At 37.4% G+C, this 111,360-nt stretch overlaps 6 protein-coding genes across 10 annotated transcripts; 3 read left to right on the top strand and 3 right to left on the bottom strand.

Moving 5' to 3' along the window:
• Window positions 1–4,690: 4,690 nt before the first annotated feature.
• Window positions 4,691–22,433, bottom strand: LOC143846672 (uncharacterized). The gene is made up of 10 exons (XM_077355172.1): window positions 22,110–22,433; window positions 20,486–20,615; window positions 13,250–13,388; window positions 12,940–13,152; window positions 12,627–12,765; window positions 10,702–10,852; window positions 10,449–10,558; window positions 10,262–10,359; window positions 5,085–5,154; window positions 4,691–4,959 (listed from the first exon to the last, which is right to left on the bottom strand). The coding sequence occupies exons 1-10, from the start codon at window positions 22,200–22,202 to the stop codon at window positions 4,873–4,875; spliced, it is 1,230 nt and encodes a 409-aa protein (XP_077211287.1). The 5' UTR covers window positions 22,203–22,433; the 3' UTR covers window positions 4,691–4,872.
• A 3,669-nt stretch (window positions 22,434–26,102) lies between these two features.
• LOC143891947 (uncharacterized) lies at window positions 26,103–26,519 on the top strand. Its single transcript, XM_077396436.1, has one exon. The coding sequence runs from the start codon at window positions 26,103–26,105 to the stop codon at window positions 26,517–26,519; it is 417 nt and encodes a 138-aa protein (XP_077252551.1).
• Window positions 26,520–26,590: 71 nt separating this feature from the next.
• On the top strand, window positions 26,591–27,712 carry LOC143891948 (uncharacterized). The gene is made up of 2 exons (XM_077396437.1): window positions 26,591–27,588; window positions 27,676–27,712. The coding sequence occupies exons 1-2, from the start codon at window positions 26,591–26,593 to the stop codon at window positions 27,710–27,712; spliced, it is 1,035 nt and encodes a 344-aa protein (XP_077252552.1).
• Window positions 27,713–38,717: 11,005 nt separating this feature from the next.
• LOC143846677 (uncharacterized) lies at window positions 38,718–98,451 on the top strand. Of its 2 annotated transcripts, none has more exons than XM_077355175.1 (11): window positions 38,718–39,091; window positions 40,719–40,868; window positions 42,178–42,345; window positions 46,451–46,603; window positions 87,774–87,926; window positions 92,476–92,637; window positions 92,810–93,070; window positions 93,200–93,383; window positions 93,813–94,017; window positions 95,631–95,766; window positions 98,069–98,451. In XM_077355175.1, exons 1-11 carry the CDS (start codon window positions 38,884–38,886, stop codon window positions 98,071–98,073), a joined length of 1,785 nt encoding a protein of 594 aa, XP_077211290.1. In that variant the 5' UTR covers window positions 38,718–38,883; the 3' UTR covers window positions 98,074–98,451. The 2 variants fall into 2 exon arrangements, with proteins under 2 accessions (XP_077211290.1, XP_077211289.1); XM_077355174.1 differs by lacking the exons at window positions 38,718–39,091; window positions 40,719–40,868; window positions 42,178–42,345; window positions 46,451–46,603 and adding exons at window positions 79,228–79,614; window positions 81,241–81,390; window positions 82,636–82,803; window positions 86,909–87,061.
• On the bottom strand, window positions 46,769–56,646 carry LOC143846678 (uncharacterized). The gene is made up of 4 exons (XM_077355176.1): window positions 56,187–56,646; window positions 54,549–54,678; window positions 47,188–47,326; window positions 46,769–47,090 (listed from the first exon to the last, which is right to left on the bottom strand). The coding sequence occupies exons 1-4, from the start codon at window positions 56,277–56,279 to the stop codon at window positions 46,784–46,786; spliced, it is 669 nt and encodes a 222-aa protein (XP_077211291.1). The 5' UTR covers window positions 56,280–56,646; the 3' UTR covers window positions 46,769–46,783.
• Window positions 98,452–102,623: 4,172 nt separating the features above from the next.
• LOC143846679 (protein SPIRAL1-like 2) lies at window positions 102,624–108,377 on the bottom strand. Of its 4 annotated transcripts, none has more exons than XM_077355181.1 (4): window positions 108,221–108,307; window positions 106,917–106,973; window positions 105,377–105,683; window positions 102,624–103,000 (listed from the first exon to the last, which is right to left on the bottom strand). In XM_077355181.1, the coding sequence occupies exons 3-4, from the start codon at window positions 105,641–105,643 to the stop codon at window positions 102,917–102,919; spliced, it is 351 nt and encodes a 116-aa protein (XP_077211296.1). In that variant the 5' UTR covers window positions 105,644–105,683; window positions 106,917–106,973; window positions 108,221–108,307; the 3' UTR covers window positions 102,624–102,916. The 4 variants fall into 4 exon arrangements, with proteins under 4 accessions (XP_077211296.1, XP_077211295.1, XP_077211293.1 ...); XM_077355180.1 differs by having other exon boundaries at window positions 105,377–105,692; window positions 108,221–108,292; XM_077355178.1 differs by lacking the exon at window positions 106,917–106,973 and having other exon boundaries at window positions 105,377–105,692; window positions 108,221–108,377.
• Between the last annotated feature and the right edge of the window lie 2,983 nt (window positions 108,378–111,360).

Consider the following 111,360-nt stretch of genomic DNA (forward strand, 5'->3'; position numbering starts at 1 on the left):
GGGTCTTGTAGAGAATCAGATCAGTATAATGTCCCTCAAAACATAAGTTCATATTCTCATCCCTCTCCGTATATTAAACTCCTCTGATTGACCTCCGCATTGCATCATTTTTAGTTCCCAAAGCTGTAAATCTCGATAAAGTTAAGAAAAGGGGAAAATAGGATGTTGTGAATCAAAACGTTAAGCCATGCAATGGTTCAACCACATAAGCACACGATTTGTACCTCCAAAGAAATTCATATAGATATAAAAAATGACCTAAGATGGGTACTAAAACCGACCCAGAAAATCATTGGAATCGAACTAACATGCAAATCAGTCCCGCATACCATAACTCAATTATATCCAAATTCAGAAACACTTCTTCCAATTAAAAAACCTAAATTTTTTGAGAAAAAGACCTAACCTAAATATCTATATTTGAAAAGTAAAAACACTCGTGAACCTGAATGATTCTGTTACTAAACCCTCTTTTATAACCCTAAAATCCTGAAAACTGCAAGCAATTTCAAAGAAGAACATGTGTGGAGCTCCGAGTAGACAACCTCCACTCTATTCTCTTGCTTTTCTGCAAGACTCGGAAGCAGAGATTTCTTCTTAACCTCCAATGATGTTAGATATTTTCGAGTTTCCACTTGCTTTGCTGGAAAAGTTCCCGCTCTCTTAAAGGAAAATATTAGATAAAAGGTAAGAGTTGAAAGAGAGAGAATACTTAAGTCAATAGAAAAGAGTTGAAGTTCTTGAGAGATAGCTAGGGTTTCAGAGAGAGAGAGTGTAAGTTCTTGTCAATTTAGTTGAAATCTTGGGATATGTAAGTTGAATTATAAATGGGTTTGATATGATGAAAGCTTTTGAAACTGATAACTCCGTTGTTCGAATCAAAAGCAAAAATAGGAAATTTCGATGTTTTTTCATATTGAAGTTCGAGAGAGATGTACATTTATCTCTCTCTCTCTCCATTTTTGTCCTCCACAAATGGAGGGTTAGGATGATCCTATGGAGCTGATTTTTGGTACACCCCCCATCTATGTAAGAGACTTTCAAATGAATGGTTTGGATCATCCTAAGAAAGTGGGCCCCCATGTGATTGGGCAAGCTAGCTCACCAACAGTTTCCTCATATATATATATATATATATATATATATATATATATATATATATATATATATATATGTGTGTGTGTGTGTGTGTGTGTGTGTGTGTGTGTGTGTGTGAGAAAACGGTTCCTACACACGTGTAGATAGGTTATCTACACACTAGCTTAAAATACAGTGGGGGCCACATTATTTGGGTGATCCAAACCATTCATTTTTAAGGCCCTCACATAGATAGGGTGTCCACAAAAAATCAAATCCATAGGATCATCCTAACCATTCGAACTGTGGAGGCAAAAAATGGACTAATTTGTAAAGGTTTAAAGACATCCATTTTACCTCCACAAATCGTAGGGTTGGGATGATCCTATGGATCTGATTTTTTGTAGACACCCTATCTAGGTGAGGGCCTTTAAAATGGATGGCTTGGATCACCCAAACAATGTGGGCCGCCACTGCATTTTAAGCTAGTGTGTAGAGAACTCTCTACACATATGTGTAGGAACTGTTTTCTCATATATATATATGAGGAAAATGATTGTGAGCTTGAGGGCCCAAACACATGGGTCCCACATTTTTGTGGTGATCCAAACCATTCATTTGCAAGGCCCCATCTTAGATAGGGTGTGTACCAAAAATCAGCTCCATTGGATCATCCTAACCCCTCCAAAAGCAGAGGGCAAAAATGGGCAGATTTGTGGCAAACAGTGTCTCTCCATTTTGCCCTCCACTTTTGGATGGGTTAGGATGATCCTATGGAGCTGATTTTTTGTACACACCCTATTTATGTAAGGGCCTTTCAAAAGAATGCTTTGGATCATCCTAATAATGTGGGCCCACATGTGTTTGGGCCCTCAAACTCATATAAGCTATATGAGCTTCAAGCTCACAATCATTTTCCTATATATATATATATTTCACTCCCCCTTGCAGTACGCATTCGCTCCCCTCATTAACGCTTTTTGACGTCAAATCACGTTAAAAGGGGAGCGAATGCATACTGTAGCCTGTAGAGGAAGTGAAAATATCATTGCCCTATATATATTATATGATAATATGACTAGTGAGACAACCGTGCGATGCACGGGGCGACAAAAAAGTATATGTCTCAAGAAAGAAATTTGGACAAATGCATTACTCCTAATCAAATCTCAAATATATTTCTTATTTCATGATTTCAAACATGGTTTTAAATTTCGGTTGAATCCGAAATTTCGAATTTTGGTTGAGACCGAAACCGAAATTTAGTGAAATTCGAAATTTCTGGTTTTTTTGGAATTTTGGTCATTTCGGCCAAAATTTTGAGAATTCAATTTTTTTAAAATAATATGGCATTTTTCCGAAATTTTGGTAATTTCGGCATGATTAAAATATTATTTTGTATTGTGTACCGGATTTCGGCTGAAATTTCGGTTTCAGTGAGGGCCGAAATACATACCGAAACCGAAATTTAAAATATAATATTATTCTAAAATTTTGTAATTAATAAAATATTATGTTTTATTGTGTACCGGATTTCGAGCAAAACTTTGTGATTTCGGCCAAAATTTCGGTTTCAGCGAGGGCCAAAATACATACCGAAACCGAAATTTAAAACCATGATTTCAAATCCCCAAGTGAGAAAGGAATCAAAATAAATGGCAAACTTAAGTAAATTTCACATTTGCAACAGTCTTTCAAGCAAGCTAAAGAGAATAATTAAGACAAAAATAAATAAATAAATAAAAGAGATACAATGCCACGCCTTAATCTAGTAATCTTTACTGCTGTAAAGAAGCTAAACAAAGCCCAGCCTTTTTAATTCACTTGTGCCCTATTCCATTCACCTGTAGTTCGCTCACGCCCTCCCTCATCTTGTCAATAGTTATATAAGTTTAGTCACAAAATAAAGGAGAAAAAAAAATTATATAATTCGTGGAAGATTTGGAGAGTACTAAGTCTTTGTAATTAAATACAAAATCATCATTTCAAGATACGTAAGTATGTAAACGCGTGTATATCGATGTTAAAAAAAAAAAGTGAAATAAGAAAAACAAATGTAATTAACAGTAGGAAACATAAACTGAATTAAAAGAAAAGATGTAATTAATAGCCTTCAAAATCAAGAGTCAGATTCATTTGAAGATAGGAAAAATACAATGCATCTACTCTCATGGCTGAAAACAAATCAATGGTATTCCGGTTTAGAAATTCACACTTCCAAACGTAAATTACCTCGAGCTATCAACAAACAATTAAAATTTACTAGATAGAGATGTGGTTTGTGTAGACAAGTGAGGTGGTGGAGTTGATTCAAACATAATTTCAGTTTGTTTTGGATACAAACATAATTTGTTCCATAGTTAGGCCCTTCCCCTTCTTGTATTTGGACTTTGACAACAGATTCTATGTCCAAAACTGATTATTGGACTCCAATTAACGTTTAATTTTTTTACTTCAGTAGTTTTGGACTGGCAATCACTTATCAAAATCCAAAACAGACAGGGCCTTCAAGTAGGAGAGTGCCACATGTTTTACGGGTGCCACATTGGACCGGGGGACTGTCCACATCAGCGTGAACGGTGAAACCCCCATCCTGCTGTATTATAATAGATTTGATATGGTACGGCCGACCATCTCTACTCAAGTCCATGCATATGGAGGGCCCATCGTTTTACACCCATGACTAGGCCCACCATCTCCACCCAAATCCTTGCATAAGGTGGAACCCACCCTATCAAAACAACCAACTCTACTCCAACTAGTGCATTGGGTGGGACCTACCATTTGGCCTCACGTTTTTATACGGTGGTACACATTCTTTTACACCCATGAACATAACAAAAAACGCTAGTTTTTAAATAAATGACACAAAGCTTTACTCAACATAAAACAAATTTTACGTCCATTTTTACATCCAAAGAAACAGAGCCTTATAGTTAAAAGTATTCCTAATGCATGAAAACTCTATAAATTTCGAGATTTTATACCGTGTAAGTCCGTATAGGCCAGTATTTTTCAAAACTGTACATCTTACACCATAAGATGATCCAAACTTTCCATTTGATGGGTCACAACATAAATAGGTTGCATCCCAAAAATCATTTCCAAAAGATGATCCCAACCCTCCTATCTATAGTTGATTCCGTAATATGCAATTCCTCCGCCGATCGGAGGGTTGAGATCCTCTTATGGAAATGAATTTTGGGACCCAACCTATTTAGGTTGTGGCCCATCAAATGGACACTTTGGATAATCTTATCGTGTAAACTGTACAATACATTTTGAAAAATACCGGACTATACAGGCTTACACCATATAAAATCTCATAAATTTACATCACAGCAAGGACCCTCTTTCTTTTTTATTTTGAGAACTGATTGTCAGCCCAAAATTTGTGGTGGAGTCAAAATTAACAAAAATTGAGTCCGACAATCAGTTTTTGACTCACAATCGGTTCTCAAAATCCAAAACAAGCAACGCCTAAAGAATCTGCATTCTAATTTGCCGAATCTGACACTCAATATCCATGTATACTGATGCAACATAGTGTACTACTCATAGTTAAAGGCTATCCATTTCTCATTCTAGTGTTCAAGTAACCAAAGACGAAATGTAAATGACAGAGTACAATTTATTAAGTATTAACTCACTCAAAATGTCTACAGATTTCTTCAGAACCCTTCCTAAGAATCCCTGTACTAAGAGGCCATGAAATCTCACAGATTCCATCTCTAATTAAAATTCACAAAAAAAAAGGAGATTTTGAAACAACTGGGAACAAAAAATCAAAAACTCTCAACGAATCATCAGACCCTGCATTGCTTGCCCATCCTCGGATACTTTGTTGGCTTGTATGGTGCTTATAACATTTGCAATGTTGCCCTGAAAAAGGATTTTAAAACATTTTAGGGGAGACCCAATTGAATAAACAATCTCTTTGTTCTGATAAAATGCTGGTAAAACAGAGAAAATAATAAAAGAGGTTCCAAATGTAAAGACAATTTTACCCTCCAAACCGAAAGTTTTGATTGGAGAGCCTTCCATTGCGACAGCCCAAAAACACGCTCGGTACAGCGGCTGCACACCAAGTATCAATCAGATTCAAGGCAATAGTGTAAAAAAAACTTCAACCTAAAATCTCAATACCAATTGGCTAAGAGGAAATGCTTAGAGAAGTATGAGATAGGGATATTAGAAGTTGGGCCACATTACCAGAAAATGTAGCTAAAAGAGGAATCATATAGTGTGGAAAGAATTCAGTAGATATAACTTCAGATTTAGAGTCAGTGGTATACAGACCTACAAATGCAAGACTGACGAGTCCTCTATGGGAGTAGTGGGACATATATAATCAAGGGGAGAGACTCTGTGGATGGAGTAGAGTGATTTCAATACCAAGATTCCCACAAAGGGGCAAATTAACCGTAAATTTTGAAATTATGCCAACCGATTGTGAGTCCAAAACAAATTATTGGAGTCATAATTAAACATAAATTTGAGTCCAATAATTGGTTTTGGACTCACAATCGGTTTGGCATAATCTCAAACAAACAGGGCCTAAGAGGAAATCATTACAGAATCACTCAAAGCAAAGTACGGGGCAGGAGGGCATCAGTGCATCACTACCAGCAAATGGAGCTTCAGGAGGGATCATATTAGTGTGGAAATAATCTAAGATTCATATTGAAGAAGAAACAAGGGGCTGATTTCTCTATCACACTGAAGTTGATTTCGGCAGGAAATAACTTCAGATGGAGAGTTACAAATGCAAGATTGAGGAATGTCCCACGGGGAGAGTTGTGGGACATATATAATCAAGGAGGGAGTTTATCGATGGTGGGGGGATTTCAGTACCATTAGATTCCCATACGAGAAAAGCGGAATGGGAAGAACGACTACTACAAGTATGGGGAAGTTTTCGGATTTCATTCAAAGGTGTGAGCCAGTGGCATGGTTTTAAATTTCCACCGAAATGACCGAAATGCATAAACCAAAATCGTAAGTGTAATGGTAGTATACTATATTAGAATGTATTATATAATTATATTTATATGAAGTGAATGCAAAAATGTGGTGCATGCATTATTTATAAATATTTATATAAATTACAAATGAAATTTGGCAAGTACTGAATTTTTGACATGCGCGTCACTGGCATTTCATTAGGTGTTTGAATTTTTTAAAACCATTATGGATGGTTGTCTTGCTTAAATAATGATTTCTACTTGCGTATTTGTGCTTACTCTATCCTTTCTTGAAGTTTCATCTTTAAATTCTATCATTTGCATATGTTTTCATACGTTTCCTTCATATTACAAGATTTCCACCGAGACCGAAACATTTCCGTTTCCGTGATGCCCGAAATCGAAACCGAAACCGAAATTTAAAAACTTGGCTAGTGGATCTTCCTTTGGAGCGGTTAAGTTCACTAGGTCAAATACGCTAACAAGTTGAATTTTATGCAAGATTGATAAGTTGCTTGTATCTAAAAATTAGGAAATCAGTATCCCCACATAGTGCAATGGTTGTTACCAAGGCTAACATCATATCAGTATATCACCATCCATTATTGTATAAATCAAAGGCGTGGGAGGGACCGAGGTAGAACTGATGCAGAGCATCCCCTAATGCATCAGCTTTTCATTGGAGTGCATGAGGGGTAGTGTAGTGCATTTTGTCGTTAGTGGGAGTCCTTATTTGTCATTTTTTCCTTTTAGTGACAGTCTTTTGATCAGTTTGTAGTTTCATATGTCCTTAATGATCATTGTTCTTACTGTGGGTAGTTAAGTTATTTCATATTATATTATAATGGGCTAGTATATAAAGCCCCATAGTCTCTCATTTTAGACAACCTTTGATGATATAGAATTTGGAAAGAAATTTTCTCTTTTCTTGTTATTCTTGAGAAATGGGAATTGCAAACTCTTGATTGCAGTTTCTTTCCAATTTCTCCTATCTTTTCATCCCTTGTTGCATACAAGGTTCTTTGAGGACGATTCCGTGCTTGATCCGATCCCGAGCGTCGCCACGCCCGAAGTAAGATCAAGATCCCTATCTTATACCAAAAAAAAACACAAAAAAATTCCAGATCCAATCCGAAGATCGTCGAAGAACGCTTCTGAATCAACCTGCGTCAAGAACCAAGCCCTTTCAAATTTGAGATTCCGGGGTAGCTCAAAAAAAAAAAAAAAAAACTAGTGGAGATTTCGGGCTTCGATAAAAAAAGTGAACAGTTGGTGGAAAGAGCGTAAGTTTCAAGGGTGGAAACTGGAAAGGGTTTATCTTCTGCAGGGAAAAAAACTGAAATTGCTCAAAGATAAATAAAGGGCAATGATAAGTTTGCAACCCCTTTAGGATAATTCGCACTCCTTTTAACATGAATTGGGGAAGACATTTAACGCTTTTTGACATCAATTCACGTTAAAAGGGGTGCGACTTATCCTATAGGGGGTGCAAATTTATCATCCCCGTAAATAAAGAATGGAAAAAAGGCTTTGAGGAAGAGAAAATCTTGCACAATATTGAGGTGAGGACCATCTTTGCAATGAAAATACATAAAGCTCAAGGCCCAAAAGGTTTCCCTGTGCCGTTTACCAGGTATTTTGGGAGGAAATTAAGATTGATTTGATGAACTATCTAAGTGAGGAAGCTTGGGAGAGGAAAATAACCCAACTTTTATCACCCAACTCTCCGAGGAAGGTGCTATTTAGTTAAACTCTCGGCCAATAGTTTAATTCACAGAGCTTGTAAAATCTTGGCCAAGGTGCTAGCTCACATAATCAATGGGGTTATTCATGACATCATATCACCATAACAAGGGGCCTTGGTGAAGGGAAAACAAATTATTGACGGAATCCTCATAGCGAATGAATCTTTTTATTCAAGGAAAAGAGGAGAAGGTGGAACTTATGTGCAAAATTGATATAGAAAAAGCGTATGATCACGTGGATTTGGGACTTTCTAAACCTGATTCAAAGGAAAACGGATTTTGGTAATAAATGGAGAAGTTGGATAAAAGGTGTACGTCTCCTTGGCACATTTGTCTTAAAAAGCATAAATGGAGCGTCGGTAGTTTCTTTAAAAGCTCAAAAGGACTTCGTCAAGGGGGGATCTATTATCACCTTACTTGTTTATCATGGTGACTGAGTCTCTCGGTCGGATGTTGAAGAGGCAGGTTTAGTAGGAAGAATCAAAGCTAGCAGGAATACTTTTATCATTTCACACCTACAATTTCGAGACGATATCCTGGTTTTCTTGGAGGAGGTCGAAGAAAAAATAAGGTTTAAAAGTATACTTTGGGAAAAAAATTGTTAGCGGTTGTAAATACCAAAGAAAATGAGATTTAATAACTGAAAAACATAATGAGCTGCAAAAATCAACTTTCAATCACCTACCTCGGGATTCTGCTTGGAGTTAAAAGAGGCATTGGAAAATTCTTCTGATCTACTTTAAGTCCCTAGTTAAGTTATCGGAGAAAGTAGTGAAGAAAATAGAGAAACTACATGGGAAAGAGGGGAATCAAACAAATGACCAAAACATCTCATGAAATGGGAAAACGTTAACAGGAAGGAGACAAGGGGGGCTTTGGAATTGGCTGGTTGAGATTGAAAAATAAAGCTTTACTGAAGAAATAGCTATGGAGATTTGGCAAAGAAAAAGATGTCTTATCGAACACAATTATTGGGGATAAATATGGGAAGAAGTGGAGGGAAGGAGGGGGAGAGTAGGGAACAGGGATCCACCTCTAGGAAAAGGTTCGGGAGTATGGTGAGGGTACGAGATTTGGGAGGAGAGACTATGTTGTGCATAGTTTTACAAACCAATACGGCCTAGCTACCAATAGAGGAGTGAGAATTTGCGATTTCCAGAAGAGACTGGGGATGGGCCTTTTTCATCGGGCAATAGACTTAGGAGGAGCCTTAAACAAAATGAAAATGGTGATTTTTCTAACCTTCTTGGGTTGCTTAGGAACATTTATCTGTCTAGACTGGTACCTGATAAAAGAATTTGGACAGCAGATGTGCAAGGCACCTTCTCTGTTTGATCATTTTTCCACGAGGTCATTAACGGTGTAGGTAACTCCCCTATTGCTAAGATTTGGACGGCGGTTTTAGTACCACCTCGAGTAGTGGCTTTCATGTGCACAGCGGAATGGAAAAAGATCAATACCTGAAATAGGCTCAAACGGAGAAGATTCCTTCTTGCAAGTAGATGTCTATTGTGTAAATCAACAGAAGAAAAATATATATCATCTACTGCTTCATTGTAATTTTGCACATAAAGTGTGGTGCAGGATTCTACAGTGCTTTGGAATGGTGGTGGGTGTTCCAGTCCTCCCTAAAAGAAGCAGTTCTCAATTAGGGAAGAAATCCATGTGTGCGCTCAAGAAAATTCTTTGGATGTTAGCCCCTTTTGCAATCATTTAGAACCTATGGAAGGAACGGAGGAATAACCTAATTTTCAATGATAAAAGCGAAACGCCATGGAGAATCATCCTAGAGATAAAACTAGATTTAGTGGTTTGGACAAAACCGAGCAAGAAGTTGCAATCAAATTCTACACTAGAGATTTTGAAAATAAATGAAGGAAATTCATTTGGGAAAAGGACTTAAATACCAAGTCATGCCTAAATGGGTACCTCCACCAACTAGATAGCTAAAACTGAACTTCAACATGAGTTCTATGAGCAAACCACGGCTGTCAGGTACAGGAGTTTTTTATGACTCTAGCGGGAGAATGATCAAAGCTTATTCGAGTCCGATGGGGCTTGTGATTCGAATGAAGAAGAAGTAAAGGCAATGCTTTGTGGACTGAAAATCTTCTTGATCAATGGACAGCGGAGGAGGACAAATTGGCTAAAGCAAGATAGGGAAAGAATTTTTGTAGGAGAAACTTAGCCACTTGTGGAAATATGATATTGGTGTTGATGGGTAGTAAGAATAGGGACAATATTTAGGGCCTGCATTGGGATTGCAGGTGATGTTAAGCACAACATGTGTTAGAATCGAGATGTAATGTGAGGAATTTCTGTATAGTGGTTTTCATGGGCAGTGGGATTTGCTCTAAAATGGAACAGAAGCAGGTTTGTGGATGTTAATGGTTTTAAAGAAGGGAAATAATATACTCAAATATCTATTATAGGGTCTGATTATATCGTTAAAAAGAAAAATAAAGCTAAAATTACCTCACAACAACAGTTTGATTCATCTGATCCATCTTACAGTCAAGTAGCTTTGCAGTTATTGCCTTGACAACCCAAAATTCCACCTCATTGTCCGCAACCTGGAAAAATATTTACTCCCACAAAATAAGAAAAGTATGGCAGAGAAAGAAATTGGAGCACCAACATGGAAGGAAAGAATTAAGCTTACTCTAAGTGTGTCCCTAATGACGGCATATGGGATCTCGCCAGAATCATCTGAACCGAGATCAGCCAATGACATCAACCTCATCTTCATTATGCAGTCCTCGTGAACCAAGCCTATAAACCATTGTCGAAATACAATTAAATAAATGCTAAAATTAAAACCTTGTGGACCACACCTATAAACCATTGTTGAATTACAATTAAATAAATGATAAAATTGAAACAAGAAATTGGTGCAATGGATAATTGAATCATACCATAGCTTTTCAGTAAAGTGGAATTTGCAGCATGGAAATCTAGGTAGGCATCCAGCCGTTGTGTAAGAAAAATCTTCAAAAGTTGATATACCAATGCATATTTTCCATCTTTCTCTAACTGCCCTACGGCAGGCATATCTAGCAAATCACACTGCAAAAAGTAACAGGTTGAGAAACCAGAATTCCCTGATTAGCTAAAAGTAGGAATTCAATTTAAAATACATAGATATAACACTGGAAGAAAACTTTGTGCAACCATACAGTAGCACCATTCATGTTATAAAGCAATGAATATTGAATTATTATCTCACTAAAAGTTTTATGGAATCTCAATCAATACATATAAATAATAAGCAAATGGTAACACATCTGTTTCAACAAATTCCAACCCATTTCATTCGATATTTCCCCTGCCTCATTAATCTTTTCTGCCTTCAACCCTGTTGGAGTAGATGTGTAAAACTAACTGAAAGATCAAACCTCCTTAGAAATAATAATTAAAGCTCTGAAATAACATTGAATAATAGAGCTGAATATGCATGAATTTAAAAGCAAGGGAGCCATGGGCCATTTCTGAAATGTGTTAGAACTAAAAGCATAGCCTTTCACTTTCTGTCATGAGTTCCATAGTAGCCAAAGGTGTAGTAGGACTCATGGAATGTGCATAACAGATAGGCTGGAGACAAATTTTGACTCATCATACATATGCATTGATGGCCTACTCATCACATTTGTTAGTAATCTCATTTTGTACATTTTTTTTTGTTTTAATGTCACTCCCTTTTACATCTTTAGTATAAGGGGTGCTTCTTATTGGTCTTAGAGTAAGGATCAGTGTTTAAAAACATGTATTCAGAACTGGGGCAAGGTAGAAAGGAGTCAACTCGGGCTCGGGCATGTCAATGAACGATGCAGTCAATGTTTCATTAGCCTGGCAAGTTCAAGGAGTTATTGAAAGATTTGATAACGAAAACTCTGACATTGATGAGAACTCGGCCAAGGTAAAAGGGTGTCCACTCAGGCGAGTCAATGATGGGCTCGAGGACTTTTTAAAAAGTGATCAAGACTCGGGTGTTCAAACTACATAGACCTTGTTTGCACGGCATCATTGGGGATTTAAGGCATCTAGAGTTGTCGTGTTTATTCCAATATAACAGATTAGTAGCTTCAGATGCTAGATGAAGATCCAAAGGCAGCAGACCAATCACCAAAAATATTTGGCCCCACTCACCACTCAGAGATTCAATAGGCTTGCATAAAAAAAGATGAATTCTATAGATTTCAATGAAACATCATAATTACCAGGATGCGAGAATTCCATAGATGACTTAAGCACCGGAAAGTTGTACAGAGTAAGCAGAACAATGATGACAAACCTAAGTAATAGTAGTATCCGTAGAAAAGATGGAATTTTGAAGAAATCAGCAACCAAGAATTATCTTCAGGGTTTGCTTCTGTTTGTAAATATATTCAAGAATTCATCTAAAATTTCTGAGATTTCAGGGGAATTTATAGAAGAATTCAAACTTTATCCCTTAATGGAAGTTTAGAAATTGTACATGAAAAAAATATCTTTAAGGGAAATGAATCAGATGAGAAATAAATGCACGTTTTCTAAGCATGTCCACCATTCAGATGAACAAGGCCAGGTTAGGTTTGCGTGAACAAAGATTCATTGATCAAGTATCAATCATACTCTTACCATTCAGAAAAAAAAAATCAATCGTACTCGAGCACTCTCAGATATCTTTGAGAAAGTGAAGGACAGATGCAGCAGAAAGCTGCCAGCATAACATATAGGTTTTACCTTGAAGGAAAAAAAAAAATCATGTACAAAGATTGATGAAGAAATAACAGAAGAAAGAAACAGAGTCAAACTACACATAATTCCTTCATCAATTCCTGCAATCACAAAAGTGATATACCTGAAACACGTCAGGTGCCTTCACAAACTCTATTATAGCCCGCACAGCTTCCTCCTTGGCTTCACTCATGGTATATGGATCTTCGGCAGAGAAAGTTGCCAAATACCTTGTCAGAAAAGTAAATGACTCCTTTGCTGAACTGCAAATGATAAAAAAGATTAAAAAATGCAAGCAAAAAAAAATCTTAATAAACCAAATGAAAATATCCAACATATACCTTTATCTTTCTTTTCTTTTCTTTTCTTTTAAACAGCATGTGCCTTTATATGTGTGTGTGTGTGTGTGTGTGTGTGTGTGCAAGTGTATCATGCACCTTTTATTTTCCTTCAAAATATTAGAGATGGTGAGAAAGATTTCCCTCTGGTCCAGGATCCCGATGTTCCATTCCTTCAAGAAACTATCCATCTTTTTAAAAGATGGAATAATGTGCTCAGTAACTTTTCCATAAACTGCCAAATCAAGGGCCTTTGTGTAAACAAAGAATCGGCTGTAAGGGTTCTCCAGGAGATTGTAGAGATTGAACAAGCTGGTAAAAGAAGGAAAAATTGGTAAGAGATGCCCATAAATATCCAATTGTTAAGAAATCAATCATATTATCATTCGAAAAAAATCAATCATATTACATCTTCAAGCGCAATGCAGGCTTGTCATCCGGCTGTTGGGTGATTTTTGCAGATATGCGCTTAGCCATCTCCAGCGCTTCATCCAGGCTCTCAGCTCTGGTCACAAGGCTACATATTATAGTGAAGATGCACTCCAAATCTGGAACCCACAACAGTAAAAAGCAAGTCCATTTATATAAAGAACAAAGTTCAACAAGTATAACAAAAGAGTAAGAACGTGCCACATGTGTATATAAAGGTGTCCCATCATGCAGCCCCATGCGATTTTTTGGAGTTTTGTGGTTTAATGCTTTGGAAATGAAACTAATTTTTCTACCTTCTTGCAAAAAGCTACCAAAAGAAGCATATACTCCAATTGTTTGAAGGACCATAAAAAATAACAGTGCTGGACACTGCTTGGTTCACAACATGGGCAAATCTTAGGTGTAAATTACACTGAGTGGTCCTACCTAAGTGTTACATAGATTAGTCCTACCTAGTTGATTTATCATCATGAAGAACCGTCATATTCAAGGTCAAGTAAATAAGCTCTCTGTTTAACAACCTCACTTACTGTCATATCGTACCTGTAATATTTTCCTGTTTTTGATGAACACCTTTACTAAGAATATTACATTTACAGAACCATTCTAAAATATATATATATATATATATATATATATATATATATATATATATATATATGCTGAAATTTCCCAATTCATCAAACCACGTGCACCTTCTCTAGCTAAGGAACCAACAAATCATTTGCCTCAAGCATGAGATGAACAAAGGAAACCTCTTTTAGTAGGACTAAAACAGAATATATGGAATGCAACTTTAGTAATGTAAGGAGGCGGGACGAGGACGTAGTAAATATGAGTGGACAGGAGGTACCTAAGAGGGATATATTTCGATATCTTGGTTCAATTCTACATCAGGAAGGAGAGATTGAAGAGAATGTTAACCATAGAATAAGAGCAGGTTGGTTGAAGTTGAAGCTTGCCTCAGGAGTTTTGTACGACCGTAAAATCCCTACCAAGTTGAAGGGAAAGTTTTATAAGACAGTTGTGAGGCCAGCCATGCTGTACAGCTCAGAATGTTGGGCCACCAAAAAGCAGCATGTGCATAAGATGAGTGTAGCGGAGATGCGAATGCTTAGATGGATGTGCGGCCACACAAGGTTAGATAGAATTAAAAATGAAGACATTCGTAAAAAGGTGGGGGTGGCTCCAATCAAGGAGAAGATGAGAGAGCACCGCTTAAGATGGTTTGGACACATCCAACGTAGGCCTTTGGATGCTCCGGTGAGAAGAGGTGACTCGTGCCAAATTGAGGGAGTTAAAAGAGGTAGGGGTAGACCGAAAATAACATGGGTAGAAGCAGTGAGGAAAGACTTGATAGCTAGGAACATAAAAGAGAACATAACCTTGGATAGGATAGAATGGAAGAAAATGATCCACGCAGAAGAACCCAACTAGAACCAGGATTAGAGCCGGGTAGATCCCTTTTACCTTCTTCATGAATTTCTTTTCTATAGGATTCATTTAGCCGACCCCAACTAGCTTGGGACAAAGGCTTTGTTGAGTTGAGTTGAGAACAAAGGACGCTTCTAAACACACACACACAAAATCCCAAATTTCATTTAAGGTGTATGCAAATCTCCAAGGACCCAGATTCTTTTTAGAAGCCCAAGCAAAAGTATAACTAAACTAGTAAACTTCCCTCCCCAGGGTTCTTACTGGAGTTTCTTAAACTATATAACAAAGCTAGCACTTCCTCATTTTAATCTATAATACCTAAGAAGCCCAAGAATGCCCACACAATGCCCTTATGCTTTTGAATCTCCCCTTCTTTGTTGGCAGGACCTACATTAAAAAAGAGCTCACACCAAGTTGAGCTTGAACACAACAAAAAGTTGTTACATGCTGCATGGATTCTTCCTTTTTCCAATATGAACTTTGTTAAAATATAAAAGATAAACAACGCCTTTCCCCGGCGCACCTTTCAAATAGCGAAGAATCTGAACTACCGCTGCCCAGCGAGAAGTACGAGGGGCACTCATAAACTGGCTAACTACCCCAACTGCATAAGAGATATCTGGGAGAGTAACAGTGAGATAAATAAGTTTCCCAACCAGACGACAGTACCTGCTAGGGTCATCCATCAAGTCTCCCTCTTCTGCAATCAGCTTAGTGTTTGGATCCATAGGAACACCAGCAGGCTTTGCCCCCACAAATCCAGTTATGTCATCTTCAGTTTGCAGGCTACGCAAGTCCTTGTATGGGCTCAAGCAGTCTCCTAGAGCATGGTTTGGGTGCTTTAGTGACGCTGTCATGCGAATTGGCATGTACACTTGATCATTCTGTCTTTAGTTGTCACTCTGAAGCAAGACATGTTCTCCTTATAGTCTATGTGGATGATATTACTATTACAAGCAGAATTCTCCACTAAAGACCTTGGTTGCCTACAGTATTTTCTAGGGATTGAGGTAGCTTATTCTGGCAGCAATCTATCCCTTTCTTAGCGGAAATATGTGCTTGATTTGTTAGAGGAGACTGGATTTGTGGGGGCTACACCTGCTGGTGTTCCTATGGATCCAAACACCAAGCTGATTGCAGAAGAGGGAGACTTGATGGATGACCCTAGCAGGTATCATCGTCTGGTTGGGAAACTTATTTATCTCACAGTTACTCGCCCAGATATCTCTTATGCAGTTGGCGTAGTTAGCCAGTTTATGAGTGCCCCTCGTACTTCTCACTGGGCAGCGGTAGTTCAGATTCTTCGCTATTTGAAAGGTGCATCAGGAAAAGGTTTGCTATTCAAGAAAAACGGACATGTCAGAGTGGAAAGATTTAGTAATGCAGATTGGGCAGGATCTCCAGCAGATAGGAGATCAACCACGGGTTATTGCGCCTTTGTTGGCGGCAATCTGGCATCGTGGAAAAGTAAGAAACAAGAGATAATTTCAAAGTATAGCACTGAGGCAGAATACCGAGCTATGCCTCATACTAGTGGGGAGCTTCTTTGGTTACGGTCTCTCATGTCAGAGATTGGTTTCTCTACTACTTCTCCAGCTCAGCTCTACTGTGATAATAAAGTTGCGATTCACATAGCCATCAATCCCGTATTTCATGAGAGAACCAAACATACAGAGGTTGATTGCCATTTTATTCGCCAAAGAATCCAGAGGGGCACATACCGTTGGCTATAGATGGGTGTTCACCATCAAATATTTACTAGGCGATACTGTTGAGAGGCTAAAGGCTCGCCTTGCCGCCAAAGGTTACACTCAGACCTTCGGCGTTGATTACATGGAGACCTTCTCTCCAGTTGCCAAGATTCCCTCTGTTCGTGTCTTCATTTCCCTTGTTGTCTATCCATTTCTCAGTGGAAATATGTGCTTGATTTGTTAGAGGAGACTGGATTTGTGGGGGCAAAGCCTACTGGTGTTCCTATGGATCTAAACACCAAGCTGATTGCAGAAGAGGGAGACTTGATGGATGACCCTAGCAGGTACCATCGTCTGGTTGGAAAACTTATTTATCTCACTGTTACTCGCCTAGATATCTCTTATGCAGTTGGGGTAGTTAGCCAGTTTATGAGTGCCCCTCGTATTTTATTTTATTTTGAATGGTAAATGTGCCCCTCGTATTTCTCACTGGGCAGCGGTAGTTCAGATTCTTCGCTCTTTGAAAGGTGCACCAGGGAAAGGCGTTGTTTATCTTTTATACTTTAACAAACTTCTATTACCTGCTTTCACTTATTAATTTATTATACATGTCTTTACTTCATGAACCCATTTATGATCAAAACCCAACAAATCGTCCAACTTCTATTGCCTCCATTGTTAGTTAATACTATAATTTCTCTACCTCCAAGTCCCCTACTAAGTGGCATGAAGAATGATTCTCCAAGGAATGTGCCTCTTAAACCCAAAAGGACCACCAAACCAACCCCAAACAAACTACTGGAACACACGGACGCACGCACACAACACCAAAGTTCATAGAAAAGTATACCAAATTCATCATGTTGTGTCATAGTGAATAAAGATGAGGTTAACCGTCTCTTCCACTCCACGCATAAAGTGCCCACTTGCTAGCTTATGTATGGTGCTCCTTGGAAGATTACGTGGGAACACCCCATCATGTTGAGCTTGGGCAAAAACTTCTAGACCCTTCCCGCAAAATTTTCAACTTTAAAACAGTTCCAAACAAGCTAGAATTCCAAAAAAAAAAAATCTAGATTAAACAAGCCCAAATCTCCTCTAACAATTTTACTATCTATCCTAAATTTTGTCTAACTATAAATCAGAGCACCAATTCAGCCTTCCTACTCCAACTTAAACCTCCTTTCTTCAAAATAGAAACTCTAAAAGCTTTAAACACTCCCACCATTTTCTAAAATATGAACTCAACAAAAATATTTCAAAAGTATAATTAAAAATCACGAAAATTAATGAAAAATTCTTTCGAAAATGCATATAAAAATCACTCAACTCAACTCAACAAAGCCTTTGTCCCAAACTAGTTGGGGTCGGCTGCATATAAACAATCACTAAAATTAATAAATAATTCTTTCTTCTATAGTCATGCTTCTCCTGTTTCTGGTTTGAAGGTCTTGTGGGAGTGTGCGCTGCTGCATCAACTCCCTCCAGGTTGGAGAAAATTCTAATGCATAATTGCAGATAGGAAGTGCCTCCAAAACATGAGAGAACGCACTTAGTATGTTTCACATATATTCTTACTTACATATGTTGAGGAAGAATGGAGGAAGAATCTAGTGAGTTGGAGAGAACTCCCCCTTACTTATGTATTTATATTAAGAGAGAGAAAGGGTACAAAGACAACTTATGCACTTAGGCATTCTGCATATTCTAACAACATATTTTATTTTTTTAGTAGTTTTTTACTTATTACCATAACAAAAAAGTAGTTTCTTACTTCTTTTTTTATTTATTGTTTTGAGAGGAATGACTCCCTTGCAAAAACCTAACCGCAATAGCGCCCCAAAGGAGCCACAAGTCATCCAACCACATTTACAGCAGCCCTAAAAAATGCAAAATTAAAAGAATGACTAATGCGGTTGGGTGACACGGATCCAATGAAGTGCCATTGTGGCTAGTTTTTTGCAAGGGCAATGAATTTAGCTTTACATATTGAGTATTATCTGGACCAATTGGAATAAAAGATTCAAGTGAAGTGGAAGTGCGCACTATTCTTCACCGGATCTGACAGACAGGAAGGCAAGATATTGACGGCCTAATTGTTGAAAGCGATTCTTTTTTTTTTGAAATGGTAATATATTAAAATAAAAGGGAACCGAGATGGTCCACAGAAAGAATACAAAGAAAAAAGAAAGAAAGAAAATAAAGAAAATTACAGAACTTAGGGTGGCATATAATCAAACCACTCCAAACTTGATCTATTGGCACCCAATTTAGCCAGAATGTTGAAGGCGATTCTCTCGGTGAGATTAGATTGTTGGATCTGACAGTCAGGAAGGCAAGAATTTTTTTTTTTTAAAAAGACAAGAAGGCAAGATATTGACGGCCTAATTGTTTAGGTGATACTCTCGATGTGATTAGATTGTTAAATCAGATAGGTATGATCCCGTGTAGATTCCTCAAAGCCATTGATGAGATATTGGATCGCACTGAGGGACACCAAGTGAAGTTCCAGCTTGCTTGGTAGTCGGTAAATAATGATGCAGATCGATTGGTCCGTTCCACGGTGGAGAGGACAATTATTGAGTTGTTAGATTTCCCAAGGTTGCCAGGGTGGGAATCGAAAGCGGGAATCAAAGGCTCCAGGGATGGTTGGAAGCGAGAATCGTGGGTTTGCCAGAGATTCGCCGGGGATTCGCCGGAGATTCGTCGGGGAGTCGCTGGGGAGTTGGGATTCGCTAGGGATTCGCCTGGGAATCAGGGTTCCTATAAAGTGGGAATCGGGGTTCCCATAAATTGGGAATCGGAATCTGACGAATCCGAACCCCGATTCCCAATTTTCGGGGATTCGAATCGAATCCCGAATCGGGTTCGCGTTTCGGGGAATCGTGAATCCCCACCCCTCCAGGAACGAATCTTGCTTCCAGGAGATTTCCTCCATGATGGAGTTTTTCTTTCTTTATATTTTCTTTTCTTTTCTCTATCCTTGATTGTATGGTGAGCATCTAGGTCCTTGGGGTTCCCCCTTTTCTTTCCTTTAATAATATTCTTGCCTTATCTTAAAAAAAGGAAAAAAGAAAAAAAGATCTTTTGTTTTCGTTTTCAATATATATTTCACAATGTGTTGGTGTGACTCTGAAAAACATTTATCATAGGTCTCCCCCAAGTTTCCATTTTTTCACGTTTTGCTTCTATTTCCAAAACATGTTTTCAAGGAAATGCATCCCCCCCGCCCCCCAAGCTGCCCCGATGCCACACATGCACCCGTGACTTTGATCGTAACACCTTAATCCCCACACCAAAGTCCAAACATGTATCGTAGGCTTCAAGCAAGGAACTATAGCTCTTAAGATTGAGCCTAGCATTCGTCATATGTGAAATGCATTACATATTAAACCATTGGTTATATTGTACATGGGTGTGAATATAATATAAAATTCTGAAAGTATTGATATTAAGTATGATAAATGTTTTAGTTACTAAATAAATGTACCTCTTCTTCGAAGCAAAATTAACAGCCCTATGGTTCCCATGCTTTTAAGTTCTATATAATAGTGATTGAAGCGTAGGCGCGTAGCATCATATTATATAGATCAGGGATGATTTACCTATAGTTTAGAACACGATTGTGTACCCTACATATGAGTTACTAGTCATATTGCTCTGATCCTAAACTTGTTGCCATTGGTGGTTGAGCAACCAATGGCAATAAAAGCCAAGATGCTAGTTCATCAAGCACAGTCCAAGAAAAATAGTCAGCAAAAGTGATCTCCATGCCACAAACAAGTGAGGGTATCAACAAATTTATACATGTGGGAAACCTTGGAAGCCTTTTGATTACCATCTGACTTGCTTTCTCATGATGAAAATATATAGTACATGTACACTATGCACTGTGAAAAGCTTTCAGTCATTTTTACACATTTATCTGTAGAGAGTACATAAGTGTGCATTGTTTAACAGTTCACAAAAAAAGTGTACATTGTTTAATATGGAGGAATGTGGCAAGATAATGCCTTCTATGTACCATTATAATCTAGGGTAGATATTGCTAACTCAAAATGAAAATGGATAGCAGAAATTCCTACCTTTCTCAGACACTTTTGAAAATATCGAGTCAACAGAAGTAAGTGTGAGATTGGCCAGATCTAACCATCTACCCATCACCATGCATTCTTGTGCCTCAATGCATAGTCTGGTGACCTGAGGCTCTGCAACCTGTTAGTAGAGAAACAATAGGCAACTTTTAGATTTAGAGAACCGTATGTTATCTGAATTCAGAAAATGCATGTAATGAACTCATATTATGAGAAGAAATAACCATCCTACATGGCAAGCAATAAAACATAGAGTTGCAAAATAATGCAGAAGGGACGATCACTCTAAGCTCGAAGACCATGTATTCTACACATGCTCACATATCTAAATGAAACAGTTTTAATGTTATTTTGAACTTTCATTACATCTTTTCAAGGCCATAAATTTACTGCATATGGACATTCGGTTCATACTATATGGGGATAAGTGGTCCAATACTTGTTTCAAGTATTCATTCTCAATGTCATGGAACTTTATTTTAAACTGTTCGATTACATGCAACAAAAAAAAGGAGGTCCAGTGCACGAGGCTCCCGCAATTGCGGGGTATGGCGAGGGCTAGATGGACGCAGCCTTACCCCTGCTTTGCACAGAGGCTGTTTCCGTGACTCGAACCCGTGACGACCAAGACACAATGGAGCAACCTTACCGTCGCCTCACCCTCAAGAGAACTCAAAATAATCTCCAGCATCTCTCTCTCTCTCTCTCTCTCTCTCTCTCTCTCTCTCTCTCTCTCTCTCTCTCTCTCTCTCTCTCTCTCTGTGTCTGTGCGCTCGCTATTCTAAGAATCAATGTTGTTAAAAGCATTCTACATCACATATTTGCAAAAGGGTGTCTAAAATCACATATATTTGAAGCAGTAAAATATTTAAAATTCATCCAAATATATCACTATCTGATTAGTACAAGTTCTAAAAGTACCTCATTCGACAGATCTACCAGACTTCACATTAGCTGCAATTTAAGATAAAAAAAAGTGGTAATAGCAGTAATTGTAAACTCGTATCTTTGCCTTTGGCTTGTATACAAAGGCTGGTAAAACCTTATGATTTTTAAAGAAATAGGATTTTAGTGGAACAGTAAGAATAAAAATTGCCTCTTTTAGCCTACATTTCAAAGGACATAAAATCCTAAGATCAAGAAGATAAGCTTAGAGTTCATCTTCCTTGAGTTATGGTTCTCCCTTACTAATGTATTTCAAGTTAGGGATGGCGTATTGTGCCCATGAATGAATCTTTTCTCTGTTTATCAAATAAACCGCGGTAGTGGTCCCCGCCAAACCCCAGCTTACCCATCAAAAAAGAAGAGGAAAAAGGAGGAGGAGATAAGGTGATAAAGCCTCACAATCTAGAAGATGATTTGGTTGCTTGGTTTCACGGCCTCCCTAGATAGTGTCTCTCCCCAGTATCTGCCGTTCTAAGGCCCTGGTTGTTTTGGATTTGGAGAATCGATTTTGCTTTCAAAACGGATTATTGGATTCAAAATTAAACGCAATTTTGAGACCAATAATATGTTTTGGACTCATGATCTGCATAACTCTGCTGTTTCTACGAATAATATCAACTGATATATAACATGTCGAAATCGGAGAAAAATCGAAGACTGATTTCAGTACCTCAGGTCCTGCATCGGCCCACGCGAGCTCCGATGTGAATCTAACGACCGCGAGCGCGGGATCCTCCTCTGTAGTTGCAACGATCGTCGTCATGAAGAACGAAGAAGAAGAAGAAAAACCCTAGATTTTTCAGACCGAGAGAAGGATAATATAATTCAAAACCCTCGTTTTTTTTTTTTTTTTGCTGTAGTTTTGATTTGAGTGTGAAGAACAGGGGCTATAAGAAGAAGAAAAACCCTAAATTTTCCTAATTGAAAACCCTAGTTTTTCTGGCAGTTTGTTTTGAGTGTGAAATCTATTAGGTTGGGAAGTTACTTGAATAGACAAGAGGCGCGCTTAAATAGGGCATAAAGGGTCCCACTTTTGATGGATAAAGGGTCCCACTTTTGATTGATATCTGACCGTCAATTTAATCTTACGATGCCCAAGAGATGAAGAAGAGTTCTTTTTCAATCTTCTATGTTCGTGGAAATGGCTTCCAAGGTGTCTGATTTGAGAAAGTGTGAAGCCAAGCAAGCAGTAGGTCAAGCAATGTTTACTAAGTCAGGTGATTAATTTGGTATTGTATTCTTATTCCATTGAATTCTATTGTAGCAACCATCAATCTTCTAATAACTAGTACCTTGGAAAAAAGATATAATGGGATCAAAAGCTTTTTTTTAATCAGATTCCTCCCGGGCATTTCGCTGCGCCTATGATTCCCTTTAATCCGCCCCTAACCAGCAGTTTCTTACATCATCACCATTGCAATACTAACAATCTATTTGTAAGTAATTGATTTGATGGTTAGGATTGTCCCATCGGTTATGCTTTATTCCATGAATGAATGTCTCGTACATTGAATCATGGTTTTAAATTTCGACCGAAATCCGAAATTGACCGACACCGAAATCACCCAAAACCGAAACGGTCATTTATTTTGGCCGAAATTTCTGTTTTTCCGAAATTTTCCCCAAAAAATCTGTTTTTTTTAATATTAATTTAATATTTCACCGAAATTTCGGTATTTGATAATTTTGACCGAAATTTAATATTGAATAAAATATTAATTTCGGGTTTTGTACCAGATTTGGACCGAATTTTCGGTCAAAATTTTGAAATTTCAAGGTCCGAAACCGAAATTTTAAACCTTGCATTGAACAACCCTATTAGTTGAAATAAGTGTCGAGGTCATGGTATGTCTGTTGAAAACTTACTCCATCAAGTCATCTTGCCATCTCGATCAAACAATCTCGTTCCCATGTGGGATAAAAAAAAAAAAAACTACTCCAAACAATGAATTTTTTTCCTCCTATTTCTTGCCCCATCTCATGCTCTCCACCCCTATAGCAAAATCTCCCTGTCACCAACCTTCTATGCCCTCTTCAACCCCTGAGGTCAGAAGTTCAATCCCAGATTACTTGCCAAAAAGAAATCCTCTATGCCTCTCTCTCTTATTGGATAGACAGATATTCAATGGAATTTGTTTTCATGGTTGCCAGATAAAACCTAAATGCATGGTTAAAAAGAATATAATCAAATGCATGCAATCAAAATAAAATTTGCATACTCATCCCAACATCCTCTGACTTTGATAGAGAACGTTGATGGTTTATCGACAAAATACATGATGGGTAGGCCGTCGTAAGTGTTGTGTATCGGATAATTCTACAACCGGATTAATACCTAAGAATTATGACATCAGCATATAATTAGAGCCACGTAGAGACAAATGAAAAACGATCAATTACCCAAGGGGGACAAAAATTAGGCAAAATTATCAACTGGACCCAGGCTTTTCAAAAATTACGAATGGGGGACAAAATCTGTACGGATGAAAAAATGTGGTCCAAAATGCCCTTTTTTTTCTTAAAGACCACGTTCCTTTTTACTTTTCTAGTTTTCCTTTTTCCCTTTTCCCTCTTCTTTACTGTTTCATTGTCTACTTTGGGGGCTTTTTAACCTAGCATTGGACTTGGGAAAACTCAACAAACATGTGAGTAGTTTTTTTGCAATGTTTTTTGTTTTATCAATATCTGTATTATCTTGTTTAGGGTTTTGTATTTTGTTCATCTCTAATGATTTCTGGTGGATAACCCTATTTTGAGAGTTGAAAACCCGATTTCAGGTGGATACCCTATTTTGAAGTTTTGTTTTGAGAGTTGGAAACCCTGTTTAGATATTTAGTAAGCCTCACTTAGATACTTGAAAACCCCTCTTTTATAGGCCTTTAAACCTTTAACAACCCCCTTTTGGAGAGTTAAAAAACCCCTCTCTTATAGACTTTAGAAGCTTTGAAAACCCCCTCCTAGAGAGTTGAAAACCCCTACTTATACATAATCCAATTTAGATAATGGATAACTCCCTTCATAGATTTGAAAAGCCCCCTTCTATAGTCTTGAAACCCATCTAGATACTTGATACCCCCAATTAATCACATGATAAGCCTTTTTGTCCTTGAAAACCCTCCCTTAGATATCTATTAACCCCAATTTAGGTACACTTGATAATCCCTTTGGGACATGAGAAGCCTTCTATAGACACTTGAAAACCCCAATTTAGTTACTTGATCAGCCCTATTTTAGACTTGAGCCCCCCTAGCCAACCATGTTTATTGACTTCATAACCCTCCTTCTTGAGACTTTAAAACCCCCATTTAGAGTGTTGACAACCCTGTTTAGAGATTTGAAAACTCCCCTTATTTCAACATTGTTCTTCTGACATCTTGTGTGTCTTTGCAGGTGTTTAAAAAAATGGCCGAAACAATGGTTTCTCTTCCTTTACACTATTATGAAAAATTGAAGGATAAAGTTTCGTGGGAATATATCGGTGGGAGGAAGACATTCTTATCGATTGGACGACGAATCAATTTCCAACAATTTAAAGTTCTAATCCAGAAAAGAATCGGAACTATAGAATGGCAGGTGATTGAATCAATAAAGTGTCGATACGTTGTTGATCCATATATATGCACTTTAATGGATGTCGATAATGATAATGCCTTCCAAGCCATCATGAGGATGTTTGACAAAGATGTGTTTAATTCTATGATGATATACATATTCAAAAGCATTAGTGACAATGGTAGAAATTCATTGTATTCGTCAATGCTGCCTCCAAACAATATTTCTATTACGGGACCCTCTAATAATGTAGCCATTCCATCTCCTTCGAATCCACCCCAAAATCTTCCTCGAGAAGCAGAAAATGTCAATCGTCCCCCGCGTTTTGAAGTGGATTTGCAAAGAGACTACGATAAAGCTTGATGGTACCAATATAGGAGGTGATTCAACACAACCGACTCTAAGGTATTGTACTTCTTTACCAATGGTTTTCCCCCTTCAATATTTGAAATTCAAAATTAATCAATCTACTAGCCTGATTATATATTGTTGAACTATGCAGGTCTCGCATTGTCCTAAATGAAGAATTTACACATGATTTGACGGATCATGCCACTGAAGATATCCACGACAAACAAAGTGATGGAGATTTGGAAATGCACTTCAATAATGAATTTCAAGATGATTTTTGTGTCATGAGTGATTATTTTGAAGAAGATATGAATGATGATGATGATCATAGTGACGATGACGAGGATCATCATGATGGCATTGATGATGATCATGATGTTGATGATGGAAATCTTGGTGTCCCTCATGACAGTAGGCTACAAATGGAAGTAGATGATATGTTTGTTGGGGCTCATGAGGTAGATGCTGATAATGCTGAGCTTGAGAAGTTAACGTGCGGGGCAATGTTTGCAGATATGAAACAGTTCAAGCAGGGAGTTTGAGAGTATGCAATTCGGCAAAGATTTAAGTTTGTGAAATCAAAGTCAACACTAAAAAAATATGCCGTTCGATGTAAGGAAGAAGGTTGCAAATGGCGTATATCTGGCATTAATCATATGACTTATGTGTTAGTGAAGGCGTTTGTTCCCGGCCATACGTGCACAACTCAACTAAGGTGCAATGATCACCCTCTTGTAACATCAGCTTGGGTTGCTAAGACATGCTTACGCTTATTCGTCGCCCAGAAGAGATCGGGACAAGGATCATAAGAGAATATATTAAGATGCATTGGGGTATAACTATAAGCTATCGAAAAGCGTACATTGAGATGAACATCATCCTTGAAATTAAGTGTGGGAATGTTGAGGACTCTTACCGCATATTGCCTGCACTTTCAGTTGAGATGATGAGAAGAAATCCTGGCACCTATATGCGTGTTTTCCGTGGAAGAGATTTACGTCCAAGGGGAGATGATAGGTTTGTTCGCTTATTTTGGACATTTGGTCCCAGCATACGTTCCTTTAATCAAACACTCAGACCTATAGTTTTAGTCGATGGTACACATCTACGAGGAAAGTATCTAGGAATCTTATTGATTGCAGTCGAGGTTGACGGTAAAACGGATTATTTCCATTAGCGTTTGCAGTTGTCGAGACCGAGAACAAAGATAGTTAGAGGTGGTTTCTTAGGTTGGTGAGAGAAAACGTAATGTCAGCGGAGACGAACGTATTCACCATATGCTCTGATCGACAGAAGGGGTTGATGCAAGCAGTACCTATAGAATTACCTAATGCAAATAATAGTTATTGCATGCGTCACCTCGCCGCCAATTTCTATTTTGTGTTCAAAGATCTTTTACTAAAGAAATTATTTTGGAGAGCTGCACGGGCATTGAGAGAATGTGTTTTTAAAGAAACAATGGAGAAGATTAAGGAAAGGAATGAAAATGCACACAAGTGGATAAGTGACATCCCCAATGAACATTGGGCTAGTTTTTATTTTAAGGGGGATAGATATGATGTATTGACGACCAATAGGTCGGAGTGTTTCAATGTTGTCTTGAAGGATGGGAGAAAATTGCCGATTGCATCATTGGTAGAACACACTCGATGGAAGACTTCTGACTTCTTGCAGAAACGTCAAGAAATGGGTCAAGGTTGGCAGACAAAGTTGACCCGTTACGCAGAAGAACATATGACATTGGCAAGGGAAGAAAGCCGCCAATATACAGCTTATCGAATAGGTGTTCATGATTATGAAGTAAAGTCCCTTGAAAATGTTGATGCTGTGAACCTACACCTGCAAACATGCACCTGTCGTGCTTTCCAAACGATTGGACTACCGTGCGGACATGCCATGGCAGCTATTGGCATCATAGGTTTTGATCCTTACGATTACTGCAAAGAATGGTATCATGTACAGAGGTATCGAAATACATACGATGAGGCATTGCACCCTACACTTGATCGGACCCAATGGCAAGTTCCTCCAGAACCTTTAACAACATTATTACCACCACGTGCAAAGAGGCCACCTGGAAGGCCGCGTACGAGAAGAACGGATCGTGAATTGCAAAGCGGATTACATTACAATTGCACCACATGTGGACAACTTGGTCACAACAAAAGAAGTTGCAAAGAACCTCCCATCGTAAGACAACCTGTTGACGAAACTGCCATTGGATCTTCTGCGCCTATTTTCAACAGGTACGTGGTACACATTATATGAATTATTCTTTTTCTAGAAAAAAATATTTTTCAAGAATAATTAACTGTGGTGCTGGTATTTTTTAGGTCTGGTGTACCTTGTGAACCTCCTTTCTTCTTGTAAAGGTGTGTTCCTGAGACAATGCATTGATGGCTTGACTCTCTTTTTTGAAACACAAGTGGATTAGTTGTATATGATGGATGACTTCAGTCTATTTTTTTGGAAGACAATTGGATTAGTTGCATACGATGGATGACTTCAGTCTCTTTTTTCGGAAGATAAGTGGATTACTTGTAAATGATATGTTTTTTATGTACTTAACCAGACAAGGTGGCTACAAAAATATTTTTCTGGGTACTTAACCATTCTAGTTTTTTTTGTACTAAATGAATTGGGATGTAATACATGAAGCACATTGAATGAATGCAACATCCATTTCTTTGGATCCATATCTTTTGTTATTCCATCATGAGTAGAATTGTAATTCCATTGGAGGATTATCAAGTTACTGGTAGAAGATTATTAAGTCTATAAAAAGGGTTATGTGAAGCTGGGGGTTTTCAAGCCCTTATTTTTGGGTTATCAGGTATAAAAATTGGGGTCACCGAAATCGAAATGGGATTAAAGATGTCCGGGTGTGTTGGCCGAAGTTACTGGCCGATCCACTTGGGGTTTTCAAGTCATCGATTTTGGGGTCATCGGGTATCGAAAATGGGGTCACCAAAATCAAAATGGGATCATCAAGTCCATGTGTGTTGGCCAAAAGTTACTGGCTGATCCACATGGGGTTTTCAAGTCATCGGTTTTGGGGTCATCGGGTATTAAAAATGGGGTCACCAAAATCGAAATGGGATCATCAAGTCTATGTGTGTTGGCCAAAAGTTACTGGCCGATCCACTTGGGGTTTTCAAGTCATTGGTTTTGGGGTCATCAGGTATAAAAAATGGGGTCACCAAAATCGAAATGGGATCATCAAGTCCATGTGTGTTGGCCAAAAGTTACTGGCCCATCCACATGGGGTTTTCAAGTCATTGGTTTTAGGGTCATCAGGTATAAAAAATGGGGTCACCAAAATCGAAATGGGATCATCAAGTCCATGTGTGTTGGCCAAAAGTTACTGGCTGATCCACATGGGGTTTTCAAGTCATTGGTTTTGGGGTCATTAGGTATAAAAAATTGGGTCACCAAAATCAAAATGGGATCATCAAGTCCATGTGTGTTGGCCAAAAGTTACTGGCCCATCCACATGGGGTTTTCAAGTCATTGGTTTTGGGGTCATCAGGTATAAAAAATGGGGTCACCAAAATCAAAATGGGATCACCAAGTCCATGCGTGTTGGCCGAAGTTACTGGCCCATCCACATGGGGTTTTCAAGTCATTGGTTTTGGGGTCATCAGGTATAAAAGATGGTGTCACCAAAATCAAAATGGGATCATCAAGTCCATGCGTGTTGGCCGAAGTTACTGGTCCATCCACATGGGGTTTTCAAATCCTCGATTTTTGGGTGATCAAGTATAAAAATAGGGTTACCAACTTAGAAATGAGACCATCAAGTCTGGTGAATGTGAGCGGTGTTCTGGAGTCTAAAAATAGGGTTACCAACTTAGAAACGCAGTATACAACCTGTTTACTCAACAACCTGTTTGCAGAACAACCCATTTACACAACAACCTGTTAACACAATAACCTGTTTTGAACAACAACCTTGCTACACAATCACATCATTTCTCCTATTGAAGTTCTGAACAACACAGTATACAACATGTTTACTCATCAACCTGTTTACAGAACAACCCATTTACACAACAACCTGTTTACACAATAACCTGTTTTGAACAACAACCTGTTTACATAATCACATCATTTCTCCTATTGAAGTTATGAACAACACATACACATCATTTTAAGTTTTGAACAACGCAACAACTCAAACACAACAATCACATCCATCCACAACATTTCTCCTATTGAAGTTCACATTTCCCAAACTCTCCTCGTATAAATCGTTGACATAGTTCCAGTCGCATTTGAGGAATGTCATCCGGACCAAAATTGAAAGCGACCCCACTATACATATGCTCGATCCCTTTGATCACAAATAGTTCACAGTCAAATATGCAAAACAATAGGTAGTGTAAATGGAATAGGATTAAACTCTAAATGACATAAAAGCTTTCAAATTTAAAAGGTTTATAGGCTGCTTTACCCATTATCTTGTTGTGGGAAGTCTGCCACTTGGGCATATGGAAAGTGGTCTATGTCACAACCATGGGACTTGAAATATTCTTTTATCAAGGCTACCTGGAGATAAAATCAGAAATGAAATATAACTGTTTGACATATCTAAGAATCTTAGACCATCACTGAAAATGTTAATGTAATTACCGTATGCCTTGCTAGTTCGTCGAATTTAAGCTCTTTTGAGGAGTTGCACTCGAAGAAGGATTTTTTAACCATGTCAAGCACAAGCAGAACCCAGTGGTTGTTTTGACATAATGGGATCAAGACCATATTAATCTCTTAACACGGGATATCTATAAGTCTAGCATTCAATATCCCTTTCGCAAGTTCATAATATTTGAGCTTTGTTTTCTCATCCGTGGTCTCATCCATGGTACGAAGTCTAGAAATAAGATTTCCCTGTTCAAGGAAAGTCCTCGATTGTAAAAAAATGCTTCAACCACCAATGAAGGAAAACTAGCATTCTTAATGTAGAAAAATTTACTCACATGTACCAATGAAGGAACAAATATAATTTTGCTATGAGGACATGTTGATCTGTCCTTGTAGGAGTTCTGAAGAAACTTTCCGTATACATCCAATACCTTCAATAAAAAAAGTTCAAGAGAAGATTATTCATATCGTTATTAACTTGCATATATTTTCTTAATCACCCTTAAACAAAGTCACTTACATTATTACTGAGGTATCTTCTGCGTCTCCACAGGCATACCAAGTCGTCAACAAATATCGTTATACCTTCTTCCTTCATGATACAACGACTACAAAATGATATAATTGTTAGAAAATGACACAACTATAAGCAAAACAAGGTTATACATTTAGCATCTACTTGCCTTGTCTCATTCTTTTACAATTTTTTAATCAATTCAGCCTCCTATCCTTCCCATTCTCCTCCTCTTCTTTCTCTTTTTTTCCTCCTCTTTCTTCTCTTGTTTATTCTCCTCCTCCATCTCCTTAACTTTCTCCTCATCTTTGTCCTCCTCTCTCACCTCCTCTTTCTTCCCATTCTTCTTCTTCCTTAGTAGCTTCCTCTTTTGGGGTAAAAGTGGTTTGTAGGGGCTAATCACGTTGTAACTTGGTTTCCTATTGCGTGCCTCCATCTTCACGCATCTCTCAATGCTCCCTACTTCCTTTTGTTGGTCAATGGTAACAGTACATGTTGTTTCTTTCCTCTCCTCCTCTTTTTTCTCTTCTACCTTCTCTTTCTCCTCCTCTTTGTCCTCTTCTTCCTTCTCTTTCTCCTCCACTGCCTCAAACCCTCGAAGTGTCCTGCGCCTATTTCTTCTTCGACTTCTTCAACTTTTTCGTCTTCTTCCAAAATAAGTGTTCTTACTTTTTCTAACATTTTGCTCCGTCTCTCCTTCTCCCTTTGAAAGTCCTCCCTCTCTTTTCTGAGTGCCTCCTTTGCCTTTCTTATCCTCATCCACGATCTCCTCTTCCTTTCATCCTCTCCACCCTCCTCATCCTGACTATCCCCATCTCTCTCTATGTCTTCATCCATATCAAGGTTGGGCAATGTTGAGGTTGTAGGGGAGTGACCCAATATTTCTTAGCCCTCTATTGAAGCCGTTTCCGCGGGTTCCTACCATACAGATAAAGCAAACGATGATGAGTTTTTAAACATTAATCAATAACAAAAATTGATATGCTCTATTGGGATACCTGATCGTTTATATATTCTACTTCCTCCTCTCCTAGCGTCAGTGCGACCACCACCTGATGAATGAATAAGTTAATTCCTCAATAAGAAATTACAATTGATATAATAGGGTATCTAGTTTTATGTCTCACTTGAGATTCCTCTATTTTTTTACTCTCGACAAGAGCATACTTACTCAACTCCTTTGCTTTCCAATCCCATTTTAGCATACGAGGACGGGCATTTGGATCCTTCGGAACCCATAAGTCCGTATGCTCATAGAACCACACCTGCATAGACAAGAGAAAGTTTCTTAATCATCGCAAAAATTACAAAGTTTAAACTTTAACGGATTGAATCCATCATACATGCATTGCCAACGAGCACCCTCCAAGATATGTGCCGCCATGCAAGCTGACTTTGTTAAGATATCCTATTAACCAATCATAAACAGCTTGGCTCCAGTTGTAGTTACCAATATTTTTTAAATCATCCACAAAGGGCCAGAACAACTGATCGACTCGATGGGCACTCTGAGTAAATAGGACGGTGGCAAATGGTTGTAAAAGTACATATGTCACGGTTTTGTTTATGTACTCTTTCTCGATTCTCCCAACTACTGCCTTGATTTCCTGTAGAATAACAGATGCTACAACATTTGCTTTACGAAATGGCCAGCCATCAACATGAGGAGGAGGGTTTCTCTTGTCAGTTGATATAACCCTGTTCACATTTATTGCCTCCCCTCTGACTGGTAGGCCTAACGCCAACGCTACATCGTTGGCCTTAAAAGGAACTGAAATACAACCTAATCTGAATGATTTAGTGGCAGGATCCCACTTATCATGTAGTGCTCTGATAAGGGGCTTGTGCATCACAATTTCTTCAAGGTGGATCAAATGTTTGAACGGGGTCTTCTCTAGTGCCTCGTAATGGTGTTGCTGCAACCCCATCTTAGCCAATGCACTCTTGAAACACGAAGGCGAACATCTTGCAGGGACATACCCTGCAAATCAATTAACATCATCAAAACATTAAATGGCATATGAAAACTGAATGATATTGAAAACATAAATATGAAATATACTTACATGTTGCTTCCTCCCTTCAAATTTTCCCTTCCCCTTTTGCATTTCCCCCCTCCTCTTAAGAATCTCCCCCCTTTGAATCTTAGCCTTGCTCCCCCCTTTTTCTGTCACCTTTGCCATTTATCAAAACAGACACAATATATAGATTTGTGAAAAAACAAACAAGGTTATCAACTACATAATAAGGTTATCAAAACTCATATTATTTTAAATCAAAGGCAAGAGAAGAAAGAAGACAGGGTTATTAACTACCTTGTGATGACAAGAATGAACACAATTAGAAATTTTGAATTTTAAAAAAACCTATTTTTTAAGAGGTTTGCATTTCAAAAATAATCATGTATCGAGGGCTATTGCTTTTGATATGACATGTATTCACTATTCTTTCTCTTCTATGCTTGCAAGTGTTGGAGAGGTTGGCTCTTTTTCATTTATAACGAAATGGCAGATTGAAGCCATTTATGACCACTGCCTCAATATAACTTTCTTTCCTTTCTTATTCTTACTCTTTTTTTTTCAAGGTGTGTGAGCAAGATATAGTAATTTCGTGGTAATGAAGTATACAACATCAGGGACGATATGGATTCAACTAGCCAAGGCAGTACAAGAGAAATATTTGAATGGCTGCTAATTTTATTCACAGAAAAAGACCAAGATGGTCAGGACAAGAGAAATAAAATTTTAGCACCCTTGAAAATCACAAAACAGTTCTATAGTGGAGTGCCTTGACCCACATATAAAACCTCCATTGCATTAAGGTCTCCCACTTCATTTGCTCTTATTCAAATGTGCACCAAGGATACATCTGTCTCATACGTGATTTCCAAAATAGTGTTCTCCAATATCTAGAGAGGCAGACTGGTTGGCTAGAGATGGAGTAGCAAGGGTTGGGATTAAGTTTTTTGGTTTTCTCCTTTGCCTATTGTCTTTGTTTGCAATCTATTGGTGAAACCTCTAGTTGGGAACAAAAGGAAGAGAAGAAGGAATTGGTTTGAGGACAAAAACCTCAGTCATAACCGGATTAGAAAGCATCATTTCCTAGTGGCTAAAATACTCTATAAAATGCCACCATAGTTCACAACCAAATTATAAGAAAAAGGCAAGCCTTAACAGTGCAAACACTAAAACACGAGTGTGATAATACCATTATTCACAAGAGATAGAACAAAGATTGGGCTGATGCCATTTTCTATTAACCAAATCACTAAAAAAACTATACATATAACAAGATTTAAGTGATGGAATCATTTCCCAAAGTAGAACAAGAATTATATAATTGGTAGAGCACAATTAGGAATAATGTCAACTTTAAGAGACTTAGAAAAGGATGCTAGAAAGAATAAGAAAGCTAGCTGAGATATACACAATAGAAAGAGTATACAGGAAGTTCTTTGAACCTTTTTTCTGTTTAAAAAAATTGATAGCAACTCACATATTCCTCTATAAGTTAGACAATCCTAACACCAAACATCATGAGGAGACAACTAAAGTATTTAACACTAACCAACCTTGAGAGGAAATCTTCATACAAATAAGCAAAATAGAACAGGTAGACCATTCAAATAACTGAAATAAAAGATCCGAAAATAAACATTACAATTTAGGATCAAAAGCACTCTCACAAAATATGAAAATCAATTTTTACATCAAAGATCATTCGATCACTTTCATAGTCATCATTTTCCAAAATTGCTTCTGGAAGCTAGTGTCCTGTTTCAAACCTCTCTTCTAATACAAACTGAAATTTTTTTATTTATTTTTAACATCCATCGTAATCTAGCTTAGTCTCTATATATATTTTCATTTCACACCTCATTTTTAAATACATTCAAATCATAGTAGGGAAAGGCACACATGCACCTTTTTTTATATCAGTTTTCACGTATTTTTTTACTAGTCTCTTATTTATACATTTGAGTATGTTCGTTACAGCTCCAACTTATCAGTTCTACACCTTAGAACCAACCTGAATCCATATAAAGGCTCTATTTACTAATTGACTAAAGAGAGGTTTTCAAGTCTCAAAACAAAACCTCAAATTATAGTTATCCACCTGAAATAGGGTTTCTAACTCAGGGTTTTCAAGTCTCTAAACAGGGTTTCCAAGTCTCTAAATGGGGCCTACCAAATATCTAAAGAGGGATTTTCAAGTCTCTAAATGGGGCTTACCAAATATTTAAAGAGGGGTTTTCAAGTCTCAAAACAAACCTCAAAATAGGGTTTTCCACCTGAAATCGGGTTTTCAACTCTCTAGGAGGGGGTTTTCAAAGCTTTTCAACTCTCTAGGAGGGTTTTCAAATCTCTAGAAGGGGGTTGTCAAAGGTTTTAAGGTCTATAAAAGAGGGGTTTTCAAGTCTCAAAACAAAACCTCAAAATAGGGTTTTCAACTCTCTAGGAGAGGATTTTCAAAGCTTCTAAAGTCTATAAGAGAGGGGTTTTCAAATCTCTAGAAGGGGGCTGTCAAAGGTTTTAAGGTCTATAAAAGAGGGGTTTTCAAGTATCTAAATGGGGCTTACAAAATATCTAAAAAGAGTTTCCAATTCTCAAAACAAAACCTCAAAATAGGGTATCCACCTAAAATCGGGTTTTCAACTCTCAAAATAGGGTAATCCACCATAAATCATTAGAGATGAACAAAATACAAAACCCTAAACAAGATAAAACAGATATTGAGAAAACAAAAGCATTGCAAAACCCAAAAAAAAAATGAAAAACAAAACCGAGATAGAGAAAATGGGAAAAAAAAAAAACTGACGTGTTCGTCTACTTTTTCCACCTCTAATGGTGGCTGCAAGTGAAGGAGATGACCGGTAGGTTAAAACCCCAAAAGTAAAAGAATGGAAACAGTAAAGAAGAGGGAAGAGGGAAGAGTAAAAAAGTAAAAAGGAAAGTCGTCATTAGGAAAATGGCATTTTGGACCACAATTTTCCATCCGTACATATTTTGTCCCCCATTCGTAATTTCTGAAAAGCCTGGGTCCAGTTGATAATTTTGCCTAATTTCTGTCCCCCTTTGGTAATTGATCCAATGAAAAAACTTCAATTACCATAAATTGATGGGGAAGGTGCCCTTACAAAGGCATCCCTGTTTATTTTTTAGCCCCCCAGCCCCCAATTGTACATGAAAATTTTCATTTTTATCAACAATATAAGGGAAACAATGTCCACACTCCATCATCATAAAATGCAACCCCCTTTGTTATTTATATTCTTCTAATAAGGTATTAACAGGCTAAAACAATCTTGAAAACTATCATCTAATAAAAAAATGTTTAGTAAAGTGAAGAATGCCAACATAAAAGATGGAGCCTATTATCATTTGTCCACTTCTCCACATGAGAAATAGAAGTCCGATACTTCCAAAATCTAGTTATAGATGCACTTCATTCTCTTAAAGATATCCAAATCCCTGAAGTATCGAAACCCACATGCACAACATTAGAAAATAAAATTCAAACATTTTGGGGGTAAAATTTGGCAGCCAATCGGAGGCCGACATGTGCCATCTACAGCTTGAAGGCTAGATGGGGCAAAAGGGTAACTTCACAACTCTTTAGAAGCCCTAAAAACCCTAAAACTACAGCCTAAAGCCACAACCTCCAAATGATAGTATTGGAAACCAACATTTTAGGAATGCCAGCCAATCAGGGGAGAGTCCAAAAGAGGCAAATTTGCTAAATGGCCGAGGACTCTACTATATAAAACGGGGACCAAAGCTCAAGGTACACATGTTCATTCGGTCATTTTTATATTCCCGACCCTTTACAGAGCTCAAGTTGCACTATTGCACATTCCGACTTAGGCATCGAAATGCCCCCTCCCCACCGAGTCAAAACTCCAGTGGTTTTCCTACGCTTCTTTGTTTTTGTAGGTCACTAGGAGCCAGCTTAGCATAATCCATTGTCTCGAGTTAAGATTTCAGCGGCAGCATAACCCTAACCATTTACATCCTCTCCATGCATTGATATTGGAAGATAGACATGGTCTATTGAAATTGATTAGAGTGGTTCCTTCATCTGATCTAATTTTCCTAAAATATAATGTTAAGATGTTAGGTTAAATCAACACTCACACAAATTGGCTAATCAAAGCCTTAAATCCTTAGAAGATAACCACTATGAAAATAAATACCATCAAAAGATCTTATGATGCTCTTGCACTGGGCCAACCCCAACGTATTGCATGAAAAATCTAAGGCCACATGGCCCACATCTGCCTGCCATGGAAATTTTTTCCATGGGATCTTAATTTATCATGGAAAAAAATTACGGTTGCCAAACATCACCTAAACGAGCTTATTTTGTAAAGGTAGGAGCCATCTAAGGAAAAAACCTCTTCAGTATTGTAATATACTATATTTTATGCATGCATAGTGCACCTAATTTAAAAGAAAGCGAGAAGCAAAAACCTTAGGCTGTAAACTTACATTGCTTTCATTGAGGTTAATCTTCATCTTTACAATCAATTTCACAAACAGATTATTTTATAAGCAAGTAATTTCCCACATAGGCATTCCACATTTATGATTACTCTATCCTGGCAGGTAGAAACTCCATGGTAGCTTTTTTTTTTTTATAGGCAAGCTGGCGTTAAGGCGGACCCCGACCAGAATATATTAAAAGGAAAAGAAATTATAATCTCTGATAACAGGTTCCAGCGGAATCCTGCTCTATCAAAACAATGAGATCTTGGGGAATGGCCATAAACTCTATGTCCACCCCCTTACATGGGCAATCAGCTTTAGATAAAAAATCTGCCGCTTGGTTCACTTCCCTCCAAATATTAGTAACTTTCCAATTTTCAAATCTCCCGAGATACGACATAATTCTGTTCCTTAGAGGTTTAACCCGCCAAGGACATTCATAACCACCATTAAGAATTTCCACCGCCACTTGAGAATATGCTTCAACCCATATATATGTTACTTATCCTTTTAGATAGAGACAGCTTTAGCAGTTTAGCCCTTGCAATATGGCCTCCATTTCGAGCATGTGAATTGGTTTAATCTCCGCCCTTAGCGAAAATAATCCGATCGGGCTTTCCACCATCATCACGAAGAATTACATGGTAGCTATGCACGGAACGAAACTAGATTTATATTGTGGTGTGGTTCTATTGTGGAATTTTTTTTAGTATTTTAGTTGGGTTCCACCGTCTAGATGGCATGTCCTCCTCTTGTAATTCTTTTTATTTTTTATCAATAAAATTTTAGGGCGATGATAAATTCGCACCCCTTGTAGGGTGATTCGTACCATATTACACGTAAAAAAAAAAAGCGTTAGGAGTCTACCACAATTCATGTTATAAGGGGTGCGAATCATCCTACATGGGTGCAAATTTATCATCTCCCAAATTTGAAGTGCCACCCATGTTCCTAGATAAATTATAAAAAAAGAGCTGCCCAGTGCATGAGGCTCCCGCCATTGCGGGGTCTGGGGAGGGCTAGATGTACGCAGCGTTACCCCTGATAGAGCAGCCAATCTTTCCAAGTTCAGCTCTTCGCACACGACCTCTAGTACTAATCATAAGTATTAATTATGTGGAATTACAATCAATTTAACCATTAAACGTTGATTATCAATAACGTTGATTATTGCAACAGAATGATAAATGACAATGGACACAATCTACTTAGGAATCTATTGGATGATTTTTGCAAATAAGTCCTTACACACACTCTCTCTCTAATATTTAGAAAATCTCTCCAAAATTTTCTAAAAATAATTAAACTAACCCTATATTTTTAGGGGAATGATAATCCCCCCTTAACATTATTCGTTAAGTTTTAAAGGAAAAGAAAAAACGTTATAGGGGGTGAATTTATCCTCAAGCAGTGAACCTTCCTCAGTTCCTAACAGAAACTGTCAATGGGGGGAAAATATCATTTCCCTATTTTTAACCATGCATTTGAACTGGGAGGATGACCAAAATTCCTCTTCCCACTATGACCCTAACATTCATTAAAATGACAAAACTACTCTTAAATGACCAAAACGCCCCTGCCCTACGGCAGATTTGGCCGCCTATTTCAAATATATCCCCTAGTAATGAGATTTTATATGTATCAGACAAAACAAAGATTTTTCAGAATCTTTTCCACACGTGTCTTATTGCTCATTTTCATCCCCTCTGGCCGTTTTACTCCCCATTTCATTTCCCCCAATTTATCTCTGTCACTGTGATATATATGCATGCATTGTTGGACTCTGGATTTACCTTAAATTCCACACTAGTTACAGAGAAGAGAAGCTGATCTCAGATTGAGTTTTGGGCTTTTGTTTTTTTACCGAGTTTTATTTAGTCTTTTGATTTTTTTTTCTCAAAATGAAGTGGGAAAAAATAGAGCTGAACAATGGATTGAGTGAGACTCAAGGTGTGAAAAAATCTCCTGGTGGAAAAGGAGAGATTTTTGGGCCTGGAAAGATGTGGGGACACACATGCAATTCCATTAGAGGAGGGAGATTTTTGTATTTTTTTGGGGGTTATGGCAAAGATAACTGTCAGACCAATGACATTCATGTCTATGACACAGGTGGGTATTGGAAAAATTTCAATCTTTTTATGTTTTTCTTAATGGATTTTTGTTATTGTTAAGTTTTGAATCTCTATCATATATTTCTTTAGCTTGTCTGTTGGGCTTTCCTTTGATGCATGGAGGTAATGATAGTGGGTATTGGAAAATTTCACAGTTTTGGGGTTCCTTAATGGGTTTTGGTTATTGTTATGTTTTAAATCTCTATCATATATATTTTTATATTGTTTTTTGGGGTTTCCTTTTATGCATGTTGATAATGATAGTGGGTATTGGAAAAATTTCATCCTTTAGGGATTTCCTTAATGGGTTTTGGTTATTGTTATGTTTTGAATCTCTATCATATATTTTTTAGCTTGTTTGTTGGGGTTTCCTTTGATGCATGCATGTTGGTAATGGTAAGTTTGCATTTCATTTGATCTTTTGTTCATGTTTTTTCTGATTGTCTTGATTTTAAGCTTTAGTGTCTAGTCCGTACTCTTTAATTTTGTTTTTTAAGATTTTCATTGATGCATTTTGCAGTTTTTATAGGTGTTAACGACATATGCGCAAATGGGTGCTTGAAATTATGGGGTTCTTTGGGTTTTCTCTTCATGGGTTTTTCATTTTATTGGGTTCCAAGAGCTCGTTTTTAGAGGCTTCTTTGATGCATTTGCATTTTTAGAACATTTTAGTTTTATTTGCCCTACATGGGTCTTTGAAAATTTGCGGGCACAAGTCGGTGCTCTTATATTTTATATTCCTAACGGCATATTTTCATATAAAATATTAGAGAATATTAAGTATTTGAAAAAAAATCTATCACCACAACCCCTTTTTTTGGTTTGGAAAACACTTAATTTCCCTTTTGATTACGTATAAATGGATATTTCCTTTTGATTATCTATGAAAAAGTATGTTATCTGTGTTTCGAGTAATATGAGTCAATAGATGGATGGATTGAACTGGAGTTTTCTTGACTATATAATAGTTAAGAAATTTTCCATCATCTGAAATTCTCTACAAATAAGGAAGCTGAACTGTCAATTCGTCTCAATGCTTGTGCTTATGAGAATGGTGAAGGCTTGACTCGGAAAGGAGATCATCAGTACTGAACGAGGCTTGGGTATATGATAATGATGATCAAAACCGAAACTATTTCTAACAAAACCCCAGTCATAATGCTGATATATCGCCTTCTCCTATGCTGAACCTACATATAATATTGTTAAGTATATGTTCTTTGAACAACATTTTCCAAGAAGACACTCTCCAATATCTTATTCCACTAGATTTTCTATTAAGTATTAGAAATAAGAGATTATAAATTACCAATGTAGGAGCAATGCCATTTCATGGTCTGAACATAGGAAATAAGAGATTATAAATTTATGGAGCATTAACTATGAGAGCTCCAACTGTACATGGTTTATCCTTCACTGTTTTTTTTTTTTCATTTTATGTTTTTGTTATTATTCTCTATTGTTGTCTGGCCATTTGAGTAGTTTCTATGATTCTATTTGATGCATTTGCAGTTTTGCTGTTGATTATTTTGGGATTTGTTCTGACTGCCTTATGAATATCTACCCTTTCATTTAGGTGTTTGTTGTTCATAGGGGTTTGAGTTTTTGTTTCGATTCACATGCAGTGAAGCAAATATGGAGTAAGCCAATGGTGAAAGGCGTGCCACCTTCTCCGAGGGATAGTCATAGTTGCGTTGCTGTTAAGAATAAATTGTTTGTGTTTGGGGGTTCAGATGGGAATACCCCACTCAAGGATTTGCATATTTTTGATGCTTGTAAGACTTCTTCTTTGTATGATTGTTTGATGAATGATGATGCAGTGCTTTTCATTTCCTTTTCCAGTTTTTCATTCCTTTTTTTTTTTTTAATTATTTCCAGTTTTTCTTCACTTCCTTTTCCAATTTTTCGTTCTTATTTTTGAATTATTTCCAGTTTGTCATTCTTTTGTTGACTTTTACTGTTATATTACAAAATCAGTGCAATTTTACAAAGATGCTACTGCATTTCTGGATTCTATTGTATCTTTTAGTTTTCAGTTTGTTATGGTGGCATCAGTTTGATTAATTGCTCGTGACTTATATAGATAGTATTCATTCCAGAGTGGATTTCACCTCCATCGCGACTGAGTGTGTAGCCCGAAATAGCCCATTCACTTTCCCGTGAATGACCGAGATTAAAAGACCTGCTTATCAGCATGGTTTTAAATTTCGACCGAAATTTCGGATTTCGGTGGAGACCGACACCGAAATGACGAAAACCCGAAACGGTATTTTATTTCGGCCTAAATTTAACATTAAATAAATCAAAATTTCAATATTTCCCGAAACGGTATTTTATTTTGGCCTAAATTTAACATTAAATAAATCAAAATTTCAATATTTCCGAAATTTCACCAAAAAATCCTGTTTTTTTTAAAAAATAATTTAATATTTCACCGAAATTTAATATTGAATAAAATAGCCTTTTCGTTGTTGTACCGGATTTCGACCAAAATTTCGATTCAAAATTTCAAGGGTCCGAACCCGGTACCGAAACCAAAATTTTAAACCATGCTTATCAGTTAGACTGGTCTCGGCCAATAATGGGAAAGTGAATGGGCTGATTTCTGGCAACAAACTTAGACACAACGTAGGTGAAACAGCCTCTTCATTCCATGGAATTAGGGTTGCTCATATACATTTTTTCTTTAATGCAATTTATTTCATCCAAGGTCTAGAGGTTATTTTTTCAAATTGATACTGATGGATCGATGCCATTAGATATGCATGGTAGCCTCTGATATATATAGAAGAATGCTAAATTGAGGGGTGACCTTGCAAAAACCCAGCTGCAAGGGCGTCCCCATTGGATCCACATCACAAACGTGCATTTATGACAGTACTGAAAATGAAATATTGAAGGAGAAATAAATGTGTTTGGGTGACGTGGATTTAGTGGGGCACCCTTGCAGTTGGTATTTTCAATGGGGCCTTTCAGTTTAGCATTCCAAATATATGTTTGCGTGCGTGCGTGTGTGTGTGTGTGTGCGTGCACGTGTGCGCGCGTGCGTTCAATACATCGTAACAAGTTTGTGCCTATTCATAGCGTCCAATACATGGTTGGTTCCAAGTTTAAGTGGCGAGGGGCCTGATGCACGGGAAGGGCATAGTGCGGTACTTGTTGGCAAACGGATTTTCATATTTGGAGGGAGTGGGAAATCCGACGATGATCCAGAAGAAGTATATTTTAATGATATTTTCATATTGGATACAGGTAACCTTCTCTATTTCTAGTGATCTTGTTTTGTATCAGTTTTGTATTCCTGTCTTACCTTGGACAACTTGGCATGAAACTAGGTAGCAAAATCCAGTTTGTTTAGGCACTTGGGGTATGTAACTATGTATTCTTTACCAATTTTAAAATGTCATCTGCTGCTAAAATTCTGATATTTGTCTTAGTGAAGTAGATTATAGTCATAAAGCAAGACAGAATTCTTTATTTTGATAGTGCGTATGGACTTAAATATGATTTCATTCTCAAATTCATCTAGCTGTTGGCGAGCCTCATTTTTTTGCTAATCAGGATGTTTTTTTTGCTAAATCGAGCCACGGTCCTGTAATTATTGTTCATTATACTCAGTACCTGCCTCATTTGCGGGGAAGAGTGCCTGCTTTGGAAACCTCCATTAATTTGGGGCAAAAATGCCAAAGTTTTCGTAGTTTCACATAATGTTTATACTAATAACAGGAACATTCTCAGTTTTCATATTTAAGAAGATGGGCTCAACTTCTTATATGTTATATATGAGAAATTATGCAGTGTGAAACAAACACCAATTTTCCTTCCTTCTATACGTTCTATATGAGAATTTTTTTAATGAGAACAACCTTTCTTCCATGGTACCAAATTCAGTATGGAACGTGCTGTTTTGGTCGAAATATTTCAATTTCCATGAGAGTCGAAACGAAATTGCACTTGATTCGAAAAATTACAAAATTTCTGTCAAAATATTATCTATTTGGGTGCTGTTTTGGTTTCGTTTTGATCTTGTATTATTTTCGTCGAAACTTAGCTAATTATTTGGGTGGACATTTTTCCTATTTAAGACGATGGGCTCAACTTCTTATATGTTATATATGAGAAATTATACAACATATAGGTTATATGCATTTTTCCTTCCTTGTATGCATTCTATATGAGAATTATATAGTGTGAGCGACCTTTCTTCCATGGTACCAAATTCAGTTTGAAACATGTCGTATTGGTCGAAATACTAAGATTTCCATGAGAGTCGAAAAGAAATTGCACTTGATTTGAAAAATTACAAAATTTCGGTCAAAATGTTGGCTATATGTGCATATATATTACATTATTTTGATCGAGACATAGTAATGTGTCAGTTTACACTGGTGAAAATTTCTGTAAAGTTACTGAAGCGTATAGAAATGCATGCACATGGGGAAAATTTAAGATGAAACTTTAGAAAATGCTAGATAATTATTTATTTTATTTAAAAATAGGAAAAACTAATTTACTTAATGTGTTAAAAACAGGCCAAGCCGACCCCAACTAGTTTCGGAGAAAGGCTTAGTAGAGTTGAGTTGAGTTATTAAAAACAGGCCATTGATATTGGGCACAAGTCTGTCTTTTACTATTTAACCAGCTGTCAGAGGTTATCACCTTTTCCAAAAAAAAGCTCCCACAAGCAAATAAAGAAAGAAAAGACAAGGTGAGTAGGTGCAATTATCAAAACAGGGTAGTACCAATATCAGTAGCCTAAAAATACAAAAAAATAATAATTAATATTTAAAATTATTAAAATAATAATGGTCAAGGAAATTATATAAATAACACAATTTTTTACTGTTGTATTTCATATTATTACGAGTTTTCTGGTCCCATGCTATGCATGGTTGTACAATGGTGGGACCCACGCTAATGCATAGGTTTGGGCAGAGATAGTGGGCCCCACCCCATCAATAACATTAGGGGTAAAAGGTGGGCCCTTCTCTATGTATGGGTTTGGGTAGAGATGGTGTGCCCCACCCATCAAAACCAGAGTAAAATGGTGGTCCCCACGCCATAAAACATGAGCTGTAAAACGGTGGCCCACCCGTTCAATAACATGAGGTGTGAAATAGTGGGCTCCACCCTATGCATGGGTTTGGGTGGAGATAGTGGGCCCACCGTATCAAAATATGAGGTGTAAAATGGTGGGCCCAACAGCCATTTTACGTTTCGCTTCCTGAATTCATTTCCCACCCTAGTAACTATGGGTTTACCTGATGCTTGAATAGCCAAAACTTTTGCGTTGTTTCAAATTTGTTTAATCTACTTTGCAATAGCTTTGTCTTAATTTTCTGGACTAATAAGACATCTGGTCTAAAGGACTTTATAAAATTCCTACATGCTTTTTTCCCATAATGATAATTTAGACATCACACGTTCCATGAAACTGTTCATTCTTTAGGTTCTGATGGTGTAGACTTATTACCTAGGCACCCCTAACAAGTAACAACTTCCTGGAACCTTTTTCTATTTTCAACACAGAATAAGAATGATGTGCATGTTCCTAACATCTATTTATTCAGTTTTTCTTAGAGGACAATTACAATAGTGCCCTTAGTGAAACAATAAAACCATTAGTTACCATATGAGTAATCTAGCTTCAGGTTTGCTGTTGTTCAAAACTGAATTACAGGGCAAAGTACTAATCAAAGGAGACTTATCAATTGCATGGATTTAAATTTTGGTTTCGGTTTCTGTTTTGGCCTTGGTCGAAACCGAAATTTTGGCTGAAATCCGGTAAAAAAAGTATTATTTTTAATATTTCAAAATTCGGAAAAATATTACATTTTTGAAAAAAAATCAATTTTCCCAAATTTCAGCCGAAATTTGGGAAATCCAATTCGACAAATTTTGGTTTCGGGCCCAACCGAAGGCCGAAATTCATGATCAAATGTAATCTCATGGACTAAAGGAACCGAGGGTGGTTGTGTTGTGAGTTGGGCAGCTTATTAGGGAGATAAGAGATAAAATGAGAGGTGTGGTTGAGAGTTGTAGGAATGTTCCTAGGAATGCAAATAGAGCAGTAAATGAGTTGACAAAGAAAAGAATGGGTGGAAAGGTTTTGTATTTGGGCAGACTATGCCCAATGATGCATTTTTTGTGTTTTTTGTAATAAAGTAATCCTTTTTCTTTTAAGAAAGAGTAATCTACCATTACTTCGCAAGCTTCTTCTTGCAACCTGATAACATAACCTGCATATTTATCATTGTTTCTTTTTTATTAACTATTTCAATGATCACACTAGATATTCTCTATTATTTTTCGAACAAAAATGCCTGGTTTAATTAATTATATGGGAATGATATCAGCACAACCTTGTTTTGATATTTTCACTAACTCATCTTGTCTTTTAGTATTTAAAGAGCCGTCAAAAGGTTGTTACACTTCCCAAACAGTTCTCGCAAGACAATTAAAACGGAAAAGACAAGCTGGGTCTGTGCAATTATTAAAACATGGTTGTGCCGATATCATTTCCCTTAATTATATTGTTTTTGATTTACCATAATAAGTGTTTTGTTTGGCGACTTTATTTGTAGTATTACAAGTGCAATATATCTTTCTTTGTTTGGATGCAAAGGATTAAGTCTGTTATCCAAAAAGTACACAATTGCTTTTAATGTCTGTTAATGCCTTACTAGGGACATTTAGGGGCCGTTTGGATACGCGGATTTTAGAATCCGAGTTTCTTCAAAATTGTAGATAAGAGACAAGAGAAGAATCGGACCAGCCATCGTTTTCTGACTTCTCGCCCTTCTTTCCGTCAGCAAGAGAGTAGCAGATCATCCCATGTTTCCAGGTTTTAGAAATCTCAGGATGCGGGAGAGATTCCTAAAACCTGGATTTCTCACTTAAAATCCAAGAAATGCTGTCAGAACAGCATACGGCAGCTTGATCATGAACCCTTTTTTACATTGTTTTCAAACTAAAAACCTGAATTAAAATCCGAGTATCCAAACGGCCCGTTTGGATACGTGGATTTTAGAATCCAGGTTTTATTTTGAAAGCAAAGCAATCCAAACCTGGACTGTTCTAGTAACATTTAGGGACTGTTCTAGAAATCTGGATTTTAAGTAAGAAATCCAGATTTTAGAAATCTCTCCCCCTTCTTGAGATTTTTAAAATCTGGAAACAGGGGCAATCTCCTACTCGCTCGACGGAAAGAAGGGCGAGAAATCAGAAATTACGGAATGTCTCCTATCGTCTCCCATCCAGGATTTTGAGGAAATCCAAGATTCTAAAATCTGCATATCCAAACTGCCCCTTAGAAAAGCAACTCTTTTTAGTAACTACATTTCTGTTTCGCCTGCAGAGAGCTTAGTATGGAAACGAGCTATGACATCTGGGACCCCACCTTCTCCACGTGATAGCCACACCTGTTCATCTTGGAAGAACAAAATAATTGTCCTTGGTGGTGAAGATGAAGAAGATAATTATCATCCTGAAGTCTATATACTTGATGCAGGTATCCATTTTAGTTATTGCATGCTGTTGAGTGACACTGTATGAAATTCCCCGGTTCTGTCTGAATTTATGTTCTGAATGAGAATGAGCTCCTTGTTTTTGAGATTTTTCATTTTAATTCCTTGGGTTTGGGATTCCTAATTTTATGAACTGGAGCAAAATCATGCACACTCTTATACCTTTATCTTTCTTTTCTTTTCTTTTCTTTTAAACAGCATGTGCCTTTATATATGTGTGTGTGTGTGTGTGTGTGTGTGTGCAAGTGTATCATGCACCTTTTATTTTCCTTCAAAATATTAGAGATGGTGAGAAAGATTTCCCTCTGGTCCAGGATCCCGATGTTCCATTCCTTCAAGAAACTATCCATCTTTTTAAAAGATGGAATAATGTGCTCAGTAACTTTTCCATAAACTGCCAAATCAAGGGCCTTTGTGTAAACAAAGAATCGGCTGTAAGGGTTCTCCAGGAGATTGTAGAGATTGAACAAGCTGGTAAAAGAAGGAAAAATTGGTAAGAGATGCCCATAAATATCCAATTGTTAAGAAATCAATCATATTATCATTCGAAAAAAATCAATCATATTACATCTTCAAGCGCAATGCAGGCTTGTCATCCGGCTGTTGGGTGATTTTTGCAGATATGCGCTTAGCCATCTCCAGCGCTTCATCCAGGCTCTCAGCTCTGGTCACAAGGCTACATATTATAGTGAAGATGCACTCCAAATCTGGAACCCACAACAGTAAAAAGCAAGTCCATTTATATAAAGAACAAAGTTCAACAAGTATAACAAAAGAGTAAGAACGTGCCACATGTGTATATAAAGGTGTCCCATCATGCAGCCCCATGCGATTTTTTGGAGTTTTGTGGTTTAATGCTTTGGAAATGAAACTAATTTTTCTACCTTCTTGCAAAAAGCTACCAAAAGAAGCATATACTCCAATTGTTTGAAGGACCATAAAAAATAACAGTGCTGGACACTGCTTGGTTCACAACATGGGCAAATCTTAGGTGTAAATTACACTGAGTGGTCCTACCTAAGTGTTACATAGATTAGTCCTACCTAGTTGATTTATCATCATGAAGAACCGTCATATTCAAGGTCAAGTAAATAAGCTCTCTGTTTAACAACCTCACTTACTGTCATATCGTACCTGTAATATTTTCCTGTTTTTGATGAACACCTTTACTAAGAATATTACATTTACAGAACCATTCTAAAATATATATATATATATATATATATATATATATATATATATATATATGCAGAAATTTCCCAATTCATGAAATCAAACCACGTGCACCTTCTCTAGCTAAGGAACCAACAAATCATTTGCCTCAAGCATGAGATGAACAAAGGAAACCTCTTTTAGTAGGACTAAAACAGAATATATGGAATGCAACTTTAGTAATGTAAGGAGGCGGGACGAGGACGTAGTAAATATGAGTGGACAGGAGGTACCTAAGAGGGATATATTTCGATATCTTGGTTCAATTCTACATCAGGAAGGAGAGATTGAAGAGAATGTTAACCATAGAATAAGAGCAGGTTGGTTGAAGTTGAAGCTTGCCTCAGGAGTTTTGTACGACCGTAAAATCCCTACCAAGTTGAAGGGAAAGTTTTATAAGACAGCTGTGAGGCCAGCCATGCTGTACAGCTCAGAATGTTGGGCCACCAAAAAGCAGCATGTGCATAAGATGAGTGTAGCGGAGATGCGAATGCTTAGATGGATGTGCGGCCACACAAGGTTAGATAGAATTAAAAATGAAGACATTCGTAAAAAGGTGCGGGTGGCTCCAATCAAGGAGAAGATGAGAGAGCACCACTTAAGATGGTTTGGACACATCCAACGTAGGCCTTTGGATGCTCCGGTGAGAAGAGGTGACTCGTGCCAAATTGAGGGAGTTAAAAGAGGTAAGGGTAGACCGAAAATAACATGGGTAGAAGCAGTGAGGAAAGACTTGATAGCTAGGAACATAAAAGAGAATATAACCTTGGATAGGATAGAATGGAAGAAAATGATCCACGCAGAAGAACCCAACTAGAACCAGGATTAGAGCCGGGTAGATCCCTTTTACCTTCTTCATGAATTTCTTTTCTAAAGGATTCATTTAGCCGACCCCAACTAGCTTGGGACAAAGGCTTTGTTGAGTTGAGTTGAGAACAAAGGACGCTTCTAAACACACACACAAAAAATCCCAAATTTCATTTAAGGTGTATGCAAATCTCCAAGGACCCAGATTCTTTTTAGAAGCCCAAGCAAAAGTATAACTAAACTAGTAAACTTCCCTCCCCAGGGTTCTTACTGGAGTTTCTTAAACTATATAACAAAGCTAGCACTTCCTCCTTTTAATCTATAATACCTAAGAAGCCCAAGAATGCCCACACAATGCCCTTATGCTTTTGAATCTCCCCTTCTTTCTTGGCAGGACCTACATTAAAAAAGAGCTCACACCAAGTTGAGCTTGAACACAACAAAAAGTTGTTACATGCTGCATGGATTCTTCCTTTTTCCAATATGAACTTTGTTAAAGTATAAAAGATAAACAACGCCTTTCCCTGGCGCACCTTTCAAATAGCGAAGAATCTGAACTACCGCTGCCCAGCGAGAAGTACGAGGGGCACTCATAAACTGGCTAACTACCCCAACTGCATAAGAGATATCTGGGAGAGTAACAGTGAGATAAATAAGTTTCCCAACCAGACGACAGTACCTGCTAGGGTCATCCATCAAGTCTCCCTCTTCTGAAATCAGCTTAGTGTTTGGATCCATAGGAACACCAGCAGGCTTTGCCCCCACAAATCCAGTTATGTCATCTTCAGTTTGCAGGCTACGCAAGTCCTTGTATGGGCTCAAGCAGTCTCCTAGAGCATGGTTTGGGTGCTTTAGTGACGCTGTCATGCGAATTGGCATGCGGCAATGTACACTTGATCATTCTGTCTTTAGTTGTCACTCTGAAGCAAGACATGTTCTCCTTATAGTCTATGTGGATGATATTACTATTACAAGCAGAATTCTCCACTAAAGACCTTGGTTGCCTACAGTATTTTCTAGGGATTGAGGTAGCTTATTCTGGCAGCAATCTATCCCTTTCTTAGCGGAAATATGTGCTTGATTTGTTAGAGGAGACTGGATTTGTGGGGGCTACACCTGCTGGTGTTCCTATGGATCCAAACACCAAGCTGATTGCAAAAGAGGGAGACTTGATGGATGACCCTAGCAGGTATCATCGTCTGGTTGGGAAACTTATTTATCTCACAGTTACTCGCCCAGATATCTCTTATGCAGTTGGCGTAGTTAGCCAGTTTATGAGTGCCCCTCGTACTTCTCACTGGGCAGCGGTAGTTCAGATTCTTCGCTATTTGAAAGGTGCATCAGGGAAAGGTTTGCTATTCAAGAAAAACGGACATGTCAGAGTGGAAAGATTTAGTGATGCAGATTGGGCAGGATCTCCAGCAGATAGGAGATCAACCACGGGTTATTGCGCCTTTGTTGGCGGCAATCTGGCATCGTGGAAAAGTAAGAAACAAGAGATAATTTCAAAGTTTAGCACTGAGGCAGAATACCGAGCTATGCCTCATACTAGTGGGGAGCTTCTTTGGTTACGGTCTCTCATGTCAGAGATTGGTTTCTCTGCTACTTCTCCAGCTCAGCTCTACTGTGATAATAAAGCTGCGATTCACATAGCCATCAATCCCGTATTTCATGAGAGAACCAAACATATAGAGGTTGATTGCCATTTTATTCGCCAAAGAATCCAGAGGGGCACATACCGTTGGCTATAGATGGGTGTTCACCATCAAATATTTACCAGGCGATACTGTTGAGAGGCTAAAGGCTCGCCTTGCCGCCAAAGGTTACACTCAGACCTTCGGCGTTGATTACATGGAGACCTTCTCTCCAGTTGCCAAGATTCCCTCTGTTCGTGTCTTCATTTCCCTTGCTGTCTATCCATTTCTCAGTGGAAATATGTGCTTGATTTGTTAGAGGAGACTGGATTTGTGGGGGCAAAGCCTACTGGTGTTCCTATGGATCTAAACACCAAGCTGATTGCAGAAGAGGGAGACTTGATGGATGACCCTAGCAGGTACCATCGTCTGGTTGGAAAACTTATTTATCTCACTGTTACTCGCCTAGATATCTCTTATGCAGTTGGGGTAGTTAGCCAGTTTATGAGTGCCCCTCGTATTTTATTTTATTTTGAATGGTAAATGTGCCCCTCGTATTTCTCACTGGGCAGCGGTAGTTCAGATTCTTCGCTCTTTGAAAGGTGCACCAGGGAAAGGCGTTGTTTATCTTTTATACTTTAACAAACTTCTATTACCTGCTTTCACTTATTAATTTTTTAAACATGTCTTTACTTCATGAACCCATTTATGATCAAAGCCCAACAAATCGTCCAACTTCTATTGCCTCCATTGTTAGTTAATACTATAATTTCTCTACCTCCAAGTCCCCTACTAAGTGGCATGAAGAATGATTCTCCAAAGAATGTGCCTCTTAATCCAAAAAGGACCACCAAACCAGCCCCAAACAAACTACTGGAACACACGCACGCACGCACACAACACCAAAGTTCATAGAAAAGTATACCAAATTCATCATGTTGTGTCATAGTGAATAAAGATGAGGTTAACCGTCTCTTCCACTCCACGCATAAAGTGCCCACTTGCTAGCTTATGTATGGTGCTCCTTGGAAGATTACGTGGGAACACCTCATCATGTTGAGCTTGGGCAAAAACTTCTAGACCTTTCCCGCAAAATTTCCAACTTTAAAACAGTTCCAAACAAGCTAGAATTCCAAAAAAAAAAAAAATCTAGATTAAACAAGCCCAAATCTCCTCTAACAATTTTACTATCTATCCTAAATTTTGTCTAACTATAAATCAGAGCACCAATTCAGCCTTCCTACTCCAACTTAAACCTCCTTTCTTCAAAATAGAAACTCTAAAAGCTTTAAACACTCCCACCATTTTCTAAAATATGAACTCAACAAAAATATTTCAAAAGTATAATTAAAAATCACGAAAATTAATGAAAAATTCTTTCGAAAATGCATATAAAAATCACTCAACTCAACTCAACAAAGCCTTTGTCCCAAACTAGTTGGGGTCGGCTGCATATAAAAAATCACTAAAATTAATAAATAATTCTTTCTTCTATAGTCATGCTTCTCCTGTTTCTGGTTTGAAGGTCTTGTGGGAGTGTGCGCTGCTGCATCAACTCCCTCCAGGTTGGAGAAAATTCTAATGCATAATTGCAGATAGGAAGTGCCTCCAAAACATGAGAGAACGCACTTAGTATGTTTCACATATATTCTTACTTACATATGTTGAGGAAGAATGGAGGAAGAATCTAGTGAGTTGGAGAGAACTCCCCCTTACTTATGTATTTATATTAAGAGAGAGAAAGGGTACAAAGACAACTTATGCCCTTAGGCATTCTGCATATTCTAAAAACATATTTTATTTTTTTAGTAGTTTTTTACTTATTACCATAACAAAAAAGTAGTTTCTTACTTCTTTTTTTATTTATTGTTTTGAGAGGAATGACTCCCTTGCAAAAACCTAACTGCAATAGCGCCCCAAAGGAGCCACAAGTCATCCAACCACATTTACAGCAGCCCTAAAAAATGCAAAATTAAAAGAATGACTAATGCGGTTGGGTGACACGGATCCAATGAAGTGCCATTGTGGCTAGTTTTTTGCAAGGGCAAACTTCAATTTAGCATTTCCCTCGTTTTGAATGGAAATTGAATTTTGCAGATTATATCTTGGGAAACCTGTGCCAAACATGGATCAATAGTCTTCTAACTCTTAGAGATGAATTTAGCTTTACATATTGAGTATTATCTGGACCAATTGGAATAAAAGATTCAAGTGAAGTGGAAGTGCGCACTATTCTTCACCGGATTTGACAGACAGGAAGGCAAGATATTGACGGCCTAATTGTTGAAAGTGATTCTTTTTTTTTGAAATGGTAATATATTAAAATAAAAGGGAACCGAGATGGTCCACAGAAAGAATACAAAGAAAAAAGAAAGAAAGAAAATAAAGAAAATTACAGAACTTAGGGTGGCATATAATCAAACCACTCCAAACTTGATCTATTGGCACCCGATTTAGCCAGAATGTTGAAGGCGATTCTCTCGGTGAGATTAGATTGTTGGATCTGACAGACAGGAAGGCAAGATTTTTTTTTTTTTTAAAAGACAAGAAGGCAAGATATTGACGGCCTAATTGTTTAGGTGATACTCTCGATGTGATTAGATTGTTAAATCAGATAGGTATGATCCCGTGTAGATTCCTCAAAGCCATTGATGAGATATTGGATTGCACTGAGGGACACCAAGTGAAGTTCCAGCTTGCTTGGTAGTCGGTAAATAATGATGTAGATCGATTGGTCCGTTCCACGGTGGAGAGGACAATTATTGAGTTGTTAGATTTCCCAAGGTTGCCAGGGTGGGAATCGAAAGCGGGAATCGAAGGCTCCAGGGATGGTTGGAAGCGAGAATCGTGGGTTTGCCAGAGATTCGCCGGGGATTCGCCGGAGATTCGTCGGGGAGTCGCTGGGGAGTTGGGATTCGCTAGGGATTTGCCTGGGAATCAGGGTTCCTATAAAGTGGGAATCGGGGTTCCCATAAATTGGGAATCGGAATCTGACGAATCCGAACCCCGATTCTCAATTTTCGGGGATTCGAATCGAATCCCGAATCGGGTTCGCGTTTCGGGGAATCGTGAATCCCCACCCCTCCAGGAACGAATCTTGCTTCCTTGAGATTTCCTCCATGATGGAGTTTTTCTTTCTTTATATTTTCTTTTCTTTTCTCTATCCTTGATTGTATGGTGAGCATCTAGGTCCTTGGGGTTCCCCCTTTTCTTTCCTTTAATAATATTCTTGCCTTATCTAAAAAAAAAGAAAAAAGAAAAAAAGATCTTTTGTTTTCGTTTTCAATATATATTTCACAATGTGTTGGTGTGACTCTGAAAAACATTTATCATAGGTCTCCCCCAAGTTTCCATTTTTTCACGTTTTGCTTCTATTTCCAAAACATGTTTTCAAGGAAATACATCCCCCCCCCCCCCCCCCCCGCCCCCCAAGCTGCCCCGATGCCACACATGCACCCGTGACTTTGATCGTAACACCTCCCCACACCAAAGTCCAAACATGTATCGTAGGCTTCAAGCAAGGAACTATAGCTCTTAAGATTGAGCCTAGCATTCGTCATATGTGAAATGCATTACATATTAAACCATTGGTTATATTGTACATGGGTGTGAATATAATATAAAATTCTGAAAGTATTGATATTAAGTATGATAAATGTTTTAGTTACTAAATAAATGTACCCCTTCTTCGAAGCAAAATTAACAGCCCTATGGTTCCCATGCTTTTAAGTTCTATATAATAGTGATTGAAGCGTAGGCGCGTAGCATCATATTATATAGATCAGGGATGATTTACCTATAGTTTAGAACACGATTGTGTACCCTACATATGAGTTACTAGTCATATTGCTCTGATCCTAAACTTGTTGCCATTGGTGGTTGAGCAACCAATGGCAATAAAAGCCAAGATGCTAGTTCATCAAGCACAGTCCAAGAAAAATAGTCAGCAAAAGTGATCTCCATGCCACAAACAAGTGAGGGTATCAACAAATTTATACATGTGGGAAACCTTGGAAGCCTTTTGATTACCATCTGACTTGCTTTCTCATGATGAAAATATATAGTACATGTACACTATGCACTGTGAAAACCTTTCAGTCATTTTTACACATTTATCTGTAGAGAGTACATAAGTGTGCATTGTTTAACAGTTCACAAAAAAAGTGTACATTGTTTAATATGGAGGAATGTGGCAAGATAATGCCTTCTATGTACCATTATAATCTAGGGTAGATATTGCTAACTCAAAATGAAAATGGATAGCAGAAATTCCTACCTTTCTCAGACACTTTTGAAAATATCGAGTCAACAGAAGTAAGCGTGAGATTGGCCAGATCTAACCATCTACCCATCACCATGCATTCTTGTGCCTCAATGCATAGTCTGGTGACCTGAGGCTCTGCAACCTGTTAGTAGAGAAACAATAGGCAACTTTTAGATTTAGAGAACCGTATGTTATCTGAATTCAGAAAATGCATGTAATGAACTCATATTATGAGAAGAAATAACCATCCTACATGGCAAGCAATAAAACATAGAGTTGCAAAATAATGCAGAAGGGACGATCACTCTAAGCTCGAAGACCATGTATTCTACACATGCTCACATATCTAAATGAAACAGTTTTAATGTTATTTTGAACTTTCATTACATCTTTTCAAGGCCATAAATTTACTGCATATGGACATTCGGTTCATACTATATGGGGATAAGTGGTCCAATACTTGTTTCAAGTATTCATTCTCAATGTCATGGAACTTTATTTTAAACTATTCGATTACATGCAACAAAAAAAAGGAGGTCCAGTGCACGAGGCTCCCGCAATTGCGGGGTATGGCGAGGGCTAGATGGACGCAGCCTTACCCCTGCTTTGCACAGAGGCTGTTTCCATGACTCGAACCTGTGACGACCAAGACACAATGGAGAAACCTTCCCGTCGCCTCACCCTCAAGATAACTCAAAATAATCTCCAGCATCTCTCTCTCTCTCTCTCTCTCTCTCTCTCTCTCTCTCTCTCTCTCTCTCTCTCTCTCTCTCTCTCTCTCTGTGTGTGTGTGTGTGTGTCTGTGCGCTCGCTATTCTAAGAATCAATGTTGTTAAAAGCATTCTACATCACATATTTGCAAAAGGGTGTCTAAAATCACATATATTTGAAGCAGTAAAATATTTAAAATTCATCCAAATATATCACTATCTGATTAGTACAAGTTCTAAAAGTACCTCATTCGACAGATCTACCAGACTTCACATTAGCTGCAATTTAAGATAAAAAAAAAGTGGTAATAGCAGTAATTGTAAACTCGTATCTTTGCCTTTGGCTTGTATACAAAGGCTGGTAAAACCTTATGATTTTTAAAGAAATAGGATTTTAGTGGAACAGTAAGAATAAAAATTGCCTCTTTAGCCTACATTTCAAAGGACATAAAATCCTAAGATCAAGAAGATAAGCTTAGAGTTCATCTTCCTTGAGTTATAGTTCTCCCTTACTCATGTATTTCAAGTTAGGGATGGCGTATTGTGCCCATGAATGAATCTTTTCTCTGTTTATCAAATAAACCGCGGTAGTGGTCCCCGCCAAACCCCAGCTTACCCATCAAAAAAGAAGAGGAAAAAGGAGGAAGAGATAAGGTGATAAAGCCTCACAATCTAGAAGATGATTTGGTTGCTTGGTTTCACGGCCTCCCTAGATAGTGTCTCTCCCCAGTATCTGCCGTTCTAAGGCCCTGGTTGTTTTGGATTTGGAGAATCGATTTTGCTTTCAAAACGGATTATTGGATTCAAAATTAAACGCAATTTTGAGACCAATAATATGTTTTGGACTCATGATCTGCATAACTCTGCTGTTTCTACGAATAATATCAACTGATATATAACATGTCGAAATCGGAGAAAAATCGAAGACTGATTTCAGTACCTCAGGTCCTGCATCGGCCCACGCGAGCTCCGATGTGAATCTAACGACCGCGAGCGCGGGATCCTCCTCTGTAGTTGCAACGATCGTCGTCATGAAGAACGAGGAAGAAGAAGAAAAACCCTAGATTTTTCAGACCGAGAGAAGGATAATATAATTCAAAACCCTCGTTTTTTTTTTTTTTTTGCTGTAGTTTTGATTTGAGTGTGAAGAACAGGGGCTATAAGAAGAAGAAGAAGAACCCTAAATTTTCCTAATTGAAAACCCTAGTTTTTCTGGCAGTTTGTTTTGAGTGTGAAGTCTATTAGGTTGGGAAGTTACTTGAATAGACAAGAGGCGCGCTTAAATAGGGCATAAAGGGTCCCACTTTTGATGGATAATGGGTCCCACTTTTGATTGATATCTGACCGTCAATTTAATCTTACGATGCCCAAGAGATGAAGAAGAGTTCTTTTTCAATCTTCCATGTTCGTGGAAATGGCTTCCAAGGTGTCTGATTTGAGAAAGTGTGAAGCCAAGCAAGCAGTAGGTCAAGCAATGTTTACTAAGTCAGGTGATTAATTTGGTATTGTATTCTTATTCCATTGAATTCTATTGTAGCAACCATCAATCTTCTAATAACTAGTACCTTGGAAAAAAGATATAATGGGATCAAAAGCTTTTTTTTAATCAGATTCCTCCCGGGCATTTCGCTGCGCCTATGATTCCCTTTAATCCACCCCTAACCAGCAGTTTCTTACATCATCACCATTGCAATACTAACAATCTATTTGTAAGTAATTGATTTGATGGTTAGGATTGTCCCATCGGTTATGCTTTATTCCATGAATGAATGTCTCGTACATTGAACCATGGTTTTAAATTTTGACCGAAATCCGAAATTGACCGACACCGAAATCACCCAAAACCGAAACGGTCATTTATTTCGGCCGAAATTTCTGTTTTTCTGAAATTTTTCCCAAAAAATCTATTTTTTTAATATTAATTTAATATTTCACCGAAATTTCGGTATTTAGTAATTTTGACCGAAATTTAATATTGAATAAAATATTAATTTCGGGTTTTGTACCAGATTTGGACCGAAATTTCAGTTAAAATTTTGAAATTTCAAGGTCCGAAACCGAAATTTTAAACCTTGCATTGAACAACCCTATTAGTTGAAATAAGTGTCGAGGTCATGGTATGTCTGTTGAAAACTTACTCCATCAAGTCATCTTGCCATCTCGATCAAACAATCTCGTTCCCATGTGGGATATAAAATTTAAAAAAAAAAACTACTCCAAACAATGAATTTTTTTTCCTCCTATTTCTTGCCCCATCTCATGCTCTCCACATTCACCCCTATAGCAAAATCTCCCTGTCACCAACCTTCTATGCCCTCTTCAACCCCTGAGGTCAGAAGTTCAATCCCAGATTACTTGCCAAAAAGAAATCCTCTATGCCTCTCTCTCTCTCTCTTATTGGATAGACAGATATTCAATGGAATTTGTTTTCAAGGTTGCCAGATAAAACCTAAATGCATGGTTAAAAAGAATATAATCAAATGCATGCAATCAAAATAAAATTTGCATACTCATCCCAACATCCTCTGACTTTGATAGAGAACGTTGATGGTTTATCGACAAAATACATGATGGGTAGGCCGTCGTAAGTGTTGTGTATCGGACAATTCTACAACCGGATTAATACCTAAGAATTATGACATCAGCATATAATTAGAGCCACGTAGAGACAAATGAAAAACGATCAATTACCAAAGGGGGACAAAAATTAGGCAAAATTATCAACTGGACCCAGGCTTTTCAAAAATTACGAAGGGGGGACAAAATCTGTACGGATGGAAAAATGTGGTCCAAAATGCCTTTTTTTTTTCTTAAAGACTACGTTCCTTTTTACTTTTCTACTTTTCCCTTTTCCCTTTTCCCTTTTCCCTCTTCTTTACTGTTTCATTTTCTACTTTGGAGGCTTTTTAACCTAGCATTGGACTTGGGAAAACTCAACAAACACGTGAGTAGTTTTTTTGCAATGTTTTTGTTTTATCAATATCTGTATTATCTTGTTTAGGGTTTTGTATTTTGTTCATCTCTAATGATTTCTGGTGGATAACCCTATTTTGAGAGTTGAAAACCCGATTTCAGGTGGATACCCTATTTTGAAGTTTTGTTTTGAGAGTTGGAAACCCTGTTTAGATATTTAGTAAGCCTCACTTAGATACTTGAAAACCCCTCTTTTATAGCCCTTTAAACCTTTAACAACCCCCTTTTGGAGAGTTAAAAAACCCCTCTCTTATAGACTTTAGAAGCTTTGAAAACCCCCTCCTAGAGAGTTGAAAACCCCTACTTATACATAATCCAATTTAGATAATGGATAACTCCCTTCATAGATTTGAAAAGCCCCCTTCTATAGTCTTGAAACCCATCTAGATACTTGATACCCCCAATTAATCACATGATAAGCCTTTTTGTCCTTGAAAACCCTCCCTTAGATATCTATTAACCCCAATTTAGGTACACTTGATAATCCCTTTGGGACATGAGAAGCCCTCTATAGACACTTGAAAACCCCAATTTAGTTACTTGATCAGCCCTATTTTAGACTTGAGCCCCCCTAGCCAACCATATTTATTGACTTCATAACCCTCCTTCTTGAGACTTTAAAACCCCCATTTAGAGTGTTGACAACCCTGTTTAGAGATTTGAAAACTCCCCTTATTTCAACATTGTTCTTCTGACATCTTGTGTGTCTTTGCAGGTGTTTAAAAAAATGGCCGAAACAATGGTTTCTCTTCCTTTACACTATGATGAAAAATTGAAGGATAAAGTTTCATGGGAATATATCGGTGGGAGGAAGACATTCTTATCGATTGGACGACGAATCAATTTCCAACAATTTAAAGTTCTAATCCAGAAAAGAATCGAAACTATAGAAGGGCAGGTGATTGAATCCATAAAGTGTCGATACGTTGTTGATCCATATATATGCACTTTAATGGATGTCGATAATGATAATGCCTTCCAAGCCATCATGAGGATGTTTGACAAAGATGTGTTTAATTCTATGATGATATACATATTCAAAAGCATAGTGACAATGGTAGAAATTCATTGTATTCGTCAATGCTGCCTCCAAACAATATTTCTATTACGGGACCCTCTAATAATGTAGCCATTCCATCTACTTCGAATCCACCCCAAAATCTTCCTCGAGAAGCAGAAAATGTCAATCGTCCCCCGCGTTTTGAAGTGGATTTGCAAAGAGACTACGATGATGAGCTTGATGGTACCAATATAGGAGGTGATTCAACACAACCGACTCTAAGGTATTGTACTTCTTTACCAATGGTTTTCCCCCTTCAATATTTGAAATTCAAAGTTAATCAATCTACTAGCCTGATTATATATTGTTGAACTATGCAGGTCTCGCATTGTCCTAAATGAAGAATTTACACATGATTTGACGGATCATGCCACTGAAGATATCCACGACAGACAAAGTGATGGAGATTTGGAAATGCACTTCAATAATGAATTTCAAGATGATTTTTGTGTCATGAGTGGTTATTTTGAAGAAGATATGAATGATGATGATGATCATAGTGACGATGATGAGGATCATCATGATGGCATTGATGATGATCATGATGTTGATGATGGAAATCTTGGTGTCCCTCTGTGGACCCCGATCCGAGATAGGCGGCGAGGGAACGGGTCCCTAATACCATCTGGATCATCCACGTGTGAAGGAGAGCTCTACCGAGGAACTCTCAAAACGGATGCCACCCTCATAGCATAGCACGAGTAGCGATGTAAAAAGAAAGAGATATGCCTCGATCCGGAGCCAAGGCTCGAAACCAAGACATGCCTGAAATAAACTCAGAGTCGCCATCCATGGATATGCCATGGAACCCTAAAATCAAATCCTCTGTGCAATGGATAACCAGAAATATGTATGGGTTCGTGCCTGGTTACGAATGGGGAAGGTCTGAGAGCACCCCCAATTCGTCCGAGTGCAAGCACTTGGTCTCTTATGCCATTTTTAGTAACTCCAAAGAAGTTTGAATAAAAATCATGTGAAATGGGAACAATCCTCAGGACTCGTATACCTAAGCATGCATTTCCTGAGGATAAAAAAAATAAACACATATAAAATAAAATGAAAGATGTGCCACCTAAACATAGCTAGGTTACGAGTGACAAGCCTAATGGGTGTCTAAGTTCTGATGTGCAAACACATGCAAGCTATAGCTAAAGGTATAGGATCAGTACAAAAAGTAAGAAAACATATCAAATCATATAATAACTACACAACAAATCCTAAGACTCTAAATTATTAGCCCGAGTCTTCAGATGGTCTGGTATTCATCCAAAGAAGCCTATGTATCCCCGCCTCCACGAGAATCAAGGCAACGTAGTTCTTCGCGCCTATTATAAGCTATAATGCCTAAGACACCTAGCCCTCTATCCTAGACTCGATCTAAAAGACCGGACCATTTATTAAAGTTTCTTGTACGATTATTTAAATTCCAGTGAATTGTGGATTTTAGGACATCCTATATGCCCTAACTAAATGCAAGTTAGCCCTAGGCTAATGCAGGTGGTTCCTACAACCTATGTGTAACTAGGATGTGCTTCCTAAGGAAAACAAAGGGTGGACTAACGTATCCTGCTCTAGTCATCACTCGGCTATGTGGATCGCCGACTGACCGGACGGAGGCGCTCCTATAACTCTAGGACAGACCCCTAACTCTAAAACAAGCACACAACAAACAAACAAACAAACGACCTATCAAAAGAAAAACCTAACTCTAAAACTCTCTATATAGGGGAAACTCCTAACTCTAGAGCGAGATCTTTTGAAAAACAGGGTTTTAAAGGTTTTCGAAGAAGGTTTAAAATATTATTTACAAAAAGTTTGGCTGGACTTGGGATGTGGATCCCAAGCTGCACTACGTACCTCGTGAAAGAGGATCAAGCCAACGTAGTTCGAAACGAACTCTCTACCTATCAAACACTTACAGCAAATCAACTATTTTTTATGTTTTAAGTTTCTAATGTTTTTGAGATTTTTAATGATTTCAATGTTTATGGATTTTAAAATTTCTGATGTTTTCACCCTTTTGGCCAAAGACCGGAGGGAATATACAAAATAACACCCTAGGGACAAACCCTAGGGTGAATAAGGGAAACTATGCTCTAATAATACCATTATAAGAGCAAATGAGTCAAGGACTCTCTAATAACAGCACAAAGGAAGCAACCGAGTCAAAGACTCTCTAATAAAAGCAACTAGAGGATAAATGAGTCAAAAACTCCCTAATAAGAGCAAATGATAACACTGAAAATGAGATAACGGAGTCAAAGACTCTCTAATGATACTGCAAAAGGAAAGGCGAGTCAAAGACTCTCTAATAAATCCAACTGAAAGAACAAATGAGTCAAAGACTCTCTAAGAAAACTGCGAAAGAGATAAATGAGTCAAAGACTCTCTAATAACATCACCAAAGGAATAAATGAGCCAAAGATTCTCTGAAAGAAATGGAAACACGATTCAAAGACTCTCTAAGAGAGACGAAAACATGAGTCAAAGACTCAACTGACAACAACTAAAAGATATACGAGTCAAAGACTCTCTAAGAGATGAAAACACGAGTCAAAGACTCCACTGACAACAACTAAAGGATATACGAGTCAAAGACTCTCTAAGAGATGGAAACACGAGTCAAAGACTCCAAAAACATCGACTAAAAGATAAATGAGTCAAAGACTCTCTAAGAGATGGAACACGAGTCAAAGACTCCAAAAAAACACCGACTAAAGGATAAACGAATCAAAGACTCTCTAAAAGAGAAAGAAACACGAGTCAAAGACTCCACTAATGCTAATTAAAGGATAAATGAGTCAAAGACTCTCTAATAACACTACATAAAGGATGAATGAGTCAAAGACTCTCTAATCAAGGGGTAACTCCTATGCGAATGAACTATCGAATAAGGAGAAGCTCACAAGCAAAAGGAATAAGAGACCTTGTGCATATTTGGCAAAGGTAAAACACCCAGCCGGGCCGGACAGCTACCTAGCCCTAGGGTGCAACAAATGTGCAACCCAATACCCATAAGGGTAGGGGTATAAAGCCAAGCCGAGTAGGGTGTTCTCCCAAAACCAAACGGTGCACAAAGAGTACTAACGAGAGAATGAGACCAGACGGGTCTCCCAAACACACACAAAGATGGGCTCCAAGTAACCTTATCATTGCCCTCGCAAGGGGTAAGCAAGGCTAAGACAACTAATTGACCAAATTGGTCTCTAGTTAACAGAGGAACAAGTTGAGGTGCAACCTCAGAGAGGATTCTACAAATGAGGCCAAGCAGGCCTTCTAAAGGCTAATCATTTATCAGAATCAAAGCAACCTCCCTGAGGTTAAGCTAAAGAAGAGGCTTGCCTCCAAAGGAGGATCGCCTAACGAGACAAAGTATGTCTTCTAGTAAAGGTTCTAGTATCTAAAGAAGTCTAAAAGAAATCTAGAAGACTGTGTTAGTCTAATCAAAATAGAGAAGAAAAAGGCTACCAGGTAATCTCAAATTTCCATTCAATTATTATAAAAACAAATCAAGTATTAGCAAAGTATGATTTACAACTAAAGAGTGCACAATCTGTAAGAATAGCAATCATAAAATGATAAACAACATTAATTAGTCCAGACCAGCCGCTGGATAGCCTAATAAAGTAAAACAATATCAAACATTTCAAAGCCAACCACAAACCCCAATACGGGGACTCCAATGAAATCAGATGATGCCAAAGTAATCATCTGATTTCCTACACAATAATATTTCTACAAACCGCCTTGAAATCAGACGATATTCGTGTCAAGGACATCGAATAGTGCAAATCATCTGATTTCCTTCTTCAATTAAACAATTTATAAAATTAATTAGCCCAGACCAGCCGCTGAGTAGCCTAATGAAATAAAAGAAAGTATGATAAGGTTTCAAGATAGTCTCACCTGAATAATCCATTCATCACCATCTTCAAAACCTAACTCAAAGCTTAGTATAAGAAGAGTATTAGATTTTCAACAGATTATACGAATATATCAAATGATATTCCCAATTTATAAAAATTTTAGTGCAAAACATAGTTGAAAAGTGGACAGATAAAGCCAGCTCTATAGAGACACAAATTGTCTCTCTAAATGGGAGGCTCTAAGCAACGAGGCTTGTCCCCAGAGGAGAGCTGCCTAACGAGACAAAGCGTGTCTCCTAGAACGGTACTCGCTAATGAGACCACAATGGTCTCCTAAATGAAGAAGAGAAACTACCATCTAATGGTGTCTAAGAGACTAAGTAAGTCTACTAAACTAAGAGGGGAAACCTACTCGGACTAAGCAAGTCCCCAAAGGATGGGCTTGGGCTAGCGCCTTCATCGCCCTCTTGCAATGAATAGAGAACCAACACCTGAAGGCACACAAAAGACTAGACAATTGCTTCAAATATTCAGAGCACTCAAAGGAATGAGTTCTACTCAAAGACAATATTTCATATCATGCAAACTTAACTGAATTACAACTTCAAAGCCTATAAACTGTAGGACAACAATTATACACTGATGGACAGCAACCATTCATGGCAGGGCGGCAGCTCCATATTATTTTAACAAGCTAAAACAGCTACTACAGAGTATAACTTTGTTTCACTAATAGTCTACGCATCATCTCATCCATTCTGAAGAAAGCTTTCTGTACAGAAGCACCTAAATCTCCAATCGAATATGCTTCATTTTTTAGGACATGTGCATGAAGATATTTCGCACAGAACTTAGCAACTACTTTACCTCCATGACCATCGTAAACACCAAAGAATGACGTGCAATTGTCAAGATTTGGTAAAGCTGCATGAGCACCTTCCATAGTTGCACGCCACCCTTGCATAGAGGACAAACCATACCTAAGTTTTTCATTCTCGCCATCTTCAGAGAACTTTTCAGTTTTGGGGGTACTGAGATATATCCCCATTTCAAACTGTATAACTTTATGTGAGGGCGAGGCAATTCAGCTAAATTTTATTCAAAACTACTGCAAAAAAATTTGCCCCCTCTCTGAAGCTCAGAAGGCTAGTCTCCAGATATATAAATGAAAGGCTCCCATTCATGAATACTCCGTCAGACTTTGACCACCCACATAGATGCCAACCAAATGCCATCACATGCAAGAACAACAAACTCATCATCATCGCATATATCAACAATATTTATGTCTGGATTTGCAGTAACGATTTGCTTTTCTGCAGACAAAAACTTGTTCTGCTTGAATTCCATGAAATTTTCAATAAAATGAACACTACTAATAAACCTTGGCATCCGCAACATACAGCACTAACAGACATTACCATCATATTATTAATATCTGCCACCTATTAATCTCAACATGAACTAGTAAAACTAGAACGGTACATCAGAAAATGCAGAATCAAAATAGGGGTGAGGTAAAGGATGAAATCAACCATATTAGATATAATTGCACATATCTACTCACTCCATCTTTTGATAAAATGACCCAAAAATCAAATAAATTCTATGCCACAAGAACTTATTATTTTTTTTATATACATATCAATTTCAACATACAAACACAGATAGTACATATATAAATGGATTGAAATGACTTAAATCCAACCTTATACAGAGAACATGAAAAATCTTCAACAAAATTATATAAAGAAAAATGAGAAACATTACTAATATAAAAAGTATTAGCAAGGGAGATCCACTCAAACTGTAATAAGAAGTTCTAACAAAGCTTTAAACTAGCTAAAAAACCGAGTAAAGAAAAAGGATCTGATTATTGCTCATATCTCAAGGAATTTTAACACAAGATTTATAAATAAACGTGAAGATGCTCTTACCTTTAGTACTTATGCTCCAATTTATACTTGAAAAGCACCAATCTAAGCTTCAAATGCACAGATCTGAGTCAGTATTGTTCAGATCTTGGTCCGAGCTTTCTTTCACTCTCAGATCGGAGCTCGCCGGAATCCGACAAAATCAAATGAAAGAAAAGATCGGAAATGATCTCGATCTGAAAAGAATGAGTGAAATCTCTTGGCCTTTCTTTCTTTGAATTTCTCTCCCTCTTTTCTCAGATCTGAGATCTCAGATCTCAGATCTTTCTCTCACAGACAAATTCAAAGAGGAAAAATGGATTCAAGGTATCAATGATCGGCCGGAGCCTGGAGGAAGGGCAAGAAAAATAGAAAGTTAGGGTTTGAAGAATAAGCAAACCGGAGCTCCGATCAAAACAATCAGAGAATAAGATCTATTCTCTCTCTCTCACTTTCTCTCTCTCTGATTTTACAAGAATTTACCTAGATTTTTAATAGAAGACTACGAACAGAACCAAAAGAAAGGGAGAGTTAAAAAATAACGAAAATCAAACAGTAAAAATGAAAGGAAATTGGCCAGAGCTTGCTGGAATTCGGCAAAATTAAACGAGAAATATGATCGGAAAAAGAAGCTCTCGATCGGAAAATAGGATTTGGGTTTTAGATATCTTGATCGGAAAAGAAGGAAAATGATCAAGATCTAACAGAGAAAAGGGAAAAGCAACTTACCGTCGGAAACAGACCAGAATCCGACAGATCTTGATCGGAGAATACGATCGGAAGGAAAAGATAAAACAAAAATCTCTCGCTCTTATCTCTCTGGAACGAAAAAATGAGAAATTCCTCCCTTCTTTTCTATGATTTTTCAAATATATACTAAAAAAACATTGTTGATATTGGCACTTCCCATGATTGATAGGCGCACCAAGATTGATGGGCGCACGAATCGGCTCCGTCCCAGACGGGCTAATTCAATCCCCTTTTTGTATAAAATGATATATTTGCCTTCTTTTTTCTCGCAGACAACCCCCTTTTTAGATGAATCACCCTCCTTTTGGTACGTATTGCGCTCACTCTCTTGCCTCGTTCACTGAGCAAACGCGCTCGGATCTTGACGAAATTTTACGGAGATCTACGGGAGACCTTAAGCTACCCCAGGGTTCAATTTGGGACCCCAGCTCACTGGTTTGATAAGGTTGCGCACAACTACTCGCGAACCTGGGTCCGGTCAAAATGGGGTGTCTACACCCTCATGACAGCAGGCTGCAAATGGAAGTAGATGATATGTTTGTTGGGGCTCATGAGGTAGATGCTGATAATGCTGAGCTTGAGAAGTTAACGTGTGGGGCAATGTTTGCAGATATGAAACAGTTCAAGCAGGGAGTTTGAGAGTATGCAATTCGGCAAAGATTTAAGTTTGTGAAATCAAAGTCAACACCAAAAAAATATGCCGTTCGATGTAAGGAAGAAGGTTGCAAATGGCGTATATCTGGCATTAATCATATGACTTATGTGTTAGTGAAGACGTTTGTTCCCGACCATACGTGCACAACTCAACTAAGGTGCAATGATCACCCTCTTGTAACATCAGCTTGGGTTGCTAAGACATGCTTACGCTTATTCATCGCCCAGAAGAGATCGGGACAAGGATCATAAGAGAATATATTAAGATGCATTGGAATATATCTATAAGCTATCGAAAAGCGTACATTGAGATGAACATCATCCTTGAAATTAAGTGTGGGAATGTTGAGGACTCTTACCGCATATTGCCTGCACTTTCAGTTGAGATGATGAGAAGAAATCCTGGCACCCATATGCGTGTTTCCGTGGAAGAGATTTACGTCCAAGGGGAGATGATAGGTTTGTTCGCTTATTTTGGACATTTGGTCCCAGCATACGTTCCTTTAATCGAACACTCAGACCTATAGTTTTAGTCGATGGTACACATCTACGAGGAAAGTATCTAGGAATCTTATTGATTGCAGTCGAGGTTGACGGTAAAACGGATTATTTCCATTAGCGTTTGTAGTTGTCGAGACCGAGAACAAAGATAGTTGGAGGTGGTTTCTTAGGTTGGTGAGAGAAAACGTAATGTCAGCGGAGACGAACGTATTCACCATATGCTCTGATCGACAGAAGGGGTTGATGCAAGCAGTACCTATAGAATTACCTAATGCAAATCATAGTTATTGCATGCGTCACCTCGCCGCCAATTTCTATTTTGTGTTCAAAGATCTTTTACTAAAGAAATTATTTTGGAGAGCTGCACGGGCATTGAGAGAATGTGTTTTTAAAGAAACAATTGAGAAGATTAAGGAAAGGAATGAAAATGCACACAAGTGGATAAGTGACATCCCCAATGAACATTGGGCTAGTTTTTATTTTAAGGGGAATAGATATGATGTATTGACGACCAATAGGTCGGAGTGTTTCAATGTTGTCTTGAAGGATGAGAGAAAATTGCCGATTGCATCATTGGTAGAACACACTCGATGGAAGACTTCTGACTTCTTGCAGAAACGTCAAGAAATGGGTCAAGGTTGGCAGACAAAGTTGACCCGTTACGCAGAAGAACATATGACATTGGCAAGGGAAGAAAGCCGCCAATATACAGCTTATCGAATAGGTGTTCATGATTATGAAGTAAAGTCCCTTGAAAATGTTGATGCTGTGAACCTACACCTGCAAACATGCACCTGTCGTGCTTTCTAAACGATTGAACTACCGTGCGGACATGCCATGGCAGCTATTGGCATCACAGATTTTGATCCTTACGATTACTGCAAAGAATGGTATCATGTACAGAGGTATCGAGATACATACGATGAGGTATTGCACCCTACACTTGATCAGACCCAATGGCAAGTTCCTCCAGAACCTTTAATGACATTATTACCACCACGTGCAAAGAGGCCACCTGGAAGGCCGCGTACGAGAAGAACGGATCGTGAATTGCAAAGCGGATTACATTACAATTGCACCACATGTGGACAACTTGGTCACAACAAAAGAAGTTGCAAAGAACCTCCCATCGTAAGACAACCTGTTGACGAAACTGCCATTGGACCTTCTGCACCTATTTTCAACAGGTACGTGGTACACATTATATGAATTATTCTTTTTCTAGAAAAAAATATTTTTCAAGAATAATTAACTGTGGTGCTGGTATTTTTTAGGTCTGGTGTACCTTGTGAACCTCCTTTCTTCTTGTAAAGGTGTGTTCCTGAGACAATGCATCGATGGCTTCACTCTCTTTTTTGAAACACAAGTTGATTAGTTGTATATGATGGATGACTTCAGTCTATTTTTTTGGAAGACAATTGGATTAGTTGCATACGATGGATGACTTCAGTCTCTTTTTTTGGAAGACAAGTGGATTACTTGTAAATGATATGTTTTTTATGTACTTAACCAGACAAGGTGGCTACAAAAATATTTTTCTGGGTACTTAACCATTCTAATTTTTTTTGTACTAAATGAATTGGGATGTAATACATGAAGCACATTGAATGAATACAACATCCATTTCTTTGGATCCATATCTTTTGTTATTCCATCATGAGTAGAATTGTAATTCCATTGGAGGATTATCAAGTTACTGGTAGAAGATTATCAAGTCTACAAAAAGGGTTATGTGAAGCTGGGGGTTTTCAAGTCCTTATTTTTGGGTTATCAGATATAAAAATTGGGGTCACCGAAATCGAAATGGGATTAAAGATGCCCGGGTGTGTTGGCCGAAGTTACTGGCCGATCCACTTGGGGTTTTCAAGTCATCGATTTTGGGGTCATCGGGTATCAAAAATGGGGTCACCAAAATCAAAATAGGATCATCAAGTCCATGTGTGTTGGCCAAAAGTTACTGGCCGATTCACATGGGGTTTTCAAGTCATCGGTTTTAGGGTCATCGGGTATTAAAAATGGGGTCACCAAAATCGAAATGGGATCATCAAGTCTATGTGTGTTGGCCAAAAGTTATTGGCCGATCCACTTGGGGTTTTCAAGTCATTGGTTTTGGGGTCATCAGGTATAAAAAATGGGGTCACCAAAATCGAAATGGGATCATCAAGTCCATGTGTGTTGGCCAAAAGTTACTGGTCGATCCACATGGGGTTTTCAAGTCATTGGTTTTAGGGTCATCAGGTATAAAAAATGGGGTCACCAAAATCGAAATGGGATCATCAAGTCCATGTGTGTTGGCCAAAAGTTACTGGCTGATCCACATGGGGTTTTCAAGTCATTGGTTTTGGGGTCATTAGGTATAAAAAATTGGGTCACCAAAATCAAAATGGGATCATCAAGTCCATGCGTGTTGGCCGAAGTTACTGGCCCATCCACATGGGGTTTTCAAGTCATTGGTTTTGGGGTCATCAGGTATAAAAGATGGTGTCACCAAAATCAAAATGGGATCATCAAGTCCATGCGTGTTGGCCGAAGTTACTGGTCCATCCACATGGGGTTTTCAAATCCTCGATTTTGGGGTGATCAAGTATAAAAATAGGGTTACCAACTTAGAAATGAGACCATCAAGTCTGGTGAATGTGAGCGGTGTTCTGGAGTCTAAAAATAGGGTTACCAACTTAGAAACGCAGTATACAACCTGTTTACTCAACAACATGTTTGCAGAACAACCCATTTACACAACAACCTGTTAACACAATAACCTGTTTTGAACAACAACCTTGTTACACAATCACATCATTTCTCCTATTGAAGTTCTGAACAACACAGTATACAACATGTTTACTCATCAACCTGTTTACAGAACAACCCATTTACACAATAACCTGTTTTGAACAACAACCTGTTTACACAATCACATCATTTCTCCTATTGGAGTTATGAACAACACATACACATCATTTTAAGTTTTGAACAACGCAACAACTCAAACACAACAATCACATCCATCCACAACATTTCTCCTATTGAAGTTCACATTTCCCAAACTCTCATCGTATAAATCGTTGACATAGTTCCAGTCGCATCTGAGGAATGTCATCCGGACCAAAATTGAAAGCGACCCCACTATACATATGCTCGATCCCTTTGATCACAAATAGTTCACAGTCAAATATGCAAAACAATAGGTAGTGTAAATGGAATAGGATTAAACTCTGAATGACATAAAAGCATTCAAATTTAAAAGGTTTATAGGCTGCTTTACCCATTATCTTGTTGTGGGAAGTCTGCCACTTGGGCATATGGAAAGTGGTTTATGTCACAACCATGGGACTTGAAATATTCTTTTATCAAGGCTACCTGGAGATAAAATCAGAAATGAAATATAACTGTTTGACATATCTAAGAATCTTAGACCATCACTGAAAATGTTAATGTAATTACCGTATGCCTTGCTAGTTTGTCGAATTTAAGCTCTTTTGAGGAGTTGCACTCGAAGAAGGATTTTTTAACCATGTCAAGCACAAGCAGAACCCAGTGGTTGTTTTGACATAATGGGATCAAGACCATATTAATCTCTTCACACAGGATATCTATAAGTCTAGCATTCAATATCCCTTTCACAAGTTCATAATATTTGAGGTTTGTTTTCTCATCCGTGGTCTCATCCATGGTACGAAGTCTAGAAATACGATTTCCCTGTTCAAGGAAAGTCCTCGATTGTAAAAAAATGCTTCAACCACCAATGAAGGAAAACTAGCATTCTTAACGTAGAAAAATTTACTCACATGTACCAATGAAGGAACAAATATAATTTTGCTATGAGGACATGTTGATCTGTCCTTGTAGGAGTTCTGAAGAAACTTTCCGTATACATCCAATACCTTCAATAAAAAAAGTTCAAGAGAAGATTATTCATATCGTTATTAACTTGCATATATTTTCTTAATCACCCTTAAACAAAGTCACTTACATTATTACTGAGGTATCTTCTGCGCCTCCACAGGCATACCAAGTCGTCAACAAATATCGTTATACCTTCTTCCTTCATGATACAACGACTACAAAATGATATAATTGTTAGAAAATGACACAACTATAAGCAAAACAAGGTTATACATTTAGCATCTACTTGCCTTGTCTCATTCTTTTACAATTTTTTAATCAATTCAGCCCTCCTATCCTTCCCATTCTCCTCCTCTTCTTTCTCTTCTTTTTCCTCTTCTTTCTTCTCTTGTTTATTCTCCTCCTCCATCTCCTTAACTTTCTCCTCATCTTTGTCCTCCTCTCTCACCTCCTCTTTCTTCCCATTCTTCTTCCTCCTTAGTAGCTTCCTCTTTTGGGGTAAAAGTGGTTTGTAGGGGCTGATCACGTTGTAGCTTGGTTTCCTATTGCGTGCCTCCATCTTCACGCATCTCTCAATGCTCCTTACTTCCTTTTGTTGGTCAATGGTAACAGTACATGTTGTTTCTTTCCTCTCCTCCTCTTTTTTCTCTTCTACCTTCTCTTTCTCCTCCTCTTTGTCCTCTTCTTCCTTCTCTTTCTCCTCCACTACCTCAAACCCTCGAAGTGTCCTGCGCCTATTTCTTCTTCGACTTCTTCAACTTTTTCGTCTTCTTCCAAAATAAGTGTTCTTACTTTTTCTAACCTTTTTCTCCGTCTCTCCTTCTCCCTTTGAAAGTCCTCCCTCTCTTTTCTGAGTGATTCCTTTGCCTTTCTTATCCTCATCCACGATCTCATCTTCCTTTCATCCTCTCCACCCTCCTCATCCTGACTATCCCCATCTCTCTCTATGTCTTCATCCATTTCAAGGTTGGGCAATGTTGAGGTTGTAGGGGAGTGACCCAATATTTCTTAGCCCTCTATTGAAGCCGTTTCTGCGGGTTCCTACCATACAGATAAAGCAAACGATGATGAGTTTTTAAACATTAATCAATAACAAAAATTGATATGCTCTATTGGGATACCTGATCATTTATATATTCTACTTCCTCCTCTCCTAGCGTCAGTGCGACCACCACCTGATGATTGAATAAGTTAATTCCTCAATAAGAAATTACAATTGATATAATAGGGTATCTAGTTTTATGTCTCACTTGAGATTCCTCTATTTTTTTACTCTCGACAAGAGCATACTTACTCAACTCCTTTGCTTTCCAATCCCATTTTAGCATACGAGGACGCGCATTTGGATCCTTCGGAACCCATAAGTTCGTATGCTCATAGAACCACACCTGCATAGACAAGAGAAAGTTTCTTAATCATCGCAAAAATTACAAAGTTTAAACTTTAACGGATTGAATCCATCATACATGCATTGCCAACGAGCACCCTCCAAGATATGTGCCGCCATGCAAGCTGACTTTGTTAAGATATCCTATCAACCAATCATAAACAGATTGGCTCCAGTTGTAGTTACCAATATTTTTTAAATCATCCACAAAGGGCCAGAACAACTGATCGACTCGATGGGCACTCTGAGTAAATAGGACGGTGGCAAATGGTTGTAAAAGTACATATGTCACGGTTTTGTTTATGTACTCTTTCTCGATTCTCCCAACTACTGCCTTGATTTCCTGTAGAATAACAGATGCTACAACATTTGCTTTACGAAATGGCCAACCATCAATAAGAGGAGGAGGGTTTCTCTTGTCAGTTGATATAACCCTGTTCACATTTATTGCCTCCCTTCTGACTGGTAGGCCTAACGCCAACGCTACATCGTTGGCCTTAAAAGGAACTGAAATACAACCTAATCTAAATGATTTAGTGGCAGGATCCCACTTATCATGTAGTGCTCTGATAAGGGGCTTGTGCATCACAATTTCTTCAAGGTGGATCAAATGTTTGAACGGAGTCTTCTCTAGTGCCTCGTAATGGTGTTGCTGCAAAAATGCACTCTTGAAACACGAAGGCGAACATCTTGCAGGGACATACCCTGCAAATCAATTAACATCATCAAAACATTAAATGGCATATGAAAACATAAATATGAAATATACTTACATGTTGCTTCCTCCCTTTAAATTTTCCCTTTCCCTTCCCCTTCCCCTTCCCCTTTTGCATTTCCCCCCTCCTCTTAAGAATCTTCCCCCTTTGAATCTTAGCCTTGCTCCCCCATTTTTCTGTCACCTTTGCCATTTATCAAAACAGACACAATATATAGATCTGTGAAAAAACAAACAAGGTTATCAACTACATAATAAGGTTATCAAAACTCATATTATTTTAAATCAAAGGCAAGAGAAGAAAGAAGACAGGGTTATTAACTACCTTGTGATGACAAGAATGAACACAATTAGAAATTTTGAATTTAAAAAAAAACCTATTTTTTAAGAGGTTTGAATTTCAAAAATAATCATATCATGATTAAGTTGTATCGAGGGCTATTGCTTTTGATATGACATGTATTCACTATTCTTTCTCTTCTATGCTTGCAAGTGTTGGAGAGGTTGGCTCTTTTTCATTTATAACGAAATGGCAGATTGAAGCCATTTATGACCACTGCCTCAATATAACTTTCTCTCCTTTCTTATTCTTACTCTTTTTTTTCAAGGTGTGTGAGCAAGATATAGTAATTTCGTGGTAATGAAGTATGCAACATCAGGGACGATATGGATTCAACTAGCCAAGGCAGTACAAGAGAAATATTTGAATGGCTGCTAATTTTATTCACAGAAAAAGACCAAGATGGTCAGGACAAGAGAAATAAATTTTTAGCACCCTTGAAAATCACAAAACAGTTCTATAGTGGAGTGTCTTGACCCACATATAAAACCTCCATTGCATTAAGGTCTCCCACTTCATTTGCTCTTATTCAAATGTGCACCAAGGATACATCTGTCTCATACGTGATTTCCAAAATAGTGTTCTCCAATATCTAGAGAGGCAGACTGGTGGGCTAGAGATGGAGTAGCAAGGGTTGGGATTGAGTTTTTTGGTTTTCTCCTTTGCCTATTGTCTTTGTTTGACCATCTCAGAGCTAGTTTCATGCAATCTATTGGTGAAACCTCTAGTTGGGAACAAAAGGAAGAGAAGAAGGAATTGGTTTGAGGACAAAAACCTCAGTCATAACCGGATTAGAAAGCATCATTTCCTAGTGGCTAAAATACTCTATAAAATGCCACCATAGTTCACAACCAAATTATAAGAAAAAGGCAAGCTTTAACAGTGCAAACACTAAAACACGAGTGTGATAATACCATTATTCACAAGAGATAGAACAAAGATTGGGCTGAGGCCATTTTCTATTAACCAAATCACTAAAAAAACTATACATATAACAAGATTTAAGTGATGGAATCATTTCCCAAAGTAGAACAAGAATTATATAATTGGTAGAGCACAATTAGGAATAATGTCAACTTTAAGAGACTTAGAAAAGGATGCTAGAAAGAATAAGAAAGCTAGCTGAGATATACACAATAATAAGAGTATACAGGAAGTTCTTTGAACCTTTTTTCTGTTTAAAAAAAATTGATAGCAACTCACATATTCCTCTATAAGTTAGACAATCCTAACACCAAACATCATGAGGAGACAACTAAAGTATTTAACACTAACCAACCTTGAGAGGAAATCTTCATACAAATAAGCAAAATAGAACAGGTAGACCATTCAAATAACTGAAATAAAAGATCCAAAAATAAACATTACAATTTAGGATCAAAAGCACTCTCACAAAATATGAAAATCAATTTTTACATCAAAGATCATTCAATCACTTTCATAGTCATCATTTTCCAAAATTGCTTCTGGAAGCTAGTGTCCTGTTTCAAACCTCTTCTAATACAAACTGAATTTTTTTTATTTATTTTTAACATCCATCGTAATCTAGCTTAGTCTCTATATATATTTTCATTTCACACCTCATTTTTAAATACATTCAAATCATAGTAGGGAAAGGCACACACGCACCTTTTTTTATATCAGTTTTCACGTATTTTTTTACTAGTCTCTTATTTATACATTCGAGTATGTTCGTTACAGCTCCAACTTATCAGTTCTACACCTTAGAACCAACCTGTGTAGAACCAACCTGAATCCATATAAAGGCTCTATTGACTAGTTGACTAAAGAGGGGTTTTCAAGTCTCAAAACAAAACCTCAAATTATAGTTATCCACCTGAAATAGGGTTTCTAACTCAGGGTTTTCAAGTCTCTAAACAGGGTTTCCAAGTCTCTAAATGGGGCCTACCAAATATCTACAGAGGGGTTTTCAAGTCTCTAAATGGGGCTTACCAAATATTTAAAGAGGGGTTTTCAAGTCTCAAAACAAACCTCAAAATAGGGTTTTCCACCTGAAATCGGGTTTTCAACTCTCTAGGAGGGGGTTTTCAAAGCTTTTCAACTCTCTAGGAGGGGTTTTCAAATCTCTAGAAGGGGGTTGTCAAAGGTTTTAAGGTCTATAAAAGAGGGGTTTTCAAGTCTCAAAACAAAACCTCAAAATAGGGTTTTCAACTCTCTAGGAGAGGATTTTCAAAGCTTCTAAAGTCTATAAGAGAGGGGTTTTCAAATCTCTAGAAGGGGGTTGTCAAAGGTTTTAAGGTCTATAAAAGAGGGGTTTTCAAGTATCTAAATGGGGCTTACAAAATATCTAAAGAGGGTTTCCAATTCTCAAAACAAAACCTCAAAATAGGGTATCCACCTAAAATCGGGTTTTCAACTCTCAAAATAGGGTAATCCACCATAAATCATTAGAGATGAACAAAATACAAAACCCTAAACAAGATAAAACAGATATTGAGAAAACAAAAGCATTGCAAAACCCTAAAAAAAATGAAAAACAAAACCGAGATAGAGAAAATGGAGAAAAAAAAAACTGACGTGTTCGTCTACTTTTTCCACCTCTAATGGTGGCTGCAAGTGAAGGAGATGACCGGTAGGTTAAAACCCCAAAAGTAAAAGAATGGAAACAGTAAAGAAGAGGGAAGAGGGAAGAGTAAAAAAGTAAAAAGGAAAGTCGTCATTAGGAAAATGGCATTTTGGACCACAATTTTCCATCCGTACATATTTTGTCCCCCATTCGTAATTTCTGAAAAGCCTGGGTCCAGTTGATAATTCTGCCTAATTTCTGTCCCCCTTTGGTGATTGATCCAATGAAAAAACTTCAATTACCATAAATTGATGGGGAAGGTGCCCTTACAAAGGCACCCCTGTTTATTTTTTAGCCCCCCAGCCCCCAATTGTACATGAAAATTTTCATTTTTATCAACAGTATAAGGGAAACAATGTCCACACTCCATCATCATAAAATGCAACCCCCTTTGTTATTTATATTCTTCTAATAAGGTATTAACAGGCTAAAACAATCTTGAAAACTATCATCTAATAAAAAAATGTTTAGTAAAGTGAAGAATGCCAACATAAAAGATGGAGCCTATTATCATTTGTCCACTTCTCCACATGAGAAGATACTTCCAAAATCTAGTTATAGATGCACTTCATTCTCTTAAAGATATCCAAATCCCTGAAGTATCGAAACCCACATGCACAACATTAGAAAATAAAATTCAAACATGTTGGGGGTAAAATTTGGCAGCCAATCGGAGGCCGACATGTGCCATCTACAGCTTAAAGGCTAGATGGGGCAAAAGGGTAACTTCACAACTCTTTAGAAGCCCTAAAAATCCTAAAACTACAGCCTAAAGCCACAACCTCCAAATGATAGTATTGGAAACCAACATTTTAGGAATGCCAGCCAATCAGGGGAGAGTCCAAAAGAGGCAAATTTGCTAAATGGCCGAGGACTCTACTATATAAAATGGGGACCAAAGCTCAAGGTACATATGTTCATTCGGTCATTTTTATATTCCCGACCCTTTACAGAGCTCAAGTTGCACTATTGCACATTCCGACTTAGGCATCGAAATGCCCCCTCCCCACCGAGTCAAAACTCCAGTGGTTTTCCGACGCTTCTTTGTTTTTGTAGGTCACTAGGAGCCAGCTTAGCATAGTCCATTGTCTCGAGTTAAGATTTCAGCGGCAGCATAACCCTAACCATTTACATCCTCTCCATGCATTGATATTGGAAGATAGACATGGTCTATTGAAATTGATTAGAGTGGTTCCTTCATCTGATCTAATTTTCCTAAAATATAATGTTAAGATGTTAGGTTAAATCAACACTCACACAAATTGGCTAATCAAAGCCTTAAATCCTTAGAAGATAACCACTATGAAAATAAATACCATCAAAAGATCAAATGATTAGGTTTCTCCTATCGGACCAATAATTATAGATATCTCTTTACATGCATGGTGGAATATCCTTTTATGATGCTCTTGCACTGGGCCAACCCCAACGTATTGCATGAAAAATCTAAGGCCACATGGCCCACATCTGCCTGCCATGGAAATTTTTTCCATGGGATCTTAATTTATCATGGAAAAAAATTACGTTTGCCAAACATCACCTAAACGAGCTTATTTTGTAAAGGTAGGAGCCATCTAAGGAAAAAACCTCTTCAGTATTGTAATATACTAAATTTTATGCATGCATAGTGCACCTAATTTAAAAGAAAGCGAGAAGCAAAAACCTTTGGCTGTAAACTTACATTGCTTTCATTGAGGTTAATCTTCATCTTTACAATCAATTTCACAAACAGATTATTTTATAAGCAAGTAATTTCCCACATAGGCATTCCACATTTATAATTACTCTATCCTGGCAGGTAGAAACTCCATGGTAGCTTTTTTTTTATAGGCAAGCTGGCGTTAAGGCGGACCCCGACCAGAATATATTAAAAGGAAAAGAAATTATAATCTCTGATAACAGGTTCCAGCGGAATCCTGCTCTATCAACACAATGAGATCTTGGGGAATGGCCATAAACTCTATGTCCACCCCCTTACATGGGCAATCAGCTTTAGATAAAAAATCTGCCGCTTGGTTCACTTCCCTCCAAATATTAGTAACTTTCCAATTTTCAAATCTCCCAAGATACGACATAATTCTGTTCCTTAGAGGTTTAACCCGCCAAGGACATTCATAACCACCATTAAGAATTTCCACCGCCACTTGAGAATATGCTTCAACCCATATATATGTTACTTATCCTTTTAGATAGAGACAGCTTTAGCAGTTTAGCCCTTGCAATATGGCCTCCATTTCGAGCATGTGAATTGGTTTAATCTCCGCCCTTAGCGAAAATAATCCGATCGGCTTTCCACCATCATCACGAAGAATTACATGGTAGCTATGCAAGGAACGAAACTAGATTTATATTGTGGTGTGGTTCTATTGTGGAATTTTTTTTAGTATTTTAGTTGGGTTCCACCGTCTAGATGGCATGCCTCCTCTTGTAATTCTTTTTATTTTTTATCAATAAAATTTTAGGGCGATGATAAATTCGCACCCCTTGTAGGGTGATTCGTACCATATTACACGTAAAAAAAAAAGCGTTAGAGTCTGCCACAATTCATGTTAAAAGGGGTGCGAATCATCCTACATGAGTGCAAATTTATCATCTCCCAAATTTGAAGTGCCACCCATGTTCCTAGATAAATTATAAAAAAAGTGCTGCCCAGCGCATGAGGCTCCCGCCATTGCGGGGTCTGGGGAGGGCTAGATGTACGCAGCGTTACACCTGATAGAGCAGCCAATCTTTCCAAGTTCAGCTCTTCGCACACGACCTCTAGTACTAATCATAAGTATTAATTATGTGGAATTACAATCAATTTAACCATTAAACGTTGATTATCAATAACGTTGATTATTGCAACAGAATGATAAATGACAATGGACACAATCTACTTAGGAATCTATTGGATGATTTTTGCAAATAAAGTCCGTACACACACACTCTCTCTAATATTTAGAAAATCTCTCCAAAATTTTCTAAAAATAATTAAACTAACCCTATATTTTTAGGGGAATGATAATCCCCTTAACATTATTCGTTAAGTTTTAAAGGAAAAGAAAAACGTTACAGGGGGTGAATTTATCCTCAAGCAGTGAACCTTCCTCAGTTCCTCACAGAAACTGTTAATGGGGGAAAATATCATTTCCCTATTTTTAACCATGCATTTGAACTGGGAGGATGACCAAAATTCCTCTTCCCACTATGACCCTAACATTCATTAAAATGACAAAACTACTCTTAAATGACCAAAACGCCCCTGCCCTACGGCAGATTTGGCCGCCTATTTCAAATATATCCCCTAGTAATGAGATTTTATATGTATCAGACAAAACAAAGATTTTTCAGAATCTTTTCCACACGTGTCTTATTGCTCATTTTCATCCCCTCTGTCCGTTTTACTCCCCATTTCATTTCCCCCAATTTATCTCTGTCACTGTGATATATATGCATGCATTGTTGGACTCTGGATTTACCTTAAATTCCACACTAGTTACAGAGAAGAGAAGCTGATCTCAGATTGAGTTTTGGGCTTTTGTTTTTTTACCGAGTTTTATTTAGTCTTTTGATTTATTTTTTTCTCAAAATGAAGTGGGAAAAAATAGAGCTGAACAATGGATTGAGTGAGACTCAAGGTGTGAAAAAATCTCCTGGTGGAAAAGGAGAGATTTTTGGGCCTGGAAAGATGTGGGGACACACATGCAATTCCATTAGAGGAGGGAGATTTTTGTATTTTTTTGGGGGTTATGGCAAAGATAACTGTCAGACCAATGACATTCATGTCTATGACACAGGTGGGTATTGGAAAATTTTCAATCTTTTTATGTTTTTCTTAATGGATTTTTGTTATTGTTAAGTTTTGAATCTCTATCATATATTTCTTTAGCTTGTCTGTTGGGCTTTCCTTTGATGCATGGAGGTAATGATAGTGGGTATTGGAAAATTTCACAGTTTTGGGGTTCCTTAATGGGTTTTGGTTATTGTTATGTTTTAAATCTCTATCATATATATTTTTATATTGTTTTTTGGGGTTTCCTTTTATGCATGTTGATAATGATAGTGGGTATTGGAAAAATTTCATCCTTTAGGGATTTCCTTAATGGGTTTTGGTTATTGTTATGTTTTGAATCTCTATCATATATTTTTTAGCTTGTTTGTTGGGGTTTCCTTTGATGCATGCATGTTGGTAATGGTAAGTTTGCATTTCATTTGATCTTTTGTTAATGTTTTTTCTGATTGTCTTGATTTTAAGCTTTAGTGTCTAGTCCGTACTCTTTAATTTTGTTTTTTAAGATTTTCATTGATGCATTTTGCAGTTTTTATAGGTGTTAACGACATATGCGCAAATGGGTGGTTGAAATTATGGGGTTCTTTGGGTTTTCTCTTCATGGGTTTTTCATTTTATTGGGTTCCAAGAGCTCGTTTTTAGAGGCTTCTTTGATGCATTTGCATTTTTATAACATTTTAGTTTTATTTGCCCTACATGGGTCTTTGAAAATTTGCGGGCACAAGTCGGTGCTCTTATATTTTATATTCCTAACGGCATATTTTCATATAAAATATTAGAGAATATTAAGTATTTGAAAAAAAATCTATCACCACAACCCCTTTTTTTGGTTTGGAAAACACTTAATTTCCCTTTTGATTACGTATAAATGGATATTTCCTTTTGATTATCTATGAAAAAGTATGTTATCTGTGTTTCGAGTAATATGAGTCAATAGACGGATGGATTGAACTGGAGTTTTCTTGACTATATAATAGTTAAGAAATTTTCCATCATCTGAAATTCTCTACAAATAAGGAAGCTGAACTGTCAATTCGTCTCAATGCTTGTGCTTATGAGAATGGTGAAGGCTTGACTCGGAAAGGAGATCATCAGTACTGAACGAGGCTTGGGTATATGATAATGATGATCAAAACCGAAACTATTTCTAACAAAACCCCAGTCATAATGCTGATATATCGCCTTCTCCTATGCTGAACCTACATATAATATTGTTAAGTATATGTTCTTTGAACAACATTTTCCAAGAAGACACTCTCCAATATCTTATTCCACTAGATTTTCTATTAAGTATTAGAAATAAGAGATTATAAATTACCAATGTAGGAGCAATGCCATTTCGTGGTCTGAACATAGGAAATAAGAGATTATAAATTTATGGAGCATTAACTATGAGAGCTCCAACTGTACATGGTTTATCCTTCACTGTTTTTTTTTTTCATTTTATGTTTTTGTTATTATTCTCTATTGTTGTCTGGCCATTTGAGTAGTTTCTATGATTCTATTTGATGCATTTGCAGTTTTGCTGTTGATTATTTTGGGATCTGTTCTGACTGCCTTATGAATATCTACCCTTTCATTTAGGTGTTTGTTGTTCATAGGGGTTTGAGTTTTTGTTTCGATTCACATGCAGTGAAGCAAATATGGAGTAAGCCAATGGTGAAAGGCGTGCCACCTTCTCCGAGGGATAGTCATAGTTGCGTTGCTGTTAAGAATAAATTGTTTGTGTTTGGGGGTTCAGATGGGAATACCCCACTCAAGGATTTGCATATTTTTGATGCTTGTAAGACTTCTTCTTTGTATGATTGTTTGATGAATGATGATGCAGTGCTTTTCATTTCCTTTTCCAGTTTTTCATTCCTTTTTTAAAAAAAATTATTTCCAGTTTTTCTTCACTTCCTTTTCCAATTTTTCGTTCTTATTTTTGAATTATTTCCAGTTTGTCATTCTTTTGTTGACTTTTACTGTTATATTACAAAATCAGTGCAATTTTACAAAGATGCTACTGCATTTCTGGATTCTATTGTATCTTTTAGTTTTCAGTTTGTTATGGTGGCATCAGTTTGATTAATTGCTCGTGACTTATATAGATAGTATTCATTCCAGAGTGGATTTCACCTCCATCGCGACTGAGTGTGTAGCCCGAAATAGCCCATTCACTTTCCCGTGAATGACCGAGATTAAAAGACCTGCTTATCAGCATGGTTTTAAATTTCGACCGAAATTTCGGATTTCGGTGGAGACCGACACCGAAATGACGAAAACCCGAAACGGTATTTTATTTCGGCCTAAATTTAACATTAAATAAATCAAAATTTCAATATTTCCGAAATTTCACCAAAAAATCCTGTTTTTTTTTAAAAAAATTAATTTAATATTTCACCGAAATTTAATATTGAATAAAATAGCCTTTTCGTTGTTGTACCGGATTTCGACCAAAATTTCGATTCAAAATTTCAAGGGTCCGAACCCGGTACCGAAACCAAAATTTTAAACCATGCTTATCAGTTAGACTGGTCTCGGCCAATAATGGGAAAGTGAATGGGCTGATTTCTGGCAACAAACTTAGACACAACGTAGGTGAAACAGCCTCTTCATTCCATGGAATTAGGGTTGCTCATATACATTTTTTCTTTAATGCAATTTATTTCATCCAAGGTCTAGAGGTTATTTTTTCAAATTGATACTGATGGATCGATGCCATTAGATATGCATGGTAGCCTCTGATATATATAGAAAAATGCTAAATTGAGGGGTGACCTTGCAAAAACCCAGCTGCAAGGGCGTCCCCATTGGATCCACATCACCAACGTGCATTTATGACAGTACTGAAAATGAAATATTGAAGGAGAAATAAATGTGTTTGGGTGACGTGGATTTAGTGGGGCACCCTTGCAGTTGGTATTTTCAATGGGGCCTTTCAGTTTAGCATTCCAAATATATGTTTGCGTGTGTGTGTGTGTGTGTGTGTGTGCGCGTGTGCGCGCGTGCGTTCAATACATCGTAACAAGTTTGTGCCTATTCATAGCGTCCAATACATGGTTGGTTCCAAGTTTAAGTGGCGAGGGGCCTGATGCACGGGAAGGGCATAGTGCGGTACTTGTTGGCAAACGGATTTTCATATTTGGAGGGAGTGGGAAATCCGACGATGATCCAGAAGAAGTATATTTTAATGATATTTTCATATTGGATACAGGTAACCTTCTCTATTTCTAGTGATCTTGTTTTGTATCAGTTTTGTATTCCTGTCTTACCTTGGACAACTTGGCATGAAACTAGGTAGCAAAATCCAGTTTGTTTAGGCACTTGGGGTATGTAACTATGTATTCTTTACCAATTTTAAAATGTCATCTGCAGCTAAAATTCTGATATTTGTCTTAGTGAAGTAGATTATAGTCATAAAGCAAGACAGAATTCTTTATTTTGATAGTGCGTATGGACTTAAATATGATTTCATTCTCAAATTCATCTAGCTGTTGGCGAGCCTCATTTTTTTGCTAATCAGGATGTTTTTTTTGCTAAATCGAGCCACGGTCCTGTAATTATTGTTCATTATACTCAGTACCTGCCTCATTTGCGGGGAAGAGTGCCTGCTTTGGAAACCTCCATTAATTTGGGGCAAAAATGCCAAAGTTTTCGTAGTTTCACATAATGTTTATACTAATAACAGGAACATTCTCAGTTTTCATATTTAAGAAGATGGGCTCAACTTCTTATATGTTATATATGAGAAATTATGCAGTGTGAAACAAACACCAATTTTCCTTCCTTCTATACGTTCTATATGAGAATTTTTTTAATGAGAACAACCTTTCTTCCATGGTACCAAATTCAGTATGGAACGTGCTGTTTTGGTCGAAATATTTCAATTTCCATGAGAGTCGAAACGAAATTGCACTTGATTCGAAAAATTACAAAATTTCTGTCAAAATATTATCTATTCGGGTGCTGTTTTGGTTTTGTTTCGATCTTGTATTATTTTCGTCGAAACTTAGCTAATTATTTGGGTGGACATTTTTCCTATTTAAGACGATGGGCTCAACTTCTTATATGTTATATATGAGAAATTATACAACATATAGGTTATATGCATTTTTCCTTCCTTGTATGCATTCTATATGAGAATTATATAGTGTGAGCGACCTTTCTTCCATGGTACCAAATTCAGTTTGAAACATGTCGTATTGGTCGAAATACTAAGATTTCCATGAGAGTCGAAAAGAAATTGCACTTGATTTGAAAAATTACAAAATTTCGGTCAAAATGTTGGCTATATGTGCATATATATTACATTATTTTGATCGAGACATAGTAATGTGTCAGTTTACACTGGTGAAATTTCTGTAAAGTTACTGAAGCGTATAGAAATGCATGCACATGGGGAAAATTTAAGATGAAACTTTAGAAAATGCTAGATAATTATTTATTTTATTTAAAAATAGGAAAAACTAATTTACTTAATGTGTTAAAAACAGGCCAAGCCGACCCCAACTAGTTTCGGAGAAAGGCTTAGTAGAGTTGAGTTGAGTTATTAAAAACAGGCCATTGATATTGGGCACAAGTCTGTCTTTTACTATTTAACCAGCTGTCAGAGGTTATCACCTTTTCCAAAAAAAAGCTCCCACAAGCAAATAAAGAAAGAAAAGACAAGGTGAGTAGGTGCAATTATCAAAACAGGGTAGTACCAATATCAGTAGCCTAAAAATACAAAAAAATAATAATTAATATTTAAAATTATTAAAAATAATAATGGTCAAGGAAATTATATAAATAACACAATTTTTTACTGTTGTATTTCATATTATTACGAGTTTTCTGGTCCCATGCTATGCATGGTTGTACAATGGTGGGACCCACGCTAATGCATAGGTTTGGGCAGAGATAGTGGGCCCCACCCCATCAATAACATTAGGGGTAAAAGGTGGGCCCTTCTCTATGTATGGGTTTGGGTAGAGATGGTGTGCCCCACCCATCAAAACCAGAGTAAAATGGTGGTCCCCACGCCATAAAACATGAGCTGTAAAACGGTGGCCCACCCGTTCAATAACATGAGGTGTGAAATAGTGGGCTCCACCCTATGCATGGGTTTGGGTGGAGATAGTGGGCCCACCGTATCAAAATATGAGGTGTAAAATGGTGGGCCCAACAGCCATTTTACGTTTCGCTTCCTGAATTCATTTCCCACCCTAGTAACTATGGGTTTACCTGATGCTTGAATAGCCAAAACTTTTGCGTTGTTTCAAATTTGTTTAATCTACTTTGCAATAGCTTTGTCTTAATTTTCTGGACTAATAAGACATCTGGTCTAAAGGACTTTATAAAATTCCTACATGCTTTTTTCCCATAATGATAATTTAGACATCACACGTTCCATGAAACTGTTCATTCTTTAGGTTCTGATGGTGTAGACTTATTACCTAGGCACCCCTAACAAGTAACAACTTCCTGGAACCTTTTTCTATTTTCAACACAGAATAAGAATGATGTGCATGTTCCTAACATCTATTTATTCAGTTTTTCTTAGAGGACAATTACAATAGTGCCCTTAGTGAAACAATAAAACCATTAGTTACCATATGAGTAATCTAGCTTCAGGTTTGCTGTTGTTCAAAACTGAATTACAGGGCAAAGTACTAATCAAAGGAGACTTATCAATTGCATGGATTTAAATTTTGGTTTCGGTTTCTGTTTTGGCCTTGGTCGAAACCGAAATTTTGGCTGAAATCCGGTAAAAAAAGTATTATTTTTAATATTTCAAAATTCGGAAAAATATTACATTTTTGAAAAAAAATCAATTTTCCCAAATTTCAGCCGAAATTTGGGAAATCCAATTCGACAAATTTTGGTTTCGGGCCCAACCGAAGGCCGAAATTCATGATCAAATGTAATCTCATGGACTAAAGGAACCGAGGGTGGTTGTGTTGTGAGTTGGGCAGCTTATTAGGGAGATAAGAGATAAAATGAGAGGTGTGGTTGAGAGTTGTAGGAATGTTCCTAGGAATGCAAATAGAGCAGTAAATGAGTTGACAAAGAAAAGAATGGGTGGAAAGGTTTTGTATTTGGGCAGACTATGCCCAATGATGCATTTTTTGTGTTTTTTGTAATAAAGTAATCCTTTTTCTTTTAAGAAAGAGTAATCTACCATTACTTCGCAAGCTTCTTCTTGCAACCTGATAACATAACCTGCATATTTATCATTGTTTCTTTTTTATTAACTATTTCAATGATCACACTAGATATTCTCTATTATTTTTCGAACAAAAATGCCTGGTTTAATTAATTATATGGGAATGATATCAGCACAACCTTGTTTTGATATTTTCACTAACTCATCTTGTCTTTTAGTATTTAAAGAGCCGTCAAAAGGTTGTTACACTTCCCAAAAAGTTCTCGCAAGACAATTAAAACGGAAAAGACAAGCTGGGTCTGTGCAATTATTAAAACATGGTTGTGCCGATATCATTTGCCTTAATTATATTGTTTTTGATTTACCATAATAAGTGTTTTGTTTGGCGACTTTATTTGTAGTATTACAAGTGCAATATATCTTTCTTTGTTTGGATGCAAAGGATTAAGTCTGTTATCCAAAAAGTACACAATTGCTTTTAATGTCTGTTAATGCCTTACTAGGGACATTTAGGGGCCGTTTGGATACGCGGATTTTAGAATCCGAGTTTCTTCAAAATTGTAGATAAGAGACAAGAGAAGAATCGGACCAGCCATCGTTTTTTGACTTCTCGCCCTTCTTTCCGTCAGCAAGAGAGTAGCAGATCATCCCATGTTTCCAGGTTTTAGAAATCTCAGGATGCGGGAGAGATTCCTAAAACCTGGATTTCTCACTTAAAATCCAAGAAATGCTGTCAGAACAGCATACGGCAGCTTGATCATGAACCCTTTTTTACATTGTTTTCAAACTAAAAACCTGAATTAAAATCCGAGTATCCAAACGGCCCGTTTGGATACGTGGATTTTAGAATCCAGGTTTTATTTTGAAAGCAAAGCAATCCAAACCTGGACTGTTCTAGTAACATTTAGGGACTGTTCTAGAAATCTGGATTTTAAGTAAGAAATCCAGATTTTAGAAATCTCTCCCCCTTCTTGAGATTTTTAAAATCTGGAAACAGGGGCAATCTCCTACTCGCTCGACGGAAAGAAGGGCGAGAAATCAGAAATTACGGAATGTCTCCTATCATCTCCCATCCAGGATTTTGAGGAAATCCAAGATTCTAAAATCTGCATATCCGAACTGCCCCTTAGAAAAGCAACTCTTTTTAGTAACTACATTTCTGTTTCGCCTGCAGAGAGCTTAGTATGGAAACGAGCTATGACATCTGGGACCCCACCTTCTCCACGTGATAGCCACACCTGTTCATCTTGGAAAAACAAAATAATTGTCCTTGGTGGTGAAGATGAAGAAGATAATTATCATCCTGAAGTCTATATACTTGATGCAGGTATCCATTTTAGTTATTGCATGCTGTTGAGTGACACTGTATGAAATTCCCCGGTTCTGTCTGAATTTATGTTCTGAATGAGAATGAGCTCCTTGTTTTTGAGATTTTTCATTTTAATTCCTTGGGTTTGGGATTCCTAATTTTATGAACTGGAGCAAAATCATGCACACTCTTATGTTTCTCCACAGTTTCCCTCCCCACTTGTGAACATGTCACAGAATACTGTCCATCTATTTATTTAAGCTTAAAATATGCTGTTACTACTTGTCCTGGAATGATGTTGGGAGGCTTTCTATCAAAAAAGAAAAGAAGAAAAATATATTGGAAGGCTGCATAGCAAATGTTGATGTATTTCATTTGATGTTTAATCAAGGATTGAGGTGAGCCTTGTGGCGTAGAATTTTATTTTATTTTTAATGGTAGCAAATTCATTAATCAAGAAAAAGACCGAGATGGTCGATACAATAAGATAAAAAAGATAGCAAGAAAATAAAAAAGTCCACAAAGAGAAATATAAAGACTCAGGGAGGGAGATAGAAAGATCATAACCCGCTTACTGATGTTTGGTTTATGATGACCTAGTTGCAGAAATATGAGCTTGTTTTCAATTGCTTTTCATAACTTTGAGACGAAGAACGGCGTCACGCACTTCTGTGCTTGTTCCTATATTTTCTTTTTGTTGAATTTATGAGTGTTATACCTCTATTAACAGATACACTTGTCTGGGAGGAGTTGAATACCTCTGGCGAGGTGCTTGGTTCTCGTGCGGGCCATTGTACTGTAGCTCTTGGAAACCACTTGTTTGTATTTGGGGGATTTACTGATGAAAGAATTCTTTATGATGACATTCATGTGCTAAATGTCGGTATGTATTTAATTTTAAATTTCTGCATCTGTTGAGTTTACTTTATTATCAGCTTATCATTACATTTTCTATAGTTTTTTGTGCTAGTTCTCTTAAAAAAATGCACTCATTGCTTGTAGAATGTAGATATTTCCCCCGTGATTGATGTTTTCCTTTTCTGTCTTTCTTTTGATGATTTTGTTGTCTCTCTTTGTACTTTTCAGTTGACCTACTCGGTCTTCCCATCCTTTCTATGAATGAAATTGTAACCATTCAAAAAAAATGCACTCCTTGCTTGTAGATGTTAGTGACAACCTGCCTCATATTATAAGCTTTATCCTAAGTGCATTTTGGTAATTCTGGAGTGATTTTACATATGGAAACAAAATGTGTATGTAAGCATTTTTTTTGAAAATGATAGCAATTGTAAAAAAATGATAGCTAAAATAACTAGGAACACTATGATTGCACAAGGATCAAAATATCAGTATGGGTCAACATATTGGGCAAAAGCTGAAATTATATGTATCGCTGATATGGCCGATACAACTAAAAGCAACGATTTGATATTTTTATGGTGATTTATTAGATTTCTACAATGCTGACGAGCATATAGGCCTGCTGTCTTCTTGCTTGTGTGTCAAGTTTTTTAGTTACTACTTCCAACAGAAGTATACAAACAATCATTGTAACTATAGAAATGATAAAATACAAATAAGAATATGTAAAATTGTGACATTTATAAGACACTTGATAGCTATGGATAAATTTTTATGAGGTTTTAAATAACATAATGACATATAAATAACATAAGCTATGACACTTAAATTATACGCGCCGGCCATATCGGTGATACTTTTTTGTTGTATCAGACTATCAGGCATATTCGCTTGAATTGGGTGATCTGGGTTTTCATGGTCTCTAAAATAGGGTGATACGCAATGTTTGTACCATGAATTTGTGTTATTTCTATTTTTAATGTTTTTGATATATTTAACTATGTGTTTATTTCTATTTTAATGTTTTTGATATATTTAACTACAACTTAAAGCAACAATTTGATATTTTTATCATCATTTATTAGATTCTATAGTGGTAACGAGCATATAGGTCTGCTGTCTGCTTGCTTGTGTGCCAAGTTTTTTAGTTACTACCTCCAACAGAAGTATACAAACAATTATTGTTACTATAGAAATGGTAAAATACAAATAAAAATATGTAAAATTGTGACATGTATAAGACACTTGATTCTTTTTTTGAATGGTTGTATAAGACACTTGATAGCTATGGAGAAATTTACGTTTATAAGGTTTTCAATAGCCTAAGGTCATGTAAATAACATAAGCTATGGCACTTAATAGCTAATTAGATGTAGTGAAATTTACATTTATAATCTAAATGAAATCTTAACATGTAAACCACTTCGAAGAAGATCTTGGCGGAGAGTTGTAGAACCAGAGATTCATTCCTTGAGAGCTCTTCTTCTCAGACCTGTGATCACTTTGTCCAATCGTAGAAGCTCAATTACGGTTTCTTTGTTCCCGATCGTTTGATCAGCAACATAAATCGGCAGTTCTATCGATCGCAACATCTTCTCTGTTGGCACAACCGGAGGCAAAATGCTTTATGGGTCAAAGAGAAGGAGAGGAGTGAGAAAGAATTGTTGAACCAAATAATTGATGAAGCAGAAGAATGCAAGATTGATTTCTTAGGAGGAGAAAGATCACTTGTGAAACCATAGTTGCCAGGCCGGGAAACGAATTTGGGAAGCAAAATGTGAAACGGAAATGTGAACGTGTGAAAAGACTAAAGGGGAAATCGAGAAACAGGAAACGATAGAAAAGCGCATGTGAAATGCACTGGGAAACACCTTGGGAAATGTTTGGGAAACTTAATTTACTTAAGAGCACACCCATAAACAACCTCAGATGCACTCAAATTGCAATTTGGTGTAAATAAGAGCACACTATTAATTAGGTTGCAACTTAATTTACTTCAATGATGACATTTTGAGAAGGGAGATAATATTTTCACCTCCTCTGCCGTACGCATTCGCCCACTGCCGGGGGGGGGGGGGGGGGGGGGGGGGGGGGAGGGGGATATCATCGCCCTTTTGAGAATACAGGCCAAATACTCAAACAGGTCTGAATTTGCATCTAATGGAGACATTTTGTGGAATACATGCACAAATATTAGAACTTAGGTAGGGTAGCAAATTTGCTATCTAACGGGCTTGGGGCTCATTGATGATTAATGGAGGAATTATACAATGCTTAGGCCATGTAAAATGGCGATTTGATTGGGCCAGCAACCAAAGGGTAGATCTTCAACATCCCACCATTTGATGATCCAGATTGTTCATCAGTTAGGACCAGTGTTTAAAAACGTGGATGCGGCGCGGAATGCGGCCAAAGAAAATCCTAATTGACTCGGCACGACGCGGTCGAGTACTCAGTTGATGCTGCCATAATTCGGAAGAGACAAAGGAAGTTTTATTGACTCTGTAGGGCAAAACGTGGAACGTGGCCAAGGTAAAAAGGAGTCGATTCGGGGGAGTCCATGATGGCGTGGGCGAGTTTTAAAACTAGAGTTAGGACCCAACATGGATGGGCCATGTCCCAAACATTCTCCACAGTAAATGATCACAGCCATCTGACAGGTGAACCATTTCCTGTTAAATGGAGACTGTTGGCTGTGTTTTTCTTAATCATCAGGTACCGCAAACGTTAGCATCCTTTGGTGGGAATGATATTTTGCAAATGGTATGTAATATTTATTCATGTACAGCATGCGCGCGCGCACAGACACACACACACTGACATACACATGTGGGTGGGTCTGCGTAGTAGGCTTATGGGATTATAAAGCACTAAACCAACAGCGTACACAACACACTCTTCATAGATGGTGGAAGCAGAAAAAAGGATGATGAAAATAGAAGAAAATGTTTGGTTCAGACTTCAGATTTTCAGGTCGTCGGCCATTTCAGAAAGGATAAACGATGATGAAAATAGAAAAAAAAAAAAAAAGATGATGAAAGCAATCGATCAAAACAGAAAAAGATGACGGGAAACAAATTCTTAGGAAACAATGTCTTAGAAATTTCTTAGTTTTAGGAGGCAGAAACCCAAAAAATAAGATGATGGAGAAAGAAATCAAAGTCAGCAAACAAATCGAAAATAGGAAAGGATATGTTCCTTTCTTTTCTTCTTCTTCCTTTCTTCTTCTGCAGGTTGTCGGCCGAACCGTCGCGCACGCGAGAGGCAACGTTACGGGAGAGAATAGGGTTAAGGAAGGGTTAGGGTCACGGGAGAGAGAAATGGGTTTTAGAGTTTATAAATTACAAAACTAAGTAATTAAAAACAAGAAAACAAAAACCAAAAACACTTTTCCACGAAAATAAATGTGTTTCAATGTTTTTGAAACGTGTTTCAAAGATCTCGAAAACTGTTTCCCTGCCATTTCCAGAACGTTACTCAGACGTTTCCAATATGTTTCCTCAATGCTCCCCACGTTTCAGATGTGTTTCACAGTTTTTTAAAAATCAAATTGTTTCCGAAATGTTCCTGAGGAAACACATTTCCCACCTTCTCCAAGCGTTTTCGATAATAGTATGTGGAACAAATAAAACTAATAACAGAGAAAAAGTGAAGCTCTTTCTGGCCAAATTTGGAAAAATTCCATGCTGAAGCTGACAAGCCATATTGGAATCATTCCAGCTGAAGTGCCAACTATAGAGAAGAAAAGGGGAAAGGACCAGGACAAGAGCCATCTATTGTTGTAATCCAAGTCCAAGGGACATTGCGCCACACACTCTTCAGCTCAAGCACTCTCCACCACCCCACATGAAGCCTCCTCCCCCGCCAACTTCAGCTCCAACATGAAATTATAGATTTATTTTGACTCCGATGCTGATTTTGGAGGCCACAAAAGGCATTTTTAAGCTTGCACACCTGCACTATTACTGTCTGAAATTTAAAAGGGGTGTTTCTCATATAGAGAAAAATATTTTAAGATTCATGATTCGAGTTAGGTTTGAAGTGATCTTCTAATTAATAGAATGTTTGTGTGAGCTAAATTTTGGAAGCAAGAAGAATTAGCTTCCAAAGCAAGCATCCAGCTCTACTAGGGAACTTAAACTGGTTGTGAAATTGTGAAATCAATGTTGAGGCACAGAGGCTCATCTGATTTTGCTACAAGCTCAGCCCTTGTCATTTCTATTGATGTTCCCTCTAAAAGGATTTTTTTATTGATCCATTATTTTCATATCCATAGTAGTGGAAAAGAATGACCCAGGTCCAACTTGTTTATGCATAAAACCTCACCTTTGATTTTGTTTTTACTTCCTTTTTCATATTGGTGATTCTTGTTCAGAAGTTTCTTTATCTTTCTGCTCAGAATTTTTCCTAAAGGGGTTCTCAGGCTTCTGTGGCCTTCAGTTTAGCTTACAGGTGGTGTATTTGGGGATCATATTTAAAGGAATTTCTACGTTTCGAATTTCGATATATTTCGATATGAAATTTCAGACTAAATTCCCTATAAAGCTACTTGTCTGTTAAAATCCTTTCAGATACTGGCAATTGGAAAAAGGTGACGACTACAGGCCTAGGGCCTTCTCCTAGATTTTCTGTAGCTGGAGACTGTTCGGATCTTCGGAAGGGAATTCTTGTGTTCACAGGTGGTTGCAATGATAAGCTTGAGGCCCTTGATGATATGTACTATTTATACACAGGTTTGATTGTTTTTTTCTTCTTTTTTTCTATCTTTTACTATTTATTGAGTGTATGAACAAACACTTCAATTGTCTTGGAAGTTAAATTAACTGAGCTTGAAATTGTGTGTGTGTGTGTGGGTGTGTGTTTTTTTTTTTTTTTGATAACTTACTACGATATTGATATAACTAGGAATTTCAATGGGAAATTGGCAAGATGAACAGAGGCCAGACAAATTTTCTATTAGGAAAGCATTAAAGAGAAAATGCCAAGAACAATATCTTCTTTCTGCGAACAAATCTGAAAATGATAAAGATGAGCCGAAGTGTTCGATGGTGTCTGATTCGTTACGACCAGTACCTTTGCCAAGTTATGGTCAAGCAGGTGATCCAAAGCTTACGATGGAGTCTGATTTGTGTCGACCAGTAACTTTGCCAAGTTATGGTCAAGCAGGTGAACGGCTTTACTCTTACGATGTACATGTTAAAGGCAGTTTAAATATATACTTAGGGATTTGCTAGGGACCATCGTAGAAAGCATTTCGCGGATGGGCTGTTGCCTAAGAGTTGTGTTTCATTGCAGGCAAACAGAACTCGCCTCTCCACGAATTCGAACCTGCTGAAGGGAAGACATTTGAAGCCACGGTTACAGATGCTTTTCATCATGGATATTCAATTGAAACTAATATTGATGGAAAACCTCTTCATGGCATACTATTTTCCAACAATCCAAGCTCTGACCATGATGCTAATGTTTACGTCAGTAGGTGAGATATTGTTATTTTGGCTGTGTGGCCCTGTTAAGAGCTCCGTGTCACAAGTATTGTTCTTGGGAATCTCCCGGCAAGGGAAAATCTCGGGAAATATTATTTTTTATTTTATTTTTCGGGCTTATATCTGAAAAATGATAAAAATAAATTTATTTAAAAAATATATAAATATATAGATTTAAGATATAATTAAAAATATCAGGATAATATCGTGATATTATCACGATATTTTCTGATAAAAAAATGAAAATATCATTATATTTTTAAAATCTCGGGATTATTTCGAAATTTTGTCGTTTTATCAAAATGTCGCGATAAAAACGCGATATTTTGAAAATATCTGAGATATTTGTGACATAGTAAGAGCTTCAATTGCAGTATTATCATTTAGAATAGTCCAAATCAGATGATGTTCCTCTATATCAGGAAAAGTATGGGCATAGAGCGTGGCAGCGTGAAGTTGGATGGTGGATGTGATCCTAAACTAAAGAAATCTAGAGCTATTAATCAAGCACAAAAAGATTCGAACACCCAAACGAATGAAATTCGTGGTAAAGAGTCTGCATCAATGGAAACTCTTGCTTCAGATTCGAACAATTCAACTCCCATTGATGTCTGTCAACCACAAATGGTTAGTCTCTACATACAATACCGTTGGAAGGTTTCTCAATTTTAGTAGTTCTCAAGTACGTTAGTTTACTGCAGCCCGCAGATTCATGAGGAACTAACTACAACCCTCCTTATCTTTTTCTCTGCATTATTTTTTCTTTATATTACCCGTTTGGCAGTTTATTCATTTCATCCTGCACTTCGATTTGCATTTAGCTTTTAGCTTTTGTATGTATGAATTTTGGGGAAATTCATGGGTGTTTCTAGCATTCTCAATATTGATCGCTTGAATGCTAGTGTATTCTGGGCTGTAAGGACATCTGTGGACACTACGCAGTTCTTGCCTCTAGGTTTTTAGTGGTTGCTGCTATTGATGTTTTATGCTTCTTTATGTAGATCTCTTTTCTGATAGATAAAGGATAATCTTTTTTTTTTAAATGCTGCATAAAAATAAATTCGACAATTTATATGGTTAATACACCATTAAAAAAAATTATATGGTTAATTTTTCATTCTTGATGATGAATGTAGACAGTCATTTCTTTCCTTCTTATTCTACTCACAAAGAGATCTGTTAATTTGTTGACTTTTAGTGTCACAATGAGTTGTGCAGAAGATTGTTGAGCGCCAGTGTTGATTTTTTCATGGTATAGTCTTTGGCTACAGATGGGAAAAGCCATTTTAGTGTTTCAGCTTGAAATCTGAAAGTTATAAGTTGTTAATTACGAGTGCATCTTATGCACTGTTTTTGTACTTAGGAATGGTGGATGTATGCTTAGGCATTGGTTTTCTACTCGGAAGTGGTGGGCCTATGTGTTGATGATTTTATGTATGCTTAGCATTTCATGATTGTTATATGATGGTAAATTTGCTCCAGTTGCTAGGTTCATTATGGTTTCAGCTCTTTATTGGTCGGCATTTGATTATGAAAACTCAAATGTATGCAAAAGAGGGTGTTTTTTATGTGTTTTAACCCTCCCATTCTATTGGGAGGTTGAGTTACATACAAAGCCCCTAAAAATTATAAAACAATAACATTTGAGTGGAAAAGGAGAAAAACAAACCGTCGGAACTAAAACTTTTTCTGCATCCCAATCTTAGGTTTCAAAATTTTCAGATTTCTGATCTGGAAGTTTCGATTGTGTTTCTGTTCAGCATCCAGTTCCAGATGGAATTGTCAATTAAAATTAGTATAAAGAGCGTATTTCTCTACTTAGTCCTTAATATTCAGATTCTACCAGAGTTCAGGTAAAACATGGTGCTATAATCTACTGCATGGGAGGGGGTTTTGGTAGTTTTTCGTGCTTAGTGAGATGACTCCTTTTGTAAGGGATAAAAAAACAAAATTAAGCACTTTAAGTGTAAGGCATCTGTTTAATTTTACACAGTCCCTGTCCAAGGGCCTGTTTGTTTTAGATTATGACAACTGATTGTTGGAGTCCCCAACCAATTATTGGACTGTTTGTTTTAGATTATGACAACCGATTGTGGAGTCCCCAACCGATTATTAGACTGAGTGCAATTTTTGATCCAATAATCGATTGGTTACTCCACAATCTGTTGTCGTAATCTAAAACAACCAGGGCCTAAAGCACTCAATTTAAGATTATCGAGCTGAATTATGATTTTTGACAGGCCCCAGAAAATTCTCAACCATCACCAAAACTGCTAGACTCAGAAGATGATGATCTGCACAATCACAAGCCAGAAGGTGCTTATAAGAATTCTTTTTCCAAATCTTTAAAAAGGGGTTTCTTAACCCCAAAGAAAGGTATGGACATCTCTATTGTTTCTCACATTTTTGCTTTCACATCCCTGTATCTTTGTGTTAGTTTCTAATTTGATACTTTCGTCTCCATATGCATCCTCACAAGCAATGTTGCATCAGTATGAGTGTTGGATTCGGCAAACCTCAGAAAAGAAAGATTCAAGAATTCACCAAGATATTTTAATCAATTTTGAGATTTTATTATTTGCAGAATAATATGATTATAACAAGTAATATATTGAAAATTTAAATAGGTTAAGTAAATATAATATTTTATTTCTATATAAAAAAATTACTAGTAGGATGGATAAAACTCAAAATATGGGATAATTGTAATGATGTGATAGTCGTATTTAGAAGAAAAAGAAAAAGAATAGATAAAAGAGATCTAAAAGTTTCGTGGAGAATCCTGATAAAACTCAAAACATGCGATAATTGTATAGTTCCAATGGTAGTATTCAGAAAAAAAAAAGGAATAGATAGAAGAGATCTAACATGGACTAAAAGTTTACTCATGCACCGGTTTTTAGAAACTATTAAACTGACAGTGGTCAACTTTGACTTTATCAAGATTTCCTGAGTTAAAAGAGTAACTTGATTTTCCAAATCCTGAGAGAACATCAATTAGGGTAGAGTATTAACCTTAGTGGTCATAAACCTCAGAATATCTGGCAACACTATCATTTTCAGTTAAAAAAAAACCCGATCAACAAGTTCCAGTCCCACTCGGACATGGGTCCTTATTGTGCCAAGATCGAATTTCGAGTTTTTAAAGCTTTCATACACAAGCTATACATATATCAAAACACAAAACCTGCTCTTGTATGATAGATGAATATTTCCTTCAGTCCTAAATTCTGCAAATCACCCCATAATATCCTTCATTTATTGTAACCCGTGATCAAATACATCTCTATGCCTTAGTTGAAAGCCTTCTTGTTGCTGGTAGAGATTCTGGTGATGGTAATATCGTGAAACTTTAAGGCAAAATTCAAGCTTAAGAATTAGATTTCGTAGCATCAAACTATTGTGGATGCTGCAATTATTTGTGACCCTCTTTATCTTTGAGTGAAAAGATATATTTGTTTCTTGGGGGCGGTATCCTTTTGATGAATTAGTGTGCTGTGGAATCTTTTACCCGTGATCTAAGGTTTAAATTTTGGTTTCGGTTTCGATTTCCGTCGCCACGCCATGGAAATGGAAACATTTCAGTTTACGCTGGAAATTTCAGAAATCCTGTAAAATCACGAAAAGGTGCAGAAACATACGCAATGAGGGCCTGTTTGGATGCAGAGAAGATTTTGATTTGTATTTCTCACATTTGCAGCCCTTTTTGTGTTGTGATTTGGATCCGGATCAAATCCTTTGATTTCCAAATCAGTGACTTACAGTGAAAAAATCAGATTCCCAAATATGCTGTGGAAATAAGTAATTAGAACTCCACAGATCTGGCAGTTTCCTTCGCCCTCTTTGCTCCCCAACCTCTCCCCTCCGGTAGGAAGTACCCCCTTCCCTCTCTGTCTTCCTCAACATGAGCTGGCAGAACTATTCATTTTGTATTCAAAACTCAATTCCAAATCCAAATACAAACTGTGAGGTATCCAAACGGGCCCCGATAGAATTTAAAGATGACACTTCAATAAATACAAGAATAAGACAAATACACACTTACGAACTATCGCATATGCAAGACAAGCATCCATAACGGCTTAGAAGCATCACACTTAGTTACATACACGTGCTGTCACACATGTTTGATAATTTAGTACATACCACAATTCACATGAAATTCATATAAATATGTATACATAATGCATACACCACATTTCACATGCAATTCATATTCGTATAATTATATAAAACAATCTGTTATATAGTACCAGTAATGCACCTATGATTTTGGATTTGGTATGTGTTTTGATTTCGGTATCTTTTTGGTGGGGATGGAAATATAAATATTTTTTCGTTTTGTGTCAATTTCGGTGGATTTAAAAAAAAATAAAAAAAATGCATATGTTCAATTAGCTGTGTAGATGAGATGGGGCGTTTTACTAAGCAAAGTTTAAAGTGTAGAGATGGCTGAACTGGGAGAGTTTGTAGGGATGTCTTGTCCCCGTTGATTTAATCCTTGTTACAATCAAATTAATAGAATTCTTACTTCTAAGAAAAACTATATTTGTTCCTATGCTAAATGCATCATACTCCTCATCTTCAAATGAGGTTGTTCCTTTTCTGCATCACCTATGAATGTAACAAAATACTATTTGAGTAATTCTCTCTCTTTTTTTGTTGATTCCATCATCAGATTAAACAGAACCAGTCATGAAAGAACACCCTCACCCAGGCAATGGGCTTGTGATGCATCAACATAAAGCCGATGAGTGAAGCATTTGTCAGCTTTGCAGGCGTAGCCCAGAGAAGGAGGTGAGTTGGTTAAATAAATTCTCATCTTATGTGAGATTGTTAAGCTTTAGCTCATATCAGCTGATGCAGGTTTGAACATAGCCATACATGCATAGCTCTCAAACTAAGACCCCTTTTATTCCTGAGTTTTTTTCAGATCTGAAACCTCAATAAGTTATATGTGTGGATATTATATAACTGCTCCTCTATGAAACTCTATCAGACAGAAATCATAGTATATCAGAAATTCCGTAAGTATCAGTGAGCGATGCTCAGTTCCAATAACTAATCTCTTGGGCTAAGGGACTACTCCTCCCAACAGGGGGCTTTCAGTTGTGTGTTTTTCAGATATGCTCATCTCATGAGATTGAGTTTATATATAGTCCCTGATCTGAAACCCGTTACAATCCAACGGTTATAAACACACCCATATGGTAATACATTGGAGATTTCATAAAAAAGGTGGTGTTGAGAGGGTAAGAAAAGCCAAAACAAGGAAACAAAAAACTCCACCAAAATATGATTCACTTTTTCATTGTTTTTAGTAGCTACTTCTCACCCTCTGCTTATTCATGTCCTCTCAAGTCTCTCCTTCTCCCACCCTCTCACCACTTGAGAAACTAATTTTATCATGAAAAGAAAAAAATCATGGTGGCCAAGCATGGCCTAGGACTCCCTTTTTTTCCTACGTAAAATTGGTTTTGTGTAAATTTTGTTTTAATTCATGCCCATTTTAGATCCAATGAAAAATTTTCTATGAAGAATAGTTATGTGGTCTAAATGGAATTTGGGCTCTCTTTATTTCTATGTAAAACGGGTATGAACAAATTTTACAGCCATTTTACATTGAAAGTAAGAGAGTTGGGAAATTCTTTTTTGTGAAAAATGAGTTCAACAAATGGAAAATACCTTTATTTTGGAAAACTTTTTTATAGAAAATATTTTCCCTAGATCCAAACGACCCTGTCTTTGATTTGAGAATTGACATCTATATCGGTTGTTTTAGTAATGCCACTGTTTTCTTTGATGTACATTCTTAAGAAAGATAGAAAACAGAACGAATAGGCAGAGTTACTCTAATGATATTATTATTATTATGGGGGACTGATATCTGCACTTCCACATTTTTATAATGGCACTCATTGTTTATTTTTACACATTTCTCATTGATTATTGAGAGCTTTTAGGCACTGTTTGGATCGCAAGAATTTTCTTGAAATGTTTTGAAAAGAAAAAGTTTTTTTTTTTAGAAATTCTTGTTTTTGTCCATTGTTCATTGTACATGAAAAGAAGTAACTTGAACCACGGCAGTACATGTTTTATTTACATGGACCTTTAATTTATCAGTACTTCTCTCTAAATAGACCAGAACCATATCATTTCCCATTCAATTGTGGAAACAGAAAACTTTTCCTAGGAAAAAGCTTTCTGCAAGAAATTTTTTCCATGCCATAAAAAAATTGAATGGATCAAATAGATAAAGGTTCGGATCATTAGAATTCCTTATTCTTTTAACATACAGTCACCGATGCAACGGTTCAGATCATTAGAATTCTTTGTTGTGACTCTTCCATCGTGGGACCCTCTACATGAAAAAATTCTCGTGGTGTTTTTTGGGCACTTAAGAAAAACTAAAATACTACAAAGAATTCTAGTGGTGTTTTTCAAAATATAAATAAAGGCTGCTGATATTCCCACTACCATGTTATAAATATAAGACTAACTCACTTTGTCTTTTTATTTATTTAACCAACCGTCAAAAGCTATTACAATCCCCAAAAGGCTCTCTAACAGATAATTAGAATAAAAGACAGGGGAGTGCAAGTATTATTAGCAAAATACAGAGCGATGGAGAGAAGAAGGATCTGAAAGAATGATAGTAAATTAACGCAATATACAGAAGAATGCTCCCCAGGAGTGGAATATACAAATCCCTATATGCAGATGGCATGGAAGGGGTAGTTTTTCCAAATGCCAATGCGAATATGTTATTTTTTCGGTTCCACTCTAACCAAATTATTCGAATGAAACGAAAAAATATTCCACATTCCCTCAAATATTCAACGAACCTTCTATTGAAATGAATTTGCAGGCTGTACTGAAATGAAAAAAGTTCAGCAAATTACAGAACTAATCGCTGTCATTTTGATATTGAAAATGCAACTTGTAAAATGAATGACTTGTGAACAGAATTCATGAACAAACATAAGTAAAATGAATGATCACTTTTGAACAGAATTCATGATAACTAAAATGAATGACTGACTTTTGAACAATTCATGACAACTAAAATGAATGACTTGTGGTGAGAATTCATGAACATGCACAAGTAAAATGAATGACTTGTGAACAAAATTCATGACAAATGGAAATGAAAAAACAGAGAGAGAGAGAGAGAGAGAGAGAGAGAGAGCCCACGTATCTACATCTTAGAAGGGAGAGAAAATCTGGAGAGGAGAGTGAACAAATTACCGAAATAGAGTTACCTTTCTGCCGATGGGTTCTCCTCTCTCTCTCTCTCTCTCTCTCTCTCTCTCTCTCCACATTGTTTTCTCTGCAAATACTCCAAAGTATTTTCTTTGCAAGGTGAAGATCGAGATCAGAACAACATGTGACCCACTGTTATAATGTTTCAAGAACATTGATGAGTCCCAGCCTCAACACCATAGGCCCTACTATTCCTTTCTACTCCAATAACAAGCAGGGGCGATGCCAGAAATTTTGCACAAGGGGGGCAAAAATCATAGTAATTTTTTATCTATCTTAAAATTAAGATAGAAAAATTTTCTATCTGAAATTCTGCAAGGGGGGGCAAAAATTACAGTAAATTTGCACAAAGAAGGGAGATAAAGATGGTAAAATTAAAATTTTAAACTTATTTTCTATCTTAGGAATGATTGGAAAGGGGGGCATATTTTTTTAAAAAGGGGGTAAGTATAAAAAAATATTAAAAAATAAAGGTATATATATTTTTTTCCAAAAAATTAAGGGGGGCAATTGTCCCCCTTTCCTTTCAAGTGGCATCGCCCCTATTAACAAGAATAAGAAAATTTCAACCGCATTTGCCTTCCAACAATTTCACCCCCCCCCCCCCCCCCCCCCCCTGTTTTAATTATAGGCACTTGTCTTGGTGGCCGATCGCCTGTGGCCTTCTCGGAGACCGAGCTGGCATGGCTCCTTATGTTTGGACTACCCAGACCGACTGTATTCTCAGCTGAGCAAGAAATGAAGAACACTCCTAAAACCCAAGCCATGCTCAAACATTTCTCTATGCCCGCCAAAATCCAACCCTTTGTTTCTGATTCTGCTTCTTCCCCTTCTTAGTTTTTCCCTGTTCTCTCCTCTGTGTTTACCAACGACAACAGTAGGAAATTGCTTTTTCTTTTTCCTTTTTTTTTGGTTTTCTTATATTTTCGGAGAGATAAAGGGAAGGATTTAAGGCAATCTATTATTGATATGTTTACAAATAAAAAAGTGAGCCTGTGTGGCTGCTCTCACATGCAACAGCCAGCAGCGAAGTGCCTTTCTGTGATGGTCCCTGACAAATCCCAATTTTAAAAGATACAAGCTGGTGGTAAAAGAATATGCTTAGAAAGTATGCATTAACTTTATTAAAATCTTCTTTCATGTTGGCGTAGGAACTAATAAAGTTGGGGCCAAAGAAATAAATGATTTGGCGCTATATAAAATCTCTCAAATTGACAATTAAGAGCCTCCAATTTGTGGCATTTAAATGGATATTGTTAGAAAGAGAATTTATATGATGGGTGGCCGTGAAAACACGTGAAGTCTAAAAAAAGTAGGTACGGCCCACTTTTTTCGATGATCCTAACCCTCCGATCTGAACTGATTTTTGGGGGAAAAGAAAATAAACAATTGTATACTTATCAACAAAGCATCGATAAATCAAAGGCTTAAAATTGTTAGATGAGGGAGAGCTTTGGTGTTCATATACACGTACATATAAGTACATGCAGTGGGCCCACATCATTGGATAATCCGCTCCGAATTAAATAAGCCATTCCCGAAAATCATCTCCATAAGATGATCCTAACCCTCCAATTTGTAGAGGATTCTATGCCATCTATTTTAAACCTCTACGGATCGGCAGATTAGAGTCATCATATAGAGATGATTTTCAGGGGCGACCTATTTAAGTCAGGGCCCAACAAATGATTAACTTGGATCATCAGATAATTTAGCCCCACTGCATTTTGTTTTGCTTTATTTGAATCTAGGGATGGACAATCATAGCCTTATCTTTTGTGAGCATGCCCAAATACCAAGGCCGGTGCCCCCTTACGGGCGGCACCATATAATTTTGTTTGGAAAAATGTCTTCACGTTGCTCCTGGTACCAACCCACATGGGTGATATTCATACATCTGATCAATTTTGACCCTATTGGCTGTAGATAGGGTTTGGGGAACAGCTACGTAAACCAAGAGAGGAGTGGGATTAGAAAATAAAACCGATAGAACAGTATTTAAGATTACGACATATGGTAACGAGAACAGTTACCAGTAGCAACAGGGAATCACTTTCTAGACAGCACTATCAGGGCAGGCACAACAAATGTTTTTTCTTATCCTCATTGCTGATTCTAAACCAACGAAACAGAACGATTCCAGCAAAGGGAGAGCTACAATATATCATTCAAACAGTCATATTAACACTTTAAATCACAACATTGTTTCAGACTACGGTTCTAAAACAGGTAAGAATTTCATGCTCGAGGAGGGCAGAAGGAATCAGTTACCGTCACCATTGCCGAAGAGGTAGCCAAGGGAAGATCCACCACCAGGAGCAGCGTGAACTTTGGTGGACGGCCGGTCCTATGTCAAAAAAACAAAAATAAAACATTCCAGTGAGTTAGCAACCGGCAAATGAGAAGAACAGTTGAGGAGGTTGAAAGGCTGAGCCGACATTATAAACCTCCAGAAAAAAAATGAACACAAATCATAACAAACATTGCATTGACCATGGTTTTAAATTTTGACCGGAATCAGAAATTTCGGATTTCAGTCAAGAACGAAACCGAAATCCACAATACACGAAATGGTATTGGATTACGCAAAAATTTCGGCAATTTCACCTGAAATTGAGGATTTATTTTTAAATCCAAAAAACTAAAATTTCCTAATAATATATGGTATTAGTCCGAAATTTCAGCCGAAATCAACGAAAGTTGCAACTAAATAAAATATTATTTTTTAATGGTGAGAGGATTTCAGCCGAAATTTCGGTTTTGGTGAGGGGCTGAAACCGAAAATTTTAAAACCATGGCATTGACACACTTGAGTTTAAAGCAAAGTTGATACTATGCATTTTTAAGGCATTTCAACTGAAAACAATTAAATAATGAGACTTTGACAGTAATATACTGAAATTAAAAGATGTTAATGAGATAGAATAGAATGCAAACAATAGAATCAAATTTTGACCGCTTGCAACTGCCATTAGCATTCCTTCAATCATTTTTGAAGACAATCTAACTGATACATAACAATTATACATGCTTATACTCTACGAAGCTAAAACCAAATCCACACCCGCCCATCTTTATTCCTTTTCTCTTATCCTGGTCCATATCTCAACACACAACCAAGCATTAATCACGTAAAACAAAATGGAAGCAGGGCCATAATCAGCCTCTGAAATGGAGAAGTGGTAAGAACCCTTCAAATCCATATCCTAATCCTTCCCATCCTTTTCCTATTCTTCCCTTGTTTTCTGAATATATTCCATAAAACAGGATTTTAGCTGATGGTTTGAAACTTTCTGGGTGGGACAAGAATTCCCTGAACAGTTTTAAAACAGGGGTTATATATGACAAATCGTCATTTCAGGTCACTCCATCTGGCCGTCTTAGGGATCTACCCTACCTACATCATAGTCACAAATATCTCCGATATTTTAAACAAAATATCTTTAAATATCCTGAATTCCTGATATTCTGTAATTTATGAAAAATCCTCAAGATATCTTCAAATTTTATTTTTTACCGCAAAATATCATGATAAATTCAAAATATTATTTGTTGTATTGAATTTTTTTCTTAAATTTTATATTATATTACATATATAATGAATAGGGAATTGCTAGAGTCCATCGCAAAAGGCATTTCGCAGCTGGTCTGTCGAATGTCAGGCCAGCCACAAAATGCCTTTTGCGATGGACGCTAGCAAATCCCTAATGAATATGCTATTTTATTTTTTCAATTTTCCCTATATAAACCCAAAATAAACTGAAAACTAAAATATCCCGAGACACACCCTTCCCGAGAAATTCCTGAGATAAATATTTGAGAGTATATGACCTACATATGGTATGCCATGTGTGGGCATCTTGTATTACAGTGCAGGAGACACCAAATTGTCTGTATAATCAAGTACTCAACAACCATTCAAACAAATAACATCAAGTATTCAACAAGGGCAGCACAGTGGGTCACCTAAGCCAGAGCATTTGGTGAGCATTCTATATCCTTATGTTGTTGTTTTTCTAATTTTCTAATATGTTGATCTTGCCACCCATAAAAATTAGGTATGTCATGCTTAACATAAGACAAATCATGTTGGGGTGGGGATACCCTGTGTCATCAAATAAAAAAAAGACAACCCATGTTAATTTGTCATATAAGTAGAAAAGTTAAAAGTACAGCAAAAAAGAGAAACCGGCATAGTTAGAAATGCCTAAGTTTATGTGCTACAAGCATGGTTTTAAATTCACATGAAATATTTCGGTTTCAGCACAAACTGAAATGAAATTCACATGAAGTCATTTCTTTACAAGATTTTGCCGAAATTTTACCGGAATTTAGAAATTTTTTACAAAATTTACCGCGAAATTTTATAATTTCCACAGAAATTTGTGAAATTTCCACCGAAATAGCCGAAAATGACACCGAAATTATAGACATTTCAGTCAAAATTAAACAAATAAACGAGATCATAATCATATTTTTACATGATTTCGGCTGAAATTTCGGCCAGAAACCGAAACATTTCGGTTTCGGTAGTGGCCGAAACTGACATCGAAACCGAAATTTAAAACCTTGGCTACAAGACCAACCTCCTTTCCAATACTAATTAATTTTAATTATATAGCATCCTCTGAATTCACCAGTTGGCAATTGGCATGAAGCACACTTTGATGAATTGCACAAAGAAAATCGGTTGAATTATCATTATCACGATTTGCAAACATACCGTGATAAAGTTGCCACAGTTCTGACCATCTGCCCGGAAGTAATTGTTTGCAGGGTTCCCATGAATGCCTGCTGGAATCTGCTTACTGTTATCTACTGGTGGGGAAGCCATGGGTGACTTTTGCACAGGTGGTGGTTCTATGTTTTGAGCAGAAGCTCCAGAAGATTTGGGAGCCTCCCCATTTGCATCCGGTTTGGGAGCCTCACCATTACCAAAGAGGTAACCCAAAGAACTCTGCCCCCCACCACTGCTGACTCCACGACCCATTCTCGCTGAATTCTTTTCTTTAAGTACTTAAGCCCGGATCCTGTATAAGCTTTCCAAAAGAAAATACAAATAAACATGCACAGATAACAAAGTTCCATAAAAAAACAAAATATGAAAGGTGAAGAGCATGCAATCTTGTTGGAAAAGTATGAATAAATGCACCTTGATCTATAATGATGGCATAGTGACAAGTATATTCTTGTGAATTTGTCAGCTTGAGTATTTTATTGGGATAATTTCAACATTTGACGTTCTTATTGGAAAGGGAAATGATAAATGCGCCCCTTTTCATCGCTTGGGACACCCAGCTGCATTGTACGTGGCAATCAGGTCATTTCATTCCTTCAAATGTGAAGTACATCAGCCCCATTGCAGTCCTAGACACACTGTACCCGGGTGTCCCAAGTAATGAAAAGGGGCGCATTTATTGTTTCCCTATTGGAAATTGTCGTGGAAAATAAAACATAATTAAAAATCTATTAAATTAATAAAATAAAAGTGTAGAAAAATCAAACTCTAGGCATTTTATAATAGATGAAAAATATCATGACAATATCAGCTATTTGTTGCAGATGTTATCATGATAATGTTATCTCAAATAAATATCACGATAAGATTACAATAAACAGAGACTATCACCGATAATTGTCGCATATAATAACACCACAGAAGAATCGTAGAATCTACCAAATATGAAAGCAGAGCCTAGTAGTCAATTCGACAAGGTATCCCTAGGTGACTGGCCCTCAAAGCAAATCATACACCAATAAAAAAATTCAGATGATCTTAAAATACTTAAAAATACGGAAAAATGTAAACGAATTAAAACAGAAAAGATACTGATTAACCATCTATTTTCCATGACGTTCATTATTAAAATGCCTCCAACACCAAATCCCACCACCAGGGAATCATGGATTAGGTTTGTTAGGACCCACAATTTTGTAAAACCACCACTACAAAAATTCCCCAAGATATCATCAATTGATGCAGAAACGCAGGGGAAGAGACAGATTTGAAATCCATTGAATGGCAAATGAAAAGTTGAGATTTTTTTAGAGGTTTGAGTTTTAGGGAAATATAAAACAAAGGCTCAAATTTTGTAGGTCATAACTATACTGAACCGCGATCCCTATTTCTTTATTGAATCATAAGGTTCCCTAAAAATCATAAAATTCAATTACAGGAGTGTATTGGGTTGGAGCATAATACTCAAATTATGTCCCAGAAGATTCATAAATTGAAATCAAAAGATTTAAAGACTAAAACTAACCTTGCCATGGAAATTGATATGCGTATAATGTTCATAACATCTAGAAAATGCACACACCTGCATGCATCCACATCAATGACAAACTCAAACTTGACTTGAACCTCAGTCTTCCAATTTGCAAGTTTGTCTAAGCCAAGTCGATAAAAAGATTGCCAATTTATAACATCTAATCTGACTTGATCACTCGGCCAAGCAAAAGTGGGTCAACTTGGTAGAGTTTCAAGTTGATTAGTAAATTTTGAACATTGGTCTCCAAAACTGAGGTTGTAGCAAGTTGTATTCAGGAGAATCAGGACAACTCTGTGAACGATTGAAGAGCTAACAAACAAAATCATGATTCAACATGTACACGTGTAGAAAACGACAAGCCGTATCGAGGCATTAAATCTGCAATCACCGTATAATATGCAACATGTGATCTTATTCTTTAAGCATTTTTTCTTTTTCTTTTTCCTTTGTGGGTAAGCTTCCATCGACCCCATACCCACCATTGAAAAGAAGCTAGTCGATTGCTCAAACTACAACAATTGCCATACTCAAAACCTAGAAAATAGTCAAATGCATCTCATTATCATGAAACTAATAGAAATTCCCCATCCTGCCGGAAATTAGGTATACATTGAGAATTACAAACGATGTATACCCACCATGGAAAAGCTAGTTGATCGCTCGAACTACAACCGTTAACATACTCAAAACCTAGAAAATAGTCAAATGCTTCTCGTAGTCATGAAACTAATGGAAAGTCCCCCCCATCATGGCAGGAAATTAGGTATACATTGAGAATTACAAACAATGATTGTCAATGTCAGCTCCCATCATAAAGGAGATCAACCAATTTCTTGATCGCTACCCATTCTAGAAACACCAAATTCGACAATGCCTTTGAGAAAAAACCTAAATCTAGCACGGACTACCAGATCTCAAAAGCAAAAATGTCAAAATCATGAGTTTATGCTTTCGAAGGCGACACATTATCAAATAAACAGACTAAGCTACACCAAACCCAATGGTTAAAAAGGTAAAAGAAAATAGTAAGATCTCACACAGGCAAAACAAATAAAACGTCAAAATCATGAATTTATGCTTTAAAAAGCGATCACATTATCGAATAAAAAAACTAAACTACACCAAACCAGATGATTAAAAAATGGAAAAGAAAAAATCAAGATCTCACACAAGCAAAACAAATCAAAACAGCATAATGTACAGAAAAGAAGCAACAATTGGCAAGAACCGAATGCACAAAAGTGCCATCATTAGAACCCTAACACGAACGAGAACAGAGATCTAGGTTTTCGTACCTTGATCTTCGGATCGGATCCGAAGAAAAGATCGGAGATTCTCTTTGTGCAGAAAGAAAAAACAGTGGAGAGTGATAGAAAATGAGGGTTTATAGGGGGGAAGAACTAAAAACGGGACGGGTATTTATAGGTTTTGACGGGGTCAAAGCGAATGTAAGAATACTGTCGGTCAATGGACCAAACAGTCCGATGGTTCCTATGGATCCGATTGTTAATGGACAGGATTTGGTCACATCGGCTACCATTGGATCCATATCCTAGGGTCCGAAATTATTTAGGATTGTAACACAGGTGTAGCTACAAATTTTAGATCTGATTTGAGAGCGCGAACCATTCATATTTTCTTTCATTTTTGTCAAAAACTCTTCCCGACATTACAAACAACATTTCGGGCAATTCCGCAGGGCTTCTCATTCTCTCCCTATTAGACGGGCGAGAAACAGAGTGATGCAATGGTAAGACCAAGATCGCTGCCCAATCCTTAGTACAATAGGGAAGAACAACGGGAGACAAGATACCCTTGAAGACAAACCGATGGTGCTCAAAACCCGACTGCTCGTACTAGTTTGGTTGAGCCTGTGATCCCGCGCTCACATAAAAAGCGTCAGTGGGCCCAGAGTTGTGGCTCCGGGTGGCCACTTCGACGCTCAAGTTATAAATGGGCAACACAGACAAAAGGGCGGTGAGGAGGGGTGAAGGCCAGAACAATTTATTAGCAAGATTGGGGAAAGATTGGATCCCTTTGCTTGGCAATTTTATAGGGGAGGAGACCCACGATGCCAGTCGTGCCCCTAATTTTGTCCACGTGGGGCTGAGTGGGCGGCGATTACCATCGTGAGGGTGTGATTCCTTGAATTTTCCAAAGGATATGGGGGATGGCGGTCTTGACGGGAACCTTTTGTTAAAGTAATTAGGTCAAGCAAGAGGTTGCTTGAAGCATTACACCCAAGGTATCTAATTTGGAATACCAAGTTTGTTGCCTCCAGCCCCTATATATAGAGATACACTAGGGTTTTAATAAGTTAGTGGGCTCTAGCCCAAATAGGCCCACTACACCGGTCCATTATCTTATTGGGCTTATATTAGAACATATATGGGTTATATTATATACCCAACAATCTCCTCCTATGTTCTAAATATAGCACAATCCAATAGATAGTTAATGTGATGTCCAAACAAAATTATTGAATCATCCATATCACCATATCAATAAAGATTTGTAATCCAACTGAAAACAAAAATACCTTAAAGAATATCCAAGAGTTTTAGAAATAATCTAAACTCAAACATAAGCAGTTTCACATGTAGGTGAATTATTTAATCAACTGAAAAGAAAATAATAGTTCACATTGCTCTATAAGGATTCACTCATCAAGTAAGTCATCATCATCAAGATCCAAATTGAGGCAATCTCCTCCATTTTCGCCAATTCCTGTAAATTACCAAATATGAATTTCATTAAAATGAATCCAATCATTTGTGTATTTTACTAAAAGTATCTAGTTCTGCAGAAAGAACTTAGTACAATTTCATAATGGCTGAAAAATAAATATCAATATCAATAAGCATCAATGTCAAGTTTCAATCAAGAACCAGACCTAAACAGTTTATTTACAAAGAACCATTCCATGTTTCCATTTGGAATGTTACAGGCATCATATCCAAATTGAGTTAAGCTGTATCATCAAGTTTGGAATGAAACAACATTTCCCAAGAAGGACATGTCATCAAATGTGGAATGACATAAAGATAACTGTTAACATCATTGAAACATATCAAGTGCTTATCTTGGCCAAGATAGGGAGATTCGAAAAATTCAAAATAATATGAATGTAGGTTAAGACACGTCTACACAGTCTTTAACCCCATCATATTCAAAATAATATGAAGGAGGAAGATGTCGAAAGTTAGGATTTTTTCTAATGCTTCAAGATTGTTAAAGTAATTAGGTCAAGCAAGAGGTTGCTTGAAGCATTACACCCAAGGTATCTAATTTGGAATACCAAGTTTGTTGCCTCCAGCCCCTATATATAGAGATACACTAGGGTTTTAATAGGTTAGTGGGCTCTAGCCCAAATAGGCCCACTACACTGGTCCATTATCTTATTGGGCTTATATTATAACATATATGGGTTATATTATATACCCAACACCTTTTAATTCCTTCTCTGACGTGTGAGGTATGTTTATTGTAATGGTCACCCGGATTTCTCGCTTGGTGGCGGGATTTCCGCTGTCGTGTCTCGTTTTCTTGAGAGTCGGTACCGACGATGATGAAAGTAGCTTCGGTGTGGCATATGGCAAGGATATGACATGAGAGTTGGGTCTGTATCGATGAATCCTTTACTTGGCTTATGCCTCATTTGGAGTTGGCCTTAGGGTCAGTACCGTATATACCGATTTTACCCCCAATACAAACTAAACAAGCGACATATGTATCATTTAATCAAACGGATGGTAATGATAATAAAATTTAGTAATAGGAAAGCACAGCCGGTCATTTGATATCTCGAGGCTTTAAATTCATGTGAAGTTAAGTGAATTCACAATTTTCTTAGGATTCAGAACTTCACCTAAACTTTAAAGGAAACATCGCTATGTGGACCAAATGTTACAAAAAAATGCCCTCTATCCCTCTTTTAATGGCCTTCACCACCTAATAGCAGATAAGGATTGTTATGATCCTAAGTGGGGGCCCGCCTAGGTATGGGACTGGGTGCGACCCAGCCTGATATGAGACAGGTTTAAAGGGCCTTGCCTAATGTGTTCAATCAACTCTAGAGCTTTTGGTGCACTGGTAAGGTACCTATCATTTGGTATCAGAGCAGCCATCACACCCCATGTTCAAGTCGCAAAAGGGGCAACCAGTGGGAGAGTACTACTTGGTAAAAAGCTAGAGTGAAGTTGCAATCGAGTTGGCTGCCGCGGAAGGGGTGACCTGAGTAAAGGGCTACTTGGAAAAAGGCCAGAGTGAAAGTTGTCACAGAGTGAGCTGCCGAGGATGGCAAATGCTGAAGCATGGTGGTATGTTATGGTCCTAAGTGGGGGCCTGCCTAGGTATGGTACTGGGTGGGACCCAACCTGGTACGGGACATGTTTAAAGGGCCTTGCCTAATACGTTTCATCAACTCTATAGCTTA

This window comes from Tasmannia lanceolata, unplaced genomic scaffold (genome assembly GCF_043159265.1).
Source record: "Tasmannia lanceolata isolate RefF3 unplaced genomic scaffold, GAP_Taslan_0.1 ptg000015l, whole genome shotgun sequence".
Lineage (NCBI taxonomy): Eukaryota > Viridiplantae > Streptophyta > Magnoliopsida > Canellales > Winteraceae > Tasmannia > Tasmannia lanceolata.

What these genes read in the sequence shown, in the direction of transcription:
- LOC143846672 (XM_077355172.1), bottom strand. Translation starts at nt 22,202, where the DNA reads ATGACGACGATCGTTGCAACTACAGAGGAGGATCCCGCGCTCGCGGTC. An exon ending in GGGCCGATGCAGGACCTGAG is followed by an intron (nt 20,616 to 22,109) that starts GTACTGAAATCA and finishes CTCTACTAACAG; the next exon opens with GTTGCAGAGCCTCAGGTCAC. An exon ending in AATCAAACTGTTGTTGTGAG is followed by an intron (nt 5,155 to 10,261) that starts GTAATTTTAGCT and finishes CTTGGTGTGCAG; the next exon opens with CCGCTGTACCGAGCGTGTTT.
- LOC143891947 (XM_077396436.1), top strand. Translation starts at nt 26,103, where the DNA reads ATGCTTACGCTTATTCGTCGCCCAGAAGAGATCGGGACAAGGATCATA.
- LOC143891948 (XM_077396437.1), top strand. Translation starts at nt 26,591, where the DNA reads ATGTCAGCGGAGACGAACGTATTCACCATATGCTCTGATCGACAGAAG. An exon ending in TCTGCGCCTATTTTCAACAG is followed by an intron (nt 27,589 to 27,675) that starts GTACGTGGTACA and finishes GGTATTTTTTAG; the next exon opens with GTCTGGTGTACCTTGTGAAC.
- LOC143846677 (XM_077355175.1), top strand. Translation starts at nt 38,884, where the DNA reads ATGAAGTGGGAAAAAATAGAGCTGAACAATGGATTGAGTGAGACTCAA. An exon ending in TTTGCATATTTTTGATGCTT is followed by an intron (nt 40,869 to 42,177) that starts GTAAGACTTCTT and finishes GCCTATTCATAG; the next exon opens with CGTCCAATACATGGTTGGTT. An exon ending in GCCAAGTTATGGTCAAGCAG is followed by an intron (nt 93,071 to 93,199) that starts GTGAACGGCTTT and finishes GTTTCATTGCAG; the next exon opens with GCAAACAGAACTCGCCTCTC.
- LOC143846678 (XM_077355176.1), bottom strand. Translation starts at nt 56,279, where the DNA reads ATGACGACGATCGTTGCAACTACAGAGGAGGATCCCGCGCTCGCGGTC. An exon ending in TTCAAAAGTGTCTGAGAAAG is followed by an intron (nt 47,327 to 54,548) that starts GTAGGAATTTCT and finishes TGTGGGTTCCAG; the next exon opens with ATTTGGAGTGCATCTTCACT. An exon ending in CCTGCATTGCGCTTGAAGAT is followed by an intron (nt 47,091 to 47,187) that starts GTAATATGATTG and finishes TTCTTTTACCAG; the next exon opens with CTTGTTCAATCTCTACAATC.
- LOC143846679 (XM_077355178.1), bottom strand. Translation starts at nt 105,643, where the DNA reads ATGGGTCGTGGAGTCAGCAGTGGTGGGGGGCAGAGTTCTTTGGGTTAC. An exon ending in ACTGTGGCAACTTTATCACG is followed by an intron (nt 103,001 to 105,376) that starts GTATGTTTGCAA and finishes TTTTTGACATAG; the next exon opens with GACCGGCCGTCCACCAAAGT.